At 38.5% G+C, this 121,896-nt stretch overlaps 2 protein-coding genes and 1 pseudogene across 7 annotated transcripts in view; 2 read left to right on the forward strand and 1 right to left on the reverse strand.

Annotated features, from left to right (window-relative positions):
• LOC308518744 (histone H2B subacrosomal variant-like) overlaps window positions 1-1,552 on the forward strand; it is a gene marked incomplete at its 5' end in the record, with an annotated part of 2,525 nt that extends 973 nt beyond the window's left edge. The window contains one exon of the mRNA XM_081090499.1: window positions 1-1,552. This exon is cut by the window's left edge and continues 973 nt beyond it.
• A 13,768-nt stretch (window positions 1,553-15,320) lies between these two features.
• LOC308518495 (transmembrane protein 203-like) lies at window positions 15,321-28,341 on the reverse strand (annotated as a pseudogene). The gene is made up of 3 exons: window positions 28,310-28,341; window positions 28,042-28,092; window positions 15,321-15,867 (listed from the first exon to the last, which is right to left on the reverse strand). The product of its transcript is annotated as a transmembrane protein 203-like (transcript).
• A 4,480-nt stretch (window positions 28,342-32,821) lies between these two features.
• TNPO1 (transportin 1) lies at window positions 32,822-121,619 on the forward strand. Of its 5 annotated transcripts, none has more exons than XR_013995940.1 (25): window positions 32,822-32,905; window positions 68,291-68,404; window positions 70,907-70,982; window positions 76,783-76,932; window positions 78,818-78,924; window positions 81,112-81,245; window positions 86,477-86,558; window positions 91,699-91,821; window positions 94,855-94,973; window positions 97,926-97,986; window positions 98,404-98,572; window positions 102,317-102,469; window positions 103,453-103,678; window positions 104,343-104,514; window positions 105,805-105,891; window positions 107,431-107,538; window positions 107,673-107,831; window positions 107,912-107,999; window positions 110,345-110,443; window positions 110,643-110,738; window positions 113,714-113,787; window positions 114,504-114,603; window positions 116,570-116,644; window positions 117,474-117,616; window positions 120,013-120,586. XR_013995940.1 is itself a non-coding variant. In XM_081090043.1 (25 exons), the coding sequence occupies exons 2-24, from the start codon at window positions 68,300-68,302 to the stop codon at window positions 117,579-117,581; spliced, it is 2,673 nt and encodes an 890-aa protein (XP_080946169.1). In that variant the 5' UTR covers window positions 68,037-68,154; window positions 68,291-68,299; the 3' UTR covers window positions 117,582-117,616; window positions 120,013-121,619. The 5 variants fall into 5 exon arrangements, 2 of the variants coding, with proteins under 2 accessions (XP_080946170.1, XP_080946169.1); XM_081090043.1 differs by lacking the exons at window positions 32,822-32,905; window positions 113,714-113,787 and adding exons at window positions 68,037-68,154; window positions 113,565-113,640 and having other exon boundaries at window positions 120,013-121,619; XR_013995939.1 differs by lacking the exon at window positions 113,714-113,787 and having other exon boundaries at window positions 120,013-121,611.
• Window positions 121,620-121,896: the final 277 nt, after the last annotated feature.

Consider the following 121,896-nt stretch of genomic DNA (forward strand, 5'->3'; position numbering starts at 1 on the left):
GTTAATTTTGCTTATTTTGTAACACCCAAGCCATACTACGCATGTTATTCTGCGCCTGCCTTTTCATCAACATTATTTCTAAGATTATATAGCTATAGTTCATACTTTTCACTCTGATATTATGTAGTATTTTGTAATGTGAACATACCACAGCTTATTTATCCATCCTCTGTTGGTGGAGTTTGGGTTGTTTTTAATCTTTTTGCTATAATAATGAGTTGTAACAAAAGCTAAGCATTTGCTATGTACCCAGCATTTTACATAAATTAATTTATTTAATCCCTGTAACAACCATATAAGAATAACATAAGTATCCCCTCCTACAGATGAAAATGGGCAAAGAGAAATAAGTGATTCGTCTGAGGTCACACACCTGTGTAAGCAGCAGAGCTGGGGTTTGAGCTGGTTAACACAGCCCACTGCGGACACACATTACACGCTGTGAACATTCTTAAACATGTATTTTCTGGTACAAATGTACAAAAAAATTCTCTAGGTAAAAGAGCTAATGGTAGGCTTGCTGGATCATTGATATGCCCATATTCAATTTAACAAGACATTACCAGACTGTCTTCCAAAGTGTTTGTAGCTATTTACATTTGTAGTAGATGAGTAATTTAGACTCTTCTGTTTATAAGGAACATATCACTTAAGTTTCCTCAAGAAAGGGGGGTTTCCCTGCGCAGTGTTGCTCAGCAGTTGTGCGTCAGTCCATGAACCAGGGCACGTGCCCAGGTTACAGCTTGATCCCCAGTAGGAAGCTTGCAGGAGGCAGCCAATCAACGTTTCCCTCTCATGGATGTTTCTATCTCATATATTCTTCTCCATCTCTCTAAAATCAATAAAAGTATTTTTTTAAAAAAGGGTGTTTCTTGTATGTATATACTAGGATTGGATCTGAGACTATTATAGATGTCTCTCACTTAGGGCCTACCCTCTAGTTTTCCTGGGGTTGCTCCCTTCTAAATCCCTCCTTCTCAGAGTTCCAAGAAATAGACCTGACAAACAGACCTATTGGAATCCACTTACATGAAATACCACAATAAAATATGGTTAAGAATGTTTTTAGGTGGGTGTTTTTATACACATGCATTTATTTAATCAGACTTGAAGCCATCCCATTTCAGTTAGGCCCAGGGATCAGCACATTAGAACCCCTAGGCCGAATCTAGAAGCAGCCCTTTTGTTCTGTAGCCCCACAAGCTAAGAAGTGTTTTTTACAATCTCACAGGGATATTTTTAAAAGAAAACGAACACAAGGACATTCAACAAGCCTAATGTGGCCCACAAAGTCTAACATGTTTACTATCTGGCTTTTTACAGGAAAGTTTCCAAACTCTGGAACATTAACAAAAAACGTTTTATTATAAATTGAGGTATTGAAGTTGGGTGAAGGGAACTCCAGAGGGCTCTTCATATGTTAGTCTCTTTTGTGTATGTTTTGAAATATTTTAATAGAATTTCAAAATAAGACTAGATTCTTGGAAATAAAAACTCAAGTCTGATTATATAAATGCATGTGTGTAAAAATACCCACATCTATGATAATTTTGGCATATTAGTGTAGAAAATATATATATAACATAAAACTTACCATTTTAACCATTTTAAGTATACAGTTCAATCACATGAAGTACATTCACAATGTTATGCAACCATCACCACCATCGATCTCTAGAACTTTTTCATCTTCTCAAACTAAAACTCCATAAACAATAACTAGACATTTCCCCCCTCTCTGCATATTAAGGATAATAGAGCAGAAAAATGAAACAGCTTTGGTTTCTGATGATTGAACTTCAATCCAGCCCAAGACTACCTATGCTTGCCTAAGAACGTAATATATTTCTAACTTGTTTAAGCCAGTTATTGTTATTTTAGGTTTCTATCATTCATAGTCAAATCTAATTCTAATGTAGACATCCAGAAGATTATTGACTGCTAAGAAATGCAGTTAGTCTGAAAATGACTGTATGCTTATTAAATAAAGATATATTAATCTAGAAATGGAGGATGATAAGTGTCTTGTATATTTACCAGATGTTGCTATAAAATGAAATCTCATGCCATTTAGCAACCCTTTCTCAGAGCTGTATTAATACAGATGGCAAGAGCTTGCCTGTTATTAGTCTAGTGGACAAATGATGTGATTTTGAAACACTACTTAAAATACAAATATATGAGAGATTCAAAGAAAACAAAAGAAAATTTCCTTTAGAATAGTCAAATTCCTAGCGACAGAACGTAGAATGGTGGTTACCAGGGGCTGGGGAGCAGGGAGTTATTGTTTAATGGGTACAGAGTTTCGGATTTTCAGGATGAAAAGAGTTCTGGAAATGGTTGGCGGTTGCACAACACTGTGAATGTATTTAATGCCACTGACCTTACACTTATAAATGGTTAAAACGAAAAAAAAAGAAAAGAAAAAAAAGAAAATTTCCAACTAAGCCAACAACATGACCAACGGGGATTCTGTGATAATTTGAAGATAGAGGTATAAAGTAACATAAAAGATGTTTCACACCAACAAGAAAGAATAGTGCTGATTTTGTAATATAAATCACCCAACTAATAAAATTCTAACAAACTTAGATTATTCTCTAAGTTTAGAAACCTTGTTTTGGAAATGAATCATGTAATGTTGCATAAATACATGCTATCACTTACTATAACTTTTTAAAGACTTTCTATGTACACTGTTAGCTTGTTCTTGTATGGACTGAATGCGTCAGAAAGTATTGGGTAATAGGAAAGTACCATTAAGTATATAACACCTTACATATGGTACTTATAGTTCATTTATGCATTCACAGAAATGCCTTCTTTGTGATAGATGTGATAGATGCTGAGAAAACAAAGACAAGGTCTATCCTTTTAAAAGCTTAGAATCTTATGGAACAAAAACTGAAAATAAATTATTGGGAACAGCTGACATACACTGGGTCTAGGCTCTGAAATGGGCATTATTCTAAGTGTTCCATTTATGTCAACTTAATATAAAGCCCAAGACAACACATGAGAAAAGCACTATTATCATTTTACAGTCAGGCACAAAAGGCTAAGAAACTTGCGAGAGGTCACAAAGTCATAATAAAAGAAATGTGACTGAACCTACATGCTCTGGCCCCAGAGCCCGTAACTTAAAGCGCAGTGCATGCTGCATCGCCTATGGAGAGAGAAATGTAGAATACATGGTGGAACACCTAACCCAGAAGGGAACGGTGTCTTACAGGAGATGATGCCTGATCGATGTCTTGAAGGAAATGTAGGTAGGAGAAATAATATTTGCAAAAATCATAGGACAGTAAGCAATATAAATATCAAATAATTCCAAGTTGAATGGCTGCCAACAAGCTCAGGAAGAGGAAGGGTGGAAATGAGTTCAGAGAGGTAGGCAAAAATATGTGGGCTGCCTTATAACTTGAATTTGATCCTAGTACCTATGGAGAGATCCACAGTGGGACTTTAAGCAGGAGAAAGTTGTGATTTCATTTGTATTTAGAAAGATTATTCCAGCAGCAGAAACGAGGATGGATTAAAACAGAAAGACACCAGTTTATATGTTATTAGAGTGATCCAGGAAAGACCTGATGAAGGCCTGAACCAAGTCATTCCCGGTGGAAATGAGGAGACAGAGATGGATGTGAAAGATACTTAGGAGGCAGAATCACCAGGAGATGTGCAATGTGTACAGTACCCGAGACACAGCCAACGAGGAATCCCCAGCTCTTGCTCGTGAGGCTTCATGGGTAGAGTCCAGACATGAGGCTCAGTTTGTTTACCACTTCCGCACAAAACATCTAGACAGTGTGCAAGAGACGGTTGTAAACGGTGCCCTCAGAGGGCACCACAGTGCACAAGAGTGCTCCACGTGCAGAGGATCTGGCAAATGTCAAATGACCTGGGGGCGGATGATTAGCACTTATCTAAAGCTTAGGCAGAAGAGGACAGCTTGAATTTTTAATACTTGAGATCAGTCTTTATCACAACCTTGTGCTATGTCACACATCATGTGTTGGCAGATTTCCTTAGCTCTGACAGCTGATGGTTTTGGAAGACATTTGGCAGTGTGGAGAGAAACCAAGAGCCTATGTAAATAAATACATGGGAGAGCGTAGCTGCCTATAAATAGTATAGTATAGCCCTGGCCAGTTTGGCTCAGTGGATAGAGCATCGGCCTACGGACCAAAGGATCCCAGGTTCGATTCTGGTCAAGGGCATGTATCTCAGTTGCAGGCTCCTCCCTGGCCCAGGCCCTGGTTAGTGCTCATGCAGGAGGCAACCAATGGATGTGTTTCTCTCACATTGATGTTTCTCTCTCTCTTTCCATCTCTCTTCTGCTTTCTCTAAAAAATCAATGGAAAAATGTCCTTGGGTGAGGATTAACAAAAACATTTTTTTCTAAAAAATAGTATAGTACAAGTCAAGATGGAAGGTTAGTCAGTTATATTCAAAAAGAGTCCTAAAAAATAACACAGCTGCTTGTCTGGATGCATTCTTCGTGGAGAGTTATTCAGAGGCAAAAAGAATCTGTTTTCATGAAAGACTTTGCAATGGTCTGGGCACAGGCTCTGCAGCTCAGGGCCCTGGCAATGACGTGGCACATGAGAGTTGGAGAAAGGGCTGGTTTCCCACTCTGCCCTGGGACCAGAATCCCAAAGTGGAGGCTGCAGGGAGGGCTCCTCAAAGCTGGTGGGAAGAGGGAGAAAAAAGCAGTGTTCTGTGGTGATTGCTCCCGATAGGCTGGTCATGGGCACATGTGAAGCCAGATCCCCTTGAGAGAATCACAGAAACTTCTGCGGGAACTTTGCCAGAAAAGTGAGTTAAGGAAACTTTAAGTTACTACGGCTTTAACTGAAAAGAACCTAAGGTTTAACCCTACCTTCAGAAGTCCCTTCCATGAGCATCTCAGTTTTTGGTCCTCACTTCCTCTTGTGGTTTCTCCAAGCAGAGGAGCCAGAAAAATCACTTGACGTCAAATTAATTTCTACAGAGTTGCATGCTGATCCCCAACCAAGTCAGCCTTTTAAAATATTATTATTAAAACATCCCTTACCACCCAGCGGCTGGCTCAGTGGTTGAGCACCAACCTATGAACCAGGAGGTCACCATTTGATCCAGGTCAGGGCACATGCCTGAGTTGCGGGTTTGATCCCCAGTATGGGGTGTGCAGAAGGCAGCCGATTAATGATTCTCTCTCATCATTGATGTTTCTATCTCTCTCTCCCTCTCCCTTTCTCTCTGAAGTCAATAAAAACATATATTTTTTTAATTTTAAAAACAACCCTTATCCCAGATATAGTTGTATTTGAGTTACTCCATAGTTAAAAGGCTTTCAAGAAAAGAAAAGAAAAAAAGTACTATTTAATGTGGTAGTCAGTCTCTTCTCTGGTGTTCATGCCTCTGTGTAGACCCTCCCACGATGTATCAGTGTCGGTCTGGGTGGCCAGTAGAATTCAGTGGAAGGGACAGTGTGTAATTTTCAAGGCTATGTAGTAAAAAACACTGCCACTTCCTCATTTCTTCTTGGGTTACTCACTCTGGGGAGATTAGCCACCCGGACAGGAGGACATCAAAGGAGTCCAAACAGTCAAGCAATGAGGAAGTCAGGTCTCCTGTCAACAGCCAGCATCAACTTGCCAGGCATAGGAACGAGCCACCGTGGAAGTGGATCTTCCAGCCCCAGGCAGGCCTTCTGAAGACAGCAGCCTGGCAACATCTTATCTGCAAACTCATGAGACTCCAAGCCAGAGCCACCCAGCTCAGCTGTGCCTGAATTCCTGACCCTCAAAAATGTCATAAAATGATAAATTAGTGTTGTTGCAAAATTGGGGATAATTTTTTAAGCAGCAATATGTAACTCATATACTTAATTTATATCCACATGAACAAGACAACTCACCAGTTATCCTCCTAAAACAAAGAAACTGCCCACACATCAGGCTTTATCTTCCACCTTTGGTCAACTAAAGCAAATTTCTGGCTCTTTTCAAATTGCCACATTTTTGTTCCCACTTACAGATAATAATGTTCAGAAATATTGAAGTCTAAGTCCAAAACACCCATTATAGTAGCATCTAGGTAGCTTGATAGGCCACAAAGCCCGTTGAAATAATTTCAAAAAGCAAGCCAAAAATTAATTTACACAGTATCTGTGGATAAACAACATCATTACATTCAATTATCTGACTGGAGAAAGTAGGGGGGGGGGGGCGATATAACAGTAATTTGATTTTAGAAAAAGAGACTATGATTAAATGCTATTATTAAAGACAAACTGAATGGTGCATTTCCCAAAGCAAAATAAACACACGAACACATTAAAAATATCTTATTGAAACCCAAGGAAAATGTTGGCCTCTGCTTAAGGTAAGAAGCTTAAATAAAATTCAGAGGACTAACTGCAATGTTAGAAGCAAATCAAGATGTTTCAATGAACACACAAAAATAAGCAGTACTAGAGATAACTACCCAAGTTTTGGAGGATCTCAAAAGATGAGATTGTGAGTTGTCATTGTGCATGGCTTTGTGCTGTAGTTCATGTTTCATGTATCTGTCTCTTGGTCTAAATTGTAAGCTCCTAGAAGATGGGGACTCAGTACCTAGCTCTCAAATTCACTGCCAATAGTTAATGAGTTAGTTTGAGTTCCTGGAGGCGGGGGGGGGGGGGGGGGTATTCTGATGCCATAAATAAACTGGCACCACAGCACAATATTCTATTTACAAAAATTTTAGATACTTTTGTAACAAGAATAATGGGACTAGGTTGACTGTGAAGCCAACAATGAGAAAACTTGAGTTTTATATTAGTATACTAAAATCACAATATTCCTCTAATCTGGTGGTTGGCTTTTGTCCTCGGGCTGTGGTGGCTGGAAGCATATGATAAGAAACTCTTTTATATTAAATGTCATCTGTATTTCCACATTGTTGCACTGCAGGTTGCTTAACCTGAACTTGTAAGCAAGCAGCTCTCTTTTCTACTTAACTATATTCATTTTTCAAGCAAACAACTCTCCTATTTCAAGGGAAAGCTTTCAAAATTCATATTTAACTCCCACATATTCAAAATACTGCATAGAAACTAAATGTTTACCTCTTTCTAAAGTTGCATAGCCCTGGCCACTGTAGCTCAGTTGCTTGAAACATCATCCCGTGCACTGAAGGGCCACATGTTCAATTCCCAGTCAGGGCACATACCCAGGCTGCAGGTTCAGTCCCTCATGGGGGCACATACAGGAAGCAATAGATCAATGTTTCTCTCTCACATCAATATTTCTCTCTTTCCCTCTCCCTTTCTCTCTCCCTTCCTCTCTCTCTAAAAATCAATAAAAACATATCCTTGGGTGAGGATTAATTTTAAAAAGTAAAATAAAAAAAAAATAAAATTGTATAAAAAATTTGCAAAGTAAAGGAATTTTGAAAAAAATTAAGGTATATGATGAATTCCTATGCAAAGATAACTGTTCTTTTAAATGTGTTTTTATTTCCAATAATGATAATAAGAGTTGACATTTAGTGCGTGATTGTGTGCAAGAGCAGAGCTGAGCAGATTATTTCATTCATTCATAAACTGTAAGATCTTCAGTGTGTTTTCTTAAATTTTTGTTTCTTAGGCTCTGTCATTCAATCATCCTTTTCATAAAAATTTGCCAAACATTTATTTTGTACCCACCACTATGCTAAAAGATAGGAACACAGAGATAAAAAACAGATTGTATCTTTTTTTAAAATATATTTTTATTGATTTCAGAGAAGAAAAGAGAGAGAGCGAGCTAGAAACATCAATGATGAGAGGGAATCATTGATCGGCTGCCTACTGAATTGAGCCCACAACCTGGGCATGTGCCCTTGACCAGAATCGAACCCTGACCTCCTGGTTCATAGGTCAATGCTCAACCACTGAGCCACGCTGGCAGGGCAAAAACAGATAGTATCTTTTTTTAAAAAAATTTTGTTTTATTGCTTAAGGTATTACAAAGAGTATTACATATGTCTCCTTTTTTTCCCCCCCTTGACCTTCCCCCTGGTCTCCCCTACCCCCCAGTGTCTTGTGTCCATTGGAAGATAGTATCTTAAAGGAACTCACAGGTTGTTTTTGGTTTTTTTTAAGTGAACAAATGGAGAAATAAAATGAATACATTCTATTCCTATGTGCATGGCTTCTAAGACAGACCATGGGAGCTCAAATCCTGACTCTGAGAATGCCTAGCAGTGGGACTTGAGGCAAGTCATGTAACTTTTTCGAGTCTCAGTTCCCTCATCTGAAAAATAGGGATAGCAAGTACTGAATGAGATAAGCCATGTAAAGCACCTAACTCACTGTCACAATGTAAGCACTCAATAACCCTTATTATTATTGATTTGTATAGGTACTAGCAGTAAAACACCTGAGGAGTGATGACATGTTCCACAGATCCTCAGCTTCCCTGCTGGGTGCTCTTGCTGGATGATTGCTCTACTCTGTGTGCAACATACGTGCTCCACCTAACCAGCTGCCCCATGCTTTCTGTTGGTCCAGTGTCAGGGGATGAATGGGAGGGTCTTCTTTCTCCAGCCCTCCCAGTTCTGTCTCAGCACTGAGACCACCCACGCAGGATTTGTTACTATGTCAGTTCTGAATTACTTGCTTCAGCTTATGGCTGATACCTGTTGGTCAATAGCTAACTTTTTTAGCTCCTGGCCAACTGTGCCCTTCCTTTCCCCCTTCCCAGGCAAGTCTCAATGGGCCTCATGGCCACGCCCATGTGAGTTAGGGCAGGTTGAGGCTTTGCCTCACCATGAAGGCCCTGTAAGGGTTTCCATAAATGAAAAGTGCCCAAGCTGAAAACAGGCCACCTGCTGCAAATGCTCAAGTGTCACAATTTGTCAAGACACAGCTCGACTGGAGAGTCACAGATTAAGATCCAGAAGTTTGAGAAGAAGAAGGTATGAGAAACTTGTTCCCCTTACTAGTTCTTTGATATTTTTTTAATATATTTTTATTGATTTCAGAGAGGAAGGGAGAGGGAGAGAGGGACAGAAACATCTATGATGACAGAAAATCACTGGCCTCCTGCACACCCCCAACTGGGGATCAAACCCGCAACCTAGGCATATACCCTGACAGGAATTGAACCATGACCTCCACCACTGAGTCATGCCGACTTAGCCAGTGTCTTTAGCTACACTCTGCCTCACTTTCCTCATCTGCAAATGTCACTAGGTTTTATAAGAATTAATTTACATAATGTTTGTCAAATCAGGAACAGAACTTGATATATACAACAAAGTCATATATCATCATTTCTAAAATACACATTCATTTTCACTTTTAACATCTCTGAAATTGGAATGAATCTTATATTGTGTCACAGTTTAATCAATAGGGGCTTTTTTCCTTACTTCATAGCACACAAAAAATAACTGTACATCTTACAGTCTATGGCATCTTAAGTGCAATGAAATGCAGTAATATCTTTCTCCTACCAAAGTATCCAAGAACACATTTCATTCCCTTCCAAACCTGACAGGTCACACAGCAAAAGTAAAGGCAGAACTATGATGGATGGTGCCCTTTAGCCATTTAGATCAACTGAGAACCATTTTTCCCCATCTCACCCAACAGTTCCAATTTTAGGGCTATGAAAGGAGCAACTGAGATTTTTGCAAAATAACAGAATCTTTAAAGGGGGCTCTTTTTTTTTTTTCCTTTTTCACAGACAGGACCTGTTTTTCCAAAAATAAATAATTGTTACCAACTAGAGATACTGCAACTCTAGGAGGAAAAATACGTTCTCTTTGCTTCAAAATGTTCTACGTAGAACATACTGTTTGGTTCTGCCAAATCATTAAACATTTCTAAACATGTTAAGTTGTTTTGGTCCAAGTCGAAATCCTGGTTTTAAAACTGATTCACATGAGAAAAGCCATGAACAAACGAGTCCCACAGTCACACCTACACTCTCACTGGTCACCTGTCCCTTTCTTTCTGGGATTGCCCTTTTTCCTTGCCTCTCCATCTATTGAATTTTTACCCAAGAGCCATCTAATGAAACAAGAAACCATAGAGCTTTAGAGCTGGACTGAAACATTCATGATATCCCTAACTCAAAACCAACTTTTCTTCAACTGGGTATCCATGGTCCTTTGACCTTTTTTCCATCCTGGAACTTATTTGCCACAATATTTTATATTTTTTAGAAAATCTGTCTCTTTTCACTTCTTCTCATCCTTTTTTTTTAACTTATTAAATTATTAATTTAATAAGTGACATTGGTTAATAAAATGTATAGGTTTCAAGTGTACAATTCTATAATACATCATCTACATATTTATTGTGTGATCACCACCTAAAGTCAAGTGACCTTCGATAGAATTTATCCCCCTTTACCCTGTTGATTAAACTGTCACACCTCACCCCACCCCCCTTTCTCTTTGGTAATCACCATACCATTGTCTGTGTCTATGAGAAGGAACTCATGCTATACTCCCATTTCTTCAAAGGTGGTCGGGTATTTCTAGATAAAGGTCATTATAGCCTGGAGTAAATACACATTTAGGTCAACACAAACACATTCATCTCTACTTTTTATCCAAAATGCACCTTTGGATAGATTTTGCTCCAAACACATTCATGTATTGTCACTTCTGGAAGATTCTGTCACCTATAATACTAATTATGTCGTTGGAACGTCTTGGAAACAATTATGCTTATTCCCATGGGTCCCCTAACTATGTAAGGTTTTTCATGGCCTCTGTAGCCCTGTGTCTGGTCCCCTTGATGTTAGACTTACCAGTGTAAACAAGTCTCAACTACCAAGGCCCCTCACATTTGAGGCTGTAAACATTTCTTACATAATTTTATAAGGAAAATAAACAACCCTAGCTCCTTTTCTCAAGTATTTTCTCTTTTTTTTTCAAGGTCTTAGGCATACAAAAGTATGATATCTACCTGGCCACAGCTGCTGGGCAAGGACCTAGGCCAGTGATGGTGAACCTATAACACGCGTGTCAGAGGTGACACGCGAAATCATTTTTTTGGTTGATTTTTCTTTGTTAAATGGCATTTAAATATATAAAATAAATATCAAAAATATAAATCTTTGTTTTACTATGGTTGCAAATATCAAAAAATTTCTATATGTGACACGGCACCAGAGTTAAGTTAGGGTTTTTCAAAATGCTGACACGCTGAGCTCAAAAGGTTCGCCATCACTGACCTAGGCCCACAATGGCAGCAGTGATGGCAACAGCAGTGCAAAAGCAGCAGCCACTGCAGCAGTGGCCACCACCATGAGAGAAAGGAGGGTTTCTGTGGGTGGCACCACTGGGACCCACGGTGGGTGCCCATCAGAACTTGGAGCCTGACTGTGGCATCTGCATAAATACTAACTCTGGCCAGGCCGGCACAGAAAGTGCCAGGACACGGGGAGTAAAGACTGTCAGTGAGTTATTACAAAGTAAAAGTGTACACATGGACACTGCAAAAAGCGTGTCAGGGAGTGCGCATAATCCCTTAAAGAGCTTAGAAACTCAGGTTTTAAAAACTGCTTCAACATTGCAAAGCACATATCCACAGACTTAGAAATAAAACATAAATTTAAAGATCATGAAATTTACAGAAAATTACACTATTTCCATATGACGCTTTCTTTTTTTTTTTTCTTAATCACAAAAACAATCTGTAATTATATATGTGTTTTCCGATGGTCTCAGGCGACCCCTGTGAAAGGGTCGTTCGACCCCCCAAAGGGGTCGCGACCCACAGGTTGAGAACCGCTGCCCTATGGGCTGCCCAGTGCCCACCACGTCCTTTTGGGTCCACTGGACTCAGGGGAGAAGGGGGAGCTGGGGAGCAGGTGTCGCCTGCCTTCCACCACCTGCCTGCAGCCAGCAGCAGTCGCTCAGAATGAGGCTGCCTACCGCAGCACAGTCCTCAGGGGAGGAGCTCCACGGCCGGGCAGGCTGCAGCCTGAGGTGCCTCTCTCAGCTTCTGGAGGCCGTGGCGGTAAATCACCTTTCCAAAGGAAAGTAAACCTTCTTATTCTCGTTACTTCTATAGCAACAGAACTCCCTAATTCGAAACTAACAGAATAAAACGGGAACAACAAAACAGGCAACCTAGAAACAACATGAATCGAAAACTCACTCCAGCCCTAGGTGGTTTGGCTCAGTGGAAAGAGCGTCAGCCTGGGGACTGAAGGGCCCCGGGTTCAATTCCGGTCAAGGGCATGTACTTCGGTCGCCAGCTCAATCCCCTGCCCAGGTGGGGGCGTGTGCGAAGGCAACCAATCGATGTGTCTCTCTCGCATTGATGATTCTCTCCACCTCTCCCTCCCCCCCCCCCTCTCTAAAAATCAATGGAAAAATATCCTCAGGTGAAGATTAACAAACAAACAGAAAAGGAAACTCACTCCAAACGTTCAGCTTGTATTTGGCTTTGGCACAAGTTACGTCATGCCTGGGTAGGAAACATTTTTGTAGCTGTGGTTCAGACCAGACCAGACCAGACCTGTCTCCAGCTCAAGCATCTCAGTGGCCCCGCAGCATGCACACGTCCTCGGCGAAAGGTCACAACGCTGCTGTGCGACAGCAAGGGTCCACAAACCTGTTCTGTAAAAGGCCAGACAGTAAACATCTTAACCCACGGGTCGTACAGAACTTAGATTGAGAAGATGTGCCATACTGAGTCCAAAGAAAGAAGACTCTGTATTGATTCTTAAATTAAGAAGATGTGCCATACTGAGTCTAAAGAAATAAGACTTCGTATTGATCTTTTAACACATATGCTTGCTAGCAGAGGAGTTAAGGTTACTCCCAGTCAGATGGAACATTTTATACAAGAAGTATGTCCATGCTTTTCTGAGGAAGGAAAGGTGCCGGAAAGGTAAATGTAAAGGCATGGGAGAAGGTAGGCCCAAGGAACCTTATCCTTAACCCCACTGCAGCCTTTCCACCCCGGGAAAGTGCAGGATTGGCAAGCTCTCCCTGGGGTGATAGATCAGGACTCAGGTAATAGCGGAAAGCGCCAATCCTATTCTTAAAATGGATACAAGAGAGCATTTCAGGTTTTTCTTTTTAATGCCTGCTTTTAAAAAAAAAGGGGGGGAATTTGCTGGGAGCCGGTCCATGCTTGCTGTTTCAAGGGACCTGGCATATATGGCATACTGTTCTTAATATGTTTGCTCACCTTCTTGGCACTATGTGTTTTAACCAAGGTCTCTGAGAAAGGTTGTTTCCCCAGGTAGGGATTTTCCCCTGAAGTTAGGGAGGGAATAAAACCTCTTAACTAAGTGCCAGGCGGGTAATTAATCACTTTAACTATGAACAATCATGCTTAAGCTACATAATCTTTACTCCCTGGAATGGAGATAAGAAACGCCCTAACCTTTGTAATAGAGATTGATAGGATTGAATCAACTGGTATAAATACAGATGTAACAAGACAGCAAGAGAAGAGAGAGAGACAGAACCTAGGCACAGAACCTACACAGAACGTTCTCTAGAGACAGAAGAACTTCGCTGGAGAGAACATGGCAAAAGATCCTGGACAGAAACTGGCTTCAGAACCTAGAGACAGAACCTAGCAAGAGAACATGGCAAAAGATCCTGGACTGAACCTGACTACAGAAATTGGCAAGAGAACCTGACTAGAACCTGGTGACTGAACCTGGCTGGAGAACCTGGACAGAACCTGGCTGGAGATCCTAGCGAGGGAACATGGCTACAGAACCTGGCTGGAGAATCTGGAGAACCTAGCAAGAGAACATGGACACAGAACCTGGCTGGAGATCCTAAGCAGAACCTCTCTGGAGATCGAGACCAGAACTTGGCTGGAGATCCTGGCTAGGCTGCTGATCAACTGAACGCTGTCTCCATGTCATTCCTTCTTCGCCGACTCCGTCCACGCCTTTGGGGACCCCTGGACCTGCTGGGGTTGGACCCCGGCACTCACCAGGGACAGCCTTTTCTCCCAGGAGACGTGCCAATGTCCGGACCCACTTTGGGTTGTCACAAATGAGAGATGCCACTGGCATCTAGAGAGGAAAGGCCGGGTATGCTGCTACATAGTCTACAGTGCTCAGCAGAGCCCTCCTGGAACAAAGAACGATCTTACCCACAAGACCGGCAGCGCCGACACGGAGACGCTGTACACGGCAGGCACGTTTGCTTTCTGTCAAACGTTCTTCTGTTTTCACGCCCCTTTAAGGGTTAGTACAAAGACGGGCCTCAGGCCGGAACCTGCTGACCCTCTCTACAGTGTCAGCCAGGTCCACAAAGACCACACATTGGCAGGATGCCAAGGCTCTGATGCCACAAACTACTCACTAGGATCTCAACACGGGCCTACCCCATGTCTTCATGCGGCTCCCAAGGCAGGAAGTAGGAATTCTCTGAGGGAAACATCCCCCCCCCCCCCCCCATGAAGCTCCAGCAGGTCCCAGCCCTCCTACAACCACAGCACACAGGAGGAGGCGTCTCGGCGCTCATTCGATTTCACTCCCAATGGGTCAGGCCACCACTGCGTTTCAGCAAAACATTCTATTTTATTTTTATCTCAGCAAAGGTCCTCATGTGGCACCTGACTGGTACCAAACCAAAGACCTCAGGCCAACAAATGGGAGCTGAGACCACCTGCAAGCTTCCCAACGCCTCTGAGCCTCAGAGCACCTCTTCCCCTCGCAGGTGCGCTGGCAGCGCTGGCCACCAGGAGGCGGGAAAAGTGGTGACACCGCAACCTGCTGGGACAGGAAGCCAAGCAGAGCCTTTACAGCAAAGTTCTTTTCTCAGGTGACAGACCTCCAGACCCGTCCCGATCATGCGTGTTTGACACCTTCCTGGGTGCCTTGGCTGGAATGAAGACAGGGCCATCCTTTCCCCAGTGGCAAGGGGCGGAGATACCAGCTGCTTTACTCTCGGAGCTCAAACGGCGAAGGAGGTCTTGTCTGGGTGAACGGGACAGTGAGCTCTGAGGTCAGTGATGCTGGCCGGCCTTGCAGCCTTGGCACACGGGCTACTTTCCCAGGATCCAGGACAACACTGAGCCCTCGAGGACATTTTGCTTACATGCACTTTCCAGCTGCCAGAGGAGGGCAGGCCTGTCATGCTTGGGTCCTTCTCAAGGTCTCCGTTCAGATGCGCTAGTCAACGCATGAAATAACAGGAAATAGATTTGAGGGACCACGGTTGCTCTTTTCCTCCCTGCTGAGCAGTTTCAGACATGACTGGCATAGAGGAAGCTGAGCACTCAGCGGGGTACAGGCTGGAGTTCCTTTCACACCCAGACTTCTCCTCCGGGTGCGGCGGGAGACCGGGTCCTCACCCTTCCGGGGTGGCCCTCAGCTTTGGGCCCAGCCTTCTGGCTGCGGAGAGCTCCCTTCCCGGCCCCTGTGCGAGGCTAGCTGACCCGGCAGGAGCAGCTGCAGGACAATGAAGACGGGAGACGTGATCAGGCCGAACCAGAGCTCCCGAGTCTGCTCCACCAGCTTCTGGCACAGCAAGATCTCGAACACGAACGAGGCTGAGAACCGTGAGGATCCAGAAGAGGCGGAGCACGGCCAGCCGCTTCTCCCCGTCCTGGAAGAGACGCACCGACACGATGGTGGTGAAGCAGGTGCTGAGCCTGTCGGCGGCGAAGAAGGGCACGAACACGTTCCACCAGGAGAGGCCGGGGCCAGGCCGTCCACACGCAGCGCCAGCAGCACGGAGAAGGCCAGCAGGGCCAGCAGGTGCACGAAGATCTCGAAGGTGGCGAAGCCCAGCCACTGCACCAGCTCCCGGAGCGAGAGAGCATCGCGCCGGCGGGACGCGGGCCCGGGCCCAGCCGAGCGTCTCACCCGCCGGGCTGCGCCTCCTCTCCCCGAGGGCCTCGCCAGCGCCCGCGAACTGGAGGCCACGAGCGGCCCGCCTGCCCCGTTCCTCGGCCCGGCGCGCCCCCCCTCCCCCCATCACCCCCCCAGCCCCCCTGCCCCACCCCCCCCGCCCCCCCCCCCGCCCCCGACCCCAGTCCGGGACCCAGCACCGGCCGCCATGCCCCGCTGCCCATATGACGCTTTCAATAAACCAATTATTGAGGAAGATAATTTAAAATTATTAATTTTTAAATTATTATTTTTCCTTGTAGTTAAAGATGCATTGACAGAATGCATAAACCAGTTTTTTGAATTTTATACAAATCATGAAGCCACATTTGGTCTCTTGTACAACCTCCATAAGTTACAGGAAATGTCAGAGAAAGCATTAAAATGCCATTGTATAAATTTACATTTAAAATTAAATTTTGACTTACACAAAACTGATCTGTATGAAGAATGTTCCATGAGAACCATCAGCTCTATGTGTACTAAAATTTTTAGTTCAGAACAACTTATCAGAAATGTATCCCAAATGTTGTCACAGCCTATAAAGTACTTTTAACTGCTTCATAACAATTGCATCAGCAGAATGATTCTGGTCACAATTTAAAATTATAAAAAATTATGTGCAATCTTTCATTTTCCAAGAGCAACGATTGTCTCTCTCAATTGTATCAATTGAAAATATGATTGCTAAAATTATATATTTATTTTAATGGTCTAGTAAATAAATTTTCAGAAAAGCAAGCCATGAAATTATGATTAATCAAGATATCACATTAATAAGTACTGTATTATATAAAATGATGACACCAAAATATTTTTTGCACTTTGTAAGTTATATTATTACTCACATCGCTATTACCTCAGTTATATTTTATAAGTGACAAAATATTTTAAAGGAAAAATTTTGTTTGCAATATTTTTAATGGCACTTTTTTCCTGCATTTTCAACAAGGGCCCTGCATTTGCATTTTGCACTGAGCCGCTCAAATTATGTAGCTTGCTCCAATGATAGAAAAGGGTGTTTTCCTGTTTCATCGGGTTAAGAGAACAGCTATATACAAGCCTTTATGTAATGTAATCAAGGATTTTAAAGCATTTTCTTAACACTGTTACATGGGAGAAGGGAAAGCTAATGCCTATTATAAATGCTCAACCAATTCTTCCAAGCCCAGTGTTATAGAAGGTTCTAGTTGGGGGGAGAGGGAAAACCTTAAAGGTCTTACAATCCCATTAAGTAGACAGGAAAACTGAGGCACCAAACTGTGATTGTTTCCAGTTCACAAGTGATTTAGAAGCAGGCTTGGAACTACATCTCAAGTCCCTCAAGTCTGTCTGGTACAATATCTACCACTGGTTCTTCATGAATGTATCAGTAAGAGTCCAGGAAATCAGAAAGTGCTCTAGGTATTTCAAACAGGATAATAAAAGTGATGACCACCAAGAAGGAAGGCATGTTCAAAGGGGCTGGAATAAGGGAAGGAAACGTAACTATGGCCACAGCCATCCCCAGAAGCAGGAAGTGGAAAGATACCTGCCTTCTCCCTCCCTGCCTGCCTTTCATCTTTCACTACTAATTTGCACTAGCAGAAATGAGCTGGAAGCCAGCTGACCATAGAGCCTACAGTCTGTAGGAGTCAGCCCCCCTGTGATACTGAGTGGATCAGGAAAAGGGTGAGACGTGGATTTGAAAGCAAACAAGCAAATAACTGGCACACTGTTAAGCCAGGGCTAATAACTTCTTCAGGTCTGAGTGCTACCTGAAAAATCTAAAAAGTCCTGGTAGCCATATATTACTGACAGTCCTCAATTATTGAGATAATGCATTTAAAGCCCTTAGCACAGTGCACAGTATGGTAAATGGAGATTAAAACTATCATTATCATAATTACAATCACTATTAACACTATTAAACAAGAAGAGGTGAAAAAATAATAAAATAATTAGAGGAGTTTGTCAAAGGATGATTAAACTACCACTCAGTGACATAGCTGAATTTACTGCTTACTATAGTGGGGGAGTGTGGGCGTGAGATGGGAAGACTATGCTAGTCAGACACAGCTCTCCAAGCAGAACAAACTATTGAGCTAATATAGGGTCTTTGGGGGAAGCATGGAGTGCCAGGAGTTGACAAATTTTCAGGGCTGTAAATAGGTTGGCACATTTGTAGTCCATGATTACTCAGGTGAAACTGTTGTTGGTTAGCTGGTACTCAGAGGTGTGTAAATTGGAGTGAGTCTGCCCCAGTTGGCTGACTTTCATGAGGGGCTTTCTGGGGCCAGTTATTCTTTATCAATTGAATGGGTTTAAAACTGGTTCTTGTGGTTACTTGTTAACTTTGCTAAGCAAAAATCAGTCTTTTCCTAAGATTCCATGGATGTAGGCAGGTTGATTAGAACAGAGCTCTTAAAAGTCTTCCTGAATTATATAAACTTTTCTTTTTATGTGTGCAAACATGAGAAAGTTAGGCCATGTTGGAAAGGTCTTAATTCATCAACATGGCACACAGTTAAGACCTATAGCTTATTAAAGCAAATCCTTTTAGTCAGTAGCCAAAGCTTAGCTTTGTTGCCTCAGAACAATTATGTGCCTTTGGAGCTCCACTGGCGCAATCGGTTAGCGCGCGGTACTTATAAGACAATTATGTGCCTTAACTAAATAAGTTGAAACATCTTCAGATCTTATACTATAAGAACTTTACACTAAATAATCACCTTTAAATCTGATCTTATCATATACAGTAACTACTTATTGTTAATGAAAAATATTCAGCACATTTTTACTAGTCATGTAACTAATTATAAAGTACTGATATTTTCTGCTCATATCATCATCCATTGGTGCAACACGTTTATTCCAGCAACTCTATTACCCTTAGCCAATAGAGGAGACTATCTTGAATTAGAATTTTTTTGAGGCCTTAGCATATCAATTACATCAGGTGATTGATAGCTGAAATATCAATTAAAGAAGCTGTCAGGCTGGTGTAGTTCAGTGGTTGAGAGTCAACCTATGAAAAAGGAGGTCAAGGTTCCATTCCTGGTCAGGGTGCATGCCCCAGGTTGTGGGCTCAATCTCCAGTGGGGTGAGGAGTGTGTGTGTGCAGCCGATCAATGAGTCTCTCTCATCATTGATGTTTCTGTCTCTCTCTCCCTCTCCCTTCCTTTCTGAAATCAATAAAAAAAATCTATATATATAAAAGCATAATATGCAAATCAACCGGACAGCAGAACGACCGGTCGCTATGATGCGCACTGACCACCAGGAGGCAGATGCCCAGCACTATTTATTGAAGAGACTGTCTTGACTCCATTGTATGCTGTTGCCTCCTTTGTCAAATATTAATTGAGCATAATGGATTAGGTCAATTTCTGGGTTCTCTGTTCTGTTTCATTGGTCTATAAGTCTGTTCTTGTGCCAATACTAGACAGTTTGAGAACAGTGGCTTTGTAATATAGCTTGATATCTGGTATTATGATCCCTCCAACTTTGTTCTTCTTTCTCAGGATTGCTGTAGCTATTTCAGTCTTTTTTTATTCCATATGAATTTTTGGAGAATTTGTTCTAGGTCTGTGAAATATGCCGTTGGTATGTTAATGGGGATTGCATTGAATATATAAATTGCTTTGGGTGGTATGGACATTTTAATGATGTTGATTCTACCAATCCATGAACACGGTATGTTTATGCCTTCCTCTATCTCTTTTTTCAATGTCTTGTAATTTTCTGAGTGGCATTTATATTTTTATGTTCTCAATAGTAAATGCTAAGTCACTTTTTAAAAGAATTATTCTAGCCCTAACTGGTTTGGCTCAGTGGATAGAGCGTCGGCCTGCGACATGAAAGGTCCCAGGTTCGATTCTGGTCAAGGGCATGTACTGTGGTTGCGGGCACATCCCCAGTCGGGGGGGTGCAGGAGGCAGCTGATCGATGTTTCTGACTCTCTGTCCCACTCCCTTCCTCTCTGTAAAAAATCAATAAAATATATTTTTTTAAAAAAATAAAAGAATTATTCTATTCCATCGATTTATACTAACAAGAGTAACACTTATTTTTCAACAGCCTTGTTTATAGTTTTATGATTTTTCTTATGCTTTTAAATTTATTAAGTGGAGAAGTTTACCTTATTGTTGTTTTTGTTTGTTTGTTTTTTTCTTAAATATATATTTTTATTGATTTCAGAGAGGAAGGGAGAGGGAAAGAAACATCAATAATGAGAGAGAATCATTGATTGGCTGCCTCCTGCAAGCCCCACACTGGGGATTGAGCCCACAACCCAGGCATGTGCCCGTGACCAGAATCAAACCCGGGAACACTCAGTCCACAGGCCGATGCTCTATCCACTGAGCCAAACCAGCTAGGGCCACCTTATTGTTTTAATGCAAATTTATTTGCTATTGAAAGGATATATTTAAGTTTCTTCTTGTTTGAATGCTGTTAGTGTCCTTTTGTTCTTTGTGGGTTTGGTGTTAGGCTTTAACTTTGACTAAAGGCTGATGTTTTATAATTTCATTAGCTCATCTGTCATATATAGTACAGGTAAGTCCCTCAGTCTGTTTTCTTTTTTAGCTTTGTTTATTGATTTTCATTTTATAGCCATATAAAATTTTATAGTCATATATATCCATCTTCTTTTTTTTTCATTTCTCTGTTTCCTCTCCTATTTTTCTTTCCTTACAATTTGATTTGTTGATAATTAACTTACCAGAGTTCTCTCCTAAAAGGCAGAGACTCTGTTAGTCATCATTGTATCTACATGCCTAGCCCAGTCCCAGTACATAGTGATCAACCAAAAATAGTTGTGGAATACATGAATAAGTGAAGAAACAAGTGAATTGGCCTCAGTAGTATATACAGACCACGCAAACATAGAATTACATAATAAGGTCCCATTTCCTTTAGTAGCCAAATTAAGAAAACCATGAACCTGCATCCCACAGGTTGTAAGAAACCCATTCTTCCTCAAAATTTCCCTCCAACAGACATATTACACACTCCTCTAAATCATTCCTAATGATCATATACCACCACTGTTGGAGTCCAGCTGGTCACTCCCACTATCTGATAAACAGCTTCTCCAGAATACTACTCTACCCAACCAATTTCTTTCCAGCACAGACAATGATTTCTCCCTTAATTCTCCAAGGCACAGAGAAGACAAAAATAAAAGAGTTAACAAAAATGTACTGCAGTTTTGAAGATGAAATAATACAGAGTAGGTTACAACTACTGCTAGAAGGATATCCAATCTGGCAGTGACCAGCTTACCCCCACCAACAGAAAAATCTGCAGGCATCTCCACACTCTGGAATACTGGCCCTAAGAACACCTAGGAGCCCTCGTGGTAGGAGTGGGAGTGGAAATGCGTATGTGCTCGTGTGTGTGTGTGTGTGTGTGTGTGTGTTCAGAGAAAGATCTATCCTCTCCAAGTCCATGCCCTGTCTCATATGGCTGTTGTGAAGATTGAGTTAAACAAATTAAACAAACAACTGACAATGGGAATACCTACTTACACGGAATGTAACTAGCTCCCATGGCTCAATCAAGTCAATGATAAAGGTACATTTACCAGGTCTGAGTTATTCTGTGTTAAATAGCACCATGTGAAAGGCACCAATGGTTCCATCCAGGTATTACGATACCAAGTCCAGTCCTACTGATTCCTTTCACAATTTTTATCTCCAGCATAAAGACATCAGGCATATACAATCCTCTTGGCATGGTTCAGTTTGACAATCTCCCGTAAGCAATTAATTGGATAAAAACACAGTCTCTCCCCCCACTCCCACCAAAAAAAAAAATATATAAATAAGCATGACTTTGCAAGAACAGTTCAGCCTAACTCATATTTTCTGGCATGCCCTTGAAATTCCTATGTTGAAATCCTGATGCCCAATGTGATGGTATGAGGAAGTGGGGCCTTTGAGAAGGTGCTTAAACTATGAAGGTGAAGCCCTCATGAATGGGATTAGTGCCTTATAAAAGAGGCTCTAAAGATATCCCTAGCCCCTTTCACCTTGTGAAGATACAGTGAGAAGTCTGGCACCCAGAACAGGGTCTTCACTGGGTCGTGTTGGCACCCTGATCTTGGACTTCCAGCTCCCAGAACTGTGAGAAATTTTTGTTTATAAGCTATGCAGTCTGGTTGTTGTTTGTTATAAGAACCTGAACAAACCAAGACACAAGGTATATTTTTCCTCTCTTATTCCAAAAGGACATACGCTAGACAATAAACCCAATTTATACATCTAGACCAAACTTGTCAGCTTTCTGGAGACTTCCATTTCCTCTAAAAGCAACAAGTGCAATTAAAGAGATCTATTCTGGTGATTTTCCCAAAACAAAAGGAAGTCTCCAAAGATGAATTGATGACTCCACCTCTATGAAAAAAAATAAACAGCTGGCAACTTTTAACTGATTTAATGCCAGCTTTCAAAAATAGTAAGTTTTGATGGGCAGCCTCTTGCAGAGGGATAACAATGTACTAGTAATGTGAGGTGAAATTCAAAGCTGATTTTTCTTCATATTAATACCTGGTTTTCTTATTAGTTCTTATATCATGACTCTTTTCTCCATCATTTGGGTGAATTGAGTTCATATATTAAACTTACATGTTAACTACGTTTTCTATTCCTTTGATTATCTTCATTTTTGAACTAAAGCCAGGTCATTTCTATTCACTTTCTCTTTTTTATTATTCTTTATGATTAAGGAATTACATAGGTCTCCTTTGCCCCCATTGACCCCCAGCACATGCCCTCACCTCCCCCCCCCCCTTGTATCTGTGTCCATTGGTTATGCTTATATGCATGCATATAAGTCCTTTGGTTGATCTCTACCCCCTCCCACCACTGTCCCTGCCTTCCCTCTGAGATTTGACAGTCTGTTCGAAGCTTCTCTGTCTCTAGATCTATTTTTGTTCATCAGTTTATGTTGTTCATTATATTCCATAAATGAGTGAGATCACGTGATATTTATCTTTCCCCGACAGGCTTATTTTGCTTAGCATAATGCTCTCCAGGTCCATCCATGCTGTTGCAAATGGTAGGCGTTCCTTCTTTTCTACAGCAGTGTAGTATTCCATTGTGTAGATGTACCACAGCTTTTAATCCACTCATCTGCTGATGGGCACTTAGGCTGTTTCCAAATCTTAGCTATTGTAGATTGTACTGCTATGAACATAGGGGTGTGATATTCCTAGAAGTGGGATAATTGGGTCAAATGGGAGTTCCATTTTTAATTTTTTGAGGAATCTCCATACTGTTCTCCACAGTGGCTGCACCAGTCTGCATTCCCACCAGCAGTGCACGAGGGTTCCTTTTTCTCCACATCCTAGTCAGCACTTGTCATTTCTTGATTTATTCATGATAGCCATTCTGACAGATGTGAGATGATACCTCATTGTTGCTTTGATTTGCATCTCTCAGACATTTAGTGACTTTGAGCATGTTTTCATATGTCTCTTAAAGACCCTGAATAGCCACAGCAATCCTGAGAAAGAACAAAGTAGGAGGTATCTCAATACCAGATATCAAGCTGTATTACAAAGCCACTGTTCTCAAAACAGCCTGGTACTGGCACAAGAACAGACATATTGACCAATGGAACAGAACAGAGAACCCAGAAATCGACCAAAGCCACTATGCTCAATTAATATTTGACAAAGGAGGCAAGAGCATACAATAGAGTCAAGAGAGTCTCTTCAATAAGTGATATTGGGAAAATTGGACAGATACATGCAAAAAAAATGAAACTATACCCCCAATTTACACATACACAAAAATAAACTCAAAATGGATAAAGGACTTAAATGTAAGATGGAAAACCATAAAAATCTTAGAGGAATCCACAGGCAGCAAAATATCAGACATATGTCGTAGCAATAGCTTTACAGATACAGCTCCTAGGGCAATGGAGACTAAGGAGAAAATAAACAAATGGGACTACATCGAAATAAAAAGCTCCTGCACAGCAAAAGAAACCATCAACAAAACAACAAGAAAGCCCACTGCATCGGAAAACATATTTGCCAATGTTATCTCTGGTAAAGGTATAATCGCCAAAATTTACAGGGAACTCATACAAGTTAACAAAAGGAAGATAAACAATCCAATAAAAAAATGGGCAACGGACCTAAACACTTTCAAAAGAGGACAAACAGAAGGCCAAAAGACATATGAAAACATGCTCTATTCATTTCTTTAAAATTCTAGTATCTAGCAAAGATAGTTCCTCCTCACTGTTCTTTTTCTTTTCCATTGAATACAATTTTATAATTGTGCCAAAACAGTTTTTGAAACATTATTTTGAGCTCTATAAAGAATTCTCTGGTTTTCTATGGGAATATGCTAAAATTATATATTAATTTGGGAAATATCTTTACTATTCACAATCATGCTACATCTCTGCATTCAATTTTACTAATTCTTTCATTACAATTTCTTATAGTTTACTTTATGTGCCTTGAACATTCCAAATTTCTATATATTTTATAATTTACTGACATTGTGAATAAGATCTTTTTAGTTAACTTTTCTAGCTGGTTTTTACTGATATTTAGGAAAGCTATGTATGTTCACAGATTTATCTTGTATTTGCTCATTTAACTGAATGCTTTTAACATCTGAAATATGTTTGTTAAGAGTAGAAATTACTTAATTTTGGTCTTCTATTTCTCCAAATGACTTCAGGTTTTCTCACTACGCAGAATATACTCAAACACTGCTACAGTTAAATATTTTACCCTTTGTTCTCCCTGCGTGATCTACAATAATAATCTGCTTTGTGTTGATATTTATTGCGGTGTTGCTAACAATTACCTGAAAGAGAAGTTGGGGTGCTTCACTGGGCTGGAAAAGGTTTAGCTAAATCAGAAAGCTGATGGAATCCAAAGTTGCATCCTAAATCCTGGCTTTTCCTGCAGATCTATTTGCAATTCATCTCTGTTGCAGAAATGGCCTTTCACTAAGGAGAGTGCACTGTGTGGAACTGACATTTCTCAATTTCTGTGCCAAAGTTCTGGCCTGCTGTTAAGTCTTGCCACTGGACACAGTGAGATCAGGGATTAACATATACTTGTATTAAGATACTGTACAAATAAAAACCCATCATCCTTAAACTGTTTTAGCAAAATATAAACTATTTCTAAGAAAATAATAAAGTCAAGATATTAGCACTAGCTAAGAAGTAACACTTGGCTTCCAGCCCAGATGTGTTTCACTTATTTATACCATGTCACTTTGGTTAAAGTTATTTACCCTCTTATGTTCCTCCTCAGTAAAATGAGGAAACTGCATTAGATTTATCAATGCTTTCTAGCTGCAATTCAAAATGAATAATTTATTAGAAAAAAATTATAAAATTTATATTAATAAAGGACTCTTTTTATATCGAAGTAGTTAGAATAAACCTAGGTAAACATTCAGGTATGGCTATCATATGAGAATATAAGGGTAGCTTATGGAATTTTGCACTTGAACATCAAATCATCTCTTCTAATTAAATCCCAAGAATCAAATGAGTTGGAGATGAAGAGTGGGAATCTCTGAGGTAGTCACTCTAGCCTTCTGCTTATTCTAGAAATTGCTCCCCCCTCTCTCTTTCCTCCTCCCAATACCATGCAGCCAAAGCAGGGCAGTCCTATTCAAATGTGACCCTTCCTTCCTGCCACAGCTAACCACTTGTGTTCCAAGTTGGGCACCTCACTCAAGCAGGGCCAGTAACATCCATTTGCAGGAATTGGGTCTTAGATAGGAAAGAAGATGGAGAGCTGGTCTTGAATGTTTGAAGGCATAAAATGTAAACCTTGGGTATACCAGATAGCCGTGTTCTCTATGGGAAAGATGGTCTATAGATACAAGAGGCAAGCAGATAATCTGACATTGCTGGTCTATAGATATATTGTTCTTTGAAAAATATGCCAGACTACCTTTAATAAATTATTATTATTTTTGCCTTAGCTGGTCAGGATCTGGTTTTCTTCCCTTCTCCTCCACCCACCTTGAGTTATCTGGTCACTTACTCCTTTCTTTTAAATTGAAAATTTTCCATTAACTTAACTAGTAAAATATGTAGTTTCCTTAGCTAAAATTGACCTGTAAGACTTAGAGATAGTTTCACCTTGTTTGTTTCACCCTTATGCCTTTCTATTTTAAAGTCTGTTGCAAAGAGTATTATAGTTTCCTATAAAAGAAAATTGTATGGACACAGATCAGTAAACTATATATCTATATCTATATCTATATCTATATCTATATCTATATCTATATCTATATATATTTCTGTTGCACTTGTAATATGGGCCTTTATTTCATCTACTCAAATCTTGAGGTGAGAGAAAAAATAAAAGATGTATGATACTTTATAAGAACTAATCCTTTGAACCAAAACAACTTAAGATATACTAAAATCAGGGTAAATTATCAGTATAGTAATGTGATGGCATCCTGTCCCTCAGCAATCCAAATTCCAGTATTATACCCATCTGTAATAATGTAATTATGCACTCCATATACTGCAACATATTTCTAAGGAGGAAACACAAATTATTTGAGCAAAAATATTAACAACCAGCAGAAGACAAATGGGTAAGTGATGAAATAATAAAGGTGTTAAGGGATAAAAATTAATAGTTCATCTACAGCTATTGCTGAAATTTTCCTTTGTATTGATTTTTTAGCTGCTGTATCAACTTACATGTTCTTCATAATAAAATTCCCTAATGTGTTTTTTTCTAATTTATATGAATATGCATCCCCTCAGAAAAATCTGATTCCCAGATTAGAAAGCTTCCCTTCTGTTTAGTCCTTAGGGACCATGTGATGGTTTCCCCCACAAGCAACAAGTCCTGTGAAATGGACGCAGAGCTTTCAAGCCTTAAAGTTCATTTCTCTGACTGTACAAACATTACCAGTCTAGGAAAAGTAAACCCAAATTACCACTTCCACTTCAGGCCAACTAGAGGAGAGACAGCCCTCATTTTAGAATTCTTTCAATCTTCCCTGACAGGAGTGCTAGGAAAAACAACATACAAAATCACAAATTGGTCTTTTGACAAACTGCCAACCTAGTGGCCCTTAAAGGAAGAACAACAATGAACACAAAGGACAAAATAAAGTAACAGCTGAGAAACACAGCTGAAAATGGAACTAAAAATGCAAAGGAAGGGAGGGAAAAAAGGAGGCAGTCCAGCATACACGTAACTTCAGAGCCCCAAGGGAAAACTCCATAAGGAACTCTTTTATTGCTTTAAAATTTATGGGTAAATAGCTTTATAGCAGAAAGCCCTGTTGATTAAGTGGGATGCATTGGATACTTAGATATTATAATCCGAGAATTTCTGGTGCAGATATTAAAAGTTAGAAAAACCTTTTGTACTTTCTGTCTCCAGGGATGATTTATTTTAAAAGATACATGTATATATTTAATCTGTAAGTTTTGCTGTTACAGACTGTGTTTAAAATATAAATCTTTCTGAACACAGTGTCTTTGGTTCCATAAAAGCTGTGGATTCATTTGTAAATTAATTTTCTAAAGAATTTTCATGACATACAAAACATGAAAAATTATATGAAAGTTTACTTGAATCAATTTCATGTAATTCCCCATGGGTTACAATAATACCCGAACACTGACTCCTAATAGGTAAGTGGAATGAAACTTAAATTTAATTTTTATTATTTTTCATTTTTATCAAAGGTATTGTGGTGACACTGGTTAGTAAAATTATATAGTTTTGAGGTATACAATTATATAAATCATCTGTATATTGTATTGTGTGTTCACCACCCCAAGTCAAATCTTCCATCACCATTTATCCCCTCTATACCTTCTTTTACCTCCCCTTCCCTCTCGTTAATCGCCAAACTGTTGTCTGTGTCTATGAATTGTTGTTTGCTTGTGTTGTTTTTTCTGCTTAATCCCTTCACCGTTTTTACCCAGTCCAGCAAACCCCTCCCCTCTGACAGCTGCCTGCCTGCTCTCTTTTTTATGACTCTATTTTGTTTGTTAGTTTATTTTATTCAGTAAATTGAACATATGAATGAAATCATATGGTACTTGTCTTTCTCTGACTAGCTTATTTCACATAGCATAATGCTTTTTAGGTCCATACATGCTGTGTCAAAGGGTAAGATTTCCTTCCTTTTTGTGGCTGAGTAGTATTCCATTGTGTAAATGTACAACTGCTTTTTTATCCACTCACCTATTGATGGACATATGGGCTGCTGCCAAATCTCGGCTATTGTAAATAACACTGCAATGAACACAGAGGTGCATATGTTCTTTCAAATTAGTGTTTCTAGTTTCTTCGGATATATTCCCAGAAGTGTAATCACTGGGTCATAAGGCAGTTCCATTTTTAATTTTTTAATTTAAGATAACTCCATACTGCTTTCCAACGTGGCTGCAACAGTCTGCATTTCCACTAGCAGTGCAAGAGGGTTCCCTTTTCTCCACCTCTTCATCAGTACTTATTGTTTGCTGTTTTATTGGTGATAGCCATTCTGATAGGTGTGAAGTGACATCTCATTGTGGTTTTAATCTGCATTTCTCTGGTGGTTAGTGATGTTGAGCATCCTTTCATACATCTATTGGCCATCTGTATGTCCTTTTTGAAGAAGTGTCTATTAAGGTCCTTTGCCCATTTTTTAATCTGATTTATTTTGGTGTTGAGTTTTATAAGTTCTTTATAAATTCGGGGTATTAACAACTTATCAGATGTATCATTTGAGAATATAGTCTCCCATTCAGCATGTTGTCTTTTCACTTTGTTGATGGTTTCCTTTTGTGTGCAAAGACTTTTTAGTTTGATATAGACCCATTAGTTTATTTTTTCTTTTGTTTCCCTTGCCCCAGAATAAAAAGTTCTATGAGAAATGTGCAAGATTTTACTGCCTATGTTTTCTTCTAGGACTTTTATGGTTTTAAGTCTAACATTTAAGTCTTTAATCCATTTTGAGTTTATTCTTGTGTATGGTGTCAAAAGATGTTCTAGTTTCACTATTTTCCATGTTATCTGTTCAATTTTCCCAAAAACCATTTATTAAATACACTATCTTTACCCCATTGTATATTTTTGCCTCCTTTGTCAGATACTAATTGACCAAATGTTTTTTTCCTTGATGCCAAGCTGAAGATGTTTGATGGAAGGCTATTCTTTAAACTGTCTAATGTTAAAGAATATAACAAGAATTCCCACATTTTCCAGGAGCATAAATGGAAACACTTCTCAGAAATATTCTATTTGAGAAGTTTGCCTATACCTAAAAGATTGCTTCACTCCTCTTACTGAATTTCTATGTACTCATCAATTGCCTTGAAAGATATTTAACAATTTTTGGATTTCCAGACCTATTATTTTTTAAAACAATCATTCCTCCTCAAACATTTGTTCTTTTATTTATTAATATATAATAATACTTTCATTGCCCTCTAACTATCTGCCAGGTGCTCTCCTAATGAGCTTTATATACTTTATCATACTTAATCCTGTTTAAGATAAGGAAAATGTTCATAAGTAGGAAAGACAGCATCTGCATATAAGTCCTCTGTCCTCTAACTCCATACTTGTTTTGACAATGTTACATCTGACAGAGCAGGCATCTTTTCCTTCCAAGGTGAAAACTTATATGTATGTTTTCTCCCTTAATGGTATTTTGTAATTTCTACCTTTCTTTAATTTGTATCTTGGTCAATTTTTTCACCTAAGAAAAAATATTTAATACAGAAACTCAAAATATAAGATATCCGTAATAAGTTTTGAGATGAAAATCAAAGTGTTTTTACTATTTTTAATTTCAGTATATGTCATTTAAAAATACCAGCAACTCTTCAAAGTTTTATCATATGAGCATTACTGTATTGTATGTGGGTATAAAGGGGAAACTTTCTTGGGTGGCTGCTATTTTATGTGCAAACTGTGCAAAGAGAAAACAAATAACAGGAAAAGTAAAAGTAAAAAGCTGCTGTGTTAATAAATCCTTATTATTGGTAAGAAGATTTACTGTTTAAAATACGTATTTTTAATTTAACTGAGAGTATGAAGACAAACAGGCTACATGTCTACGCATCTCTTTATTTAATGTGTAACTATTTTATATTAAAATTTCAATTCACTTTTATTTAAGTTTTATAAAAGAATGGAATTTGATTTGACTAATATCAATTTCACATCTGATAATTAATATTCTTTTATTTCAAAAGATTTTGGCCAATAAATCTTCTTACATATTAAAAATAATACTTCTCTTGCTTTCAATTATTTCCAAACTATTAATCAGGTAAATTCCTTATCAATATGCTTAGTCAATAGTCCCTTATATTTGTCATTATTTGATAATCCTTTACATTTGGAAAGTATTCCTATTATTTTTCTTTAGCAAAGTAGAATGCAGACACCATACATCCTCTGATTTATATAGATCAAGGCTCCCTATTCCAAGATGGAACTTTTCAAATGTAGAAATAAGTACAGTTGCTATCTGGATGGATATAAATTCCCTGCAGTTATACTAACCTACAGTTTAGGAAGGTTTATATTGTTATTTTTCTTAGTAATCTATTCCTATTGGGGGGTGTGGAGGGCTCTTTTTGCCATACACTACTGTATCTACCTGCTATCAAATTAATATTAGAAAATGTTGAATTCATGAGTATTTTAGTTATTTGAAATGCTTTATCTTGCTATGTTCAGTTTCCTTATGATAAAAATGATCCTTTTATACTTAAATTTTACATTGAATAAGTTACTTTTTTTTAAATCTTTATATTCAAGGTACCATGACTTGGATGTGAGCCCTAAATTAATTGTATTTTAAAATAACTGCTGTTGCAAATGAAAATTAACAACTTTATTAACAAATAGGCTATCTCAGTATAAATTTTTTTTAAAAGTTTCTAGTATCGGTACTATAATTTTATCTAAAATTTGCTTGGAAGGCAACAACAGCTACACAGTTTCATAACACATATACAGCACTTGCAAGTAGGACAGTCAAAACTGCTGGGAAGAAAATTATCACAGGCATCATCACCTTAGGAAATAATTATTATCTATGCAAATTTAAAATGTTCATATATAGTAAATTTATCTATGAGTAACGTGGGGGGGGGGGAAGAAAACTGATATTTATTCATTTCCATTATCTCCTATCTAATAATAGACAAACATGGTAATTAACCGTACCTCCGACACAATTCCCATTGGCTAATCAGGGTGATATGCAAATTAACTGCCAACCAAGATGGCAGCCGGCAGCCAGGCAGCTGAAGCAAACAGGAGGCTTGCTTGCTCCAGTGATGGAGGAAGCCAAGGTTCCCCGCCTGCCGCTGCTAGCCTCTGAGCTGCACTCTAAGAAACAATGTTACAATTATAGAAGCTAAACAAACCCAGAAACCTGCTTTCAGCCAGCCAGGCCTCAGAGCTGGAGCTGCAACAGTGTTTCAATTATAGAAGCCAAACAAACCTAGATACCTGCTTTCAGCAGCCAAGGTCTCAGAGCTGGAGCCGAGCCTCAGAGCTAAAGCCGGCTCTCAGTTCCAGTGACAGCCATAGAAGGTAAATAAATCCCAGAATAAAAAAAAAAAGGAAAAAAAGGAGAGGTTGGGAGCTTCAGTCACCCACCAGCCTGAAAACAGTCCTCAGCCCCTCACCCAGACTGGCCAGGCACCCCAGTGGGGACCCCCCACCCTGTGACCAGCTGCAATCAGCCCTCAGCCCCTTATCCAGGCTGGCCAGGCACCCAAGCGGGACCCCCACCCTGATCCGGGACACCCTTCAGGGCAAACCAGCCGGCCCCCACCCGTGCACCAGGCCTCTATCCTATATAGTAAAAGGGTAATATGCAAATTGACCCTAACAGCAGAAGGACTGGGAATGACTGGTCACTATGGCACACACTGACCACCAGGGGGCGGACACTCAATGCAGGAGCTGCCCCCTGGTGGTCAGGGGGCTCTCACATGGGAGGAGCTCTGCTCAGCCACAAGCCAGGCTGATGGCTGCCAGTACAGCGGTGGTGGTGGGAGCCTCTCCTGCCTCCTCAGCAGCGCTAAGGATGTCCAACTGCAATTTAGGCCTGCTCCCCGCTGGCAAGTGGACATCCCCGAGGGCTGCCAGGCTGCCAGAGGGATGTCTGATTGCCATCTTAGGCCCAATCCCCTGGGGAACGAGCCTAAGCCAGCAGGTGGTCATCCCCTGAGGGGTCCCAGTCTGCCAGAGGGCACAGGCCGGGCTGAGGGACCTCCTCTCCCCCCTCCCCCAACCCCCCTGCACAAATTTTTGTGCACCAGGCCTCTAGTTATGATTATAGAAAGTCTACCATTCCCTTTTTGAATTATTTTCTGGAGACATTTTCATTTCTCATGGAGATTGGTTACAGGAAAAGGGCTTGTTATTTCTAAGAGCAAGAAACTACAGTTTTATATGACTACACACCTGGAGCCGTAAAACTTGCTTTTGGAAATCCTCCCGTGTCACTCACACGGCAGGGGGTGTGCTGGCTACAGCGCACCGCAAAGCCCGCCATGCAGTGTTAGCGGGCAGGGCTGCCCACCCAGGAGGCCGGTTCTGCTCCTCACCCCGAGGCTGGGACTGTGGCTGCGGCCCGCGCGGCGTGTGCCGTGTGACTGGGCTCCGGGGCAGCCGTCACGCTGGAGGTTGTGCGAGGGGCACAAGTGAGGGAGGACGAGAGTCAGGGCGCGAAGAGGGCCCTGGGCAGCCCTCGTCCACCACGCTCACCGGGCCTTTAGGTCGCAGTCCCCGGAGCACTGCACGGTCCGCGGGGCGGAAGCCGGAGGCGGCGGCGCGGGTTCAGAAACCGCAGCCGCGCACCACCGGGCGCACGTCGCCGGCCGCCAGGCCCAGGCCGCGGTTCCCGGCCCCGCCGCCGTTGCCTAGGCGACCGCCGCCGAAAGTTCCCGCGGCGGCCCCGCCCCTCGGCCAATCGGACGGCGCTCGCCGGAGCCAGGCTCCCTTTGTTCCGCAGCCATTTCAGGCCCCGGGCGGGAGCTGCGCCGCTGCGCTGAGGGCCCGAGCGCCGGAGGCCTCTGGGATGGTGTGGGACCGGGTAGGTGACGCGGTGCGCGGCGGACGGAGGGCGGGAGCGGAGGCTGCAGTTCCGAGGCTGGCGGACGGCCGCGGGGAGAGGGCCGGCTCGCCGCCCCCCGCCCCCGCCCGCCGGGCCGTTTGGAGCCGGCAGCGGCGGCTGCGCCGTTCCACGCCCAACAGCTGCCGCCCGGGCGTCCTGCGGGACCAGGCAGGGCGGCGGCGGCGGCTCCTCAGGTGTCCGAGGTCACGTCCGGGGCCTCTGGGGCTGGTGGGCTGGAGAGGGGCTGCTCCGGGGAGCGTTGCCGCCGCCAGTGGAAGGGCGGCGTCGGAGGACCCCGAGCGCCGCAGGCGCTGCCCCGGGACGGCACCTCCCGCCGGTGCTGGACTCTGTCCAGCGCTGCCCTGCGGCCGGTCTTTGTCCCCGCCCGGCCCTCTGCCCGGGAGTGCGGCCCGCAGACACCGGCGCCGCCACACGCAGCCAGTTGGTGGCTTTCTGCAGGCGGGCCTTCCCCCGGGGCCCCCTGGCTTCGCGACCTGTGCACGTCGTGTTACTGTTTGTAACCGCGGGTTTGTTGTTTGCCCGTCCGCCCTTTCACTTCTCCCACGCGAACACGCCACAGCGCACAGCTGCCCGGGAGCAGACCCGCCACCGCCGCCAACCAGTTTGGGGCATCGCTTTTCTTGTTTTAAACTTGAGCGCCTGTTATTTGTTTTCAGATTTTAAAAATCGACTGGATATTGCAAGGATTGCTTATATTTTGTCCGTTGTCTTAATTACTAATCATTTGCCCCATCAGCAGATATAAATGTAAAAATGTAAAGTGGGAGGCTACCCACAAATTGATGTTGACAGTTGTATTAAGAAGCTTAATACCAATCCTGCTTTGAAACAGTGATGACTTCAACGGTGAATGCATAAATGGTACTTTTTTTTTTTTCACCCTAGAGGAAAGATGTTTTTAACATGCAAGTTGTATCGTGTAATAGGTATTCCAAAATGTAAGGTTGCAAAATGGCTGGCCTGATGGGCTCATTTTTAGGATAAGCTCCTTTTGGATTTTAAGTTTGCCTATTATTATATCAAAGCTTTCATATCAGAATGGTAAATAAGTTATACTTAGTGAAGCAGGGGAGATACTTTGGGAATCGATTCTCTTTTACACTTTTACTCTGCCCTGCACCCCATTCTTCTGAGAGAATGACTCCACCAAGTTGAAAACTTGCAAATGCAAAAGGGAAATAATAGTTTGAAGGTGCAGATTTTCTTTTTAGCTCCTTGGCATATGTAATGCACAAATACCTAACAGTTTGGCAGTATGGTTTTTACTTCATCTCATTTGATGTGAGCCTAATGAACTATTAGTGCTCCATTTGCTTTTTCCTAAATGTCGTTCCCCCGCCCCACCATTAGGCGGATCAGGCTTGATGTGTTTTCATCACATCTTCCTTCTAGGTATTCAGAGAATTACTAAATTCTGCCCACTGATATTTCAAACTATAAAAATCTTTTAAATTAATCAAACTTACTACCATTATATATTGTGAACAGAATAAGATTTTGGTAAAAACACATGACATTACAGTTGTAAATATTCCCATTGTAAGACTTGTTATTGTATTCATTGTTTTATGACATATATACACACACACACACACACACACACACACACACACACATATATACATATATATAATGTTAAAGCCAATACATGAACTTAATTTTTCTAAATACTGTTAATGAACTGCATTGAAATTAAACATACTATATTTAGAAGAATTGCTTGTATTTAACCATGTTGGATTCTGCAAATACTACTTTTAAGAAAGGAAATGTGGTTGTAAAGGCAGCTGAACCAAATGACATATGTATTGAGAAAAAATTATCAAATGTAAACTGCAGAGGAGCACAGCCGTGAGAGTTATTTTTATTGCCCAGGATATAAATTATGAATATTTCTTCCTGGAATTGATATTTGACTATATATTGTTGCCAAAAAGATCTTGTACCCTCCCTCCCTCCAAATTTTGGTTTATCAGCAAAAGGGTAAGAAAGCTGAGAAAATCAAAGGTAATTTAATAATTGGCTTAAAATAATTTGAGGAGCACAGCATTTATTGTTCTTATTGCTTGAGATGGGAGGGAAGAGGGAGTGAATTAACATTTTTTTCCATGTAATATACTGGGCATTATTTGTAGGCATTTAGCATACATGTATTATGCTTATATCATAGCCCTGTGTTACCCTATGGGAATTACTTCCATTTTACTGATGATGGAATAACTGAAGTATAGATAGGTAAGTACTCTGCCCAAGGTTTTAGAGTGTTCAAGGCTGGATCTGAATCTAGACATGCCTAATTACAAAGCTTATACTCTTTTATTTATAAAATTTTATGTAAATATGTAATTAAATATTCAGATTCTTATAATGAATCCATATACATTGAATGAATACAGAATCTTACAATGAATATTATAATTCATTATAACAGTGATCTAACTGGAGATCATAGACCACATTACTAAAATAGTGAAAATGAGCTGAAGTAATGAATGAGTAAATTAGTTAAACCAGACAGGACTTAATTATCCATATACATTTTAGAAAAGGAAAGAAAAGATCTACCTGGATGAGATGTAATTGGTAACAAATATATAAAGCTGGTTTTTAAAATGCATGCAGCAAGCATTTGTGGATGAAACACTCAGTAATGACCTTAATACAAATAAGGGAGAAAAAAAAATCCATCAAGTCTGGAAGTTAAGAGGAATGACAAAGATCCATTAAATAACTAAACTGAAAAATACACGTAGTAAGACCCCTGACAAGGTACACTAAAATCTTTATAATAGAGATAAGCAAACAAAAAAATATATAGAGATGTACCAGATAAGGAGAATAAGACTACCAACAAGGTGTGGGAGATTAATTTTATACTGAAAACTAAAGCAAAAAACATGTGAGTTGCATTTTTATAATTGGCTTTGAAGTACTCTGAACCCTTTAGTAAAATAAGTATCAGTGGAGCCCCTTAAACCGCAGGTGCAGAAGTTACTGCCATAGATGAAAAGGTTGATCCCAGAAGGGCCAAGATTCCATTGCTTTTTGTCTTTACTAAAGAAAGAATTAGGGAGGAAAATATTTCAGCAAATCTTGAATGTATTAAATAGATGCATATAAATTATTAGGAATAGGTCATTTATGCTGCCATTAGTAATAATGTTTTTGAAAAATAATTTAAAATATATAAAGCTGGAAAACAGAGTTTATTTAGGTAGGATAACAGGAAAATAATGAGAAAGCAAATTATGAAGGACTTTGTGTGCCATTTATTCATTCATTAACCATTTATTAGTGCTGGGATTGTCCCTTGTCCTCAAGAGAGTTCAATACTAGTGGAGAGAATGAAATGTAAACAAAAAAGTATAGTTACAGCTTTTATTATATAAATCTGTGGGAGCATCGAGGAGGGCTAGTGATAGATTTCATGCAAAGTAGGAGCAATGGTGCAGGCATTTCAGGGGCTAGGGTAGCACTTCAGAGTTTGTCAGTAAAACTAAGGACCTATTGTGTTCTTGAAGCTCAAAGCAGTTGAGAGGCCCTGAAAGGTATAGAGAAGTCTGCAAACTTCTTCTGTAAAGGACCAAACAGTGTTTTCTGTTTTGTGGACCCTACTGGCTCTGCCATTTTATTGCAAAAGCAGTCCGGTCATAGACCTTATTGAAACTAATGGAATGACCAGATTTGACTTGTGTTGCCCTAGTACAGTGATGGTGAACCTTTTGAGTTTGGCGTGTCAGCATTTTGAAAAACCCTAACTTAACTCTGGTGCCGTGTCACATATAGAAATTTTTTGATATTTGCAACCATAGTAAAACAAAGACTTATATATTTTTTTTTAAATATATTTTTATTGATTTTTTACAGAGAGGAAGGGAGAGGGATAGAGAGTCAGAAACATCAATGAGAGAGAAACATCGATCAGCCGCCTCCTGCACATCCCCCACCGGGGATGTGCTCGCAACCCAGGTACATGCCCTTGACCGGAATCGAACCTGGGACCTTTCAGTCCGCAAGCCGACGCTCTATCCACTGAGCCAAACGGGTTTCGGCAAGACTTATATTTTTGATATTTATTTTATATATTTAAATGCCATTTAACAAAGAAAAATCAACCAAAAAATGAGTTCACGTGTCACCTCTGACACGTGTGTCATAGGTTCGCCATCACTGCCTTAGTACAAGCCATTGAAAGATTTGAAAGGAATTTACGACATGGATTTGTGTGAATCAGTAAGAGCAGAATAAAAATAGAAAATAGATTATTTTTAAGCACTGTAAAGCAATAAGAAAATGCAATTCAGTTTTATAAATGGGCAAATTCACAGAAGAGGAAATAGCCAATAAACATGAAATATTGTTCTACACCATTAATAGGGAAATACAAAATTGTAGGGAAATTTATACATTGATCAGTACAGCCTTTTCAATTTTAAAGTAAAAACATTTTGACCCTGAAATTTCCATTTCTTAGAAAAACAAGGATATATCAGGAGTCAGCTGTGTTCAATATGTCTTTGTCAGTAGCAACAGAACTTCCAGACTTCCAGGTCACCTTTCATCTCCTGCACTCCAGTTCATGAATGGGTCTATATTTGTCTGCATTTTTTGTTGTTGTTGTCCCTTGTCCCTTCCCAACTCTTCATAATTCTTTTACTGGAATGTACAGTCCATCGTCTGCAAAATCCACTCCCAACCTATGCTTAAACATTCCCTTCACTTTCTTGCTCTTATAGGAACCTGATGTTTTGCACTGTGCAGTTTGGCTGTTGTATTTATTTTTTCCATAGCTCTCCTTGTCAGTGTTCCTACAGATGGAAAAGGTGTCTGTCGTGCTTCTCTGCTGCTTTCAGATTTTTTCCTCCCTTCTCCCTAAAAATCTTTTCCCCTAACAATCCTCAGTTTTGTGTTATGTCAGCAGATTACCGCTCAGGATTGCTACTAACTATTAACCTCATTTCTCAAAATTGTTTTAGCTCCAGGCTCATTGCACCTCTTTCCAATACCACCTCAATCTTTAAATTACAATTGAAAGGAGTATACAGAATGTATTTCCAGTATCCTGATCTCTCATTTCCTAGACCTTTTCTTCAGTGTTCTTCCCATCTACCTCTCTCTTCCCATCACTCCAGTAGTGATACCATCTTGCATTGCCAATAACTACAGTCCCTCCATAGTTACCACTTCATGAGTTCTACTTTGTGACCCTACTTCCTATTTTTGTGGTTCACTCCTTCTAGTCAGTATCTCAGCCCCAACCATATTTTTACCCCAATGGAATCTCCAGTCTATTCAGCCTATTACTATTTTCCTGGCACTCACCTCTTGATGTGTTCACTCCCTTTCTTGCTCCTCTTAAATTCCACGATTAATCACTTTTATCTCTTCTTTGGATCCACTCCTATGTTCTTTGCTTCTTTAATAAGATCCATAGCCCTGGTTAAACCAATTCTGCCTTCTTTGCACCTGCCCCTCTGTAACTCAATGTGGCAGGAAGCAAGCACACACCACACATGACCACATACCTCAAGTGGGTCCTTAATGCTGCTCTTGGTTGTACTTTATTTTCCTAGTCTGTTCACTCTCCTGACTATTTTATATCTTCTTCAAATATCCAGGATCGCTTTTCCCATCCTCACTTTCAGCTCATGACATTGGTTCCTACTTTGCTAAGAAAATTGAAGCAATCAGAAAATTTCCACAAACTCCCATTACCCTGTGCACTACCAGAATCTGGTCAATGCAGGCTATCTTCCTGCTTGTTACCTTAGATTAACAGTTCATATCCCTGAGTCTGCTTTTGTACTAGATCCCATCCTTTCTCATTTACTTAAGAACATTTTTTCAGCTTCTGCCCTTCCACATAATTTTTTTAATTTATTGGCTTTCTGGGAGCAACAGACATGCTATTATTTTTACCACCCTTTTAAAAAAAATCAAAAAATACTTGATTCACTTTTTACCATCAGTTTCCCAATATTTTGTTTGTTTCCTTTTCCAGCATTGTTCCTCAAAAGAGATGTCTATACTTCTTATTGCCAAATTTTCTCTTTCCATGTTTTATTAAATCCACTTCCAATCAGGCCTTTGCACCATTTCCACTGAAACAGGTCCTCAGGTTCTCCAGTAACTGCTATGTTGCCAAATACCATATACCATTGATTCTGTTCATCTACTTGATCTATCCACAACATTTGACACCTATTTGTTCCCTTATCTTTGCAACACTTTCTTCTTTGCTTTCCAGGTTAACACATAACTCTGGTTATCTCCTACTTCACTGCTGGTTCCTTATAGTTCTCTTTTGCCTTCCTTCTCACAAACCTCTTAATGTTAGAGAGCCCCAGGGTCAGTCCTTGTTTGTTTAATCCTTACCTGAGGTCGTATTTTTAGAGAGAGGAAGGGGGAAAGAGAGAGAGAGAGAGAGAGAGAGAGAGAGAGAGAGAGAGAGAGAGAGAGAAAGAAAGAAACATAAATGTGAGAGTGAAACATTGATCGGTTGCTTCCCGCATGCGCTCCAATCAGGGATCAAACTGACAACCTAGATAGGTGCCCTGACCAGGAATCAAACCTGCCACCTTTCGGTGAACTGGACCACGCTCCAACCAACTGAGCCACATGGACCAGGACTGTTTGTATTTTATTTTCCTATCTATAATCACTCCATTGGTAATCTCACTTAGCCACATGGCTTTTAATTCCAGTTGGTTGGAGCATTGTCCAGTCCCTTACACTGAAAAGTGGTGGGTTCCATTCCTGGTCAGGACACATACCCTGGTTGTGGGTTCAGTCCCTTGTCGGGGTTTGTGTAGGTGGCAGCCAATCGATGTTTCTCTCTCACATTGATATTTCTTTCTTCCTCTGTGTAAAATCAATAATAATTTTTTAAAAATTTAAATATCAGCAATGCCCAATTTCGATTTTTAGCCCCCTCTCCCTAACATCAGTCTCATATGTTTAACTGCCTATTCAACATCTCTACCATATATATATATATATATATATATATATATATATATATATATGCCTAATATGCAAAGTGTCCCCTTAAGGAGTTCAACAGATCAGCAGTTTGATCACTCACTATGATGAGCGCTGACCACCAGGAGGCAGCGTGGAACGAAGGAAGGCCCTGGCCGGCAGCCACTAGAGACCCTACCCATGCACAAATTTCAGGCCTCTAGGGTGTAATAATTGACATCAAACTCAGCATGTCCAAAACTCACCCCCTAAACTTCCTGCCCATAGATTTCCCCATTTCTGTATGTTAGTGGCAACTCTATCCTCCCAATAGCTCAGGCTAAAATCTTAGAGTTATTCTTGATTTTGCTTTTTCTTTGACTCTTCAAATCCATTCTTTCAGGACAACATGTGTTTTTTTATATATCATCATAATCCAGAATTTTACTATGCCCCACTTCACTACTGCCACCCAGGTTCAAACCACTACTATTACCTCCTTGGATTACTTAAATAGGTTACTACTTGGTATCTCCATGCTACCCTAGCCCCTCCCGACAGTCTTTTCTCAATATAGTAGCCAGACCAAGTCTTTTGCAAGTAAGACAATCTCTGTCATAACAGACATGCTATTATTTTTAATAACAGACATGCTATTATTTTTCCCACCCTTTAAAAAAACAACAGTCTTTTCTCAATATTATTTGCCTTTCTCTATTCCAAGTCCTGCAATGACTCCCCCTTTCAGAGAAAATCTGGTCCTTACAGTGGCCTTACAAGGCTCTCCATAATGTGCCCAACACACTCCCCTTTCACCTTACCTCCCTCATCTCATTTTCTGCTATTACTTTCCCTCCTTGCCCACTGGCCTCCTTGTTAGATCATTAACATATCAGTCATGCTCCTACTTTAGGGCCTTTGCTTTAGGTGGTTCAACTGTCGGGAATATACTTCTCCCAAATATCTACTTGGCTCACTGGTTTTTGCTGAGATTTCACCTTCTCTAAATACCCAATCTAGCCGAAACCGGTTTGGCTCAGTGGATAGAGCGTCGGCCTGCAGACTGAAAGGTCCCAGGTTCGATTCCGGTCAGGGGCATGTACCTGGGTTGCGGGCACATCCCCAGTAGGGGGTGTGCAGGAGGCAGCTGATTGATGTTTCTCTCTCATCGATGTTTCTAACTCTCTATCTCTTTCCCTTCCTCTCTGTAAGAAATCAATAAAATATATATTATAAATAAATAAGTAAATAAATAACCCAATCTAATATTGCATCTTACCCTCTCTCATCCTCCTTATTCTGGATTCTTTATTTTGACATAGCACATACTGCCTTCTAACATACTTATATTCGAGTCATCAGTCTAGTGCTCCATTGCCCTGTGACCTCTTTTGAGCTAAGAATGGTTTTTACATTTTTAAAGGGTTATAAAACAAAAACAGAATATATGCCACATCTGCAAAGCCTAGAATATTTATTGTCTGGCACTTTGCAGAACAGTCTGCCCTATATGTTCTGTTTATTGTCTTTCTCCACGAATGTGTGCTCCCAAGAGGGCAAAGATCTTTGTTTCATTTATTGCTGTGTAGCTTCAGCAACTAGAACAGTGCCTAGAATATAGTGCTTGTAAATATTTGTTATATGAATGAATTACTTGCAATGTTGCAAAATTGTAAAAAGGGTAAGTGTTCATCAATAACCTGTACTGCAGTTAGTAATGAAATAGAGTTGTATATAATGAATAGGAAAGCTAAGACATATTTTGAATGAGTTTTTATAGAATAGAAAGAAAACGTTTTATTTCTACAGAAACATGTATTTAAATACACACACAAAAACAGCTCTATATGGCTATTCATCAAGTGGATATTAGAATACCTCCAGGGAGGAGTCTAGGATTAGGAGAGGCACTTGAAGGGAACCTGAATTTCACCTGCATGTATATATATTTAAAGCCATCATAACTTGGGTTTCTATCCAAAAGAAGTCATGACATTGTAACTTCATAGGGTTTTAGAACAAATAGGTTCTAACTAAAGCAATGAGAAGAAGTAGAGAGTAATGGGGGCGGGGGCGGTGGCTGGAGGGCGAGAGAGAAGAGAACCATTGCCTTTCTGAAATATTATTATTTGGCCAGCAAACCGAAGAGGAGTGAACAGTATGAATATCTGAAGAGTATGCAAAAGTAAGGACTCTTAGGTGGGAACAAGCATAACATTACAAGAGAACTACCAGGGAAGGAGGGAGGGGGAAGGAAGGAAAGGAAGGGAGGGAGGGAGGGAGGGAGAGAGAGAGAGAGAGAGAGGAGAGAGAGAGAGAGAGAGAGAGAGAGAGAGAGAGAGAGAGAGAGAGAGAGAGAAGGAAGGAAGGAGAGAAGGAAGGAGAGAAGTAAGGAGAACATAGTGAAAAGGAGGCCAGAGACTGCTAGGAGATTTGTTTAGAGATAGGCAGAAGCCCAGATTATGGGCAACTTTGTAGGCTGTGATTTAAGTGTAATGAGAAACCATTGGAAGGTTTTGATAGAAGATGTAATTTAATTGAAGCTTTAACAGGATTATCTCAGAAATTGGGCTGAAGGATTTAAAAAAAAAAAAAAGGCGGGAAAACCTATTGTAGACCATGCTCTTGTAGAACATGGTGTCTGGACTAGGGTGGACAAGTGGAGGGAGAGAGAAGTGGTCAGAAGGTATATTTTGACAATACTGACTGATGGTTTTGATGTGGGATATGAGGAAAATCAAGGATGATCTCTTGGTGTTTTGGCTTGAACAACTGAATGAACACTAGTAGCATTTAGTGATATCAGGCTACTAGAGGAGGAACAGGTTTGAATGGGGTTAGAGAAGAGAATCAAGAGTTCCTTTAGCCAGCAAAGATTGAGATGCCCATTTAACAAACAAGTGAATATGTCTTACAAGATGTTGGATACTTGAGTCTGGACTCCAGAGTGCTATTTAATGGCACAGACTGGATGAGATTATGTAGATAAAAGAAAGGGGTTTAGGATATTTAGAGGTGGGGGGCCAGCAAAAGAGACTGACCAAGAGCAGCCAGTGAAATAAATGAAAGGAAAAACAGGGAGATGTGATGCCACAGGCAAAGGAGTGGAAGAGAGGTTGCCTGTGTTCAGCACACTGCGGAGAAATTAAGATGAGACCAAGAAGAAATCATTGGGTTTATCAGCAGGAAAATCTCATCTCAGTGGAGTGGGGTAAAGAAAGGGAGATGGTGACTGTCCACAACTTTCAACATGTTTCTGTAAATGGAACTAAGTGGAGAAATTAAGTAGTAGTGGATGGTGAATGGAGTCAAAGCTGTTTTTTTTAAAGATATCTTAAATAATTTTTGTTTTTAGATCCTTAGCAAAGGATATGTTTATTGATTGGGGGGGCGGGGGGAGGGGGAGACATCGATGTGAGAGGGTATTATCAATCAGCTGCCTCCCACACTAGCCCCAACTGGGAATCATACCCGCAACCTTTCAGGACGATGCTCGGCCAATTGAGCCACACCAACCAGGGCAATATATCCTAAATAATTTTAAACTTAGAAAAAAGTTCTGAGTAATTCAGAGAACTCTAATTTACAGTTTACATGGATTCACCAACTTTTAACATTTTGCCACATTCTCTTCCCTCCCCCCCCCCACACACAATTTTTTAAAAAAATATATTTTATTGATTTTTTACAGAGAGGAAGGGAGAGGGATAGAGAGTTAGGAACATCAATGAGAGAGAAACATCGATCAGCTGCCTCCTGAATACTCCCTACTGGGGATGTGCCCGCAACCAAGGTACATGCCCTTGACCGGAATCGAACCTGGGACCTTTCAGTCTGCAGGCCGACGCTCTATCCACTGAGCCAAACCGGTTACAGCCACACACAATTTTTTGATCATTTGATAGTAGGTTGCATATATTTTGCCCCTTTTCTCCTTAATACTTTAATGTGTGTATCTTAAGAGCCAGGATATTCTTTTCTAAAATCACATGTAGTTGTCAAATTCAGGAAATACAGTTTTTCACAATTTATATTACAGTTTTGTCACTTGTCCCAGTTTCATTATTTTTAACATTTTTTCTTCCAGTGCAGGATTTTATATTAAATATAGTTGTCTTTTTTTGACAGAGAAAGTAGTTTTTTATTAGTGGAATCTTTGCCATTTTAGCCTCAGAACAACCCCATGAGATAGAGATACCATTTATCTCATTTTATAGATCATAGGTTATTCTTTCCATGACTAATAAATGGCAGAGCAAGAACTCAAAGTCAAGCACAGTAACTCCACAGTTTGCACTCTTAAGCTCTATACTATAGTGCCACGCATGTAATGCATGGGAAAATCAGAAATTCCTTGTTTGAAGACAAGTCAAATTTATAGATCAGAGACAATGATACTTATATCAAAAAGATGGCTTTAAATGTCTAGAGCTGGATTATAGCTTTTTGTAATGATGAATCAGGGTTTAATATGTCACCTGATGAGCATCAGGACAGAAGGAAGAGCAAAAAAGTGAAAATACTTAAACTTTATATGTAGAATTTACTAGACTTTGGCTTAAATGATATGTGTTCAGAGTTATTGGTGCTAATTATTTAGAAAGGTAAAATACTTGGATTAATTCTCTTGTAGTAGAATTTAGTTGGCAGTATATGGATGGTAATCTAAAGAATCCTGTTCTGTTTCAAAAAGAGTTTGTTTCATAAAATGCTGCTTGTTAAACCTTTATCGTGAAATATCAGAAATAAACTTAATTTAGGAAAAGAATATTAAGCAGCGAATCATTGAAACCACAAGTGCTGCAGAGCAAGAATTAGAATTTTTAGTGCAATGATATTTTACAGTTTTCTGTTAAACACAGTTTTAAGGGGGTAATGGGTAAAGACTTCTTTTGGATAGAAACCCAAGGTATGATGAAAATGTTTCTATCATTTTCAATTAAAGATTGTTCTTAATATTGAATGTGACTTCTGTAAGAGGTGACCTAAGCCTGGCACAGTGCTATGCCTTTTAACAGGAGCCCAAGTATTTGCTGAAAGAGTCAAGTGACATGTAGCTTTCACTTAGGTAACTTAGTAGTCCCAGAACTACACTTGAACAATGGTATTGGATACAAGCTTCCCTGAGGCTTGGAGAATTTCAGTAGCAAGTGTGAAGGGGAAAAAAGTAAGGCTGGCTTTTATGGAATATGACCAGATTCATTATTTACAGTTAAGTAAATGTTTTATTTCTAGAAGCTGAAAGGACCATGGTCTTTAATTGCTGGGTAGATGAGGAAATGAACCAAATGAGTATAAGTGATAACCAAATGAGTATAAGTATAAGTGCCAGATCTCTGACACTTCTTTTATACTGATTTTATTTTGGCTCTTCCTGGCACAGAAGACTTAAATATTTGTGGTCAGAGGCATTTTGTCCTAAAACCCTATGAAGTTACAATGCCATGTCTTCAAGAGTCTGCATTACCTCCCCAGATAACATCCTTCCCCTGGCCCTCCACCCCACCCCTCCCCAATTAATCAAAAATGAAACTGTAAAGGTGAGAGGTTTTTCTGGAGTCTTGTAAGCTCAGAATGGACAGTGGTATAATTGTTTAAGATTTAATGTAGGAATTTGATGGGGAAGCTTAAGTAAACAGTTGAAGCATATAAAGGAAAAGACTAAAAAACCTTAGCTTTATTTTAATCTTCTATCTTAGTGGGTTAAAGGCTTTTGATGTTGGTACTTGCTGATCAGGTGCACAGAAAGCAATTTTTATTTATAAAACAGAATCTACACAGTCACACACCAGTTAGATTCTAGTAGAGCTTAAAAATTGCTCAGCAGCCCTGGCCGGCGTGACTCAGTGGCTAGAGTGTGGGCCCAGTCAGCGAGTTTGGGAGACAACCAATCAATGTGTCTCTGTCACATTGATGTTTCTCTCTCTCCTCTCTCTATCTCCCTCTTCCTCCCCCCTCCCTTCCACTCTCTCTGAAAATCAATGGAAAAAATATCCTCAGGTGAGGATTAACCAAAAAAAAAAAAAAATTGCTCAGCAGCTAGGGCAAAATTGCGATTTCAGGTAAAATTATCATTATACATCTCAAATGCTTTTGAGTCAGATTTATCAAATGCCTAACTGCATATTGAATTATTGAATTTAATAGCATAAAGAGAACTTAGAAATTTCCTAGTTCATCCCTCTCATTCCAGACTTTTATTGTATTTGTAGTTTTGCAGCTTTAAAATTCTGCATATACAAGTACCTAAAAAATGTTTGCTTATTGATTTAATTTCTGGAGTTTCTTCCTTCTAGAATATGCATGCTACTCTTTTAAGAATGTATGATGACAAGTTGACTAGAAACTGTATTTTATTAACTGTCTATAATATGAATTAGTTACTGTATGAAAATTTTTAATTGAAATATCATTTCATGTGACTTTAGACAAAGATTTGCTTTCTGGGTCTCCAACTCTACTCCAGAAAAATGTTTAGAAAAATTTACTTTATAATGAATGAATTTATTTTTCTTTCTAAGAATCAATTCAGTGTCATGGAAATAGTGTGCACTTTTGAGGCGGTTCATTAGACTACGGTGGCGGGGGCCGAGGCAGAGGCAGTTAGGGGCAATCAGGCAGGCAGGGGAGCAGTCAGGGTGTGATCAGGCCGGAAGGAGAGCAGTTAGGGGGCGATCAGGCTGGTAAGGGAGCAGTTAGGGGCAGTCAGGCCAGCGGGGGAGAGCAGTTAGGGCAATCAGGCTGGCGGGGGAGAGCCGTTAGGGGGATCAGGCCAGTGGGGCAGAGCGGTTAGGGGTGATGAGGCCAGCGGGGCAGAGCAGTTAGGGGCAATCAGGCTGGCGGGAGAGAGCCGTTAGGGGAATCAGGCCAGCGGGGCAGAGCAGTTAGGGGCAATCAGGCTGGCGGGAGAGAGCAGTCAGGGCGATCAGGCTGGCAGGGAAGCAGTTAGGGGCATCAGACAGACAGGCAAAGGCAGTTAGGGGCTATCAGGCAGGCAGGTGAGCGGTTAGGGGCTATCAGGAAGGCAGAGGGGTTAGAGGTGAACAGGCAGGCAGGCAGGCAGAGTGGTTAGGGGCAACCAGGAAAGCAGGCAGAGGGGTTAGGGGCAGTCAGGCAGGCAGGCAGAGGGTTAGGGGTGATTAGGCAGGCAGGCAGGTGGGCGGTTAGGTCAGCAGTCCCGGATTGCAAGAGGGAGTCCGACTGCTGGTTTCAGGCCTAAACTGACAGTCAGACATCCCCTAAGGGGTCCCGGATTGGAGAGGGTACAGGCTTGGCTGAGGGGGACACCCCCCCCCCACTGTGCATAAAATCGTGCACCGGCTGTAGTAATTGTATAATCATAGATGGTATCTACCTCATAGACAGAATAGGCACACAAAGTATACCACTTGTTTCAAGTTAAGATAATTTGTAAGGATATATTTTCTTTCCACTCTTCTTAGTTATTATATTAGCTTCCTTAGTGAGAAAAATATATTTAGAAGAACCCAATGATAATGCTAACAGAATTTTTTTTATCTTACAAAGTTTTCATTTACTGTTTTATAAAAGTCTTAATGTTAAATTTAATGATTTATGAAGTTTTTCTTAAAATAAAAGGTAAAATAGTATATGATACAAATGATTGGTTAACAAAACAAAAAGTTCTAGAACTCTAACCTTTTTAGTTTAATATATGCTAAATAATAAATTATTTACAGTATGTGCATTTATTTTTACAGTCAGCATTTTCTTATACATTAATAATTTTTGTTTTAAATATTTATAGTTATGATTATTGAGTCTATATAACTTCTTACTACAGAAGAACCATTGTAGAATTATTGTAGACCCTCTTTTCTAAGCTAAAATTTATTTTAATTTGCTGTTGGCTGTTACATTTTTGTGGGATTATTTTTTCTAGTTCAACATATAATTTAACTGAGCTATTTAATGATTTTTTTCTTAAATAATATTTCTGGACTTAGGCATCCATGTTCTGAAAAATTAGGAAGTTAATAGGAGATGCTTGAAAAAATGTCAAGGTTATATGTTTAGTTGTATAATAGATGTTTGCAAACAATTTTTCAAAATAGTTGTACTAATTTAGAAATCTTTTTTATATTAAAGAAAATTGTGATATTATTTTAAATTTTGTAGTGGTCTTACTGTGTCTGTATGTCTCTACTTGGTATTTTGTTTAAACATTTAAATGTCTTAACAGTAATTTGTTATGATAACATTATTAAAAATTATTTCCAATGTGTGCCTTTGTCTCTCTCTCTCCCTCCCTCCCTCTCTCTCTCTCTTTCTCCTGCATGACCTCACGTTTCCCTACTCCTTCCCCAAGGCATGGTTTCCTTGCTTTTCTCTTTCTCAAGCTCCAAGGGCCCTTCTTTTGCTTCTGTAACTTGTTTCCTGAGCCCATTTCTTCTGTGGCTCACTTCTTCTACCTCTATGACTTTCTAAATAAACTTTCTTGTTTTTGAAAAAAAAAATTATTTTCATACTTAACAGAGTATTAAAATCATAATGAAGAAAATTAATCACAAGTGTAGAACCTAATAATTCCCATTATCTGAGCAAAAGTGAAACTTCTATTCTTTAATTTTTAGGACCGCCTTTCTCGTGACACTAGGTCTTTGGGATTATAAAATAACTTCTCTAATATAGTTCTGCTGCTTTGAGTCATTTTTTTTTCATTACTATAAAGATTTTTCTTTATTTTCAAAATTATCTTCATATCATTGTTCACTCATTTTAATAGTATAATCTGGGCAGAAGTTGCTACAAGTACATCAGTTTTCTATAACTAAAACTTAAACCTTTAAGTATATAACCTGTAAGCACTTTGACCAAAAAAAAAACCCCCAAAGTTAACTATATTTCATATCTTCTTATTGTCTGTAAAAGTACAGTAAAAAGGTGTAATTTAAACTATTTGATGATTCTGTCATTATTATGAATAGCAAGCATTGTACCATCCTATCTAATAATAGACAAACATGGTAATTGACCGTACCTTTGCTACGCCTCCCATTGGCTAATCAGCATGATATGCAAATTAACCACCACCAAAGATGGTAGCTAATTTGCATACTGCAGGCAGGGCAGGACAGCGCGAGCCGCCAGTGCGCCACCATCCAGAGCAGGCCTGCTCCAGAAGCCCCAGAAGCCGGCCTGCCTTGCTGTCCCAGGAGCCCCAGAAGCCACCTGATATGGTAGTAACTCTATCAGTAAGCACTCTGAAAGTCAGTGGCATAAATGCACCAATTAAAAGACAGATTATGAGGGTGAATCAAAAACAAAACCCACTTTAAATATAAAGACACATATAGATTAAAAGTACATGAATTAAGCTGCAGCCTGTTTTGCTCAGTGGATAGAGCATTAGGCCATGGACTGAAGGGTCCCAGGTTCGATTCCAGTCAAGGGTATGTACCTCAGTTGCTGGCTTGATCCCCAGTCCCTATCAAAGCATGTGCAGGTGGCAACCAATCGATGTGTCTCTCCCTTTCCCTTCACTCTCTCTAAAATTCAATGGAAAAATATCCTTGGATGAAGATTAACAAAAACAAAGTAAATGGATTAAGTAACATTAAAGAGATTATAAGAAAAATATATTCCAAATTTTGTTAGTTGTATAATGGTTATGTTTAAATTATTAACACCTAAGAAATTGGGTGAAGGGTACATATAATATGCTGTAGTATTTTATAGTTTTTTTTACATGTATGAGATTATTTCAAATTAAAATATTAAAAAATTAAAAATTAATAAAATATTAATTGAAATGTGAATGCATTACATGAAAAATCTCCTAATTGCTTCTAGCATAATTTATTAAATTGTGCTAAAATTTACAAGGGTTCAATTAAAAAATATCTTAATTCTAAATGATATAATAGAAAATATATAATAGTGCAGTTATAAGCACTTATCTGAAAATAAAAATTTAAAGAAGTGAATTTAAAGAAGGGATTAGCCAAAGAAAATATATGCACATCCCATGGACACAGACAACACTATGGTGATGGCCAGAGAGAAGTGGGGGGCAAGAGCTGGGTAGAGGGGCCAAAAGGGGGGAAATAGAGACATCCTATATAATAATAATAAAAGGCTAATATGCACATTGACTGAACGGCAGAATGACCGGTTGCTATGATGAGCACTGGCCACCAGGGGGCAGACTCTCAATGCAGGAGCTGCCCCCTGGTGGTCAGTGCACTTCCATATGGGAGTGCCACTCAGCCAGAAGCTGGCTCATGGCTGGCCAGCGCAGTGGTGGTGGCAGGAGCCTCTCCCACCTCCATGGCAGCACTAAGAATGTCCAACTAACGGTTTAGACCGATCCCTTGGGGGCCTAAGCTTTTAGTTGGACATCCCCCAAGGGCTCCCTGGCTGCCAGAAGGATGTCTGACTGAAAGCTTAGGCCTGATCCCCCAGGGAGTGGGCCTAAGTCGACAGGTGGACATCCCCCAAGGGGTCCTGGACTGTGAATGAGCACAGGCCGGGCTGAGGGACGCCCCCTACCCCCGAGTGCACAAATTTTTGTGCACCGGGCCTCTAGTCCTATATAATCAAAGTCTAATATGCTAAGTGACCAGTTGTCCATTCAACCAATCAAAGCGTAATATGCTAATCATATGTTAAGGCCACTCAACCACTTGTTGTGATGTCCACTGACCACCAGGGGGCAGACACTCCGACTGGGTTGGTTAGCTTGCTGCTGGGGTCCAGCTGATCAGTACTGAGCAAGATGGACCGGACACACCCTGGAGCCCTCCTGCGGTCCCTCCCAGCTGAGAAACTTCCCATGTTCCTCCCTGGCCCTGATTGTGAGTGGTGGGTTCCCTCAGCCTGGCCTGTACCCTCTCGCAATCTGGGACCCCTTGGGAGATGTCAGAGAAACTGATTTGGCCTAATCCCACAGGCCAGGCCAAGGGACCCCCCCACCGGTGCACGAATTCATGCACTGGGCCTCTAGTAATATAATAAATTCTCTAACCTACTTATGACTTCCAACGATTATACTATTGAAGATGTTTATCATTTCTTTTTCTTACAAAGGTAACATATCTACAATATTAAAGACAAAAGGACCCATAATCCCAACACTCTAATACACTGCTAGCTTTTTATTAATTTCAGTCTTTTTCATTTAATAATTCTGTCTTTATCTTATACGTAATTTTTATGTGTAGTTATCTTACATATAACTTTTTAAATAATTTTTTTCACTTTCTAATCATAAACATTTTCTAGTTATTATAAATTCATCATTTTGTTTTTTTGAATGACTGCATGATAGCCCAACAGTTGAATGTTGTGTTATTTACACTTATGTTCATTGTTGTATTAGAAATAATCTTGGGATAAAATCTTTGAGATAATGCTTTTTTTCTTAGGACTCTTAGGATACAGTTTAAGAAGTGTAATCATGAGAAGGATATAGAAATGCATATGTCAATATAGATTGCTGAGTTGATTTCCAATAGGTTGTATTAGTTTATACTTCCATCAGTAATTTGTTAAAGTTGATTCATCATATCTTTAGCAGTGTAGTATATTATTGTTATAAAATTATCTTTGCTGATTGGTCTAACAACATTACTTCATTATTACATTTATTACTAGTAAGTTTCAGCATTTTTTTATGTTTGTTTACTGTTGTATTTCTTCTTGTGAATTTTTTTCATGTGTTATCTACTGGTTCTAAAATAGTTTTCCAGATAAAGTTATTAATGTATTATATTTTGTTATATTATCTAACTTTGTATTGTTATAATATGCTAGGAGCTCCCTTTTATATTTTTTCAAATAAAGAATATGTTTGTCCACCATACACATAAATAGTGCTGCCACCTGCATATGGATGATATGAGATGTTGTAGGTCTTTTGAGATGTGCTGTCTGAGTCTTGGGGAAACAATATTACCTGAAAGCTGGCACCATAGTGAAGATAAACTGCCACTGTTCCTACCTCTCCCACTGTTATAAAGGATTAATAAAATAATTATTGTATTTTCTCCCTTGGTGGCAGCAGGGGCAGTGATTGCAAATGCTTAGAACCAAAATAGTAAAGTTTGGAAAGGGGAAGGGAGAGGAGCAGTAAATGAGTAAAGAATTCTATTGTCTATAAAGAGGGTGCCACTGAACTGGCAACTGGCTTTATTCTTGATTTTCTCTATTCTTCCTACTCAGTTTATTCTCTACTCATCTGGGTATATTCATTATATACTCAGTATCTCTCAGAGACTTCTACATCAGCTCTCAAATTTACTCTGCTGTTCAATTTAAGGAAATTGATTTCCACGATATTCATCAGCACCCATTGTACCAACCCCATAGTTTCTAGAGAACTCCCTAAAATGTTCTGTTCCTTTCACTTAAAGTAAATACATTTTGGGAATTTTGTTATATATAATCACGTGATTATATATTTGAATAGTTTTAATATTTCTATTCCGATTTAGCTTTTTTGGTACCAAGGAACAGCAACTCATTCAGATTGTCTTAAAAGAAATAGGTAGGTTTATTGTAAGCCGTTTGTGGAAATAGCTATCAGGAAGCAAGGCAGCACCCAGGAGCAGTTACTCTAAATTCTGGTGGACGATGTAATCTTAGAGCTTCTTTGCTTTTCTCTGAGCTGATCCATTCTCCTCTCTGTTTGCTTACAATTTCTGCCTTTTTACTAATATACTTTTGTCTTGTACGTGGAATCTAATGATGCCCACCTACCTACTCCATCATGACTTTTTAGCTTCTGCTTTGAGGACTGGTAAGTGGTAAATGATCCTAGAACATCCTGTTCATATTTCCTAGAAAGGAAATCTAATTGGTTTAGCTAATCGTTTTGTGCCAGGATTCATCATATGGAGGGCCCAGTGTATAATCCTGGTTTAATCAGTTGTGTTTAGGAAATGTGGTCCTGAGCACTACCTTGCCTTTAGACCCATCACTTGGACATGAGCTGTAGGCTACCCAGTTCCTTTTAGAAAAGGCATTTGTGTTTACTGCTAGATACCCATCAGAAAATCAGTGCACTATACAAAGAAAAGTGGGGGGGAACCCTCATAATATATAGTAGAACTGGATGTTCTATGTTTTTAAACAGGTAAATCAGATTCTTCTCCTTAGTTATTTTGTAATGCTGATTTCTAGGTCTTAATTTCCCCATTGATTTTATTTTTATTTTTTATTTATTTATTTATTTATTTATTTATTTACTGAATTTATGGCATGGTACCTGGTATAAAAACAGATATATAGATCAATGGAACAGAATAGAGAGCTCAGAAATAAACCCACACCTTTATAGTCAATTAATATTTGACAAAGGAGGCAAAAACATACAATAGGATAAAGGTAGTCTGTTTAATAAATAGTGTTGGGAAAATTGGGTAGGTACACACACAAAATAAAATGACCACCCTCTTACACAACACACAAAAATAGACTCAAAATGGATTAAAGATTTAAATGTTAGAATCAAAACCATAAAAATCCTAGAAGAAAACATAGGAAGTAAAATCTTAGACATTTCTTGCAGTAATTTTTTTCCTGATATATCTTCTCGGGCAAGGAAAAAATAAACAAATAGGACTACATCAAGCTAAAAAGCTTTTGTACAGCAAAGGAAACTATCAACAAAATGAAAAGATTACCCACTGAATGGGAGCACGTATTCACCAATACATCTGATAAGGGCTCAATATCCAAAATTTATAAGGAGCTTATAAAACTCAGCACTAAAAAAAACAATCCAATTAAAAAATGGACAAAGGACCTGAATAGACACTTTTCCAAAGAAGACATACAGATAGCCATAGACAGATGAAAGGATGCTCAACATCACTAATCATCAAAGAAATACAAATTAACACCACAATGAGCTATCACCTCATACCTGTTAGAATGGCTATCAATAAATCAACAAACAGGTGTTGGTGAGGTTGTGGAGAAAAGGAAACCTTCATGCACTGTTGTGGGCATGCAGATTGGTACAGCCACTGTAGAAATCAGTATAGAGCTACCTTAAAAAATTAAACATAGAACTGCTTTATGACCCAGCAGCTCCACTTATGGGAATACTAGAAGCCCAGTGCACAAAATTGCATGGCCCCGCCCATCCACTCTGGTCTTTGGCCATTACCACGTTAGGGCCACAGGCCTTTTATAATATAGATATCCAAAGAAACCCGAAACTAATTGGAAAGTATATATGCATTTGCAGTGTTATTTACAATAGCCACGATCTGGAAACAGTCCAAATGCCCATCAGATGAGTGGATAAAAAAAGCTGTGGTACAGCTGGCCAGTGTGGCCCAGTGGTTGAGCAAGAGATCACCATTCAGTTTGATTCTTGATCAGGGAATCCCAGGCTGTGGGCTCAATCTCCAATGTGAGGCGTGCAGGAGGCAGCCAATCCATGATTCTCTCTCATCATTGATGTTTCTCTCCTTCTCCCTTCCCCTTCCTCTCTAAAATCAATAAAAATATACATTAAAAAAATAGCTGTGGTACATGTACACAATGGAATGCTACTTAGCTGTAAAAAAAAAGATGGAAATCCCCATTTACTTTAAGAGGATTGGATTGATGTTCTCCAATTCTATTTTCATTTTGAAGGTGGAGTATTATGATTGCTATTTTCTAAGTGCAGTTATAGTTTAAATTGATAAATTCCAATTTTATAGGATGGGGGGATGGATGGTGATTAGAACATGATATTCAGTTGGCTGGTAACTCAGTATCTTTGTGTTTTTAAAGGATATTTTATTGATTTTTAGAGAGAGAGGCAGGGAGAGAGAGAGAAACATTGATGTGAGAGCAGAACATTCATCAGCTGCCTCCTGCACTCTCCCACGGGGGATGGGGCCCGCAACCTGGGCATGTGCCCTGACCAGGAATCAAACCCTGACCTCCTGGTTCATAGATTGATGCTCAACCACTGAAACACACTTGCCGGTAAGGAGATGTTTTCTTATAAATTGAACACTTTCTTTGTATGCTAGATTAGTGTTATCCTTCAGGTCCAGCATAATCTCAGATTTCATTACCATCTCACATTTCATTTTAGGTTTTTGTTAATTTTTTTATGTCTCGATCTTGGTTGAATCTCATTGTTTCTTTGTCATAGTAATAGAAAAACAGACTTGAACCTGGACAGAATATATGCTGTTTTTATACTAAACTGTTAGTTGTATAATATCATCTGTCAAAGAACATTATTTTCTGCTTTTTCCCATTTGTGGACTATAGAGAATTTACTTTATGGTATTCTTTTCCTATCTTTTGTACATTATAAGGACTACACTTAGTCAAATACTTAGTTTTCACACTTATAAAATGTTTACAGATTGTTACATTCATATCTGAATTAGTATTTACCACTTGATTTCTGATTCTTTTCTTTGTTCCTCCTATTTGTTCCTCTTTTAATCTATTCCTTTAGAATAATCACCTTATTTAAATGACAGATCAAACAGCCCATTTTGTTGCATATTCTCTGATTATACAAAAACTAGAGGCTCAATAAACGGATTTGTGCACCAGTGGGTTCTCTCAGCCTAGCCTACGGGGATCAGGCTGAAACCAGCTTTCTGACATCCCCCAAGGGGTCCTGGATTGCAAGAGGGCACAGGCCAGGCCAAGGGACCCCACCGGTGCACGAATCTTTGCATTGGGCCACTAGTATGCATATATAAGATCTTTGGTTAATCTTTTCTGCCCTCCCTCCTCCCCCCCTTCCCTCTGAAATTCATTAGTCTGTTCCATGTTTCCATGCCTGTGGTTTCCACTCCTGCATTGAGCATCTGCCCCTTGGTAGTAGTCATTGCGCATCATAGCTACCAGACAGTTGGCCAGTCACTTAGGCTTTTATATATATACTAGGGGCCCGGTGCACGAAATTCGTGCACTGGGTTGGGGGGGGGGGGAGTGTCCCTCAGCCCAGCCTGCCCCCTCTCACATACTGGGAGCCCTCAGGCGTTGACCCCCATCACCCTCCGATCGCCTGATCAGCCCCTTGCCCAGGCCTGACGCCTCCACCAGAGGTGTCAGGCTTGGACAGGGAACCCCCATCTCCCCCCGATCACTGGCTCTGACCCCGCCCAGGCCTGAGGCCTCTGGCCCAGGAATCATGCCTGGGCAGGGGACCCCCATCTCCCTCTGATCGCTTGCTCCACCCCCCGCCCAAGCCTGACCCCTCTGACCCAGGCTTCAGGCCTGGGCAAGGGGACCATCATATCCCCCCAATCCCCGGCTCCGCCCCCCACCCAGGCCTGATGCCTCGGCCAGAGGAGTTGACCCTCATCACCCTCCGATCACCAATCACCGGATCGGCCGCCCCTTGACCAGGCCTGAGGCCTCCGGCAGAGGTGTCAGGCCTGGGCAGGGGACCCCCAGCTCCCCGCGGTTGCAGGCTCCGCCCCTGCCCAGGCCTAACGCCTCTGGCCTAGGCGTCCGGCCCGGGCAGCGGGGACCTGCAGTGGCAGCGGGGGGCGCCGCGATTGTGGGCTTCGCTTTAGGCCCAGGCAAGAGACCCCTAGCTCCTGGGACTGCCAGCTTCGACCGTGTCCAGCTCCCATCGCTGGCTCCACCCCTACTTCCTGCTATCACTGGCCAGGGCGGCAAAGGCGCCTGATTCTCCGATCATGGCCGCCTTTGCCCTGCCCCCCAGCTCTTAGCTCCCCCCTGGGTTTCCGATCACTGTCAGTGGCAGGGGGCTTCTTCCTGCTTTCCCTTTCGCCTCCCTGCATTGTGCCTACATATGCAAATTAGCCGCCATCTTGTTGGCAGTTAACTGCCAATCTTAGTTGGCAGTTAATTTGCATATAGCCTTGATTAGCCAATGAAAAAGGTATTGCCATATGCCAATTACCATTTTTCTCTTTTATTAGTGTAGATAGATAATTTATTCTTCATCTTAACTCTATCTGATTGTATAAACTGTTATCAGTAAATCTTGGTTTTAATGATAATTTCAGTTGTGGAGAGTGAAGTGTGAAGGGAATAAACATTAAGTACCTGATGAACAAAAATGGATCCAGAGACAAGGGGCAGGGGAGGAGGGGCAGTTAGAGATCAACCAAAGGACTTGTATGCATGCATATTAGCATAACCAATGGACACAGACACTGGGGTGGTGGAGGCATGCCCTCAGGGGTGGGAGTGACTTGTGGGGGAGTCAATCGGGGGGAAAAAGGAGACATATGTAATACTTTAAACAAGAAAAAAAGAGATAGGGGTCCAGTTTCATTCTTTTGCATGTGAAGATCCAGTTTTCCCAGCACCATTTATTGAAGAGACTGTTTTTTCCCCATTGAGTATTCTTGGCTCCTTTGTAAAATACTAGTTGACTGTATATGCAGGGGTTTATTTCTGGGCTTTCAATTCTGTTCCATTGTTTATGTGTCTTTTTTTTTAATGCCAGTACCATACTGTTTTTATTGCTATAGTTTAATAATATAGTTTGAAAACAGGAAGTGTTTTCTGCCTTTGTTCTTTTTCAGGATTGCTTATGTATTCATGGTCTTTTGCGTCCTATGTGAATTGTAGAATTTTTTTTTCTATTTTTGTAAAAAAATGCGATTGGAATCTTCATAGGGGTTACATGGATGGCTTTGGGTAATATAGATATTTTAATAATATTCTTCGAATCCATTTTTCTATTTGTGTCTTCTTTAATTTCTTCCATCAATGTCTTATAGCTTTTAGTTTTCAGATCTTTCAACTCCATGGTTAAATTTATTCCTATGTATTGTATTCTTTTTTATGCTATTGTAAATATGATTGTGTTATTTATTTCTTTTTCAGGTAGTTTGTTGTTAGTGTATAGAAACACAACTGGTTTTTGTATCCTGCAACTTTACTAAATTCATTTATTAGTATTATGGAAGAGTATTTACGATTTTCTAAGTATGAGATCATGTCATCTGCAAATACAGACAATTTTACCTCTTCATTTCTGAGGTGGATGCCTTTTATTTATTTTTTCTTGTTTTAATGCTTTAGTTAGGAGTTGTAGTGCTTGAGTAGGAGTGGTGAGAATGGGCACCCTTATCTTGTTCTTGATTTAGAGAAAAAGGTTTCAATCTTTCTCTATTGAGTATGATACTACTTGGGGGTTTGTCATATATAGCCTTTATTGTGTTTCTTCTATACCAATTTGTTGAGAGGTTTTATCATGAATGAATAGAGTTTTGTCAAATACTTTTTCCGCATCTATTAAGATGATTTGTATCTTTCATTCTACTAATGTGATACGTCACATTGATTGATTTATAGATGTTGAATTATTCTGGCATCCCAGAGATTAATCCCACTTGGTCATGGTGTGTGATCTTTATAATGTGCTGTTGAATTTGGTTTTCTAGTAATTTGTTGAGAAATTTTGCATTTATATCAAGGATACTAGTCTGTGGTGTTCTTCTAGTGTCCATTGTACCAGGGAAATGCTGGCCTCACAAATGAATTTGGAAGTGTTCCTTCCTCTTCAATTTTTTGTAAGAGTTTGAAAAAAATGATGTTTCCTGGCTGGTGTGGCTCAGTTGCTTGAACATCAGTCCGAGTGCAGAAGGGTTGCCTGTGTGATTCCTGGTCAGAGACATACCCAGGTTCTCCCATATTTTTACTTTTTCCAAGTTTCCATTTGTAATAATTTAAGTGAAACTCATTACTCAGCCTCTGTAAATTACAAAGTAAATGAACATTGCACTTAATAGCTCCTAATACATGCAGTCCTTACCGAGGTAGTACAAATTATGATGTGACTTTAAACAGTATGTCCTAATGTTTTGGTTTTCATCAAAGACATTTTTCTAGTGTTTTCATATAAATCAGTACAATCTGCATTGTATTCCTCTTTCTCCTATTTTCTGTCATTTCTAATGCAGCTAGAACACTGCTGCTCTTTAGAGTGAGGAACTAGTGAAAATTTCTTGGACCAGATTTATTAAGTCAATATAATGGATCTCGGGCTGGCTTTTAGAACTATGTGGAAGTTGTTTAAAGCTACCCATGCCTAGGTGCATAGACCCCACTCCTGTATTGAATCAGTGGGGGATATAGGGAACAGGCATCCTTTTTCTTCCCAGTAAGTATAATGTTGAGTCAGGGTTGAGAACCAGTGTTTCAAGTAGCTTGACATATGTGGAGAGTAAAATCAATTCTGATAGTTTAAAATGTCATAGAAATCAACAGAATTGATGTTTTGATCATTAAAATGATGTGATCAAAAGTTAAATATAGGAAGAATTGCTCTATGAATCTTGTACTTCAGTTAAAAATGAAAAGCTTAGCCCAGCTGGCCTGGCTTATTGGTTGAGCATTGACCTGTGAACCAGGAGGTCACAGATTTGATTCCTGGTCAGGAAACATGCCTGGGTTGCAGGCTTGATTCCCAGTAGGAGGTGTGCAGTAGGCAGCTAATCAGTGATTCTCTCTCATCAATGATGTTTCTCTCTCTCTCTCTCTCCCTTTCTCTCCCTCTCTGAAATCAATAAAAATATGTATTTTAAAAAATGAAAAGCTTAAACTCTGAAAGGTACATTTTCATACTTGAACTTAAGATAACAGACACCAAGAGAGCTGTTGAATCTTGATGATGCATGGAATAGAAAGGAAAAGAAAAGTATACCCTGCACCAAAAATAGGAAAGTCTACCCAAGAAGTCTACCCAAGAGTTCTGTTACGGGCTAATCACGTGGAGATAACAGAATGAGAATAATGACAGCGCAGGTGCATCTGGAGTCAGGTGCATCATAACTTGAGTCCTGCCTTTGTCCATTATATCTTGTGACCTTGGACACATTACTTAACTTTTTTTAAGCCTGTTCTTTTCTGTAAAATGGAGATAATAATAGTTTCTACTCATGGAATTAAATGATTTTGTGCATTTAGAGCAATTGGTATAATAATGCACATAGAAGCACTTCATAAATGATAACAGGGTTGCTGTTACTACCAGGCTCAGTCCAGACTTTGGAATCACACAGATTTGGTTTTGAATGCCCAATCTGCCATAAACTGGCTAAGCAAGCTACTTACCTCTCTGAACCTCAGTTAATATAAAATAGAGTTAATATCTACCCCCTAGTGCTGTTGTAAATATTAAATGAGCTGAAGTGTTTAGGAAGTACCTGGTTGTAGATTGGGTTGACCTTTGAGATTAACTTTTCCTTATCACCTGCTTTTCCTTATCACAAGTCTCTTTTTTTTAATGTTTGTTTGTAAATTTTAGCATTTGAGTCACATGTTTAGTCATCATCATCTTCAACAGTCTTCCTGAAAGGGCATTCTGAGAATACATTTATTTAAATTTTCCTTAGTGCCGACATTCCTTTTTTTCTTTCTGTTAATCTCTCAGCTCTTAGATTACAATAAATTGTAATGCATAGAGGATTATAATTTTAACTCTTAGTGGTGATCTAGATAATCCGCCCTAATAAGTCAATCAAGGACAATTTAAAAACTCCTTTGTTCCCAGCATCTTATAACATCAGAGGGTCTGTATATTGTAGTCCCTGCCCCTTAATATAGTAAAGCTCATTTTCTCAAGTAGCCTGGGCTCAACAGTTGGTTTTGCTTTTTTCACTTTTCTTTTTGATTCTTTTCCTCTGATTACTTCATAGAATATCTTAAAGGACTTTTTAGTTCAACAGATAGCTATAATTTAACAAGCCTGTCAACATTTTGATTCTTTGACATTAAAAACCTCATATTTTAAAAGTAAGTAATCATCTGCCTTTAGACTGTCCCTTCTTTCCTAAACTTTGGTTTAAATTCTCATAAATCTTTTCGAAATAATTTTAAAAAATATATATGTATGTGTATATATGTATATATAATATATAAATATATATGTATGTTAATATATATATATATATACATATATATATATATTTTATTGATTCCAGAGGGAGGATGGGAGAGGGAGAGATAGAAACAATCAGTGATGAGGATCATTGATCAGCTGCCTCCTGCACACCCCCTATTGGGGATTGAGCCCAAAACCGAGGCATGTGCCCTGACCAGGAATCAAACTGTTACCTGGTTCATGGGTCGATGCTCAACCATTGAACCACACCAGCTGGGCTACTAAATAATTTTAAATATATATCATATTCTTTTTAGCTCTTTGGATATCTCTAATTTTTTTTCTTCCTTGTTTATTATAGCATCTTTTTGTACTTTGGAAGTCTACAGATCTGATTTATAGTCAACAAATGATTCAGCAAATCACTTAGGCTGTATTTTGATTTGTCTGCTTGTCAAATGAAGATAATACTTTCCTCTATTTACAACAAAGGGATGTTGTGAAGATTAGGTTTAGAATATTTGAACTCATTTACTCAGTGCTCTTGAAATATCTCATTATATTTTAACTTTATATACATACTGGTTTTAAGATCTATTATAATTTTTACAACAGTGAAATGTGATTTTTTTTTTTACTTTTCTCTTTTACCTCACTACAAAGGTGTCAAATATTTATTTATTTAGCATACAAATGGTTTTATTTATTATTAGTTTCCCAGTTTACAGAAATTGAAAGGCAATATATATATCAGGAGCTTAGAGACTGGACTCTAGAGCCAGATTAGTTGGATTTTTGAATCATGACTGTCACTTAACTATCTGCGTAACACTGAGCAAGTAATTTCTCTGTGCCTCAATTTACTTATCTGTAAAATGTAGTTAATATTAATTAGTTAACTTGTAACTAAATAAATTACTTAAATTACTAATTTAAGGAATAGTTAACATATCTAAGTACTTAGAAATACTTTAAAGAATAAATTAGTTAACATATCTAAGTACTTAGGATATTGCCTAGTACTCAAAAATATTAGCTATCATTATAATTGACAAAATAGTAGATATATTTAAGTCCCTAATATTTAAATATCTAAACTTTTGGTTGTATTTTGGCTGTGAAACATGATAGCCTTTTCCCTCCCTAACAAACTAAAATTCTATTTTAAATATATATTGGACAGTTAGATCTTCCTATGGCTCTTCCTGCCCCTCCAGTGATTTCCTACATTGCAGCGTGATGGGGTTTTTTTAAACCATTTTTATTATTAAAAAATTTTGCTCATTATGAAAATTAACACAATATAGACCAGAATTAGATGAACCTCTTCTTTTTGGAAAACAATTTTTATCATAAAAATATTTTTCTCATTATGAAAATTAACATAACACAGAACAAAATTAGATGAACCTCTTCTTCCCGTGTCTACTTCCTAGGAGGAATAAGTATTTTCCTTATTTTTTTTAACCCTCACCTTATTGATTTGAGACAAAGAGAAACATCGATGTAAGAGATAAACATTGATTGGTTGCCTCCCATATGTACCCCAACTGGGAATAGAACCTGAAACCTTTTTCATGTACAAATGTTGCTCCAACCAACTGAGCAGCTGGTTGGGGCTTCTTTTCCTTATTTTTATTTGATTATATATTTTATCAGTTTATAGTTATAACCCCCTTCACAACTTTTTTGTTAGCCTTAGGATAAAGCCTAATCCTCCTAGCATGGCCTATACAGCCGTGGGCAAACTACTGCCCGCGGGCCGGATATGGCCCGTTTGAAATGAATAAAACTATTGAAAAAAAAACTGTACCCTTTTATGTAATGATGTTTACTTTGAATTTATGTTAGTTCACACAAACACTCCATCCATGCTTTTGTTCCGGCCCTCTGGTCCAGTTTAAGAACCCATTGTGGCCCTCGAGTCAAAAAGTTTGCCCACCCCTGGAGGTCTTCCTGGCCCCTGCCTTCCTCTCACTTTCACATTTTGGTAATTCCTGTTAGATCCCAGGTAAAAAGTCGCTTTCTTGAGAAATTCCTTCCTGACCTCCTCACTGGATTAGCATAATGTCCCCACAGCCTCTTGTGCTTTCCCTACCCTACTCCTGCACTGAGGCAGTCTTTCTCTCTGAATGTTGTCCTATTAATTAGAGGTGCTATTGTCATTTAGTATGTGGGGCTGAAGGGTGTTAGATGTTCACCAGTAATAATTGTCTTAAGCACTGCATGACTTTTCAGTGTCCCACTAGATCAGCGGTTCTCAACCTGTGGGTTGCCACCCCTTTGGGGGTCGAAAGACCCTTTCACAGGGGTCGCCTAAGACCATTGGAAAACACATATATAATTACATATTGTTTTTGTGATTAATCACTGTGCTTTAATTATGTTCAATTTGTAATAATGAAAATACGGTACATCCTGCATAGCAGATATTTACATTACAATTCATAACAGTAGCAAAATTACAGTTATGAGGTAGCAACGAAAATAATTTTATGGTTGGGGGTCACCACAACATGAGGAACTGTATTAAAGGGTCGCGACATTAGGAAGGTTGAGAACCACTGCACTAGATGGTCACATGGATGAAAAAAAAACCCTATTTATAGCTATAGTCAGAACCTAGAGCCTAACACAATTTTACATTTGCACATGGAATGTTTTTTAGGATTTTTAATTAAATGCTGAGTTTTCCAGGCACAAAATTATTGAAGGAAGACTGTATCTTATTTTGTTTGGAACCCTACCAAGAGTTGTTCACCATTATGGAAAATCACATCACTGATGGCAACATTTATCACATTCATAGTGGTTCACCATATAGGTGAAAACATCTGACTTCTCAGTAAATAGTTGTTTGAATTTGATTGAAATTAGAAAAAAAAAAAAAAAAGCTCTGAACCAGATGAGGGAAAAGCACTTTTCTCTTTCCTGGCCAAATATATTTGCTTTCTTCTCTCTTCCTAGTGTACTTTATTCACATACTTCATTCATAGACAGCACATCTGTCTCTCTCACTAAAATGAGAACTTAATGAGGGCAAAAATGGTATTTTACAGATCTTAGAATCTTCAGTGCTCACTAAGCAGATGGTAGTTGCTCAGCTTAATATTTACTTAGTTGAATTCATGGCAGTAACAATAGTATTTATTCAACAACTATTTATTGAGTCAGCCTGCCAGGCAAAGAAGGCAAAAGGACACTGTCGCTGCTTTCAAGGAACCCATTGCTAAAACTAAACCAATATGACAGTTTCTAAGATGGAAAAAGCTATAAAGTATAGATCTACAATGAAAAAAACACTTTAGTCTTCTGGGGAGGTCCTGGAATAATGTCAGAGAAGATAAGTAGTATCTAGTATCAATCATAGTGCCAAGGAAGACTCCTAATAAATAGTTGGAAATTGAATAGATGAACATAACTATGAACAGCAAGAAGGAGTTTGCCAACTGGTCAAATTTAAAGAGGACATTCCAGATCAGCAATTCCTATTCAGATGCTCAGAGGTATAAAGGGTGCAGTTGATCTTGCTGCTGGAGCATAAAGTTGGAGGTTGAGTGGTAAGAGACTAAAGTTGTCCCTGAAGGTGATGCACCAGATCATAAAAAGCCTCTTCCATGAATAGAAGTTAGATTTTATCTTGTAGGCATTAGAAACCATTGATGTAACAATTAAAACTGCTGTATTTTAAATCATACTGTATGCCAAGCAGGTACCTATAATCCTATTACAGAGTTGGTATGTTCTCATTTTATAGTTGGGGGACTGAGGCTCAGAGGGATTAACTGTCTAGGTTTTCACAGCTACTAAGTGGAAGAACTAGGATTTAAATTTTGTGGGTTGAATCCAGACCACCTGCCTGCTTTTTAAACTATATTTTACCACCCCTCAACAGGGAAGAAACTAGATGTTTTTACTTTTATAAACAAGTCTGGCATTGTTACCTCATATCATTCTCAACTCTAGATAATTTAGGGGTTTTTTATGTACATTAAATTCTTCAATAGTTTGGGACTCTTAAGTTTTAGTCTTCTGAAAGCCCAAAATGATATCTTACAATAACTTACCTCTTCCAGGATACTTTTTATTCTGGTACCATCTTCTATCTAGATAGTTCAAAAACTGTCTTGGCTTATTGAATATATTTATTTGAGGGGGGGGGGGTCACCATTGAATGTTACGTACCTATCAGCATAATTTAAATACTCTAAAAGAGAAAAATTTGAAGTACTACTCCCCTGTTTTGAAACATTTAGACCTGTCTTCAACATGCAGAAAGAATAATTATTTTAAGAAAATCTAGTATTAATCTTGATATTCTATTAATTAATATATAGTTTACTATTTAAATTATTTCTGCCTCATAGTTCTGGTGTGCTTAGTTAGCTTAAAGTACTTCAGATATTATTTAAATAACCCTGTGATCTCCTAATTTTAAAGGTTATTAAAATGTGATAAGTTCCAGAGATAGAGGAGATAATAGTTGCACAACAATGAGAATGTACTGAATACCACTGAACTGTACAATTAAAATGGTTAAAATGCCAACTTTTATAATTAAGTATATTTTACCACAATAAAAAAAAGTATGGAAGTGCAAAGTGGCCTGAGATCTCTTGTCAAGATATTACCAATCACATATTTTTGAGAGCCTTTATTCCAGATAACTTGAGTAAGGTGTGAGGGAACAGTTTATCTCAGTTCTCCTTATCCCATCATCATAGGCTGGTCATATTAAATGTTCTTAATACTAAGTTGTTTAAAAAGAAAAAGACTTCTATTTATTTGAGTGCAGGGATAAAGAAGGCAGGGTGGCAATGATATTGTGGGCAGTTATCCTCAGGATGGATATGGTGAAGATGCCTTTCGGGCTTGGTTGGTATTGACCCCTGGCTTTAGTTTATGGTTCAAACGGGAAACCAAGGAGTTAAGTAAGCTATCCAGATGTCACCTCCACAGGTTGATGTGCATACAGCAGCTCCAACTCATAACTGTGGCTCAGACTTTTAGGTTCCCCATCCACCCCCATTCCAGTATCAGGAGAAATTAAATTTTTAGCCATTAGATTCACACACAAAATTAGAAGAATGTGCTGGTGGATATATAGGAAACATTTATTATATTACTGATGAGTGTGAATTGCATAACTGTTTTTAGAAAGTAATCTGGTAATAACTTGGAAATTTTTAAGTACACATACTTTTGGCCTAATACTTCCACTGAGTTACCACTACTTTGTAGGGACATTAGTACAAGAATGTTTTTTGCTGTGTTTTTCATAGTGGTAAAAAAGTAGAAGCAACCCGGAAGCCAATCAACAAACGATTGAACAGATTATTTTCTATCAATTCCAAAGACCTATGTGATCTATTAAAATGTGAGTTAAATCTGTATGCATTGGCTTGTAATGATGGCCTTGCTATATTATTTGTTAAAAAAAAATTATAGTTAATAGTGTAGTACAGCGATGGTGAACCTATGACACGCGTGTCAGAGGTGACACGCGAATCACTTTTTTGGTTCATTTTTGTTAAATGGCATTTAAATATATAAAATAAATATCAAAAATATAAATCATTGTTTTACTATGGTTGCAAATATCAAAAAATTTCTATATGTGACACAGCACCAGAATTAAGTTAGGGTTTTTCAAAATGCTGACACGCCGAGCTCAAAAGGTTCGCCATCACCGGTGTAGTATGTAATATGATCTTTTTAAAAAACTACAACTATATGTATGTTTGAAATTAGAGAAAGGTGTGAAAATATTTTTAAAAGTTTCTGAAATAAAAAAGAAAAGAGAAAGGGGAAAGCTCTATAATGATAGAAATTATAGAGATTACTTTGGGGTGGGTTGAGGACAGAATGAGTACAAAGAGAAACCTTGATACAGATAATCATCTATATATATATATATCTTGATGTGGACATTGGTTACACGGGTGTGTTCACTTTATAAAAATCCACCTAGAATGCTTAAGATACAGGTTTATATACATATTATTCCAATCAAAAGTTTATTAAAAAATGGCAGCAATACAATGGAATGCTATTATTTTTTATAATACTTTAAATAATATATAAAGTTGGGCAAGAAACAGGACAATCTCATTCTAAAATATAACGAACATATAAACATACAAAATGAAGAATGGAATAAAAACACTACAATATTATTAATAGATATTATGTTCCGATGATCCCTTTTTGTTTTAGATACGGATAGTTTTGGGGGGTTGGGTTGTTTGAGAAGTCTGTAGAAGGTGTGAGCAAAGCTGGATTACAGGATATTAAACAGAAAATAAGGGTGAATAAGGAGAGAGGAAAAGGTTACTGGTAAAAGAAAAGAAAATAATGCTAGTGAGAAATGTAGTAAAATCTTTTTTAACCCCTACTAGGAAGGTACTCCTAGGAAGGCACTAATTTCAGCTGTCAAACCATCACGGAGTAGTAGAGCCAAATGAAAAATCTTCTCCTTCATCAGACTCAATTTGTTTTTTACAAATAATTTATGCTTTATACTTAAGTCTTGTTTTTGTTTAAGCATTTACTTTTAATGAAACTTCCATTGATATAGTAGTTTCAATTGATTATAACAGATGCAACTTGTATAAGAAACCTGTATTCTCCTCCTAATCTTTTGGTTAATTTGCTAAGATCTTCTTGTCCCATGGTTGCCACATGAGGCAAATAATACCTCCCCAATGAGAGAATCAAATAAGAATATATATGAAAATACTTTAATAAAATTAAACACTATCAATTGTAAATTTCAGTGTTTTTCTTGTTTTTCTTTCAGCCCAAAAACCTTAGTTGTGAAAAGTGGTTATTTCAGATGGAATTTACTTCACTTAATAAGACTTCAAAACTTGAACTTTATTTTAGGAAATAATGCATTTTGAAAATCAAGTTCTGCAGATGTAAATGCAACATTTAGTGTTTATTGAGGTGTGAGTTGTGATTGCAGTGCATTTTTAATATTTTAGACTATTAGTATTTGGTTTTGTATATCACATTGAAACGTAAACATTTTTATTTATTCTCAGTACTGTTGAGCTGTCAGGGGAATTAGCCGTTTTTGGTTTTTTTCCTGTTTCAGTCAAACATTGTGCACCATGTTAACTTAAAGTGACTAATAACCAAATTTAGATCTCTTCAGGTGTTTCGCGGCGTGGGGGGGGGGGGTGTTGATAAGGATTTGACTTCTAAATCAATAATCTGACGGAACTCGAGTTGGAGAGGGTTGAAGAAAACTGCGTGGCATTAGGACCCAGGGGCTCCCGCGAGCGGATCTGGGGCCAGATTGCAAATTCGCGGTGACTCAGTCTGGTCGGCTCCTTGCGCTCGGCGGCCGCGGCGGCTGGAGCAGCAGATATTGGCGGCCGAACTGCCAGGATCAGTTCCCCCGGGTTTCGCGGTCGGAGACTTCCTTCAGGCGCCCGGACAGGTCCGAGGCGTCTGGGGAGCGCAGGGGTCGTTCGGGCGGGGAGGAAGGGGTTGCTCGGCGCGGGAAGCCCTCGGGCCTGTGCATGGGGAGTAGTAACATTTGCTCCGTCTCTTCCTGTCTCTGGCTTTATTTGCAGCAAACCAAAATGGAGTATGAGTGGAAACCTGACGAGCAAGGACTTCAGCAAATCCTGCAGCTGCTGAAGGAGTCCCAGTCCCCAGACACCACCATCCAGAGAACCGTGCAACAAGTATCCTTTCCGAGGCCTCGCCGCCGCCCGCGCAGCTGGCCCCGCCGGGCCCGCTCCGGCGCGGGGTGGCTCTCGCCGCCCCTCCCCCTCCTCCCGCTCCCCAGATCCCTCCGCCCTCCGCCCGCCTGCGGGAGGAGGCCCGCCCGCCACCGCCGCTGCCCGGCCCGAGCCCCGCGCACGCGGCCCTTGTGCTTCGGTCCGGGCCGCCGACTTCCGGGCCGCTCGAGGCAGGGGCTCTGGGCCGCCGCCCACGATCGCGACCGGTGCGCCTATCGAGCCGCCACGTCCCGGCCCGCCCACCGCTGGCTTGCGGGGGGGGGGGAGGGGGGGGAGCTGCGCGGGCGGCGTGGCCCGGTGCGGACCCCGGCGGCCCGGCCCACACCACGCGCCTGGCCCGGTTGGGCCTGCGGGCTGAGCGAGAGGCCAGGTGGCGGGCGCTGCTTGAGCGGCGGGACTCCCGCCGAGCGACCGGCCAGCCATGGGGTGGAGCTGGCGCGGGGTTTGAACTGCCGCCGTTCGGGGCCTGGGGTTACTTCCCGGCTCTTGGCCCGAGAGGCTGGAGGCGTAGACGTGGGGGCTTTCAGACCTGCCCCTGGGCTGTTCGTGCTAGCACCTGTTGCTGGCTCCCAAATGAGATTTTCTTTTTAAATCTTTGGCTCAAGGATGCCTGTTCAATTATCCAAGCCTTTATGGAGTTAGCTGGTGTAGCGGTCCTATTGCTAGAGGCGGAAAGGATTAGAGAAGAAGCAAAACCTGCCATGTGTGCTCAGTAGTGCCCTAAACTGTGGACCACGGTGAATTCTAATTGGAGCCAAAAAAGGAAACAATTCACTCACCTGATCATAAGTAAACTTTTTATCTGTTATTTTAAGACCAAAGAAGTTAATTTAAAAAAAAAACTTGTCTATTTTTGCAAAAAAGCCTCTTGATGTTTATTGTTAAGCAGCAAAATTGACTAAATATGGAGTTTGGTAAGTAAGCTCCTTTAGTGTAGTTTGGGCTTAATTAAACTTAAAACAGTAAAGGAAATGTGTGTGTGTATACAATTACATCAAAAGAAAGCATAAGTTTCAAGGAAGTACTGCATTGCTGTAACTTCAAATCTTAGCTTCTTGGTTAATGTGCTGCTCATTTAAAAATGGAAGTCTGCTTGAGTTTTGTTTTTTTAAGCCATTTTATTTGAATACTGTTAATACCAAGGGAAGAATAGTAGTTTTGGGGTTTGTTGGAGCTTGTATCCTAAACCCTATTATGGCTTAAGTTAGCCAAGCCCTAAACCACATTGTAATTTCTAATACTGTATAGCACTGAATATCATACTTTAATACATATTTATTAAATACCTTTTATATGCCTGGTATTGTACTTGGGCTAACAATCAAATTTAAAGTTTATTCTGTGTACCTGGAGCATTGTTTGCCATCTATCCATCTACATAAGGAAAAAGGTAAATTTCAGTAGATAGAGGCGACCAGTTTTAAATACCCACACTATGTATTTTCAAAGTGCCTAGTGATGAACTTGTTCTTTTGTGTCTCTAGGAAAGAATGTATCAATGTTTTTGTTCTTTATTTTTTTTTTTTGTATAAGCTTGAGAGCTTTTTGAAAGGTCATTGTAATAATAGTATGTATAGATAGTGGCATTTGTAAAAAAGTAAACCTTGTCAGGAAATATTTATGAAAAATTACTAGCCTATCAATATGCTCTTAGTCCTGGCCATTCACTAAGAAACGAAGTCAATAGGTTTTTCTAGGACAAATAAAGTAGTCAGTCACACCTTGGAATTTTTCTAGATAGTGATTTTCTAGTTTTACATTTTGACCACTAAATATTGAGGGTATTCCACTATGTAGTAAATAGATAATACAGTGTACCTTGAGTTTGTATCATGCATTTAATTTTTTAATAAAGTTAGGTCCATTGAGTAAAAACACGAATATTTCTGTCTATTAAAACACAATTAAGGATGTTAGTAAAAAGTATAATAGAGATTAAAAGGGCTTGAAGACAAAACAGTATTATGCCATTGTTGACTTCCAACAGAATAAAATACCTGCATATTTGTACCACTGAAAATGTTAGATCCTGGAGGTGGTAAACAATTATAGCACTATTGCAGTGTAGTAATTTCATAACACTGACTTTATTTTATGTAATAAAATTGGAATGTAGGCTTGTGCATAAATGACATTTAATCTTAATGTTTGAACTCTGAAGAACAAATGAGTAATAAAAGCACTTTTCAAGTTAAAAATATTCTTAGTTGGGATTTTTAAAGTTCAAAGAAATTCTGTTATGAAAAAATAATTTTGCGATTTTGAGCATGCCGAAGATGGAACTTGGTTTATGTTGTATTGGGTATAATTGATATAAAATATTAAGTTTATTTCAGCCAAGGCTAGAAATACCACAGAAAAGGAATTCTTGATTTTACATTAAAAATATTTAATTTTTTTTCTTAGATTACATTGAGAAGTTTCCTTAACTACTGTTTGTTCTAGAAACTGGAACAACTCAATCAATATCCAGATTTTAACAACTACCTGATTTTTGTTCTGACAAAATTAAAATCTGAAGGTAAGTAGGGTCTATGTTAAAACTAAAAAAAATGTCTGTAGGGCTTCTTAAAATATACTGGGAATTATTCATTTCAAAGGATTTCCTTTTGTAGCAACCACCTGCTTTAGAGATGTGAAATAATCAAAGAGATTTGAGTTAGTATACTACTCTAAGCATTTAGATGCTTATTAGTAAGCATTCACTTGCTAATTGAATGGTTTTATGACAATTCTCTCATTCTTTGCAAATGAAAGGAGTGTTGCAAAGTCCACTTTGGGATTTTGCTTCAGTCCTTGTACAATAATGGCATAAAGATTTATTCTTTATTCCTTTTAACACACAGAATGAATACAGAATTTACTAATTAATTTAATATATGTGTGTTTATAGAAAACAGTTGAAAGTACATATAACCAAAATGAAAAATCAATTATAATCCCGTCACCCAGAGATAAGTAATTAATCTCTTGATTAATTCTGCCCTCCCTACCCTCTTTTATTTATTTAAATAAATTTTATTGATTTTTTTATAGAGAGTTAGAAACAGCTATGAGAGAGAAACATCGATCAGCCGCCTCCTGCACACCCCTGGGGATGTGCCCGCAACCAAGGTACATGCCCTTGGCCGGAATTGAACCTGGGACCTTTCAGTCCGCAGGCCAACGCTCTATCCATTGAGCCAAACCGGTTAGGGCTCTCTACCCTCTTTTAGATGGTTATACACTATTTTAAAAGTTTAATGAAAAAAATGGGAACGTATTACTTATAGACACTTGTAACTTTTTAAAACCTTATAACATTATACATTAAATTAGTTTACTATTCTTCTATAAATCTTAAATTTAAATTACTTCTGTGACAATTTAAAGCCTGAAAACCTGTATGATTTTTAAATGACAGTCATTTGATTTTTTTTTTTTTAATATACTTATTTGCCAGGTATTTTGTAGGTTCCGAGGCAATGAAGTGAGCAAAATAAACAAGAGTATCTGCCCTTACAGAGATTACCTTGTAGTGAGAGGTGTTCATAGAGTTCTTTGAATTGTGTATTCCCTTCTTGGAACATTGTCAGATACAAAAGCACTCAGATATGTATTAACCTGTAAATGAAAGTACTGTAATATCCTGTTCAGTGATTAGTGTTTCAGAAGCCATAGTGCAGTAAGATACTGCTTTTGGAGTAAGGAAATAAGTCTCAGACTCGGAGACACATTTACCTCTTTTTTCACCTATAAAATGCATGTTAGACTACCAGACCATCTGCAAGGTTTGAGCTCCAAGCTCTAGTCGGTTAATGGCCTTAGTGCGTAGTAAAATCTAACTAATAAATTGTATTCAGATTTTAATAATCCACATATAGTAGAGTGAATTATTTTGAATTATTTTTGAATAATCTAAATCAGGGGTCCTCAAACTACGGCCCGCGGGCCACATGCAAATACAAATATTGTATTTGTTCCCGTTTTGTTTTTTTACTTCAAAATAAGATATGTGCAATGTGCATAGGAATTTGTTCATAGTTTTTTTTTTAAACTATAGTCCGGCCCTCCAACAGTCTGAGGGACAGTGAACTGGCCCCCTGATTAAAAAGTTTGAGGACCCCTGCTCTAAATTGTAAGGGTTTTAATTTGTGATTGAGGAATATAATAGAAACTTCAAACTTTCTAAACCTACATTTTAAGAAACTAGAAATTCCATCATTATATCTTTAACGTAAATTAATATTCCTAGCTTGATAAGTGTACTTATGATATTTGGTGGGTGGTGGGGGGTGTTAATCCTTACCCGAGGATATTTTTACCCCCGTTGATGTTTAGAGAAGCGTGGATGGAAAAGGGGGTACGGGGAGAAGGAGAGAGAGAGACATAGGTGTGAGATACATCAGGCCTGCAACCCAGGTACATGCCTTTGACTGGGAATCAAACCCTGTTTGGTCTGCAAGCTAACGCTCTAACCACTGAGGAAACTGGCCAGGGTGATACTTTGTTTTGGTTTTTTAAAATTTCTGTATTGTTTAAAGTATTATATATGTCACCCCCCACCCCATTGAATACATTGTTTCTTAATAAAGTATATTTTCTCTGTATACTACAGTAGTTGGTAATTAAATCAATGCTATTTCTTTTTGTTTTGTTTTATTTTTTTCCTAAGCCTTTATATCGGGCATTTTCTTTTCTTCTTTATTGATTTCAGAGAAGAGAGGGAGAGATAGAAACATCAATAATGAGAGAGAATCATTGATCAGCTGCCTCCTGCATGCCCCCACTGGGGATCGAGCCAGCCGCAACCCAGGCATATGCCTTTACCGGAAGCTAACCCAGGACCCTTCGGTCCTCAGGCCAACACTCTTATCCATTGAGCCAAACCAGCTAGGGCAATGCTATTTGTTTTTAAAAGAACTTAGTAAGTGAATATTTCTAAACTGTGATTCACTTGGAAATTTTAAGCTTATTTCACCAAGCTTTCTACACTGTCATGTCCTCATCCTAAATTCCAAATATTTAAATGGTTAAAATATTATACTCTTTCTCAAAGCTTTCTTGGTGTATAAAGGTACATCAGAAGTATTTGAAAAAGCAGACAAACATTCAAGTAGCAGGAGAAGTTGGTGTAACTGCTTTCAAAAAGACCTATTAGTTACAAAACCACAAAATGTTGGAAAGGGATTTTATTCAGGTTTTCCAGACACTAACTAAAATGTATTTCTTGCCCTGGCCGTGTAGTTCAGTTGGTTAGAGCATCATCCCAATACTCCAAGGTTGCAGGTTTGATCCCTGGTCAGGGCACATACAAAGAATCAACCAATGAATGCATGGATAAGTGGAACAACAAATTGATATAGTTGATGTTTCTGTGTGTATGTATGTATTTGTTTACACGGAATTGTGGAGTAAAAGTTTAAATCTGGAAGAGACCTCAGAAATGAGCTCATCTAAATCCCTCATTTTACAGATGAGCAAAATGGGGCCCAGTGAAGTAAAGTCTTCTTTTTTTAATAAAAGGCAATGGTGGCTTTATTAAGTGGGTTTTGGACAGAGGATATTTTTCATTTTAATTAAAAATATTTTAAATCATTTCACTTTATATTTATTGAAACCCTTCATCTTGTAAACTTTATTGTAAAAAAATATAGTGGTCCTAGTCGGTGTGGCTCAGTGGGCAAAGCATCGGCCTATGGATTGGTTTCCAGGTTCAATTGCGGTCAAGAGCACCTACCTCAGCTGCAGGCTTGAATCCCCAGCCTTGGTTAGGGCATGTCCAGGAGGCAACCAATCATTGTCTCTCTCACACTGATGTTTCTCTCTCCCCCTCCCTTCCACCCTTTCTGAAAACCAATAGAAAAATATCCGTGGGTGAGGATTAACACACAAAAAAACAAAACAACGTAGTGTATTTCTTGTAAATAAATACACATGCCATTTAAAATAAAATTATATTACTGAACTAATGGGCTAACTTAAGACAAAAAAGTTTGTTGCTTGAGGAAGTTAAATATTTGGCTATTTATGACGGTTTTAAATTTTGAAAAGAAGTTAGAAGTGTTTTTCTTTTTAAAAAATGTTTTTATCGATTTTTTTTGGCCTGGTGAGGGGTGGGGGGTAAGGGAAGGGAAAAGGCATGGGTGTGCTGGAGGGGGGGGAGCCTATCAATTTTTTTGTTGTTTTAAGAGAGAAAGGAAGGGGGGGGGGGGAGAGAGAGAGAGAGATAGATCAGTGAGAGAGAAACATCATCAGTTGGCTTCTTCTTCATGCCCCCTACTGGGGATAGAGCCTGCAACCCCGACAGTGTTCTGACCAAACCAGTGACCTCTTGGTTTATGGGTCAACGCTCAACCAATGAGCCACCCTGGATGGGCTTTTCTTTCATTTTAATCTACTTATTGGAATGAGTTGTAATTGAAACTAGAAAGATTTTATTTATTTTTCTCTCATTTTTTGAATTTCTTTTTATTTTTCACAAAGTAATGTACAAGTTTAAAAATCAAATAGCACAGACTTTAACAGAAAAAGGAAAGTTTCCTGTCCAACTTCTCCTGATTTTTGCTTCCCATAGTCAAAATTTTCAATTCATTTTTAAATCTTATAACTGTTTCTATCTGTATTGACCTCCACATTGACTTTATAAAAAATGTTTATTCTACTCTCAAGACTTTTTCATTTTAAACACTGTACATTGACCACCTTACTATGGATGATGAGACTACAGCTCTTTTCTCATCCTACCTTCAACCCTATCCTCCCAGTATAATTACATCACAACTTTGGGTTAAATATTGGAAAGAAGATTTTAAATGGTGATATAAAATCTCTGGCTATATTGCTTGGTGGCCTGAGTGGGGTTTATGTGCAAAGAAACTTTGCCATCTTTTTTCCTCTCTATGTGTTTACCCTTGACGATTTCAGTGCCAGTCAGATTTTAGGAGCGTACTACTAATTAAAACAAGCTCGGGTATTTATTTTTTAATAAGGTATGTGAAATAGTAGTGCTGTAAAAGCATATTCTGTTCAACATAGCAGCTCTTCATGTCTTCTAGCCCTTTGAGGAGAGTGAAAGTACACAGTGCATCAAGTGTAGGCTCTGGAGGCAGACCCCTGAGGTTGATATTTTGGCTTCCCCACTTAGCTCTGTGACTTTGGCAAAGGCCTCAGTTTCTTCAGTTGTGCAGTGGGAATAATTACCATCTCATGAGGTTGTGAGGATTAAATGCAAACTACTTGCAAAGCACTTAATGGTGTTTAGTACCTGATACACACTCAGAAGATGTTAACTATTGCTAATATTGTTGATGCTGGTGCCAATTGGTAACATCAGTTATAGTCTGCAGGTATTAAATTGCTTCTTGAACATTTAACACCACCTATGGATTAAATGTTTTTTTTAAAGTAAATTCTGCCCTAACCGGTTTGGCTCAGTGGATAGAGCGTCGGCCTGCGGACTGAAGGGTCCCAGGTTCGATTCCAGTCAAGGGCATGTACCTTGGTTGCAGGCACATCCTGCAACCAAGTAGTGGGTGTGCAAGAGGCAGCTGATTGATGTTTCTCTCTCATCGATGTTCCTAACTCTCTATCCCTCTCCCTTCCTCTCTGTAAAAAATCAATAAAATATATTCTAAAAAAAATAAAGTATTAAAAGAAAAAGTAAATTCTGTTTTTAAGAAAACTTACAGAAATTTTAAACTTGTTTTACTCCCCCCTCCCCCCCCCCTTTTTTTTTTTAGCTCAGAGGCAAGTGAAAAACATGGTATAAATGAACGACAATTATTTGTATGTGAAGGTGACCCCATATATTCTTTGTCCACTTGATTTTTAATGAGATATTTTTAGTAACTAACACTTTCAGATCTGTAATTTGATGTTTATATCAGGTTTCAATAAAGCTTGAATACAGTGGTCATATATAAACTAAATTAACTCTTAAACTAAATTAATGGTTCTCAACCCAGTGCAATTCCTCTCCCTCAATTTCTCCCAGAATTTGACATTAACTGGAAACATTTTTGGTTGTCACAACTTGGAGAATTGATACTGGCATCTGTGGCCAGTGATACTGCTGACCATCTTATAGTGCACAGAACAGCACCCCACAACAAAGAATTATTTGGCCCAAAATGTCAATAGTGCCAAGGTTGAGAAACCCTGAACTATAAAATCATGGAGCTAATCTTTTGAAATCATTTATGATATTTTTTCCTGGTTATAGCAAAATTATTAAAATATAATCAGTTTTTGAATGTAAATATTTTTAAAGTTACTGTTCTTGATAACATTTTAAAATGAAAATGACTTTAAAACTCAGTACTGTTGTTATTTTACTACAGATGAACCCACACGATCATTGAGTGGTCTCATTTTGAAGAATAATGTGAAAGCTCATTTTCAGAACTTCCCAAATGGTGTAACAGACTTTATTAAAAGCGAATGTTTAAACAATATTGGTGACTCCTCTCCTCTGATTAGAGCCACCGTCGGTAAGTTATGTTGTTAAAATTTTGCTTATCTTGTTTGTAACGGTTGTTTTTTGATATGATACACCATTTTCATAGGCATTTCATGTTTCAAGTTAAATTGTGATGGGGAAATTTTTCATTGCTACTCTTAAATGCTTTGGATATGTTTATGGTTGCAATAAAAGCTCTCTTGTCCAGTGAGACCCAAGGATCCCTGGTAGTTGCTTAATCAAAGTTGGTGAAAATGGGGCATTAATAAGTGATAATAATTTAGGACCACTGTCTTTTCTTGGAGTTGGTTTGTGATTTTATTATTTCAGTGAACATCCCTTAATGTATTTATACACTTGTGGGAAAGTTTCTGTAGAATTAGTGCATAAAAGTGGCATTACTGGGTCAAAGTGTGCTGTTTAAACAGTTAAAATTTAATAGGTATTGCTGAGCACACCAAATTTTATTCCCATCTTTTTGTACACAGAAAATTAAAATGTTTCACTTTTTGCAACTGTGTTAGGCATTAGAAGACTCTTCAGTAGTGGATCAGATTATATGGAGCCAGATAAATTTGAATTTCAAATTTCAACATTCTTCAATCTCTCCTAGCAGAAGTAATGGATGTTAGCGGTCTATTAGTGCCAGGGTGTTACTTATGTTTATTTTTTATCATTGCTTTTTTTAAGGCAGCTTGGTTTCATTTAGGCAGATCTAGAGCTTTCTCTTTTTCTCAGTTCTTCTATATTTTTAACTTTGGGAAAGAATAATTGGCAGAAGGTACAGACCTACTATTAGTCTTGCTGCTTTTTTGTCTTACTACAAACTTATTTTATAGTAAGCCTGATATCTTTAAAATGCTATCCATATATTAACCCCTACCACATACTTTCAAAATTTTTAGCTAAGAATAAATATTGACTAACTTTACATTTTGTAGCTCTTTACCATTAGGAGCAGCCTTCTCAAGACTAATGGTAGAAAATTCAAAAAGAATTCAAACACACAAACAATGGGATTTGCTATTACATAGTAATCATTAAGCATTTACTGTATGCCAAGCATTTTGTATGCATATCTCACTGAATTCTCAAAATAACTATTAAAAAGAACACTTCTAAAAAAATTTTATAAATTAGTATTTTGAAGCTTAGAGTACCTATAATTTGCCTATCAGAGTTTATACTCATTAAATAAACGGATCTATAATTGACAAGTATATAACTTTGTTACTAATATAAGATTTACTAATGCAGAGGAAAAGATTAACACAAACTTTTTGTTACATATATGTGTAACTATCACAACTAAGCTGCAATACACAGTTGAAATAATCCAGTCAGAGTGGCATTGTCAGTATGTGCCACTCAGTTCTCCCAGATCAGCTTCCCAGTGATTCATCCTTGATCCAGTAAGTGGGAAACTTTCTATTTTCTCTCTCCATATCTACGTCCCTCCATGGCTGTGATCCTAGGTTAAGCTAGGGAGTTATTAGCTTCTTGATGTATTTTTATTTGAATGTAACAGATTCATACTCCTCACCCAGTAATACATGATACTAACATTTTTTGTACATATTTTATTCTTTTGTAAATTCTATAAAATAGGAGTGATTTTAATTAGTGGAACTATTCTTGGAGAAGAGCAAGTTGTAGTCTTCTGTACAGATACTTGTTAAAAATAAAAAAGAGGGTAAAGTGTTAAAAAAAACAGGTTAGAAACAGATCTGATTTATGCTGTGGTGATGTGGGGATTCTTGATGAATGTTATTTAGATGGTTTGGAAGTCTTAGGCTGATTTGGGGCATTTAGTAAGTGGAGGAGGGGGGATTGCACATGTTTGTGTGCTGTTGTTCACATGATAATATCTAACATAATGCAGTCAGATTTCCTAAAAGTGTGTGTTTTCTTTCAAGGTATTTTGATTACAACCATAGCCTCCAAGGGAGAATTGCAGAATTGGCCTGACCTCTTACCAAAACTCTGTAGTTTACTGGATTCTGAAGATTACAACACTTGTGAGGTAAAAATACTTGCTTCATCATATAATTTTTTTTGTGCTATTGTATACTAAGAAACCTTTGAAATTTTTTCTCTGGAAATATTTCAAAACTTAAAAACCTAAAATTACCTTTGTGTTTTACATTAGTGATCATTTCTTACTCTTTTCTATAAAGACTAAGTTTTAAAACATCTTTACTATATTTCCTACAAAGAAATATCTCCCATTTTTGTATTTGAAAACTTTCCTTGGATATATGTATATCTCTATAATAATAGCCATTGTCAAGCTTAATCAGTTCAGGTGGTATTTTTTGAAGATAGACTTAAAATTGACTAAATTCCCAGACCATGAGTATTTTTTCAGCTTCTCTAAATTGTTTTTGTGCCTCTTACTGTATGACATGTCTAATTCTAATCATGCATTGATTGTAGTATCTCATTGTTCGCCACTGATAGATCAGTAGCAACCTTTTCATTTGGGAAGGTGAGGGAGTCTGGATTTCCTCTACAATTTCTCACTGTTAATGAGTACTTTAAGACTCTCTCATTAACTGGGCTCCAGTTTAGGTAGAAATCTGTTTTAAATGGAAACCATTATAGGTGTTTTGCGTAAGGCAGTGACCCATCTTCCTCTCAAACAAGAGCATGGCTTGGCAGGGCAGGCACAGGAATAACCTAACATTAAAAATCAGGAGGTTGCCCTAACCGGTTTGGCTCAGTGGATAGAGCGTCGGCCTGCAGACTGAAGGGTCCCGGGTTGGATTCTGGTCAAGGGCATGTACTTTGGTTGCGGGCACATCCCCAGTGGGGGGTGTGGAGGTGGCAGCTAATCCATGTTTCTCTGTATCCCTCTCCCTTCCTCTCTGTAAAAAATCAATAAAATGTATTTTAAAAAAAATTAGGAGGTCTTGTGATGGGGCACTTTGTTGTCAGATCTGACTTGGGGAAGGGAGAGAAGGATAGTTAGCAAAACAGTCTTTAGAAAAGACTCTAGGAAAAAAAAACTTGCATTCTCATATATATATGTATTTTCAAGTAATGCCTTAGAAATACACTGATAACATTACAGGAAAACTGAATAATATTTAGCCATCAGGTAACGGTTTATTAAAAGTTAAGTAGTACACCCGGCTGGTGGCTCAGTTGGTTGAGTGTTGTCCCATAAGCCAAAAGGTTGTGGGTTAAATTCCGAGTCAGAGCATGTATGGAAGGCAACTGATCTCTCTCTCTCTCCCCCCTCACCGCCCCCCCCTCACCTCCCTCCCTCCCTCCCTCCCTTTCTCCCTTTCTCCCTTTCTCTCTTTCTCTCTTTCTCTCTTTCTCTCTCCCCCTTCCCCTCTCTCTCAAATCATTAAAAAATAAATCCTCAGGTGAGGATAAAAAAAAAAGGCAATTATATTTTTAAACAAGTTAAATAGTGCTTTGGTATAACAGTAATATAAAAAGAGATCAAAATTTTAAGCACTTTCCAAGAATAAAAAATAATTTTAGCTGCAATAGTCTTGAAATTGTGGAGTAGCTACTACATAAGTCATTCTTTAAAGAGACAGTACTCATAAATTAATTGTACTGTGGAGAATAAGTTCCTGGGAGTTGCTAATGGAATTAAAAGCAGTAAAGCATGTAAGTGGATGAACTAATAGGTTACATATTGTGTGCAAGAGCTCTAAGTTAGCCCATTTGGTGTAAAAATGACTGTAGAGAAATAGTTGCCAATTTGAATTGCCTGCCCTTTTAACAGATTTTGTCACCATTACCCAATAAATGGCTTACATGTATGTAACTTTTTAACAATTTTTTACCGATATTAAGACCTCCTTTATGCTTCAAAGAAGAGAAGTGGTACAGTGGTTAGATATATGTAAGTATAGTTTTTTACAAACTGATAGTACTTAAAAGAGAAAAAGTATTGTTGACTTAAATTGGTAAGAATATTTCAGAAATTAGGGTTTTGAATTAGATATTACAGTCTCTGCCAACCAAAATAGCTTCTCATTCTAAGTTATTTAATGGTAAAATAAAAATGTATCATTATATATAAAACTGAGATTAATAATTTGTCATAAAATTGGTTAAACTTACAGATTTTTTTGAGGAAGCATTTTATGTGAACTGAAAACAATTCATACAAATTAGGTAATATTCCTCAATTTACTTTTAAAATGACTTCAATTTTTAATTAATTCTAATTAAATGTCTTTTATAGGGAGCATTTGGTGCCCTTCAGAAGATATGTGAAGATTCTGCTGAGATTTTAGATAGTGATGTTTTAGATCGTCCTCTTAACATCATGATTCCAAAATTTTTACAGTTCTTCAAGCACAGTAGTCCAAAAATAAGGTATCTATATAACTAATATTAAATTTAATTTATAAACTCTGATATAATTCTTACCACTTTCTTATTTTTACATTATTTATTATTTTTGTAACTAGCAAAATCTATTAGATATTCCACAAAGGTGAGTTTTGATAACTTACGTTTATTCCTTTAAAAACACAGCCCATAAAATACTGACTTTTGCTGCTGAAATTGTCATTGAATATGTCAGTTCTACATGTTTAATTACATTTGTAATGGTTAACAGTATGCTTTTAAGGTTCCTTGTGAAAGGTTAAAACTCAGTGTGTTGGGGGGTGTTTGTTTGGTTTTTTGTATTTTTTAATTTATGAATCTTGGCAAGTACAGGTACTTTTAATGGCAGCTGTGTAATAAAAGTTCCTCAAGTATGACATCTAAATTATTAAGTAACTAGAGGCCCAGTACACGAAATTCGTGCATGGGTAAGGTCCCTAGCAGCTGCCAGCTGCCGGCCAGGGCCTTCCTTCGTTCCACGCCACCCCCTGGTGGTCAGCGAGTGATCAAACTCCTGGTCAGTCGAACTCCCGAGGGGACACTTTGCATATTAGGCATATATACATATACATACACATACACATATACCTATTTATTTATTTATTTATTTATTTACTAATTTTAGTTAAAGGGGCTTACAACCTACTTATTAAAAAAACACACTACATTTTAATCCTGACGGTGGAAAGATTTTTTAGTGCACTCTGAAATCACATAGTGGACATGGTTGGCTGGTCCTGAAGTTAACGTAGTCTGTTTTGGTTTTTTCTCTATATCTGTAATTCCTTGAAACTGCCAAGCATCTAGTTTTGAAATATCATTATATTTAGAATATTAAATAAGCCTTTGATTAATTTTGTTGTCAGTTGTCCTATCCTATATAATAAAAGGGTAATATGCAAATTGACCCTAACAGCAGAACGACTGGTCACACTGACACACACTGACCACCAGGGGGCAGATGCTCAATGCAGGAGCTGCCCCCTGGTGGTCAGGGCGCTCCCATAGCGGGAGCTCTGCTCAGCCACAAGCCAGGCTGATGGCTGCTAGCACAGCAGTGGTGGCGGGAGCCTCTCCTGCCTCCTCAGCAGTGCTAAGGATGTCTAACTGCTCCCCACTGGCAAGTGGACATCCCTGAGGGCTCCAGGGCTGCCAAAGGGATGTCTGACTGCCAGTTTAGGCCTGCCTCAGACTGCAAGAGGGCACAGGCCGTGCTGAGGGACCCCCACGAGTGCACAAATTTTTGTACACTGGGCCTCTAGTCGCGCTATAATTATCATGATGCCTTTATTACATTGAAGTGTGTAAGACTTTGTAATTTCACCAAAAGTTCTCCAGCCTGCTATACTTTTTTCCCCTTCAATTATGTATGCTTTTTGTAACTTGAACTTTGCTTATTGTTTCTGTGGAAAAGTCATTGCTCTTCTGGTTGTCATTTGATTTTTGTTTTTTTTATGATTGTCAGTACATCATGCTTTTATGTAGAATAATCAAATATATTACTACTAGGGGCCTGGTGCACGAAATTCGTGCACTGGGTGGGGGGGGGGGGAGTGTCCCTCAGCCCAGCCTGCCCCCTCTCACATACTGGGAGCCCTCAGGCGTTGACCCGCCTCACCCTCCGGTCGCCTGATCGGCCCCTTGCCCAAGCCTGACGCCTCCACCAGAGGTGTCAGGCTTGGACAGGGGACTCCAATCTCCCCCTGATCACTGGCTCTGACCCCGCCCAGGCCTGAGGCCTCTGGCCCAGGAATCATGCCTGGGCAGGGGACTCCCATCTCCCTCTGATCGCTTGCTCCACCCCCCGCCCAAGACTGATGCCTCTGACCCAGGCTTCAGGCCTGGGCAAGGGGACCATCATATCCCCCCAATCCCCGGCTCCGCCCCCCACCCAGGCCTGATGCCTCGGCCAGAGGAGTTGACCCTCATCACCCTCCAATCACCAATCACCGGATCGGCCGCCCCTTGACCAGGCCTGAGGCCTCCGGCAGAGGTGTCAGGCCTGGGCAGGGGACCCCCAGCTCCCCGCGGTTGCAGGCTCCGCCACTGCCCAGGCCTAACGCCTCTGGCCTAGGCTTCCAGCCCGGGCAGCGGGGACCTGCAGTGGCAGCGGGAGGCGCCGCGATCGTGGGCTTCGCTTTAGGCCCAGGCAAGGGACCCCTAGCTCCTGGGACTGCCAGCTTCGACTGTGCCCAGCTCCCATCGCTGGCTCCACCCCTACTTCCTGCTATCACTGGCCAGGGCGGCAAAGGTGCCTGATTCTCCGATCATGGCTGGGGGGCAGGGCAAAGGCGGCCCCAGGGCCGCCTTTGCCCTGCCCCCCAGCTCTTAGCTCCCCCCTGGGTTTCCAATCACTGTCAGTGGCAGGGGGCTTCTTCCTGCTTTCCCTTTCGCCTCCCTGCATTGTGCCTACATATGCAAATTAGCCGCCATCTTGTTGGCAGTTAACTGCCAATCTTAGTTGGCAGTTAATTTGCATATAGCCCTGATTAGCCAATGAAAAAGGTATCGCTGTACGCCAATTACCATTTTTCTCTTTTATTAGTGTAGATGTATTGTAGAAATTACGTAGTTTCTAGAGGATTCAGGGATATACAACTGAATGAACGTTAGTGTATATGCTTTAACTTTTGGTTCAGATGTCCATTGGGGCTTACTTCAGGATTCCAAACTGTGTTTCGAAGGATTGTGGTTTCAACAGTGTAACCAGAGGGTAAATTGGGAATCTTTTTCTTGCTTAAATTCTTTATTTAATTCTTACATTTTTACCTCGATTTAATTTTACTTGTCCTCTTACGCAGTACTTAATCTAGTGTTAAACTCACAGTAGGAACTTAATAGATGCTTATTTGTGGGTAATGTCATGCAAATAAATATTTTCAAAATAAAATTTTACTCTTCCTGGCAGAGGAAATTAGATAGAGGAGTTCATATTCCCTTGGAAAGTATTCCCCATTGAACATTTCCACTGAGGTGTGAAATTGTGGTGATTTGCATACTTCTAAGAAATTTACTTTTTTGTGACCAGTTCTCAGCAATTAAAACAGAAAAACCAAAAAAATATTCCTGATAATAGGTACACCATTACTGGATATAAAAACTTATTTTGTAATTATAATACGTGTACTTAAAACTTAACAAGGTACACGTAGTTTAGCAATACAGAAATGTTTCCATTTAGTGAATGTTCATTACTGCCCATTTGAGATTCTGTTGAATATAGTGTTAAAATATTTTTATTTTAATGTATATTTGAGTAAATGATATCTGTTGTGTGTTTTATCTGTGCACTAAACGTATTTTACATCTTTATGTAGTTTTATTCCACAAAATTATTTAATAATTATCAATACAGTTTAACTGGTGTTTACTGTGAGTATATTTCCCTCTCACAGTAACTAGTAGACTTTGAGAATATAGAATGAGGCAAACAAATACAGTTTTATCCATCACATGACTAAGCAATTTAAAAATCGGAGGCATTTTATTTTTTTAATCACAGTAGAGGTGCACAAATTGGGTTATGTTTCGTAACATTCTCATCATTTCCCACTTCCATTCAATCCGTAGTTATTTATTATTTTTAATAATCGCTCAAACCCACCAAATATAATAAAAGCAAAGGCCTTGAAAATAACCTATATCTAATCCCAACTTGATCCTTTTCTTGGAATTTTTAGAAAATAATTTTATTGATCTTGGTTTTCAATTTTATAGAAGGTATATGAATTTAATCTTTGGCACCTTAAATTTAATATGTTGCTAAGATTCATCCATGTTGTGTCACTATTGGTCATTTGTTTTGACTACTGTATATTATTCCTTTGTGTGACAGTTAAATAGTTTATTCATGTATACGCACGCCCAGTGGCCTTTGGGTGCTTCCAGGTTCTTGCTTTTGTGGGTAGTGCTACTGAAACATCTATATGTTTGTCTCCTTTTGTCTATTTTCACGAGTTTCTCTTAGGGAGGTTATAAAATCTTGGGAAGGAATTTTTGAGACACAGGGATTTCCTGGATATACATATTCAGCTTTTGGTGGTGTCACACATTTTAATTTTTGCCAATCAAACAGATATAAAATGGTTTTTCAAAATGGCTTACTTTTCTGTCACTAATCATGTTGAACATCTTAATGTTTTTTGGCTGTATGTAGTGATTTTTTCTTCTGTCTTCTTTTTTCTATTGGGTTATTAGAAGAGGAGGCCTACAGCAGGGGTCCTCAAACTTTTTAAACCGGGGGCCAGTTCACTGTCCCTCAGACCGTTGGTGGGCCGGACTATAGTTTAAAAAAAACTATGAACAAATTCCTATGCACACTGCACATATCTTATTTTGAAGTAAAAAAACAAAATGGGAACAAATACAATATTTGTATTTGCATGTGGCCCGCGGGCCGTAGTTTGAGGACCCCTGGCCTACAGGATGGTAATAATTGATAAATAATACGATTTCTTGTTAAATACTACGAAAAGTGAGAAAAAGGGGTTAGACAGTGACTCAGAAGTATTTTGTATAGAAGGTTTTCTGAAAAGGTAACATTTGTATAGACCTTGCACCAAGTAAAGTAGTAAATTTTTGCAAGATCAAGGGAAAGATTGGGGGAATAGCAAGTACAAAGGCTCTGGAGTTACGAAGAGGCCTTTTAGAGTGACAGGAGAAAAAAAAATTTGTAGCATAGTAGGAAATGAAGTTAGGGGTACGGAGTAGCCACATTATAGAGTAATATCTAGGCCAGCGAAATCCAACCATGACCATGACCTGTGAGCTAAGAATGATTTTAAGTAGTGCCATTAAGAATTGCTGTGGAATTGAATTGGTTATGTCAGAACAAATAGACTGTAGACTGTTGCAAGTTATTCGTTTCAAAGGAATGCTTATTTTTAAGTCTGTAGGTAAATAAAATAAATTACCATTATGTACCCATCCAGCCTTCCATTTTTCAGTTATCTACTATTAAAAATGTGCACGTTCTTTCAGACACTCACTTTTATAGAAGCAATAATATATTGCTCTGCAACTTGCATTTTTCACTTAATATATTATTCCTATTCTTTCTGTGTTAATAACAGAGAAATTTTACTCATTTTTTTAGAGTGTGTGTATGTGTATTGCTGTACATACATAGTAATATTTTTATAGAGGAATGTTTAAGATTTTTGCAAATAGAAAAATGATGCAATGAGCATATGCTAAATCTTAAATTTTGTTTCTAGGTCTCACGCTGTTGCATGTGTCAATCAGTTTATCATCAGTAGAACTCAAGCTCTGATGTTGCACATTGATTCTTTCATTGAGGTAAGATTTATCCTCTCCTTTGTTTTTGAGAAGGTTAGATAATGTTCATTGCATATAGTTTTTATAACTATAAACTTTTCCTCTGTCACTGATTTTTCCACTTGTATCATGATGTACATACTGATTGTGGTATGTTTAATATCTTCAGCATAAAAATTTCTGCTTCAATATACTGTTCAGTTGCATATGGAAATTAAATTTCCCAAGTCATTTGCAATATGGTGAGGTTGAATAAACTTAACTTGATAAAGAATCTGAAGGCACAAGCTAAAAGAACACTACACTAAGTCTTCACTTTACGTCATCAGTATGTTCTGTAGCTTTAAGCCAAGCAAGTATTATGAAACCAATTTCACCGTAGGACTGATTGATATAAACAAGAATTAAATTCCTACCACATCTCACCAATCTATATATATAAAAGTCTAAGCAACTGTTACGACCGGACAACCGGGTGACCAACTGGTAGCTATGACTCACACTGACCACCAGGGGGCAGATGCTCAGTGCAGGAGCTGGCCCCTGATGGTCAGTGTGCTCCCACAGCCGGTCTCCCATGGCCAGCCAACCTCTCGTGGTCTCCTCCGCCACCCCGGCCGACTGGCCCTGATCAGCTCCTATCTGCCCCGATTGCCCGCTAGGCCGAGGTACCCCACCCATGCATGAATTCATGCACCGGGCCTCTAGTGTTATAGGACCTGCTGTACTTCCGTTTTCTATTGGTTTCCATTGTGAAAGGATTGTTTAAGTTCCCTACCCACTTAACTTTTATTTTCACCAAATAAATTAGTTTATTTTTTCTGAGCTTTTTATCTTAAAAAAAAAATCCCTCAAAGGCCACATTTATGTTGGAAAATTATTGGAGGGGGGGAATCTTGTTTTGTTTTTCTCATTTGCTTAGTACTTACTATGAATCAGGCACTGTACTTGGTGCTAGGGTATTTTCAGTCTAGTTTGATACAGAGGTTAGTGCATAATATTAGAAGTTTGGAGTAAGACTACCTGGGTTCAACTTCCAGCTCTACAGTTTAGTAGTGGTTAACCTTGGGGACCTTAATGAATTGGTGTTTTCCATTTCATCATCTGTAAAATGAGGCTAATAATAGACCTACCTTGTTGGATTATTATATATATGCTGTAAATAGGAACAGTGCCTGCCACAGAGTAAGCCCTCTACTTGTTAACTACTGCTATTATTATTTTTAGAAATTGTAGTTATAATGGTATTTCCTCTTAGTACTCTTCAACAGTTCAAGGAAACTGTAATGGACATACCAGCATCTTATATAATTTATAATTTATAATAAAAGGAATTAAATTCTCTCTAAAAATAAAAATTTAAGAACATTTCCCAACATCTTAAATATTTTCCATTTGTGTTTATGCCATATTAACACTTCTCTGCTGCTTGAAAGCTGTAGAAGAGTCCACCGGTTTTCCATCCTCCATGAGCAGTAACCCCCAGTGGAGGGGCCTGACACACAGTAGTCCCTCAGTAACTATTTACTAAATGAATAAATGCATTGTTTTCTTCCATTACTAGTATTTTCATTAGGGGCTAAAGTCATGTCTGCTAAGTTTGACATTATTGATGGAAAGTGTATTGGTTACTGATATGCGGCTATAACCTACCTTGGCAAAGCTGTGTATTCATATTAAGTAAGACAACATCAAATTTAATGAAGGATGTAATCTAACATACAAAGGAGCACCTGATGGAAAAACATTATTCTTCTCTGACCTTATAAAATATATTCGATTAAAAAAGGAACTAAAGAGTTTTGAAAGCATCAGGGTGTTGGGGAAATCAAAGTTTTTTAAATGCTAGAAACAGTACTTCACATACTGCCATATTTGATATTTGAACTTCTCCATTGTCTTACCCCTTTCTTGAAATGAGGTTTTAGGTTTATCTATTTGGAGACGTTTTTGTGATTTCATGGGAAAAGACAATGGGGCACATTGGATTTTTATTTATTTACTAGGGGCCCGGTGCACGAAATTCGTGCACTGGGTGTGGGGGGGGGGGGGAGAGTGTCCCTCAGCCCAGCCTGCCCCCTCTCACATACTGGGAGCCCTCAGGCGTTGACCCCCATCACCCTCCGATCGCCTGATCGGCCCCTTGCCCAGGCCTGACGCCTCCGCCAGAGGTGTCAGGCTTGGACAGGGGACCCCCATCTCCCCCCGATCACTGGCTCTGGCCCCCGCCCAGGCCTGAAGCCTCTGGCCCAGGAATCATGCCTGGGCAGGGGACCCCCATCTCCCTCTGATCACTTGCTCCACCCCCTGCCCAAGACTGACGCCTCTGACCCAGGCTTCAGGCCTGGGCAAGGGGACCATCATATCCCCCCAATCCCCGGCTCCGCCCCCCACCCAGGCCTGATGCCTCGGCCAGAGGAGTTGACCCTCATCACCCTCCAATCACCAATCACCGGATCGGCCCTTTGACCGGGCCTGAGGCCTCTGGCAGAGGTGTCAGGCCTGGGCAGGGGAAACCCAGCTCCCCGCGGTTGCAGGCTCCGCCACTGCCCAGGCCTAACGCCTCTGGCCTAGGCGTCCGGCCCGGGCAGCGGGGACCTGCAGTGGCAGCGGGGGGCGCCGCGATCGTGGGCTTCACTTTAGGCCCAGGCAAGGGACCCCTAGCTCCTGGGACTGCCAGCTTCAACCGTGTCCAGCTCCCATCGCTGGCTCCACCCCTACTTCCTGCTATCACTGGCCAGGGCGGCAAAGGCGCCTGATTCTCCGATCATGGCCGCCTTTGCCCTGCCCCCCAGCTCTTAGCTCCCCCCTGGGTTTCCAATCACTGTCAGTGGCAGGGGGCTTCTTCCTGCTTTCCCTTTCGCCTCCCTGCATTGTGCCTACATATGCAAATTAGCCGCCATCTTGTTGGCAGTTAACTGCCAATCTTAGTTGGCAGTTAATTTGCATATAGCCCTGATTAGCCAATGAAAAAGGTATCGCCGTACGCCAATTACCATTTTTCTCTTTTATTAGTGTAGATTTTAATGATATTTTTAGTGCTTTTAAAGTATATGTGTGTTTGTATATAAAGTAGAATTTCAGAAGTGGGATAGGAAAAGTTTATTATTTTTTCTTTTCACATCCCTGCTTGCAGCCTCACCAAGAGACAACTTGTTCTTCTAGTGGAGGCTGTTGGTGTAGTATAATGAATGTGGACTTACCCATGATTTCATGAAAAACAAATTCATATCCCCCCACTGGCTAGCAAGTGACTTAACATCTAAACTTCTGTATCTTTATCTGTAAAGTTAAATAAACATCCTGGAGTTGCGATGACTGAACATTCTTTTCATTCAGACTCTTTGTTGTTGTTTTTTAACCTTGTAGAGAAACTTCCTAAGAACAGTATGAGATTGATTACTTTTATTATTTTTTCAGTAGTTGACCTGGTGGTGAACAATGGCAGTTTAGGATTAATTTTCAGAAACTCAGTTTGTGTGTGTGTGTGTGTGTGTGTGTGTGTGTGTGTGTGTATTTATAATTTCCCAATTACTGATGCTTTTATAGAATCTGCACCTGTTACCACCTTAAGAATCAGAGTTGGTAGGACTAAATCTCTTGACAGACAGTAATTGTCAAGGGTAAATCAAATTCTATTTTAATGCTATTTCTGGATCAACTGGATGAGTGCCCCTGTGTCCCAATGACACGGTTTTATTCTCACAAACTAAAAGTTACCTCAAAACACAACCAATCATACTCTCTCAGAAAGAATGGTTTTAAGATTATTTACCAAAACTATGATTTTTGGCAATTATCATTCTACATTTGTCTTGTTTTATAATCTAATAGAGGCTCGGTGCATGAAATTTGTGCACAGGTAGTGTCCCTAGGCCTGGCCTGTAATCTGGGCCAGTCTTCCCCGGCTGCCAGGGAAAATCAGCCTCTGTGTATGGGGCAACCAGTGGGGCGATCGGGGCCCGACTTGCACCCACCTTGGCCTAGTGCAGGGGTGGGCAAACTTTTTGACTCGAGGGCCACGATGGGTTCTTAAACTGGACCAGAGGGCCGGAACAAAAGCATGGATGGAGTGTTTGTGTGAACTAATATAAATTCAAAGTAAACATCATTACATAAAAGGGTACGGTCTTTTTTTTTTTAGTTTTATTCATTTCAAACGGGCCGGATCCGGTCCGCGGGCCATAGTTTGCCCACGGCTGGCCTAGTGCCACCCATGTTTGCTGCCACCCATCCCCAGTTCCCTGTTCCCCATTGGGCGATCAGAGCCTTCTGGCCGAGGGGAGGGACTGAGAGGTTTGCCAGCAGGCCCCAGTCAGGCAATCGGGGGTAGCGGGCTGGGGGTAGCTCCTGCCTTGAGTGTCTGCCCCTCTGGTGGTCAGTGCATGTCATAGTGACCGGTCATTCTGCAGTCCGGTCGATTTGCATATTGCACTTATCTTACCTAATAATAGACAAACATGTAAATTAACCATACCTTTGCTACACTAACCAGCCAATCAGGAGAGTATGCAAATTAACCTAACAAAGATGGCTACATTTTGCATACATAGGCTCCAAGTGGTGGAGCGAAGCCTGATGGCCTGGGGGCCGGAGCAGCGAAGCCTCACGGCCCCGGGGCCGGCGGAGCAGCAAAAGCCTCACAGCCCTGGGGCTGGTGGAGCAGGCTTTGACTTCGGGGCCGGCTCCGGCTGTAGCCCGGCCAGAGCGAAGACCTGGGTGCCAGGTGCCAGGGCAAAGGAAGTCCTATTGCATGAATCTCTTCGTGCAGCAGGCCTCTAGTTATATAGAATATTATAGGCCCGTGGTTGGCAAACTGCGGCTCGCGAGCCACATGCTTCTCTTTGGCCCCTTGAGTGTGGCTCTTCCTAAGCCTTAGGAGTACCCTAATTAAGTTAATAACAATGTACCTACCTATATAGGTTAAGTTTAAAAAATTTGGCTCTCAAAGGAAATTTCAATCGTTGTACTGTTGATATTTGGCTCTGTTGACTAATGAGTTTGCCAACCACTGTTGTAGGCCAGTTAATTCAGTCTTTATTAGTACTATATTTTCTTAGGGTTTTTAAATGTTACCAACTTGCAGATTACTGGTTATTATTACAAACTTTTCTAATGTATTGGAGTAATTAATTAGGAAAAAATATTTCTTGTGTAATAGAACCTCTTTGCATTGGCTGGGGATGAAGAACCAGAGGTACGAAAAAATGTGTGCCGGGCACTTGTGATGCTGCTTGAAGTTCGAATGGATCGCCTGCTTCCTCACATGCATAATATAGTTGAGGTAACACAGGCAATTTAAACGTTCTTTCATCATCTTTCTTTCACGAAAAATCTTGGGCACAAAATGTATAATATGCATCCACTGTTTTCTAATATATATTATTTAACACATTTTAGGGGGAGACTATAAAAATAGTGATTTTCTTAAAATTATAAATTATCTTTATGGTGATTTTTCTTTCATGAGACTTAAGATGTTTTAAGATTGATTGCTTTTACTGATTGCTTTTATTAAGATGTTTCAAAGAGGAAAAATTATTTATAGTGGTAAATAGCTTTTAACCAGGATAACTAGGAAATATTTCGATTATTTGTGTTTACTAGGTATGAGTTAGGCTAAATGCTCAATAAGAGATTCTGTGGTATATTCTTGTGTCATTAAGAGTTTTCTACCCATTACTGGTAAAGTTGATCTGATCAACTTGTGATTTATGTTAACAAAGAGATTTCTGAGTAGAAAATACATCACCACTATAGTTCTGGCAAACTATTTAGATTTTAAAATGTGATTAAAATAATTTTACTAGGAAATTTATTGATCACAGTTGAGCCATATTTAAAGGAACGAATAAATAATAAGATGTAATTATTTCTAGAACAAAATAATTTGCAAATGTATTAAATATTGTGCATCTAGTTCCTCCCTTTTCACTTTCAGAGGTGCATGTGGTACAGAGAGAGATCTCTTTTTAATGGATGGGGTCTAAGATTTGTTAAAAGGCTAGCACTCCTGATGTGCAGCAACTCCTTTTGTAAAACATTAGGAAAGATAATTGTAGAGATAAGCATATGTAGCAGTATAATATGGGAATAAATGACAGTTTCTCTGAGGAGCCTGTTCCTCCATAAAGTGTTTAGAAGAATCAGGTGGAGTTAGTTGAAAGCTTAAGGAGTTTGGAGTTAACCAGAAAGTTAAGAAAGACATTTTATCATTTTCTAGGACCATATCAGGGATGGGAGCCTAATTTATAATGCTACAATTGTTTCTTCAGCAACTAGAGGCCCGGTGCATGAAATTCATACACGGGCAGGGGGTCCCTCAGCTCAGCCTGCACCCTCTCCAATCTGGGACCCCTTGAGGAATGTCCGACTGCCAGTTTAGGCCCGATCTTACAGGGACCACTGGCTCCTAACTGCTCACCTGCCTGCCTGATCACCCCTAACCCCTCTGCCTGCCTGATGCCCCTAACTGCCTCTGCCTGCCTGCCTGATTGCTCCTAACCGCCTCTGCCTGACTGATTGCCCCTAACCGCCTCTGCCTGCCTGCCTGATTACCCCTAACCCCTCTGCCTGATGCCCCTAACTGCCTCTGCCTGCCCGCCTGAGTGCCCCTAACCGCCTCTGCCTGCCTGCCTGATCACACCTAACCGCCTATGCCTCGGCCCCGCCCACCACTGTGCCTTTATCCAGAAGATGTCTGATCTAATTAATTAGCATGTTACCCTTTTATTAGTATAGATACTCTGCATGGTAGTAGGATATGATATGGAATGTAATAGGGTTGGCTTGCCACAACACTGTTTGTTGTATTGCCATATTTTTCCATGTGAGATGTTTCAATCAGGCAGAGGATGTGTATGAAGAATTCATCACTTAACCCCAATTCCAAGTCCCAGGTACATTGGGAATAATGTGTGACTCATGTTTATTTTGATTTTGCATATAAGGATTTTTTAAAGAGATTCAGACAATATGCCTTTAGATTTGGGAGCAGTGTTCCTCCAACTAAGAGTGAATTTGGCCTGGTATATTCAAAGCACATGATAAACTTATTTTGTTGGAAACTACAAATTATAATTGCACTAAGAAATGTCACTTTCTAAATTTAAAAAGACTTTTGTAATTGTATTATATATACATATATATCTTTAAATACATGAAATATATACTTACAAGAGACACCTTGAATAGATCTATATAAATAAAGAGGTAATATGCAAATTAGGCTGGGATGCTGTAACGGTCATGACCAGCTCAGAAGGAGGGGCCTGGCGTGAGCCCAGAGCCTGAGAGAACAACAGACAGGGCAGCCTGTACCCAGCCCTGGAGCTGGAGACACAAACCCACAAGGGGGGCCAGCCCCCAGCCCCAGCCCCACGGCCATGGCACTGGGCTGCTAGGGCCGGAGTGGAGACACAAACCTGCAGGGCGGCCGGGTTCAATTCTGATCAAGGCCATGTACCTAGGTTGCAGGCTCCTCCCTGGCCGGGGCCCAGGTCAGGGCTCATGCAGGAGGCAACCAATCGAAGTGTGCCTCTCACATTAATATTTCTCTCTGTCTTTCCCACTCTCTTCCATGCTCTCTAAAAATCAATGGGAAAATATCCTGTGAAGATAAAAAAGGAAGGAGGGAGGAAGGAAGAAAGAAAGAAATGTCATATCCTATGAAAGAGACATCTTGAAGATGCCTAAAGAAAGTTCTTTTTTTCATGGTGAAGGGACTGGAGTCTGTGTTGATGAAAACACCTTGGCGGCTGCGGTGGCCGGCAGTGGCAGCAGCAGTGGGGTGATGGGGGTGGCACCTTCCCCTGATCAGCCAGTTGCCTCCTGCAGAGGGAGGCTAGACTGCATCCCCTGAGGGCTCCCGGACTATGAGGGGGGTAGGCTGGGTTGAGGGACAAACCCCCCCCCCCCCAGTGCACGAATTTCATGCACTGGGCCTCTAGTATGTTATAAAAAGATTCTTCATTTTAAGAGAGGTTTAATGGAGGGTTTTATTTTGCTGTTTCTACAAAGACTTAATGTTTTATTATTAATACTCATATTTTTAAAAATCTCAGTGGTTTCATAAAACAAAATACATCCATACGGAACAGCTAAATAATAATGCATTGAATACTTTTCATTAGGCAACATTCAAGAGCAGCAGTTCTTAAGTTTGGTTGCATTTTAAAATTAACTAGGAAGCTTTTTTAAAAAATGTAAACCCTAGATTAAAACGGGCCATAGCAAAGAACTATTAACTTGCTGTAATAGAGGTTTATTTTAATTGCATGATTTTAACTGATTAATATTGAGGCTCCTTTTTTTACAGTACATGCTACTGAGGACCCAAGATCAAGATGAAAATGTGGCTTTAGAAGCCTGTGAGTTTTGGCTAACTTTGGCTGAGCAACCAATATGCAAAGATGTACTTGTAAGACACCTTCCTAAGTAAGTGTTCCTTCTTAATGAATTCTACCTTGTTCTTAAATTTAACAGTGATTCCTCACTTTTGTATTTTTGGTTGAATTCTTCTATCATCAGGGAGTTAAGTTCTAAACAAGTCAAAATTAATTTTATTGTTGGTATTAGTAGAGATTTTTCAAGAAGCGACTAAATTTCTTTGAAATCATGTGAGCATGGTTTATTCTAAGTCATACTTAATTTTGGATAATTCGTGGCACAGTTGTCATTTTTTTATATAATTCTTGTAATTTGACCATGGATTCTGGTGGGATTTTTACCAAAGAAAATTATTTCCCACTAGTTGTGATGTTATGAAATTTTTGGTTAACCTATTGTTAAGGCTGTTTTAACTCAATGAATGCTGTTGGATCAGGGTTTGTTTGTATGTTTTTTCCAGTTTTATTGAGATACTAGAAGCCCGTTGCACGAAGATTCGCGCAATAGGCTTTCCTTCCCCTGGCTGCCAGCACCGGTTTTCCTCCGGCACCTGGGACCCAGGCCTTTGGTCCGGCTGCAACGAGACTTGGCTTCTCAGCTGTAGCTGCAGTGTAGAAGCCAGCCTCTTCAGTCTTCAGTCTTCATTCCAGCCGGAGCCTTCAGTCTTCGCTCCGTGCCTGTGTATGCAAATTAACCGCCATATTTGTTGGGTTAATTTGCATAGTTGCTCTGATTGGCTGGTGGGCGTAGCGGAGTGACACCAATTTGCATGTTTCTCTTTTATTAGTGTAGATAGTTAACAAAACGTATTGGTTATAGATGTACAATGCAATGACTTAATTTGCATTAAAATCAGATATTTAAAAGTAATGCTTGCTAACGTTTGAAAAGTAAGCAATACAGTCTCATGGAAGAAAATTAAAATGCAGAAAACTTAAAATGTTTTGGATTTTCACCACCCTGAGTAATCACTATTAGTATTTTTGATGTATTGTTGCCATATACCAAAAACCATATATTCAGGCTATTTCAGGACAAATTACATTTGATAATTTATAAAACACTTAATGTAGCATCTAGCTATAGTTAGTGCTTAAAATTCTGATAATACTGTTTTGTGGTTTGCTCTTTTCAGTTCTTGAATGTTGTATACTTTTCCTCCAGGTCATTAGTCTTTAAACTTTGAGAACTATTCCATCATAGTGTGCGTACCACATATATATGATTAACTTTTCTTCAGTTGTTGACTATTTAAGTTGTTTGCTCCTTTCTTTTTTTTAACCAAATAATCCTGTAGTAAGCATCTTTTTTTGTTCATAAGTGGTTATTTCTCTCACATAGAATTCCTAGAAATGATTTGTGCCAGGATCAAAGGACTGAACATTTTGGGATTCTTCATAAATATTCCAAATTGTTCTCTAGTGAAGTCATGCGGATTTACACCCCACTTAGAGTGTCCCATCGTGTCACAACTTTTATCAGCCATTAATTATAATTTCTCCAATCTTAACCATCTGGATGAGCAAAGAACAAAATCATTTGTTTTAATTTGTGGTAGTATTATCAGAGTTATCTATTTTTAGTATTTACAGTATTTGAATGTTCTCATTTTCATATAGTCAGTAAACTTTCTTTTCCAATAAATTCTTTCCCCACCAAAAAAGCAATAGTTTCACCTATATTTTATTCTAGTGTCTGTCTGGAATTTATTTGGAAATAGAGTACACCACATGCTAAGCGCATTTTTTTTTTCTTTAGGAAATCCATTTATTACTTTTCTCCCTAATGTGTGGTACCACTTTTATGATTTGTTTGTTTCTTAACATAGGATCATCTAATTCTGAGAGTTATATAAATCAATATTACTTTTTACAAAAACTGAAGAGCTATTAGTGAAAGCCTATAACATTAGGAGATAGTGGTAAAAACACAATTATAGCAAGGTGCTCTAACTGTTATTACACTAATAAAACCTAGACATTCTTAAAGCAACCAGAACTTGAGTAGTAGCAGGCTAAAAAATCATCACTTCAAACATTAAACAACTAAAGCCAGTCATAAATATGTTTGACTTCTATGGCTGCATTTATTTTTAGTTGAACTAATGCATTGTGAGCCCCCCTGGGTGGCTCAGTTAATATGAGCATTGTGTATACCAAATGGTTTCGGGTTCAATCAATCCCCACTCAGGGAGTGTATAGGAGGCAACTGATCAATGTTTCTCTTTCCCCCCGTTCCCCTCTAAAAAAATTAATGGAAAAATCCTTAGGTGAAGTTTTGTGTTTTTTTTTAAGCAAATGTTTGTTGGTATATTTGGGATAAATTCTTAGAGAAGAAATTGCTGTTCTTTTTATTTTTATTTCTAAGCACTATTAATCTTATTTCCTCTAAGATTCTATCTAGCGCAGTGGTTCTCAACCTTCTGGCCCTTTAAAGACAGTTCCTCATGTTGTGACCCAACCATAAAATTATTTTGGTTGCTACTTCATAACTGTAATGTTGCTACTGTTATGAATCGTAATGTAAGTATCTGATATGCAGGATGGTCTTAGGCGACCCCTGTGAAAGGGTCATTCGACCGCCAAAGGGGTCGTGACCCACAGGTTGAGAACCTCTGAGGCGGATCTTGTACATGAGTTGTAAAAGGACTACAACATATATTACGAATACTCATCATTTGAGAAGGTCAGACAGCACAAAATATGCTCTAAGACAATGTTAGTGGTGGTTGTCTCCTTGGTTTGTTTTTATTATTTATTAATTTTAGGGGGAAAGAGGCATGGATTTATTGTTCCGCTTATGCATTCTTTGGTTGCTCCTTATATGTGCCCTGACCAGGGATTGAACTTGATACCTTGGCATATCGGGATGACACACTAATCAACTGAGCTACCAGCCAGGGCTTATCATTGGTATTATTGGTATACAAAAATTTGTTAAGACTCCTTCATAATTTTATTCATCTTTAGTTCCTTGTTTCATGAATTTATTTTCTTATAGGTTGATTCCTGTGTTAGTGAATGGCATGAAGTACTCAGATATAGATATTATCCTACTTAAGGTAAGAAAACTTGTTTTCTGGTGAATGGGGAATATTATTTTTATTGACTTAGTGAATCTTTGAATTTAACTAATAAAACATTTAGAGTAAATCCTATGTAAATAGGCTTCTGTTTTATATATATATTATGCTGCAGAGTTCAAAGGCAGAAGCATAAAAATGCCTTAAATATTATCTGCATGGGATTTAGGTACTCTAGGTTGTACCAGCTTGATGGGAGGCAATACAATGTGGTTGAAAGTACCTGATACCTAACAAGTGTCATGTCATAGTCTATTCCTCCCTTCACAAGGAAGGGGTGCACTTCAGAATCCTATGCATAACCCATCTCTAGGTATTCTGGTTCTTTCACTCATGTGCATATTATTAACCTATAATGATTATCACCAAAATTTTCCCTTTAAAAAAACAACACAGGGTGATGTTGAAGAAGATGAAACGATTCCTGACAGTGAACAGGATATAAGGCCACGTTTTCATCGATCAAGGACCGTGGCCCAGCAGCATGATGAAGATGGCATTGAAGAGGAAGAAGATGATGACGATGAAATTGATGATGACGATACAATTTCTGACTGGAATCTAAGTAAGTTGGAGAGGGAAAAGCACAGTTGCCTGCTTTGGTAACAACTTTATTGAGGAATAATTTACATACCATACAATTCACCCATTAAACAGTGCAATTCAGTAGTTTTTAATGTATTCATAGTTGTGCAGCCATCACCACAGTAAATTTTGGGACGTTTTCATCACCCCAGAAAGAAACTCCATTCTCATTAGCAGTCATTTCCATTTTCTCCGAGTCCCTCAGCCCTAAGTAACTACTAGTCTGTATTCTGTATATATGAATTTGCCTGTTCTGGACTTTTCTATAAATAGAATCATACAATATGAGGTGTTGTATGATTCACCCATGTTGTAGCATGTGGAAAAATAGCTCATTGTATGGATTTATTACATCATATTTATCCGTTTCTCAGCTGATGGACATTTGGTTGTTTCCCCCTTTTGGCTGTTGTGAGTAATGATGCTGTGAACGCTTCTGTAAAGTGTATGTGTGGATGTATGTTTTCAGTTCTCTTAAATATGCATATTCTCAGGAGTGGGATTACTAGGTCATTTGTTAACTGCTTAACCTTTTGAGAAGCTATAAGGCTGTTTTCCAAAATGGCTCCACCACTAACTTTCCCACCATCAGTGTCTTAAGATTGCAGTTTCTTGCTTGCCAACAGTTGTTAACTTTTATCATAGCTGTCCTGGTATATGTGAAGTAGATATGGTTTTGGTTTGCGTTTTTCTGATGGACCTGTTCTTATATTTATTCTTTTTGTTTTTTTAAATATATTTTATTGATTTTTCATAGAGAGGAAGGGAGAGAGATAGAGAGAGCCAGAAACATCAATGAGAGAGAAACATCGATCAGCTGCCTCTTGCACATCCCCCACCGGGGATGTGCCCGCAACCCAGGTACATGCCCCCGACCGGAACCGAACCCGGGACCCCTCAGTCCGCAGGCCGACACTCCATCCACTGAGCCAAACCGGTTTCGGCTATTCTTTAAATATAATTCAGACTATCATTTCTCGATTTGTTTGATATTCTAAAATAGGGCCCAGCCATTGTGGCTCAGTGGTTGAGCTTCGACCTATGAACCAGTAGTTCACAGTTCGATTCCCGGTCAGTGCACGTGCCTGGGATGCGGGTTTAATCCTCATTGTGGGTTGTGCAGGAGGCAGCCAATCAGTGATTCTCTCATCATTGATGTTTCTATTTCTCTCTTCCTCTCCCTTCTTCTAAATATATTTTTTAAAAAAATAGGATCCATAAACTTTGGCCATAAACTTTCTGTTTATCTTATATAAACTTATTTTTGTACTAATTTGCATGAGGATTGGCTGATTATCGTGGATAATTCTAAAATATAAATTGCTTTGTCATAGTCAGACTACAAAATATTTTTTTAAAATCTCTGTTCATTTTCATCCTTAGCTGCAAATCCACATCATTTGTGGGCATTTAATTAGACCACACTCTAATTAAAAACTGTTGGGAGGAACCTAGATACCTGTGGTTTGCTTGCTTGCGTACTGGTTTTTAAAACTCCACTGCTTTAGTTCAGGATTACTCAACCTCAGCACTAATGACATTTTGGGTCACATGACTTTGTTGTGGGGGCTATCCTGCATGTTATAGGATGTTTACCAGCATCCCTGACCTCTACCCAGTAGATGCCAGCAGCCTGCACGCACGCATACACACACACACACACACACACACACACACAATTGTGATAACCAACAAATGTCTCCAGGCGTTGCCATGTTTCCTCTGGGAAATAAAACTACCCCCAGTGAGAACTACTGCTGTAATTCAGAGTGCTTGGATTTCTACTAACTATGAAGTGGTTAAGGACATGAATCATCAGCCTGGACTGTGTAATTCATTTGGTTAAATAACTACCAGTTAGAGTGCCTAACATACCTAGCACTAGGTCAAGGACTTAGCATGCATATCAAATTTACTCTTTCTGGCAGCCTTCCGTAGGTAAGGAAACTGCAAAAAGAGAAACTTGCCCATGGGCAATATAGCTAGTAGTGCTGACACATCTAGTATTAGAACCCAAATCTCACTTTCACAAGTTACCTCCCACTGTATCCTTGCTTTCATGTTGAGGGTGGGGTGGATTAACATTATAATATAGATGACTCTTCAAAAGTAATAATGTACACTTGATTGGGGGATACTTCCTCTTTACATCTCACCCGTCTCTATATCCTTACAGAAGTTTTTCTGTGCACATACAGAAAAACATGTATATCTCTTTTAGGAGAAAAGGCTGAAAAAATGAAATCAGATTATGTGTACTCTGCTCGTTCTTTTCCATATCTATATATATAAAAGCCTGATATGCTAAGTGTCCCTCCTACTGTCCGACCAGTCGCTGTGACACACACTGACCACCAAGGGGCAGATGCTCAACGCAGTAGCTGCCGAGCTGCAGTGACTTGGCAGCAGCAGTTCTCGGGTGACGCACCCGAAACCAGAGAGGAGGGAGCCCAATTCCTCGCAGGGCTACTGATTCCATCTTCAGCCATGGGTTATGTTGTTGCTGGAGCACTGTGGGCCCTGGATCTGGCTTACTGCACACTTGCATTTGTGTTTCCACACCCTGTACGACAGCAACTTTGCAAAGTGCCCTCTCGTACTCCAGGATCCCTCGGGGGATGTCGGAAGGCCAATTTCAGCCCGATCGCAGGCTAGGCCTAGGGACCCTACCTACCAGAGGGACCCCGCTCACTCCACAGATGCCTTTTGAGTTACGGCACCAACCCAGGTGCAGCCGGCCTGGGAGGGACCACAGGAGGTTGGCTCCAGGGCATGTCTGGCTCATCTCGCCCAGTCCCATCCTGGCAGTCACCTAATTAATTTCCTTTCCATGTGCATGAATCCATGCATCAGGTCACTAATATGCTAAGTGTCTGACCTATCGGTATGACACACACTGACAACCAGGGTGCAGACACTCAACACAGGAGCTGCCCCCTGGTGGTCAGTGCCGCTGCTCAGCCAGAAGCTGGGCTCACAGCTGGTGAGTGCACCAGCGGTGGTGGGAGCCTCTCCCGCCTCCGTGGCAGGCAGCACAAGAGTATCCTACTGAGGGCTTAAGTCGTCAGTCAGACATCCCCCAAGGGCTCCTGGACTGCAAAAGGGCGCAGGCCAGGCTAAGGGACCCCTGAGTGCACGAATATCGTGTACTGGGCCTCTAGTATCGTATAACATTCTATATCTAGATTTCATCTGTTTCATGGCAGCATAATCATTTGCATGGATCTACCATACAGTATAACTTAAGACCCTTATTGATGAGTAAGTTATTACGTCTTGTCAATATAATAGCTTTTTTTAAAGAATGGATATTACCATTGTCTAATACTTTGTAATCATTTATTTTGCCTAGTTCACATTGGGGAAAATTTGGACACAATTATATTTTTGTTCTTTTCTAAATTATTGTGTTAAATGAAATCTGCGTTGTTATATAGTCTGATAGTCAATAGTTTCTTAGTCTATAAAGAATGTTTTCTAGCATATTTTATGCATCATGTACTGGCAACTTTTGTTCCAATTTATAGTTTGTTTGCTGATTCTTGGTCATAAAAACATACTCTTGTTAATAGAAGTTTTTTCATGTGACAGCCTCCAATTTAACTGAATTCTTTGAAACTCTGTAAAGGTATGAATAAAGTGTATAGCAATACTCATTTTACATATGTATAACTAAACAATAATGGAGGTTAATGTAATATTTTTGAATTAAATATTTCCTTAGGAAAATGTTCTGCTGCTGCCTTAGATGTTCTTGCAAATGTGTATCGTGATGAGCTTTTGCCACATATTTTGCCCCTTTTGAAAGAATTACTTTTTCATCCTGAATGGGTTGTTAAAGAATCAGGCATCTTGGTTTTAGGAGCAATTGCTGAAGGTAAGTCTTAAGCCACATTTGAAATTTAGAATGCCAATGCTACTAGGCTATTTTAAGAAATTGTTACTCTATAAGCAAAGACTACTTATTGACTCAAATTTATATGCTTTGCTCTTGTTTTCCTGATGTGGGGTAGAGAAAACTATGATCCACATTAACCTTGAATAGGATATTTGAATCCAAAAGCCATATTAGAAAGTGTTTGCTTTAGACTGGTTAACAATTATTAACTAAACAGCCATCGGCTTGCTTCTAACCCCAGCCAAATATTTTGCAAATGCTTTTGTTATGATAAAAGAAATAGAATGAGAGGACAAGGACTCTGTCAGAAGCATTACCATTGCTAGAAAAACAACTTTGTTCCCTAAATAAGTATAAAAAATATTGTAAGTCAGTGATGGCGAACCTTTTGAGCTCGGCGTGTCAGCATTTTGAAAAACCCTAACTTAACTCTGGTGCCATGTCACATATAGAAATTTTTTGATATTTGCAACCATAGTAAAACAAAGACTTATATTTTTGATATTTATTTTATATATTTAAATGCCATTTAACAAAGAAAAATCAACCAAAAAAATGAGTTCGCGTGTCACCTCTGACATGCGTGTCATAGGTTCACCATCACTGTTGTAAGTCAAGAGTGTCATCGTTCTCTGCTAGTATAAGGGTTAGTTATTATTCTGTCCTTAGTTGTAAACATCTATCTAGAAGAACTTGAAGCATTTTAAAGGCAGTTCTAAAAGTCATAATTTGTGTAGCAGAAGTAAAATGAGCTTTCTTTACCCTGTTGGAAGATACTTAAGAGCAGTTAGGTCTCGTTTCAGTTTTTAATAATTTTAGAACAGATTATTACAGTATATTTATTACAGTGGAGGTGATCTGAATATTTTTCATGGATGTGTGTGTCAGTTTAATATTTACTGAAAGGGCTTTTTAACCATATTTTAGCATTTTCTGAAAGTTTTTGGTGATTTTTTCCCTAGGTTGTATGCAAGGCATGATTCCATACTTGCCTGAGCTCATTCCTCACCTTATTCAGTGCCTCTCTGATAAAAAGGCTCTTGTACGTTCCATAACGTGCTGGACTCTGAGCCGCTATGCACATTGGGTAGTCAGCCAGCCCCCAGACACGTACCTGAAGCCATTAATGACAGAATTGCTAAAGCGTATCCTGGATAGCAACAAGAGAGTACAAGAAGCTGCCTGCAGGTAGGACAGATTCATAACAAAATGTTCATTGTGTGGGAAAGGAGTGGGTGTGTCAATGAGAAACTAATTTTCAACCTTGTATGAAATGTTGGTATTAAACCATTAATGCGGTTTTTATTATTATCTGTAGCTTACACCTTATGATTTTGTAAATACAAATGTGATTAACTAGACATCAGCCTTTGTGTTTCTTAAACTTTTTTTCCCTCTCACTGGCTATGACAACAGTATAATTATCTTGCAGCCTAATTTCCATGGGTGTCTGGAGTTGTGCTGGCAAGGGCTACACCAGCCGTGGGCAAACTACAGCCCGCGGGCCGGATCCTGCCCTTTTGAAATGAATAAAACTAAAAAAAAAAAAAAAAAGACCGTACCCTTTTATGTAATGATGTTTACTTTGAATTTATATTAGTTCACACATACACTCCCTCCATGCTTTTGTTCCGGCCCTCCGGTCCAGCCCTCGAGTCAAAAAGTTTGCCCACCCCTGGGTACTCTTGAAGCAATAACAAAGAGCCGATTCACATTAGCCTGTAGGTCAACTACTGTAACTCCACAGAAAGTCCCTCAGTGACCTGTCATCTGTCACTTAGTGTACCTACTTGAGTAGCTGTTAAACTGTTCCTTTTCCCAACACTAATACTCTCTTTCTCTCTAATTACAGTGCCTTTGCTACCCTAGAAGAGGAGGCTTGCACAGAACTTGTTCCTTACCTTGCTTATATACTTGATACCTTGGTCTTTGCATTTAGCAAATACCAGCATAAGAACTTGCTTATTCTTTATGATGCCATAGGAACATTAGCAGATTCAGTAGGACATCATTTAAACAAACCAGTAAGTGTCTGTGATTAACTATTATGAAAATAAATATGTGCTTGGTTTGGAAATTAACAGCAGCATCTCACATGAATGTAAAACACTTTGTAGACTGACTAAAGGAAAAGGAATAAAGTTTTTATACCCTGTAAAATTTAAAGTATTGTATCTGCCACTTTATAAATACTGTAGCTTTAGAGCAGGGGTCCTCAAACTATGGCCCGCGGGCCACATGCAAATACAAATATTGTATTTGTTCCCGTTTTGTTTTTTTACTTCAAAATAAGATATGTGCAGTGTGCATAGGAATTTGTTCATAGTTTTTTTTTAAACTATAGTCCAGCCCTCCCAACAGTCTGAGGGACAGTGAACTAGCCCCCTGTTTAAAAAGTTTGAGGACCCCTGCTTTAGAGTATCACGTCTAGACATTTTTGTTTTCTCACCAGAATTTTCAAGTATGGGGAATACACTAGATAAAACAATTAGAAATTGGGGTAATAGGTTAAAAATGCTAATAGTGATTGATACAGAAGAAATATGGCTAGGGAGCCAAACTGTCTCTAGTAGTGTTCAGAGTAGAAGAGTACGAGATTGGATTTGTAGTATTAGAATTTTAATATAGCTCAGAATTTCCTGCTAAGGAATAGATTTTGTTTATGATTGCTACATGGCAATTCTTAAGAAATTGTCTGTGTTTATAAGTTATACTTAAAACTTGATGCAAGACACTTGGTTTGTGGGTTTACTTTGATATTGGTTGGTTGGTTGGTTTGGAAGGGTGTTCTTCTGAATGTCTTAAATCAGAACCTTTAGAATCGCGGCCCCTTGTTTATATTATTACTACATTTATTTACTTGGTTTTATGGATTCTTCAGTTTAAATAAAGATACTTAAATGATTACGAATCTTTTTCTACAAATGCCCCAATAAGGTAAACCTGTCCTTTCTAACATACTGTACAACTAGAGCCATATTACATGTCACAAGTGCCAGAATTAAAAAATTCAGTCACTAAAGAGTAAAACTTACATGAATCATTCTTGATTGTGATCAAGTAATTTTTATGTATGGTATATTTGTATATATTTTGTTTCAAAAAGGATAAAAGATGACTTAAAACTAGAACAAAGTCACATAAATTAAAAAGATAGGCAAAATAAAAATTTTAAAGGTGCAAAGAGTCTTAAAATACATTCTGTAATTATTTTACACAATTACTCTAAATGGGTTTTAATTTTCATAGACTCAAAATGGACTTGTTAACGTATGACAGTGGAGCTTTATGTGTTTTTTTATTATTGTAAATAGGAATATATTCAGATGCTAATGCCTCCACTGATCCAGAAATGGAACATGTTAAAGGATGAAGATAAAGATCTCTTCCCTTTACTTGAGGTATGCTAAACTGGTAACATTTATTTTATCTGTGTTTTATCAAAAAAACATGTCCAAATCTAAATGGTGTTTAAAAATTTTACAACCTGAGCTATTTCTGTTAAAATGCTGGATAAATACATAACTTCTCATTACTTTAATTATGGTGCACCTATACTAAGAAATATTGTTAAATTATATGTTTTCTAACCTGTTCTTCGGTTGTTATTAATTCTCACCCGAGGATATTTTTTCCATTGATTTTATGAGAGTAGAAGGGAGGGAGAGGGAGAGAGAAATATCAATGTGACATTGATTGGTTGCCTCCTGCATGTGCCCCAACTGGGGCTAGGGATCGAACCTGCAACCCAGGTACGTGCCCTTGACTGGGAATCAAACCCGCAACCCTTTGGTTTCCAGGTGATGCTCTAAACACTGATCGAAGCTGGCCAGGGCTCTAATCTGCTCTTCCTAATTGATAATAAATTATCATGGAGATCTTCCCATATCATATACATCTATCTCTAATCATTTCTTGATATAGATACATAGCTATACCATAATTAATACACAGATGATACTTGGGTAGTGCCAGTTTGAACTGCAAAGATCTGGTTATATGCATATTTTTCCCCATAAAAGCCTGTACTGTTTGTTATCCCCTTTTGGGAGTCCATGGATGTGGAGGGCTGACTAGATGCCTTTGACGTAGCATTAGGACTTGATGCTAATAAAGAGAGACTTCACTTTGTACCCTTTCTGTCTAGTTTGAAATTTTCTTTCATGTATACTAAATACTTTTTAATTAAAAAGAAATGTTATATATTTAAATAACTCAGCACACTATCAAATGTAGTAACTTAAACCTAAATGACTTGATATTGGTAGAGCCAATTCAGTCATTGTCATTCTTGTTCCCCCTATCATTTTACGGGTCACACTTCTGCCATGGATTGTCCCTAGCCAAGAAGTATAAACTTCTGGGACCAAGAGCAATAACTAATTCTGGGTCCAGCAACACAAGAAGAGTTGTTATGGCTAAATAAGCAGGGGCTCAGAATGTGCTCAGTAAAGTCTACCTACATCATTTACCAGAATGGGAGGATAAGTAAATAGATCTCTAATATTTGAGAAAAAAATAGGAATATATAAACTTAATCTGTTCTTGACAGGTGACATTCATTATAGAAACTTTTATAATTGATTTTGAGAGAGAGAGCAAAGGGGAGAGAGAAACATTTATGTGAGAGTGTATCATTGATCTGCTGCCACCTGCATGCCCACATGTGCCCTGACCAGAATCGAAGGTGCACAGGATAACACCCAACCAACTGAGCCACAAAAGCCAGGGCTAGAAACTACTGTTTTACTTTTTTTTTTTTCTGAGGAAACCTCCGGCTGGCAAACTTAACAGCAATGAGTGGCATCCAGGTGAGAGGTTTAAAAAGACTAGTAGAGCAAGCTCAGAAATAACCTGGATCTGAATTAGTATACTTTCAAGTATTTATCATAATGTTAACAATACCCATAAATTTTACACTCATGCTTTATTCTTTCTAGTGCCTATCTTCAGTTGCCACAGCCCTGCAGTCTGGCTTCCTTCCATACTGTGAACCTGTGTATCAGCGTTGTGTAAACCTAGTACAGAAGACTCTTGCACAAGCCATGGTATTTAAAAAAAAAAATTGTATCTCATTGTTGGCATCATAAGCATTTTTCTAAGGAGACGCATAATGTATACAAATGAAATTTTTTAACAATTGATTCAAAGTAATTTTTCAAAAAATTGTGTCTAATTTCAGTTGAACAATGCTCAACCAGATCAATATGAGGCTCCAGATAAAGATTTTATGATAGTGGCTCTTGATTTACTCAGTGGCCTGGCTGAAGGACTTGGAGGCAACATTGAACAGCTAGTAGCCCGAAGTAACATTCTAACACTAATGTATCAGTGCATGCAGGTGAGACCTGTTAAAGTAAAATGAATTGAAACCTGGTTCTCTGTATCACATTTGGGTTAATTTCTGCTTATTTCTTATAGGATAAAATGCCAGAAGTTCGACAGAGTTCCTTCGCCCTGTTAGGTGATCTGACAAAAGCTTGCTTTCAGCATGTTAAGCCTTGTATAGGTAGGAATATTTTCTACTGCTATGATGTGATTTTAATGTCAGCTATGTTTTTTATTATTAAAATGTAATTTCATGGAATCCCAACATTTATAAATGTACATTTGACTGGTTAAAGCTTCTTTGATTGAAGCAGGAAGGACAGGAACTCCTGTTCTTTGCCCCTTGAACTCACCATTACTCAGCAGCCTTTTATTAGGTTTTCTCATGATAAAGCAGCATACTTTTTCAGATATCATAGGATACTTTTCAAGCAATTTACTTAAGAAGTAAATAATGATTTGCTTCTGTTTTAATACCATAGCATTTGTCTTAGTCTTCTGTGAAGATAACAAGGGATTTATTGAATAATGTAACCTGAATTGCTGTCAAATCCATGGGTTAAATGGAATTTTGGTTACTTTTTTTTTCTTCTTCATTTCTGTATTCCATCTTTTTTGGATGAGTTATTTATGCATTATTTAATAAACCTTGGTTTAAAACATTGACCTAAAAGGTTTTTTCATTTCATACAGTTGTGCTTTGGGGTATTTTTCTTTTCCAGTTTTTTTGCGATACAGTTGATACATAACATTCTATAGTTTACGGTATACAGCATGATTTGATATGTTGTACACCTTATGTATATATTATGAAGTGATTACCACAAGTTTAATTAAAATCCATCACCTCAAAAAGTTAAAAAGATTGTTTTTCCTTGTGGTAAGACTTTTAAGATCTGCTCTTTTAGCAACTTTAAAATATACACTACAGAATTGTTCACTATAGTTATCATGGCATACATTACATCCCCAGAACTTATTTCTTATAGACTGGAAGTTTCTTCACCCAATTCCCAGTTGTACTTCTGTAAAAAATAATTGTATTCTGAACTTTGAGTAATAACATTAATTACGATATATTTTTAAAAATCATGAATTTCCAACCTAACTACTCTAAATGAAAGTGTATTGAATTCTTGTCTTGTGTGAAGCTTGTTCTTACAAATATTAACCATCTAACTGAGTTTTTATGAGTTTAAACTTGTATGAAAGGATTTCATTCCTTTGTAAGACTTTTATAGATCATGTGTCCCTTCTTTAGGGGGTGCACAATGTCTAGTTCTCTCTTTTTTTATGTTACCAATAATAATGATTATTTTCTAGATTACTGATTCTTAACCAGGGAAATTCTGTGTGCTGCCCCCCTCCTGCAGAACATTTTTTTCTTGTAAAAACATTTTTTTATTGATCTCAAAAGAGGATGGAAAAGGGAGAGAGAAATAGAAACATCAATGATGAGAGAGAATCATTGATTGGCTGCCTCCTGCATGCCCCCTACTGGGGATTGAGCCTGCAACCTAGGCATGTGTCCTTGACCAGAATTGAACCTGGGATCCTTCATTCCTCAGGCTAGGGCTCCTGCAGAACATTTAGTTTAACCCTAGGGGTGTGTTGCTGGTATATAGGGCATTGAGACAAAAGAAGTTGGCCTAAGTCCTACAAGGCACGCAACAGCCCCACACACAACAGAATAATCTGGACCAAATGATCAGTGTTGCTAAAATTGAGAAACCCTGGTTTTTACATCCACTGATTTTTAAAAATTATATTCTAATTCTTCATTTAATAGTGAGAATACATATGCAGAGACATTTTCCATATCAATAAATTATTTCCCTGAAGTACACATTCTATAGGAGAGGCAGGATCATTGCTTGATTCTCTTTTATTTGCTAGTTTTCAAAATAATGAATTGATTCCCAGTATCTATATTATGTTTCAGAGTTTAGTTTGTGTTTGTTTTTTGAGTGTACCCAAATTGTCCTACCTGTAAGCATTGGTAGCTTAAGTTGGCTCCTGCGTTCTTTGTGGTATAATAAACTAGTACAGGTTTGTTGGGTACATTTCCTGCCCTTAACCTGCAGTGAAACATTTCTGAGACCTTCATTCCTTTTAAGTGCAAAATGATATTGAGAGACCACAATCTGAGCACTAGGGTAAAAGTTACTTTAAAAACCAAAATCACTGCTTTTTTTAAAAAATTGTGCATGTGATATAAACTAGCTTTGAAAAAAAGTTGTAATGTATCATGCTTCCCTTACCTTTGAGTTTTCTCAGTCTGATGACAAGAGTACTATGCCAACTCTTTTTAGTGAAACCTGAAATATTCCAAATCTTACGTTTCCTGATCTACTTCATATGAAAGTTCTGATATTGCCTCTCTCAGTTTCTTAAGATAAATATTTACCAACACCTTTAAAATATTGCTATTTCTTTCCTGCTTTTCAGTTTCCACCTAGTAGGTTTTCTTTAAAGCATAATACACTGCTGTTGATAAGTATACATTTTAAAACATTTTTTTTCTAGCTGATTTCATGCCAATATTGGGAACCAACCTAAACCCAGAGTTCATATCAGTCTGTAATAATGCCACATGGGCAATTGGAGAAATCTCCATTCAAATGGGTAAGATTTTTTTCTTCTTTAAAAGTGTAAGTTTTTAAATGCCTTAATATTTTTGTAATTGCCTTTTTCATGTTTTGTTTTTAAATTTAAATTAATTTTACATATTAATAATAGCATATGTCACAGTTAAAAAAGGAACCAAAGTTGGTATTTTAACATTGAAATTTTTTTTTGTTTTTCTCTTTTGGGGATGATCTAGGTATAGAGATGCAGCCTTATATTCCTATGGTGTTGCACCAGCTTGTAGAAATCATTAACAGACCCAACACACCAAAGACGTTGTTAGAGAATACAGGTACCATATGACTGAACTGTTTTGGTGAAGAGAAAATTACTTGCCTTTTAATTTTAAATTAAGATGCATAGAGAAACCAAAGTTAGCTTTAGAAACCCAGCTTATTATTAACAGCTATTTTGGATTCTCGGTAAATGGAATGGACTGTTTTTAGCTGCCTTCCATAACCAATCTTCAGAAACTTTTTTTTTAAAATCACCTTTTCCCCCTATTCTAGTGTCTTAATACTTCCTAAAATGGACCCCAGCTAAAATAAGGATGGAGAAATATAAATTTTACTTTTATATTAATTCAGAGAGCAACTGGGAGCTGAAAGTAATGGGTTTTTTTTAATCTGTAAAAATATAGCCAAAGATAGATTGCAATGTAGTGGCTAATTGGTTTATAATGGTTTATATACGTATGTATTTTCTATTTTGTGTATACTTTTCCTTCAAATTGAAGACTCAGGCAGTACTTTGTGGGATTTTTATTCAGGAGGCTTGTTTCTCTTTTGCATTTAGAGAGCATGTTTATATTAAAGAGTACCTTCCATACCATACTATGGAACACATTTCAGGGTGATTTCCTTCCACCTTCTTAGATTTTTGCTGATAATGATATAAGATATAAATTTTGCTTTCAATCAGGCACTTCTCTTTATATACTAAGATAATTCCAGTAATATATTCATAGTCAATGAAGGTCTTACCAAAATATTGGACAAAGATTAAAATAAGGTTTTCTAAATAAAAATTGTTTTCAAGGGCGTTTTAATTTTATGTTTCTTAATTATAGAAAGCTTATTTTGGCCTAATGTGATTAAAATTGTTATGTTTATTGGTATGGAAGGAAATCTTTTAATTATGAAACAGTTATATGGCTGTTTGGCTGTATGGGTACTGTTTATATCATAAAGCGAATCAGATTTTCTTGCTAAAAAGTAAAAAAGTCTTTGTGTAGGATGGTTATGAAATCCTGTCTAGTTTTTATCTCTTTAGAATGCAGTACCTATACATGACATTCAGATTTGGAACACTTGCCATTATAAAATTACTATTAAGTCTAAAGAAACTTTCTATTTATTTTTAAATGTGAATGCGTAACTGCAAATAAATGTTGAGTGTAATGTATGTTAAAGTTTCTTGTGGGATATCAGCTGGTGAATTCCTTTAACAAATTGGCTTTATCTATAAGATTATATTCTAAATATGATTCTACCCTAAGTAAATCAAAAGGTAGTTGGTAATACTTTGCAATTTGATATGATTAAGAAACACACTTGGCATTCACTGAATTACTCTTAATACAAGTGGCTGCAGAAAATGTTTTATTTCCTCACCCAAAAAAGGAAGTAATTATTAAATAAAATCATTGTCAATGTCTAATGTCTATAGATTTTAGCAACTTAATTATCATTATCTTAATATTTTATAAAGCCAATTCCTTAGTGTATGCAGTTATTTGCTTTTTTTCCAAATCAGTATATCCTACACTGAACTTTCTCAATGGACCATCATCTGCTTTATCGCATGTTTCATTGGATTGTTCATACTTGCCTGTTTAATGAGAATGTTGCATAGTTTGTGTCTTTTGAACATAGGTTTTCTTTCTCTTGCTTCATATGAATCTGCTGGATTTTAGTATTATCTGTGTAGTTTGCTTCAAGTAATCCTTAAACATTTTTCTTTACCCCTCACCCTTTTTTTATGAAAGGTTAACTTGTAAGTTTTTGAGAGAACACCATTAAAGCACTTCATGGTTTGTTTTCTGTTCGTGTTTTTCTTTTTTTTCACGTTGTGTATAAATGTATTTATATGTATGTATCTTTGAATTGCAGAATACAGTTCTGAGTTGCACTTGTTTTAGCCCTTTTAAGTATAAGGACTTCCTGAATTTTGATGGTGAATATATGTTTGATTAATTCCCATTTTGCATAGAATCTTAGCATGTAATCAGTACAATGTTTATCTACTTTGTGCTATGCCTTTTATAGCAAAGACAGAATATTTGTTACTTTGGTCCACATATCACATGTCATTACAGTGGACTGTCTGAATTTCCTTTATGTCAATGTGGTATGAAATTAGTGGACTATTACCTGAGTTGTTAATCACCATTAGAGAGTTTTCAGAATGGGATTTGACATAGCACAGCAATTTTTCAATCCATTCAGTGTGTACCATAATACCTAAAACTTGACAGTTGATTTTGACAGCAGGCAACCAATGGTCCACTGGTTTGTTTTGGAAATGTTAAACAAAAAACTTGACCAAAGTTTGGATTAAATTCCTAGATAATTTTCAAAAATGGAAATCACTAATAAAAAGAGATGTGGAAAAGTAAGAAGGAAATTTTAACTGTTTTAACTGAGAAGTGTGTTTGAGTAGACAATTCAGAAATGTAGTCATTCGCATTTACTAATTATTGGGAAAAAACATAGATTTCATTATTAAATTCTGAAATTTCAACTGGCTTTAACTGAAGAATTTCTAAATTAAATAATCGCTCATCTTTTTATTAACAGAAAGTATGATAAATTGACACTTCATTGAGCGAGTAAAGCAATTCATCATGGTTTTTGGTGTTCTCTCAATCTTTAAAGTTTTTTTAATTCCTTTTGTTTTTCCTTTTTCAAGAGTATGCCATATATGTTGCTGCCCCTTATTTTAGGGGGTGGTAGTAAACAGCACTGGTGAAATCTTATGTTTATTATCATACACAAATTCTGTTGGTTTCTGTTTCTGAGTTATTTGTTGTTTTTTCTTTATTTTTTCTCCTTCCCCCTCATTTGCTCATGTCTTGGTTGGCGTTTGGTGGTGTATAACCGTGATTGCGTTACCTTAGCAATAACAATTGGTCGTCTTGGTTACGTTTGTCCTCAAGAGGTGGCCCCCATGCTACAGCAGTTTATAAGACCCTGGTGTGTATTATTCAATCTTTTTTTTTTAATTCATTTTTCTTCACTCTTTCTTTCTCTTTCTATCTCACTTTAGATATATTTTCAGTTGGTTACAAAAATCACAGTCCTTAATCATTGCCAACCATGTGACTAATCTTGCCCTATCAGGTTTGTGAGGTTTTCAGCAGCATCGTCATGTATATTTATTTTATGTTGTGGCTAACGACTAATTGATGCATGGGATAAGATTGTCACATGCTTGCTGTGTTAAGAAGCTTGATTACACATAAAAAGCATTTAAATATCCACCAGTAAAATAAAGATGCATGCAAATTCTATAAATTTAGGTTTTTGCATTATGTTTCCTTTTTATAATTAATTTGAAAACTTGAATTGCATTAAGAAATACATGTTTAAATTTATGTATAAAAATCTTATTTGCTTATTAATGTAAAAGTTAAACATCTACACCATAAGATAATAGTTTATATTGTGGCAGTATATCCTATGTTCTGCTTCTTTTAATTGATAATCTTTCAATTCAGTCATTTTAGTGTTTAATGGAATACAAGTCATAATGCAGTCTTTTTTAAATTGGTAATTTACTCATGGCTCAAGCTCATTAATAGTTTAAATGAGAGATTAAAATCAATTGTCCATTTTATAGATGCAATCTATTAATAAGAAAATTTGAATTTTATGGTTTTTATTATTTGAAATTAGATGGGCCCTCATTCAGGAAGTGTGAGAAAGTTAAGCTTTATGAAAATTCTTTTAATATAAGCATTATACGGTGTTGCTTATTCCATTAAATACTGTTCATTAGTATTGTAATTGAAGCTGCTTCTTACTTAAATGCTAAACTCAATTCTATAATTTAATAGGTGCACCTCTCTGAGAAACATAAGGGACAATGAGGAAAAGGATTCAGCATTTCGTGGAATTTGTACCATGATCAGTGTGAATCCCAGTGGAGTAATTCAAGTAAGACGTTCCCAAGAATTTGTTCGTAACTTAATATTCTGAATATTTTGTCATGAAATGTAGTAGCAGATGGGGCGAATACATTTTCATTCTTGTACTGAATAAAGCCAAAGCTTTGTTCATTCACATTTAGGCCTCATTTATTTACTTTGTATATGTCTCCCATCCCTGAATATCAGTTTGTTGAATTTGAGGATATTTATACTTAAGAGAGTGACCTAATAGTAGAATACTCTTTCTGTTACTTAAAATCAAACTGCCAAACTCAGTAGTGAGTAAAATAGAATAGTGAATCAGCCATTGAAACTAATTTTGAGAGCTTATGGTTTATTTATCCTTATTTTGTTTCCTGTCTTAATTCTTACTATGTTTAGACAATTTCAGCATTAAAAAAAATTATTTGGCAATAGTATCAAGCATGAGTCTGACCAGATCTCTGAATCCAACTGCAAATTTGCAAGACACACAAAATAGAAACGTGTTGATTGACACCATATATATGAAATCAATAAAATGCAAGCCATCGCACTCCCAAATAAAAGTCCAGGTTCCTCAACAGAAATTATAAAGGGTAAAAGTGTAAGCAGGGTTTTCAAGAAAGTGACCATTCTCTTCCAAGAGATGGGTGTTTTACACATTTTTAAATTGAAACCTTTTAATATTTTCTATCTTGTATTAAGTACTCTGTTGTTTAATTTAGGTTTATAAACATACATTACATTACCAGCTTATAAAATTCAGATTAATGTGGGTGACAGGCATTAAAAACTTACAAATTAGAACTGGAAAAAATCTTGACTAATTTCACATTTGTAAAACAATAACTTACTATCTTTAGAGATGGTCCCTACTTGGGACAATAACCTTCTGGCAGTAAGTTAGGGTGGTTTTTTTGTTGTTGTTCATTATTTAAGAACTTTTGTATCACACCTTAAATGTGTTTTAGAGGTATCATATGAAGTCTACTATGTATGTTTAAAAGGAACATTTTCCTATTAGAATTTTAGCTACTTTTTTTTTAAATTTATACATGAAGTAACACATGTATATGGTCATGAATCATTACCAACTTAAGAATTGGTAGAAATTTCTACTTTTTACATATGTATTTGGATATAGTTAAAAGAAAAATCTTAAGTTTCTTATGTTTAAATTTGTAATCACAAATTTTACATGTTTGTACATATATTTAAGTTTTTAACATCACACTTTGATAATTAAAGTAGTGAACATGTCAGGACATCAGGTACATCTTGAATGTTGTATCTTCAGTGTTTTCAGTGTGATAATCTATATTTAAAAAAACTTTATTGAAATATTTAAAGGCCTTGCTTGTTGTCACCTTGTTTTTAGTCAGAATAATCCAATTATCTTTTAAATTGTCTAAGCATTGGGGAGGGGGTTGTTTGTTTTGGATTGGGATGGGTTGGGTTGGGTTAGGTGTTATTCGTAGCTACATAATTAGTTTTTTCTAACTTTTGGTCATTTCAGTTTCTATATGAAGATTGGTCTTAAAATTTAGATCTATTCATTTCTGTGCTTCAAATTAAGCTTATTTGTTGTATGCTTTTAACTATCTTAAATTATTTTTAGGCTACTTAGAATTGTATTATTACTTTATGTAATCCAATAATAGAAAGTTTTTAATTGGTGTTCATTTGGTACTTTCAGTTCATTGCTGATACTAAACATTTACTAGATGGGTTTTGTTTTGTGATGTAAATAAAATAAAACATAAAAGGGCATTAAATTGCAATATAAACTGAATGAGGAGAGGTTCGTTCATGGTAGAGGAATAAGGACAATCATTAAGCAATTCACTTACAATTTTTATAATCATAGTTGATTTTCCTTTTTATTTTGGCTAGGATTATATCATACATATTCTGAAGTTTATATATCTTTTTTTCATGTATAGTTTGACAAATATAATATCAATCTAAAATGTATTTCTTGCTTGTTACAGGATTTTATATTTTTTTGTGATGCCGTTGCATCATGGATTAACCCAAAAGATGATCTGAGAGACATGTTCTGTAAGGTAACTAAAAAGACTTTATGATACGCATCTTGGAATTATTACAGTCCTAGATGGAAAGTTTGAATTATTTTTACATTTCATATAAAACTAGACTCTTCAAATCAATATTGGTAGACTATACAACTTAGGACCTTTGTTCTCAATAAAAAAGTTGTTTTCAAGCAGTACCACTGATACCTGTGGTTCAATTATCCCACCTGTGCAAATTAACATATTTTCAAAGATGGCTGACTGAGATTTAGAATATAATACAGACTTGAATGAAGTAAATCTAAGTGGTCTCCATAGGGATTAAACCTACATAGTTCTTTGTTTTAGTAGTGCCCCCCTTTTGATTAACTCTAGTCAGCATTCAACCATAACAAAGAAAAAGAAGTAAAATGCTGTTACATGTTTGAATTACCTAATAATAAAATTAGTGAACTATATATACTTAAGCCAGGAACCCAAAGCTTTTTATATTTCCAACTTGACAAAACTTAGTATAGCATAGAAATTTTATTCCTTTGAGTGAATTCTTCTTTTTTTCTTTGAGTGAATTCTATGCTTTTTGTTTTTCATAAGTATTATACCAGAGATTTCTTAGCATCTATTACTGTGACACTTGCTAAGTTCTAAACTTCTCAAAAAAAGCTTAGCATGTTCAGGGAGGTGCTTTTAGGCAAGACATAGAATGTTGTAGAATCCAACAAAGTTTGAGAATTATTACTTTAAAATGGATAAAATTTTAAAATAATAAAATCAGTAGTTTTTATTTCTGAAGCTATGCAGATCTGAGTTTTATCTTTTGTTATTGATAAATTAATGATTTTTCTTTCACTCTTTGCAGATCCTTCATGGATTTAAAAATCAAGTTGGAGATGAAAATTGGAGGCGTTTCTCTGACCAGTTTCCGCCTCCCTTAAAAGAGCGTCTTGCAGCTTTTTATGGTGTTTAACCTCATGCACTTGAGCTGCAGTCCCATAATTAGGGGTAAGTTGTAAATAGCTTAGAATTTTTCAGGATGAAGAAATTTAGGACTGTAATAAAAAACTACTGAATAGAATAGGGCTATTTGTTTTCTACAGAGGTTGGATAAAACAATCTCATGCTATATTAAACTTTAAATTTTAAATTACTTAAGTAGAATTAGAGAACCATCAAGCAAGATAAAATGCATGGTTCCACTCTGAGTCCTAGATAGAAAGAAATCCAAGCTGGCATGCTAGTTAGAATACTTAACATTGCTTTCACTGTTGCCTTTTTTGCCCTATAAGAGATCACCAGAATAGAAGTGGTTTAGTTTTAAAGCATGAGTTTATAGTTTCTGATATATCAAGGACTTACTATGTAGTGGGCTTTAGGGAAAACCCAAGTAGACTGGAAATGGGTTTTGTCTCAGTAGCTAAGAATATTTATTATTCAATCTTTAATATACATTTTTAAAAATATGGTTTTATTGATTTTTGAGAGAAAGGGAGAGGGATAGAGAGATAGAAACATTGATGAGAGAAATACCATCGATCAGCTGCCTCCTGCACCCCCCCTACTAGGAGCAAGTCCGCAACTCAGGCATGTGCCCTGACCAGGAATGGAATTGGTGACCTCTTGGTTCCTGGGTCAACACTTAACTGTTGAGCCACACCGGCTGAGCTCAATGTACATTTTTATTGAACGCCTACCAATGAGCCTAGCACTGTTTTTTCTAAATGGGCAATGGAAGATTGTTTTGATTTGGGGTGCTAGAGAGTAAGTTCACTTGGACTCTTTTGTTTCTTGAGATTTTCCATACTAAGTTGAACTAACAATTCTGGTTTCTTGGCCTCAGTTCCTTCATTGAGTTCTTTTGAGGATTAAATGCTGTTATAATATCTGATGCCAAAATTGGGTATGTTGCCTAACACACTGAGTTGGTTCAACAAATGTTAGGAACATGGGCCAGTGCAGGTACAGCGAACTAGGGTTTATACCTTAGGTTTTAGATATAAAGCGAGACAGATTTTACTGAAGGCCAGAGAATGTATTCAGGGTGTGTCCAGCAGTTGTGTAGCAAATTGAATTACCTTTTTATGTTGGAGTTTTGTTTGCTTACTTGCTTGCTTATTTACTCTGAGCTAGGTTTTAAACCTGGAAAGATTCCAATTAACCTAGATGACAGTAGAAATACACTTGCACCCTCTGGAATGTCTCAGAATCCTTTGTGTGTGTTGTCCCAGGAGGTCTTGAGTCCTAATAGCTATTTTATGGCCTTAGCATTTTGGAAAAGTGCTTGATTCACTTAATGTTAAATCATGAGAATGCATCAAGGGCCAAAGATTCAACCGTGAGCTAAGTCTCAAGCACTTTCAGATTTATTACCTTCTGTTGTCCCTATCATATCACCAATTACAAGTTAACTGTGGTGACCATATTCTAAGACAAGGTATGTAGTAATTCTTAGTTTTCTAATTAGAAATAAAAGTCAATCATATTTTCCTGCCTTTTTTTGTATTCTACCCATTTTTCATAGGCAGAGAAAAGGGGTTGCTTGTACTTCTCCACAGATGGGCTAGTCACCTTTGTGAATTCACATGAACTTTCATAAATATCCAAGGTTTGGCATGAGTGGTTCATAGAGTTTTGTTGTGAAAGTTCCACTGTCAGATACTAGTTACAATCTCCCAGTAATCTATCTATAGTTCTTGGTGTCACTTTCATCATTAAAAATGCTACCATTGAAAAAGTCCTTACCAGGAAAATCAAGTGTTCTGAGAGTATAGAAAATGACTGAGTGAAATAGGGTCAGAAGAATTATTAATTAGCATCAAGAAGTCAAGGTTGCCTTACCGGTGTGGCTTAGTGGTTGGGCGTGGACCTATGAACCAGGAGGTTGAGGTTCAGTTCCCAGTTGAGGCACATGCCCAAGTGGCAGGCTTGATCCCTAGTGGAAACGTGAGGGTGGCATCCAATCAATGATTCTCTCTCATCATTGATGTTTCTGTCTCTCCCTCTCTGAAATCGATAAAAATATATTTAAAAAGAGGGGGGAAAAAAGTGTTAAAATTTACTTTTTTATATTTGCTGAGTGTAGTGGACACCTTTAATACCTCCTATGCGAAAACATCAGACAACCAAAAATAAGTAATGCTCTTTGAGTTTTTGGGTTGGTTTTTTTTTTTAATATAGATTGGATTTTTGTTTGCTTTATATTGGTAATACTGGCAAAAAGGGATGTTTTTGCAGGTGATAGTTGAGACTATAGGAGAAGGAAGCAACATGGTTATCATTAGGCAATTTGTCCAATTTCTCATTTTCTTTAGGTAGAGATAGCATCATTACTTGATTAATTTTGTGGTCCACTCACTTCAAAAGAGAAACAATTGTTAAACTATAAAACTGTTTTCTTACAGGTCCTTCAGTCTTGGAGACTATGAGGGAGCCTCTGCACCCAGGGAAAATGTTACCCTTTACAGGGGGGAAGGGTAACCCAGTAGGGAATACAGTACAATCCCAACCCTACTGGGAGGGGCGGGAGGGAGGTGTTGCCGTCACTGTATTGTCGATGTTGGGAAACGTTTTAACATCTGGAGCCTTTGTGGGTGGAAATCTGTCTTCAATTACAACTCCGCACTGGATGTGAAGAAGCAAAAAAAAAAACCTATTCAGTCAACTCACAAAACAGTACATTCTGGAATATTATGGGGAATTGTACCAAAACAAGAACCATATAAATGATGCATAGGGATAAAAGAGGAAAATTTATATAACGCACAATAAAGGAAACCTAAGAATGGGGGTTACAAACAGTAAAGAAGCTTTTTTATTATTATTATTTAAAGGTTTTTATAAATTTTCCCATGCAATGGGGCCTTGTTTTTGCATGCTGATAAAGAACTACACAAATGAAGCTAATAGAATTAAAATCAGCTTGCTGACCCATACTAGAAGCAGGTTCTTGGAAGTTACAATTTAAGGTACCCCCTCAAAAAAAGTCAGAAATAAAAAATCTAATTTAAACAATGAAGCACCCTGTGAAATGCCAAATGAGTCACTCCTTTTACCTTTGTCGGGTGGGCAGGGAGGGAGGAGTAAGTGGGGTTGGACATATCAAAAAAAAGATAGAACTCTTGATTTTGCATTAAAACATTAATGTAGTGGATATAATTTGATGGTTGTACTTCATTAGATTTAATTTCTAGGCCAAGACATTAATTTTAAAGTGCAGTTTAAGGTTCAGGCATGCATTCTGGCTCATAGTGATTGAAAGTAAATTAGTGGGAAAGTAAGTAGCATGCTTGCATCACGTAGAGTGAGATTGGTATTCATTTACCTCTGTTGCGCCAGTTTGTGTTGCAGTTTACCAATTCAATATAGCCCTGCATTTAAAATTCCTTTTTAAGATTTGTGGATTTTATTTTTATTAAGAATATAGGTATATAAAGTACTGTAGTTTACAGCTAGGCCTTGAAATACCTTTTTAGGATCTGTTAGGAATAAGATTGATATTGTATTGTGTGTAACCTGCACAATGTGGAAAGCTGATATACCTGTGCAAAATCTTTGGCTCTGTGCTGTCAGTGTGATGTGCTTTCTGCATGGTTATATACTACTAGTGATTTTATCAAATTTCTAAACTTCAATTACATGGTAAAAGATCTGTAAGAGGTTACATAAATGTTAGTTGGCACATAAAGACAATTGTAGAAGTTGAAGACATGATTGCTATATTTCAATGTTTATTCCCACTCAACATAATGCCTTCTAAGCTTTTTTTTGTTGTTCAAAGCATGATCTTAAGGATATGTTTAAGTTAATGGATGTAATGCAGGGTTCCTACACTGTATTGGCGCATGTTGGTGGCCCTCTGTGCCCTAGATATATGCACACAGGGTGCAAGTAAAAAGCTACAGAGTGAAAGTTGATTTGGATCCTCTTCATTTCATTTGTTTAGCTTTTCTGTTATTTTTCTCTACTTACATGTATTCCTGTGAATAAATCCTTGTTAAGTTAACCCTTTACTTTTCCTTCCATGTGTATTTTCTTATATACTGTGAATGTGAAATCCTAACTGGTACACTTGATCTTGTCTCCATATAAAGTTTCAAGTCTTTATTAATTTGGATTGCCTGAACAGTGTATCCCATGATGATGAAGGAAAATGGAGAGATTTTTCTTTTTAACTCTGCTGGTCAGAGATGAAGCCACACCTTTCCATTTTTCAATGCTGCATATTTAATCTGCAACAAAAATGTTAAGCCATAACAACCTTTTTATATTTTAGTTTGTCACCTTTG

Source organism: Myotis nattereri (assembly GCF_964212035.1).
Source record: "Myotis nattereri genome assembly, chromosome: 4".
NCBI lineage: Eukaryota > Metazoa > Chordata > Mammalia > Chiroptera > Vespertilionidae > Myotis > Myotis nattereri.

Excerpts from the sequence above, each read along its gene's own strand:
- TNPO1 (XM_081090043.1), top strand. The coding sequence starts at position 68,300 with ATGGAGTATGAGTGGAAACCTGACGAGCAAGGACTTCAGCAAATCCTG. Across the intron at positions 91,822-94,854 it reads ACATGCATAATATAGTTGAG|TACATGCTACTGAGGACCCA; the intron begins GTAACACAGGCA and ends CTTTTTTTACAG. Across the intron at positions 105,892-107,430 it reads ATCTCTTCCCTTTACTTGAG|TGCCTATCTTCAGTTGCCAC; the intron begins GTATGCTAAACT and ends TATTCTTTCTAG.